This window comes from Canis lupus, chromosome 20 (assembly GCF_048164855.1).
Source record: "Canis lupus baileyi chromosome 20, mCanLup2.hap1, whole genome shotgun sequence".
In the NCBI taxonomy this organism is placed as follows: domain Eukaryota; kingdom Metazoa; phylum Chordata; class Mammalia; order Carnivora; family Canidae; genus Canis; species Canis lupus.
The window spans coordinates 25,420,303-25,528,256 of record NC_132857.1 but is presented as its reverse complement, the minus strand read 5'-3'; the positions used below and the strand labels follow the sequence as shown (position 1 = coordinate 25,528,256).

Here is a 107,954-nt window from a genome sequence, read left to right as displayed (position 1 = left end):
ACCCCGTGAGGCCGCAGGAGGAACAGCCCCAGTGGCGGGGCAGCTCTGGAAACCTGGATTCAGCTCCGGCAGGAACTCCGTCTGCAGGGCCTGGAGGCTCCGGGGCGGGGCCGCTGATCTGCTCAGCTGGGGCAGGAGCGTCCTCGCTGTCCTGGGCCCTCCCGGCCTCTGCCTGTCCCGGGGGAGGCGGGATCCTGGGCTGTGTCCCGGCGCCCTGTGCTCCGGAGCCTGCGCTGGTGGATTCGCGCTCCCGGGCCGCGCAGCCCCCTCCGCGGAGCCGCCGCCCGAGCCCCTCCGAGCTGCTCCTGGAACCGCGCAGCCCCCTCCGCACGGAGCCTCTTCCTCTGCCCGAGCCCCTCCGAGCTGCTCCCGGGGCCGCGCAGCCCCCTCCGCGGAGCCGCCGCCCAAACCCCTCCGAGCTGCTCCGGGTCCCGCCGGGTCCCCCGTGCGCGCTGCAGCCCTTAGGGAGCTCGGCGCACTCTCCTGGGCGCGCAGTTGCTGTTACTGTCCCCGGGAGCCCGAGGGCATCCCCGCCCTCCTGGGTCCTGCTCCAACTCCCCGCGAACCCCTTTCCCCCGGGAAGGTCGGTGCAGCTCCTGCTCCTCCGGGACGGGGCTCTCCTTTCCTGGGGACACTCGGCCCCGGCCTCAGCCCGGCTCCTCGCGGGGCCCCTCCTCCTTGGAGGCCTTTGTTTCTTTACTTCTTTTTCCCCGTCTTCCTACCTTGATAGAAGCGCGAACTCTTCTCACTGTCGCATTCCAGCTGGTCTCTCTTTAAATCTCAGGCCGAATTCATAGATTTTCAGGATAATGTGAAGGTTTTCTAGGTAGTTTGGTGGAGACAGGTGATTTGGAGACCCTACTCTTCCGCCATCTTGCTCCTCCCCCCCATATTCATTTTGTTTTACATGTGAAAATTCAAATTAACTACTGAGACATTGTCTATAATGAGAATAGTCCATTTGCATTCTCAAATCAAGGTCAGTAAATTTTGTAAGGAATGATTTATTTATTTATTCATTTATCTATTTATTTAAGGGAGAGAAAAGAAAAGGGATGGAAAGAGAGAGGCATGAGAAGGGAGAAGGTTAGAAGGAGAAATAGGCTACCCAAGAGGAAGGAGTACAAAATGGAGCGAATCCTAAACATGGGATCATGCCTTGTCCCCATGGTGTACAAATAAGTGACTGTCTCCACTAATACTTCACAATGTGATTCATCATATCAGCAGAGAAAAAACAAGAAACATATGCTTCTCTCAATAGTTGAAGAGAAAGCATTTGACAAAATACAGCATCCATTCCTGGTCAAAATTATTCAGAGTGTAGGAATAGAGGGAACATTCCTCAACATATTAAAAGCCATCTATGGAAAGCCCACAGCAAATATCATTCTCAATGGGGAAGCACTGGGAGCCTTTCCCCTAAAATCAGGAGCAAGAACAAGACAGGGATGTCCACTCTCACCACTGCTATTCAACATAGTACTGGAAGTCCTAGCCTCAGCAATCAGACAACAAAAAGAAATAAAAGGCAATCAAATTGTCAAAGAAGAAGTCAAACTCTCCCTCTTCACCAATGACATGATACTCTACTTAAAAAACCAAAAAGACTCCACCCCAAGATTGCTAGAACTCCTACAGCAATTTGGCAGTGTGGCAGGATAGAAAATCAACAACCAGAAGTCAGTGGCATTTCTATACACTAACAATGAAACAGAAGAAAGAGAAGTTAAAGAGTCAATCCCATTTACAATTGCACCTAAAAGCATAAGATACCTAGGAATAAATATAACCAAAGAGTTAAACGATCTATACCCTAAAAACTACAGAACACTTTGGAAAGAAATTGAAGAAGGCACAAAGGGATGGAAAAATATTCCATGCTCATGGGTTGGAAGAATTAATATTGTGAAAATGTCACTGTTACCCATGTCAATTTATGGGTTTAATGCAATCCCTATCAAAATACCATGGACTTTCTTCAGAGAGTTGGAACAAATTATTTTAAGATTTGTGTGAAATCAGAAAAGACCCCGAATAGTCAAGGGAATTTTAAAAGAGAAAACCATAGCTGAGGGCATCACAATGCCAGATTTCAGGTTGTACTATAAAGCTGTGGTCATCAAGACAGTGTGGTACTGGCACAAAAACAGACACATAGATCAATGGAACAGAATAGAGAATCCAGGAGTGGACCCTCAACTTTATGGTCAACTAATATTTGACAAAGGAGGAAAGAGTATCCAGTGGAAAAAAGACAGTCTCTTCAAATGGTGATGGGAAAATTGGTCATCCACATGAAGAAGAATGAAACCACTCTCTTTCACCATACACAAAGATAAACTCAAAATGGATGAAAGATCTAAATGTGAGGCAAGATTCCATCAAAATCCTAGAGGAGAACACTGGCAACACCCTTTTTGAACTCGGTCACAGTAACTTCTTGCTAGATACATGCACAAAAGCAAAAGAAACAAAAGCAAAAATGAACTATTGGGACTTCATCAAGATAAGATGTTTTTGCACAGCAAAGGATACAGTCAACAAAACTAGAAGACAACCTACAGAATGGGAGAAGATATTTGCAAATGATGTATCAGATAAAGGGCGAGTTTCCAAGATCTATAAAGAACTTATTAAACTCAACAGCAAAGAAACAAACAGTCCAGTCATTAAATGGGCAAAAAACATGAACAGAAATCTCACAGAGGAAGACATAGACGTGGCGAACAAACACGTGAAAAACTGCTCTGCATCACTTGCCATCAGGGAAATACAAATCAAATCACAATGAGGTACCACCTCACACCGGTGAGAATAGGGAAAATTAACAGCAGGAAACCACAAATGTTGGAGCAGATGTAGAGAAAGGGGAACACTCCTGCACTCTTGGTGGGTATGTGAACTGGTGCAGCCACTCTGGAAAACTGTGTGGAGGTTTCCAAAGAATTTAAAATAGATCTGCTCTACCACCCAGCAATTGCACTGTTGGGGATTTACTCCAAAGATACAGATGCAATGAAATGCCTGGACACCTGCACCCTGATGATTGTAGCAGCAATGTACACAATAGCCAAACTGTGGAAGGAGCCTCGGTGTCCATTGAAAGATGAATGGATAAAGAAGACGTGGTTTATGTGTATTATTGAATATTACACAGCCATTAGGAAAGACAAATACCCACCATTTGCTTAGACGTGGATGGAACTGGAGGTTATGCTGAGTGAGATAAGTCAATCAGAGAAGGACAAACATTATTAGGTCTCATTCATTTGGGGAATATTAAAAATAGTGAAAAGAAATAAAGGGGAAATGAAAAAGAATGAGTGGGAACTATCAGGGAGGGAGACAGAACATGAGAGATTCCTAACTGGGAAATGAACTTGGGGTGGTGAAAGGGGAGGTGGTTGGGGGTTGGGGGTGACTGGGTGTCAGACACTGAGGGGGGCACTTGATGGGATGAGCACTGGGTGTTATTCTATATGTTGGCAAATTGAACACCAATAAAAAGTAAACATAATAAAAAATACCTTAAAAATGAAATGTGATCATTAAAAATAGTTATTTTTAAACTAATATTTGGATGTTAATCTAGGTAAAACACTAGCAAATATAAGTCTCTTACTGTTTTTAATCAATAGTTGGTACCACCTAGAATAAAAGTGATCTTTACTATTCTGAATGACTTTAGGAAGCCAGATGGAATGCAGTGTCTGAGATAATGATGCCAAAGTATGTGAAAGGACACCTGGAGGAAGTTGTTTGTCCCGAAGGATGTGTCTCTCCAGTCCATTCAGGATGATGACTACAACATTCCTCAAACAAGCAGGAGAAACTGCTGTTTAGAGAAAGTAACCCATCACACTCTTTATAACCAGCTTCGGTGTTGCCAAAGGGAGCATCCTCTCAAATATGTTAATTGTTGGCAAGAGGCAAACAGCCCTCCTCCCAGCAGGACTATGTTGTATTTCACCTCAAAAGGACAGTGTCTGAATTTCATCAGAATTTGTGTGGAAAGGAAGCAAGAAAGCAACACTTGTTTCAGTCAAAGATACTCAAGCTCCCTTTGACATTATATATTTGATCTTCTGTGTTGTTCTTGATGAACACTTACATTCAGAAAGGATCATAGGGTGCTTTTGAAAGGACGCAGAGTACCCATCAGTACGTTGGTCATGCTGCTCAGTAATAACTCAGATGGGGGTGCCTGAGCTTGTCAGTCAGTTTAGAGTCTGCCTTTGTTTTAGATCAGGCTGTCTGGGACCTGAAATATAGCCTACCAAGGATTTCCTTTCTCAGTGAGTGTTTTTTTTTTCCTGTCCAACTATCCTTCTTACCTCTCCTGCTCACTGCCCGCTTACCTCTCCAGCTCACTGTCTCTCAAATACATAAAGAAGTATTTTAATAAAATTAAAGAATAATCTGGGGCTGTGAATCACTATGAATAGAGGGCTACTGAACATGATGCATTTGCTTACCAAGCATGGGCTAAACTGCCACAGTTGGAACACTCATCATGTTAGGACTATAAAACATCCTGTACTATGAGATTTTGTATTTTTGAAACCCGAGTTACATCTCTCAAGTTCACTGAATGAGCAACACGAATACCTTAACTCAAGAAGGAATAAATGCATGTGAGAAAAAATTCCACTACCACACAGCTTATAATCTCCCCTTCAAACCCCCATGAAAATGGTCCACACACCTATGAAATACATTGTTCCTTATCATATCTGAATTCCCTCCAAAAGGGAAAAGAAGTCCAATTTCTAATTCAGGAAAACAGGCAAACATTCCATAGAAGAAATTGGAGACTCCTTCATTGATTTCTTGAGGGAAATTCTTGCACCAAACACTTGGCAATATTTAGGAGGATGCAGATTACTTGTCAATGCATTGGATGTGGTGTTCAGGAATTACTGAGATATCACTGTTTATATGGATAAATAATAAGACTGTATTGTAGTGAGTTACTAATAAGCATCATATGAGGGTGTGGGGGGCCATCCTTCTTGGTGGATAAAATACCTTCAGTTCAGGCCAAGGTCCCAGTGTTCCAGGATCCATCCCATATTTGGGGACCTGCTCAGCTCGAAATGTGCTTCACCCTTACCCTCTGCCCTTCTCTTTTCTTATGATCTCCCTGTCTCAAATAATTAAATAAAATTTTCCATAAAAGTTAATGACAACTTCAAGGAGACTGGCATACTGCATGAATAGAACTGATCTGCACATCCATTCCATTGATGAGTTCCCATAACTCATGCAGCTTATTGTGAAACCCAACTAAAAGTTCCTACCCTCTGGACATCTGGCAAAATCATTTCTGTGTCTGTAGATCCACATATACTTTCCTGTCTTTTGTAATTTTTTTCACTTGAATTTACCCATAATCTTGGTAGGTTTGTTTCAGTGCTAGAAATTATTCTTTTGTTCTATTTAGTATAGTACTCTACTGTATTTATTCACTAATCAGGTTTTTTTTAAAAAGATTTTATTTATTTATTCATGAGAGGCACACAGAGAGAGGCAAAGAATAAGAAGAGGGTGAAGCAGGCTACCTTCAGGAACACTGTTGCAAGACATAATCCTAGGACCATGGTATCATGACCCGAGCCAAAGGCAGAGACACTCAACCACTGAGACACCCAGGTGCACCACTATTGAATTTGGATGAAAATACTCCATCTGGGAGAAATTCAGCTACTGGAACCTTACCATTTGCCAATAGCTATAGCAGTGAAAATGTTTGGGAGGGACAGGCTTCCCATTATCCATTAAAGATGTCATAGAAATCAAAAGTACTGCATAGGGATTATGATCAATCGAATTGTAATAGTGCTCTATAGGGAAATATGGTATAAACACTTGTGGTGTGCACAGTAAAGTATATAATACCACACAGTATTATGGTATTATATAGGTTATATATAATATATGTAGTACACATGAAAATAATGTAACCTTGTGTGTCATCTCAATTTCAATTAAAAGTAGTAATAATGTGGACATCTGGCTGGTTCCTTTGGGCATCTACTTTGGGCTCTTGTCCTGATCTAGGGTCCATTATGTATCCAGTGTCTTTGGGTACATAATGGCATGAATTTGTCAAAACACACATGAATGCATAACACGGAGCAGTCATTAATATATGTGGTCAACTTCAGTGATAATGTCTCTACCCTGGCTTGTTCTTTGCGATAAAATTTCCACAATAAATTAGGTGTGTATGATCATAGGAGTTGTGTATCAAGGGATAGGTTGATATGGAAATTTTTAAATGATATCTGGCATTATGATATCAATTTAACCGTAATCTCAGTAATAACACTCTTTATTAAAATATAATCAGAGATCTTACTTTGTTAGTATTTTACACAAACTAGGGTCAAATATTAGCTGCACAAAACCTCCCTTATAATCTGATCAAATTTGGGTGGTAAAATCAGATTTACCCTTTTGGGTATACACTAATGACTGATCATTTAAGTTAAGAATTTCACATGTGAAACAAATAATACAGCTTAGTATAATTCTTTGCACTATGGTGTCCTGATCACAGTAGAAGAATGATTCCTTTATCTTTTTGTAAAGAGAGTAAAAGAGAAAGTTAAGTAGGAGGGAGGTAGAGGAAAAGGAAGAGAGAATATTAGGGAAGCTCCACCATCAGCATGTAGCCCAACCTAGGATAATCTGATAACCTGAGGTCATGACCTGAGATGAATCCAGGAGACAGACACATATCTGAATGATCCAACTCTGTGCCCTGGAATAAGTTTTCTTGATTCAACTTAAGGAATGAATTTCCATGTTACTTTCTTTTTTTTTTCCACATTACTTTCAATTGACTATTACTGGTTGTATTTTGGTTTTACCCCAAGCATTAAGTCGTTTGGTTCAGGGTTGTGTCCCCATAGATCCACTTTGTTTACACAGCATGGAGTTAGGACAGGAACACGCAGTTGTTGTAAAAGAAGTTATGGGGGCAAATGCCTGAAAATTTCATGAGTCTGTGATTCAGATCTACAAAACTGGGAAAACACTCACCCTGTAATAAATCTGCTATGAAAGGGGAAGAAAAATCTTGAAAGTAGAGGAAAAGGAGACATTAACCATAATAGAATATGAGTTCCAAGGACCATGAGTTCTCAGAGAAGAGAGGTCAAAAGACACAGCAATGGTGACACATAGTGTAGAAAGAAAACATCTCTAAACCAAGGTCATTATGTTCAGGTAAGATAGCATTAAAGAATGCAGCCAAAAGGAAAATGAGAATTAAAACAACAAGTCAGCAGACAAGCAGGTGTAAAAACTGGAAGAATCAATCACTGGTAATGTATATATTTAATTATTTCATTTTTAAAAAGTAGATATTTTTATCGACATTCATATTTATTATTTTTATTTTATATTTATATATTTATTTTTAATGGTGTTCAATTTGCCTACATATAGAATATCAACCGGTGCCCACCCCATCAAGTGTCCCGCTCAGTGCACATCACCCAGTCATCCCCACCCCGGCCCACCTCCCTTCCAACACCGCTAGTTCATTTCCCAGATTTAGGAGACTCTCATGTTCTGTGTCCCTTTCTGATATTTACCACTCTATTTTTCTCATTTCCCCTTTATTCCTTTCACTATTTTTTATATTCCCCAAGTGAATCAGACCTTATAATATTTGTTCTTCTCCTATTGACTTATTTCACTCAGCATAACACATTCCAGTTTCTTCCATGTCGAAACAAATGGTGGGTATTTGTCGATTCCAATGGCTGAGTATTATTCCATTGAATACATAAACCACATCTTCTTTATCAATTTATCTTTCGATGGACACCGAGTCTTCTTCCACAGTCTGGATATTCTGGACATTGCTGCTATAAACATTGGGGTGCTGGTGTCCTGGTGTTTCATTGCATCTGTACCTTTGGGGTAAATCCCAAAGTGCAATTGTTGGGTCATAGGACAGATCTACTTTTAACACTTTGAGGACCCTCCACACAGTTTTCCAGAGTGGTTGCACCAGTTCACATTCCCACCAACAGAACAAGAGGGTTCTCCTTTCTCCACATCCTCTCCAACATTTGTTGTTTGGTGCCTTGGTAATTTTCTCCATTCCACTGGTGTGAGGTGGTATCTCATTAAGGTTTTGATTTGTATTTAACTGATGGCAAGTGATGCAGAGCATTTTCTATGAGCTTATTGGCCATGTCTATGTCTTCCTCTGTGAGATTACTGTTCCTGTCTTTTGCCCATTTCAAGATTGGATTGTTTGTTTCTTTGCTGTTCAGTATAATAAGTTCTTTATAGATCTTGAATACTAGTCCTTTACTGATACGTCATTTGCAAATATCTTCTCCCATTCTGTAGGTTGTCTTTTAGTTTTGTTGACTGTATCCTATGCTGTGCAAAAGCTTCTTATCTTGACAAAGTCCAAATAGTTCATTTTTGTTTCTTTTGCCTTCGTGGATGTATCTTGCAAGAAGTTACTGTGGATGAGTTCAAAAAGGGTGTTGCCCATGTTCTCCTCTAGGATTTTGATGGAATCTTGTCTCCCATTTAGATCTTTCATCAGTTTTGAGTTTATCTTTGTGTATGGTGCAAGAGAGTGGTCTAGTTTCATTCTTCTGCATGTGGATGTCCAATTTTCCCAGCACCATTTATTGAAGAGACTGTCTTTCTTCTAGTGGATAGTCTTTCCTCCTTTAACGAATATTAGTTGACCATAAAGTTGAGGGTCCACTTCTGGATTCTTTATTCTGTTCCATTGATCTATGTGTCTGTTTTTGTGCCAGTACCACACTGTCTTTTTTTAGGGTAGATCCTTTCCTTCTTTGGTTGGGTTTATTCCTAGGTATCTTATGCTTTTGGGTGCAATATCACCCAAAATTGTAAATGGGATTCACTCCTTAATTCCTCTTTCTTCAGTCTAATTGTTAGTGTATAGAAATGCCACTGACTTCTCACCATTGATTTTGTATCCTGCCACGTGACCAAATTGCTGTCTGAGTTCTAGCAATCTTGGTGTGGAGGCTTTTGGGTTTTCTAAGTAGAGTATCATGTCATTAGTGAAGAGGGAGAGTTTGACTTCTTTCCCAGTTTGAATGCCTTTAATGTCTTTTTGTTGTCTGATTGCTGAGGCAATCACTTCCAGTAATATGTTGAATAGCAGTGGTGAGAGTGGACATCCCTGTCTTGTTCCTGATCTTAGGGGAAAGGCTCCCAGTGCTTCCCCATTGAGAATGATATTTGCTGTGGGCTCTTCGCAGATGGCTTTTATTATGTTGAGGAATGTTCCCTCTAACCCTACACTCTGAAGAGTTTTGGTCAGGAATGGACGCTGTATTTTGTCAAATGCTTTCTCTGCATCTATTGAGAGGATCATATGGTTCTTGGTTTTTCTCTTGATGATATGATGAATCACATTGATTGTTTCACGACTGTTGAACCAGCCTTGTGTTCTGGGAATAAATCTTACTTGGTCATGGTGAATAATTTTCTTAATGTACTGTTGGATCCTATTGACTAGTATCTTGTAGAGAATTTTTGCATCCATGTTCATCAGGGATATTGGTCTGTAATTCTCCATTTTTGGTGGGGTCTTTTCTGGGTTTGGAATTAAGGTGATGCTGCCTAATAGAACAATTTTGGAAGTATTCCATCTCTTTCTATCTTTCCAAACACCGTTAGTAGAAAAGGTATGGTTTCTTCTTTAAATGTTTGATAGAATTCCCCTAGGAAGCCATCTGACCCTGGACTTTTGTGCCTTGGGAAGTTTTTGATGACTGCTTCAATTCCCCCCCCCCGCCCCCCCCGGTTATTGACCTGTTCAGGTTTTTTATTTCATCCTGTTCCAGTTTGGGTTTTGTAGCTTTCCAGAAATGTGTCCATTTCTTCTAGATTGCCTAATTTATTGGCTTGAGGTTGTTCATAATATGTTTTTAAAACCATTTGTATTTCCTTGCTGTTGGTAGTGATCTTTCCTTTCTCATTCATGAAATTATTAATTTGAGTCATCTCTCTCTTCTTTTTAATAAGGCTGGCTAATGTTTTATCTATCTAATTAATTCTTTCAAAGAACCAAACCCTGGCTTTGTTGATCTGTTCCACAGTTCTTCTGGTTCCGATTTTGTTGAGTTCTGCTCGAATCTTTATTTACTCTCTTCTTCTGCTGGGTGTAGGATCTATTTGCTGTTTTTTCTCTAGCTCCTTTATGTGTAAGGTTAGCTTTTGTATTTGAGTTCTTTCCAGTTTTTGAAAGGATGATTGTATTGCAATGTATTTCTCCCTTTGGACTACTTTTGCTGCATCCCAAGTATTTTGAATGGTTGTATCTTCATTCTCATTAGTTTCCATGAATCTTTTTAATTCTTCCTTAATTTCCTGGTTGACCCTTTCATCTTTTAGCAGGATGGTCCTTAACCTCCACGTGTTTGAGGTCCTTCCAAGTTTCTTGTTGTGATTTAGTTCTAATTTCAAGGCATTATGGTATGAGAATATGCAGGGAATGATCCCAGTCTTTCGGTATCAGTTCAGACCTGTTTTGTGACCCAGTGTGTGGTCTATTCTGGAGAAAGTTCCATGTGCACTTTAAAAGAATGTGTATTCAGTTGAGTTTGGATGTACAGTTCGGTAGATATCTGTGTAATCCATCTGGTCCAGTGTATCATTTAAAGCTCTCATTTCTTTGGAGATGTTGTGCTTAGAAGACCTATTGAGTATAGAAAGAGCTAGATTGAAGTCACCAAGTATAAGTGTATTATTATCTAAGTATTTCTTCACTTTGGTTAATAATTGATTTATATATTTGGCAGCTCCCACAATTGAGGCATGTATATTGAGGATTGTTAAGTCCTCTTGTTGGATAGATCCTTTAATATGACATAGTGTCCCTCTTCATCTCTCTCTACAGTCTTCGGGGTAAAGTTTAGATTTTCTGATATAAGGATGGCTACCCCTGCTTTCTTTTGAGGACTATTTGAATGGCAAATGGTTCTCTAACCTTTTATTTTCAGGCTGTAGGTGTCCTTCTGTGTAATTGAGTCTCTTGTAGACAGCAAATAGATGGGTCTTGCTTTTTTATCCAGTCTGAAACACTGCACCTTCTGATGGGGTCATTAAGCCCGTTCACGTTCAGAGTTACTACTGACAGATATGAGTTTATTCTCATCATGATATCTATTCAGTCCTTGTTTTTGTGGATTGTTCCACTGAACTTCTTCTTAAAGGGGAATTTTAAGAGTCCCCTTAAAATTTCTTGCAGAGCTTGTTTGGAGGTCACATATTCTTTCAGTTCCTGCCTGTCTTGGAAGCTCTTTATCTGTCCTTCTATACTGAATGAGAGCCTTGCTGGATAAAGTATTCTTGGTTGCATGTTTTTCTCATTTAGGACCCTGAATATATCCTGCCTGCCCATTTCTGGCCTGCAGGTCTCTGTGGAGAGGTCTACTGTTACCTTATCTCCTCCCCATAAAACTCAGGGATTTCTTGTCTCTTGCTGGTTTAAGGATCTTCCCTTTATCTTTGGAATTTGCAAGCTTAACTATTAAATGTCAACATGTTGAACGGTTTTCGTTGATTTTAGGGGGGGATCTCTCTATTTCCTGGGTCTGAATGCCTGTTTCCCTTCCCAGATTAGGAAAGTTTTCAGCTATGATTTGTCCAAATACGTATTCTGGACTTCTCTCCCTTTCGGTGCCCTCGGGAACCCCAATTAAACGTAGGTTTTTCTTCCTGAAGCTGTCGTTTATTTCCCTTAATCTATCTTCATGATCTTTTAATTGTTTGTCTCTTTTTTCCTCAGTTTCCCTCTTTGCCATCAGCTTGTCTTCTATATCACTCACTCATTCTTCCACCTTGTTAACCCTCATCGTTAGGACTTCTAGTTTGGATTGCATCTCATTCAATTGATTTTAATTTCTGCCTGATTAGATCTAAATTCTGCAGTCATGAAGTCTCTTGAGTCCTTTATGCTTTTTTCTAGAGCCACCAGTAACTGTATGATAATGCTTCTGGTTTGGCTTTCTGACATTGAATTGTATTCCAGATTTTGTAACTGTGTGGGAGAGAGGACTGTTTCTGATTCTTTCGTTTGAGGTGAGGTTTTCCTTCTAGTCAATTTGCTGAGTGCCATGTGGCTGAAAACACGTTGAATTTCTCTCAATAAAAAGAGAGAAAATAAATGAGGAATGAAAAATGAAAACAGAAAGAATAAAGGAAGAAAAAAGGAGGAAAAAGGATAAAAAGAGAGAAGAAAAAGAAAAAAATTGAAAAAAGGGGGGAGCAAACAGAAATCAAAAACCAAAAAAACAAAACAAAACAAAAAAAACGAGGGGGAGTATCCTCTGATATCCTCTGGTTTTGTATCCTGTAAGTCACCTGAATTCCCCTGGAACTTTCCATTGCTGCTTGGTCAATAATTTGTTTTTTCCCTGTTCATCTAGCTTGTCTTCTGGAGGTGTGGCCTGCTGTGGTGATATTTAGGTGTTAGCACTTTGGGGAGCTGCTCAGCTCCATGCCTTTTGCCGGGCTCAGTGAATGATATTTAAGCTGTTTATGCGGTGAGGCCATACTGAGCCTCTGTGGGAGTTGTTTTTCTTGTGAGGCCCCAGGAGGAACAAGCACAGTGGCGGCAGGCAGCTCAGGAGCCCTGGATTCAGCTCCTGAGTAACTATGGAGCCCTCAGTCTGCAGAGGCCTGGATGGTCCAGGAGCGCAGCCGCTGATCTGTTCAACTTGGGGCAAGAGTGTCCTTGCTGTCCTGTGCCCTCTGGGCCTCTGCCTTTCCCAGGGGGTAGCGCCAGATCATGGGCTGTGTAGCTGGTGCCCTGTGCCCTGGGGCCTGTGCTGTTGGAGTCACGCTCTCAGCTGCGCAGCCCCCTCCCCACAGAGTCTCTGCTGGAGCTGCCTCTGAGCTGTTCCTGGGTCGCACAGCCCCCTCCCCGCTGAGCCGCCACCTGAGCCACCTCCAACCTGCTCCCAGGTCCAGCCAGGCACATGCTGCAGCCCTTTAGGGAGCTCAACCATGGGTTGTGGTGCACTCTACCCAGGGCGTAGGTACTCTATTAGTGCCCCTGAGAGCCTGAGGGCATCCCTGCCCCTCTTGGGATCCTGCTCCAACTTCCGGGGAGTGCCTTTCCATCTGGAAAGATTGGTAAACTCCTGCTTCCACAGGCAGGGCTTTCCTCTCCTGGGGACACTTGCCCCGGCCATAGCCTGGCTCCTCATGGGCCCCTCCCACTTGGATGCCTTTTGATTCTTTATTTCTTTTTTTCCCTTCTTCCTACCTTGATAGAAACGTGAACTCTTCTCACTGACCTCAGCTGTTCTCTCTTTAAATCTCAGGCCGAATTCATAGGTTTTCAGGATGATTTGAAGGCTTTCTAGGTAATTTGGTGGGGACAGGTGACTTGGGGACCCTACTCTTTCACCATCTTGCCCTCACTCTCTAATTTTTCCAATTCTGCAGTATGGGAGTACCAGGAGACCTCTTTGCTTTTTTTATGAGCCCCCTTTAGATTTAAAATTGGGTCTCTGAATTTTAATTCTGACATGTACTGTAATAAATATTCCTTAGGTTTGTGGCGGAGAGTTTTACTTCTGGTTCTTTTTGCTTTTGTCAATTCTTTTTCTCCTCTTTTTGTGTAGTGCAGAATGGGTATATGAGTGAGCAGAGTCAAAAATATCAACCAGGACCTATGTAAAGAACACCCAGATAGGGGAGGCCTGGTGGCACAGTGGTTTAGCACTGCCTGTAGCCTAGGGTGTGATCCTGGAGACCCCGGATCGAGTCCCACATTGGGCTCTCTGTATGGTGCCTCCTTCTCCCTCTGCCTGTGTCTCTGCCTCTCTCTATATATCTCTATGAATAAATAAATAAAATCTTAAAAAAAAGAACACCCAGATAATTCCGAAGATGTCTAGGACTGGAAAATAATGGAAAAGAGAAACAAAGCCAAAGGAAACAGAAAGACCACAAAAGTGAAAAACAAATTTAAACAATAGTATATCTTAAAAAACAAATGGTGGGGAGGCCATGGTGCATGGGAGAGAATTTAATCTCACAGAGTGGACCTAGAGGTTGATCTTTTCCATTTTGAGTATATGTTGTTTTATATTATAGTAGGTGTTAAATCCATATTTATATAAATCAGCAAAACTTAAATAGAGAATTAACAGCAACCAGAAAGGCAGAACCAAGATAAATAGAGGGGTGGAATTGAAAGTTAGAGAGAAGGTTAACCCATAGAATAAAAAACACAGGACTCCACATGGCTCTGAGTGTATTTTGGTAGGTATGTTAGAAGGTGCTAACTTATACAAATAATAAATGATCAAGACACCCAAACCCATAACTCATATATCTACAAAAATCAATTAGGTACATTGATCATAATTCGAAGATGGGTACTTGTAGAAATATGAAATACAGAAAGGAAAATCTTAAAACAAAGATTTGTTGTAATATTATAGTTAAGGCAGGAAGAGAGAAAAAATATTGGAGAGTTTTAATCTGAGAGGAATTGAATTATAAGGACACATCTTTGAGGTCTCTGTACTATATTCCCTCAGCCCTGGAGTTTTCCAGTGCTATTCAGTAAACTTGCTCTTCCCCTGTTCTTCCAGCTGTCCATCTGGGGAGGGGCCTACTGCAGTGATTCTCATGTGCCTGTGCCTAGGGGCAGATGCCCAGTCCGTTGCCAGGTGGCAGGTTCACCATAGAGCTGTTTGTCCTCTGCCTGTTTCTCTAGCTCTTGTTCGAAGGATTCCTTCATTCCTGAGAGGCTGCAACTCTCAAAGATGAAAGAAAAAAAGAAAAGAATGGCTGTGGCTGGCCACATTTCCAACCCTCAAGCTAGGAGTGCTCCCTGTGTACTGAACTGAAGGCTCCAAGTGCACACTGGCTTAGACCTTCTAGAGTCCAGCATGGGGGCACCGATTTTTCAAACTGAAGGGTGCCTAGCAGCAGGAGAGCTTTCACTGCCTTGAGCCTTCCAGCTTCCACTTGTCCCAGAGGGAAGGGAGGATAGCCTACCTCTGTCTGCTCTGGTGCCCTGTGAGCAACCCCTATCTCCTCAGAGTGAACAAAACCAACAGTGTCTTTTTCCAATCCCCGGACTGGATGGTTTCCTTAGGAGTCAAATGTATATGGATCTTATACAGCCACCTGTGATTGTTCTGTAGAGAGATGTGGGTAATGTATGGGCCCAAACATTCCCTTCCACTCTGTAGCCTTCCAAGCTGAGGACACAGCCCCTAAATGAGTCACTCTCACATCCCATTTTAAAAAATGTATTCTTTTGCCTTCGAAGGCAAAAGAAACAAAAGCAAAAATGAACTATTGGGACTTCATCAAGATAAGAAGCTTTTGCACAGCAAAGGATACAGTCAACAAAACTCAAAGACAACCTACAGAATGGGAGAAGATATTTGCAAATGACATATCAGATAAAGGGCTAGTTTCCAAGATCTATAAAGAACCTATTAAACTCAACACCAAAGAAACAAACAATCCAATCATGAAATGGGCAAAAGACATGAACAGAAATCTCACAGAGGAAGACATAGACATGGCCAACACGCACATGAGAAAATGCTCTGCATCACTTGCCATCAGGGAAATACAAATCAAAACCACAATGAGATACCACCTCACACCAGTGAGAATGGGGAAAATTAACAAGGCAGGAAACAACAAATGTTGGAGAGGATGCGGAGAAAAGGGAACCCTCTTACACTGTTGGTGGGAATGTGAACTTGTGCAGCCACTCTGGAAAACTGTGTGGCTCAGTTAAAAATATACCTGCCCTACGACACAGCAATTGCACTGTTGGGGATTTACCCCAAAGATACAAATGCAATGAAACGCCGGGACCCTTGCACCCCGATGTTTATAGCAGCAATGGCCACGATAGCCAAACTGTGGAAGGAGCCTCGGTGTCCAACGAAAGATGAATGGATAAAGAAGATGTGGTTTATGTATACAATGGAATATTACTCAGCTATTAGAAATGACAAATACCCACCATTTGCTTCAACGTGGATGGAACTGGAGGGTATTATGCTGAGTGAAGTAAGTCAGTCGGAGAAGGACAAACATTATATGTTCTCATTCATTTGGGGAATATAAATAATAGTGAAAGGGAATATAAGGGAAGGGAGAAGAAATGTGTGGGAAATATGAGAAAGGGAGACAGAACGTAAAGACTGCTAACTCTGGGAAACGAACTAGGGGTGGTAGAAGGGGAGAAGGGCGGGGGTGGGAGTGAATGGGTGACGGGCACTGGGGGTTATTCTGTATGTTAGTAAATTGAACACCAATAAAAAATAAATATGCTATTTAGAGTAAAAAAAAATAAATTAAAAAAAATAAATAAAAAAATAAAAAAAAATAAAAAATGTATTCTTGAAACTGATGATGCCCATGCTTAAAATGCAACATCTTCATCACACACTACCTCCTCCTTTCAGTAATTTCTTGGTTTGGTCATCACCCCAAATTGGAATGCCTTGAGCAGCCCAGGTCTCAGAGCTGCTCTGTGTTGTCCAAATTTATTATTTCCTTTAGAGGGAAGTCTGAGCTTAGTTTGACCTTGAAATCTGACACATCACCCTGGGTCCTTTTAGATACTAGCGATAATTATGAGCAAGGGATTGCATACATACTATTTCCTTATTATTCAACCTTTCTTACACTTTTCCACTAGCCCAGCTCTGTAGGATTTGGTCCCATCACTCCAAATTCTTTTACTCTACTTTTCATTTTAACTTTGGATGTATGCAAATGACTGAGACACAGCCACTTGTCAGTACCATCTAAGACATTCAGACCACCCAGGAATCAAATATATGTCATACCCACAATCTCATCCCTACTTCTCCTAAACCCATGTGTCAGTGAGCCAGTCCTTGAGCATCCCCGATTTCTGACATGAAGTATTCTGCTGTCTCCCTCTATCTTGACATTCTCATCTAGTTTCTGATTTTGAACACTGTGTTAGCATGAGACTCCAGATGATAAGGGCAAAGGCCCCAGAATATGGTCCTGATAACAGGCATCTGATGCATTGTGGGGATGCCACCCACAGTCTCTGACAGGCTGGCTATATATTCATGGGTTCCTCAAGTTCAGTTCTTCCTAGAACTAATTTATGGAACTAAGGAAAATGCTCTATTTATACTGTCAATGGTATTACAAAGACACATCCAGGTGTGCCCTTGGAGGGTTTCCAACCCTTCTTCTCTCTACAGGACAGTTAGGCTCATGTTACAAGCACCTCTTCCTATACTTGTTCTTTCCCTTACTAGGGGCCCAGGACAAGACACCTCACTGGCATTGAATGGGCAGATTGATCACTTAGGAGACCCATAGGTTTTTGAATCAATGTGCAAGGAACCAAAGGGAGAGACAAAAAAGAATCTGCACTATACTACAGGCATATATGTCAAAATTCATCGAGTTATAAACCTTAATTAAGTGCATTATACTGTCTACCATGTCCACCCCAGAAATCCTAGGAATAGAATACTGTCACATCTCAGAGATATGCACAGTGTTCAAAATGGACAAACTGGAATTTCACTATCCTTTTCCAATGCGGAAGAACGGATTATTTTACCATGAAAATGGGTAGAGTCGGCACTGGCAGAGGACTTGCAACTAGGAACAGGGAAACTATAACAACCCATGGGCAAGCGGGAAGAAAAGAAAAGAGGATCTCTCCCTTAAGGAGGAACTGGGTGTAGGGTGTAGGCAGGCTGTTGGAAATCAAAACCCATTGGATTGACTTGGGAGTTTCAGGTGTAGTGGCCTTTCATTCGCTCAGTCGTCATAATGGATCATTGTCTAGACTGTTGACATGGTAGGAAAACATTTTTCTTCCTGCTGATAGACTTCTTTTTCTTCCTTCTGGGTCTTCAAAAGGGTGCAAGGAGAGGTTCTTCTCTGGCCCACTAATTCCAACTCAAGTGTGGTTTCCTTTTGTCAGATACCCATATTCTTACCATTTCACTAAGCACTCCTTGGGATAATAAAATTCCAGGTTAAATCAGTCTGTATTTTCCCCCCAGTGCAGTATAGTTGATTACATCACAACAAAGACACGGGCTGTATTTATTGGACTTATGTGAAAACCAAGCCTGTGAGTGGTTACAAATAATGCCAAGGTGCTCGACCAGCAGAAGGAGAGTCAGTCTGTGGGATGAGGACATTTAACCACAATTGGAGGCACAACTTCCACATCTCTACACTCTGCTGGGAGACCCTAATTTTCTACATTGGTCTTGGTATCAGGAATAATCTTTTTTTTTTTTTGGTATTTTTTTAAATTGTAGTTCAATTTGCCAACATATAACACCCAGTGTTCATCCTGTCACAATCCCCCCTCCATGCACTTCACCCGGTCTCCGCATCTCACCCGCCTACTTCCCCTTCCACTACTCCTTGTTCCTTTCCCAAACTTATAAGCCTCTCATGCTTTATCACCCTCTCAGATTCTTCCCAATGCTTTTCTCTTCTCTCACCTTGATAACTTTCATTATTTTTTTATATTCCTCATATGAGTGAAACCATATGATGATTATCCTTCTTTGATTGACAAAATTCACTCAGCATAATACCCTCTGGTTCCATCCACGTTGAAGAAAATGTTTGTATTCATCCTTTCTGATGGCTGAGTAATATTGATTGTATACATAGACCACATCTTCTTTATCCATTCATCTTTCAATGGACACCTACGCTTCTTCCACAGTTTGGTTCATGTGGATATTGCTGCTGGACACATTGGAATTCAGGTGTCTTGCCATTTCACTTCACCTGTTTAGTTGGGTAAATCCTCAGCAGTGCAATTGCTGGGTCATAGGGCAGCTCTATTTTTAACTATGAAGAAACTCCACACATTTTCCCAGAGTGGCTGCCCCAGTTCACATTCCCACCAACAGTGCAAGAGGGTTCCCCTTTCTCCACATCCTCCCCATGTTATTGGTATTTCCTGTCCTTTTATTTTTCATTGTTCTCACTAGTTTGAGGTAGTATCTCATTGTGGTTTGGATTTGAATTTCCCTGATGACCAGTAATGAGGAGCAGTATCTCATGTGCTTGTTGGCCATGTCTATGCCTTCCTCTGTGATATTTCTGTTCATGTGTCTTGCCCATTTCATGATTGGATTGTTTGTATCTTGAGTGTTGAGTTTAACAAGTTCTTTATAGATCTTGAATACTAGCCTCTTATTTCATATGCCATTGGCAAATATCTCCTTCCATTCTGTAGGTTATCTTTTAGTTTTGTTGACTGTTTCTTTTGCAGTGCAGAAGCTTCTTACCTTGATGAAGTCCAAGTAGTTCATTTTAGCTTTTGATTCCTTTGCCTTCATAGATGTATCTTGCAAGAAGTTTCTGTGGCCAAGTTCAAAAGAGTTTTGCTTGTGTTGTCCAAAGGATTCTGATTGATTGTTTCACTTTTAGATCACATGTCCATTTTGAGTTTATCTTTCCATAACGTGTAAGAGAATGGTCTAGTTTCATTCTTCAGCACGTGGCTCTCCAATTTTTCCAGCACCATTTGTGGAAGAGACTGTCTTTACCAGTCTCTTCCAAAGAAAGACAGTCTTTCTTGCCTTGTCGGATATTAGTGACCCATCGAATACAAGGAACATTTCTGGGTTCTCTATTCTGCTCCCTTGATTTCTTTGTCTACATTTTTGCCAGTATCACCCTGTCTTAATGATCACAGCTTTGTAGTAAAGCTGGAAATCCGGCAGTCCGATGTCCTCCAGCTCTGGTTTTCTTTCAATATTGCCCTGGCTATTCGGTGTGTTTTCTGATTCTACACAAATCTTAAGATTATATGTTCCAAGTCTATGAAGAAAATCCATGGTATTTTGAATGCGATTGCATTGAATATGTACAATGCCATAGGTAGCAAAGTCATTTTTAAAATATTAATTATTACAATTCATGAACGTGGAATATTTTTCCATCTCTTTGTATCTTCCTGCATTTCCTTCAGAATGGTCTGTAGTGTTTAGGGTGTAGAATTTTACTTCATTGCTGAGGTCTATACCTAGGTGCCTTAGGCTTTTAGGTACAATTGCAAATGGGATTGACTCCTTAATTTCTCTTTCTTCGGTCTCATTGTTAGTGTACAAAAATGCTACTGATTTCTGGACATTGATTTTGTATCCTGCCACAGTGCCGAATTGCTGCATGATATCTAGCAATCTTGGGGTGGAGTCTTTTGGGGTTTCTGTGTACAGTACCATGTCATTTGTAAAGAGAGAGAGTTTGACTTCTTCTTTGCCACTTTGTATGCCATATATTTCTGTTTGCTGAGGATTGCTGAGGCTAGGACTTCTAGTACTATGCTGAATAGAGTGGTAAGAGTGGACATCATGGTCCTGTTCCTAATCTTAGGTAGAGCCTCCAAGTGTTTCCCCATTGAGAATGATATTTGCTGTGGGATTTTCATATATGGCTTTTAAGATGCTGAGGAATGTTCCCTAAATCCCTATACCCTGAAGAGTATAGATCAGGAATGATGTACATTGTCAAATGTTTTTCACAAATTATTGACAGGATCATGTCATTCTTGTTTTTTCTCTTGTTGATATGATCTATCACGTTGATAGTTTTACGAGTGTTGATCCAGCCTTGCATACAGGGGATAAATCTCACTTGGTCATGGTGAACAATCTTCATAATGTACTGTTGGATCCTATTAGCTAGTATCTTGCTGAGAATTTTTGTATCTTTCTTCATCAGGGATATTGGTCTAGAATTCTTTTGGGTGGAGTCTTTGTCTAGTTTTGGAATTAAGGTGATGCAAACTTCATAGAACGATTGTGGAAGTATTCCATCTCTTTCTATCTTTCCGAACAGCTTTAGTAGAATAGGTATTGTTTCTTCTTTAAACGTTTGATAGAATTCTCTTGGGATGCTATCCGCCCCTGGACTATTGTGTCTTGGGAGGTTTTTTTATTATTGCCTCAGTAATAATGCCTTCGCTGGTTATTGTTCTGTCCAGGTTTTCTATTGCTTCCTGTTCCATTTTTGTGCTTCTCCATAAATGCATCCAATACTACTAGATTGCCTAATTTATTGGCATATAGCTGCTCATAATATCGTTAAAATAATTTGTTTTCCCTTGGTATTGTTTGTGATCTCTCTTTCATTCATGATTTTATTAATTTGAGTCTTTTCTCCTTTCTTTTTTAATAATGCTAGTTAATGGTTCATGTATTTATTATCTTTCAAAAACAAACTCCTCAGTTTGTTTATCTGTTCTACAAGACTTCTGGTCTCTATTTCATTGAGTTCTACTCAAATCTTTATTATATGTCATCTTCTGCTTTGTATGGGTTTTATTTGCTGTTCTTTCTCCAGTTCCTTTAGGTGCGAGGTTAATTTGTGTACTTAAATTTTTCCAGGTTTTTTTGAGGGATGATTGTATTGCAATGCATTTCCCTCTTAGGACTGCTTTTGCTGTATCCCAAAGATTTGAACAGTTGTATCTTTATTTTCATTAGTTTCCATGAATATTTTTAATTCATCTCTTATTTCCTGATTGTTCCTTTCATCTTTTAGTAGGATGCTCTTTCACCTCCACGTGTTTGAGTTTCATCTAAAATTTTCCTTGTTGTTGAGTTCTAGTTCCAAAGCACTGTGGTCTGAAAATAGTCAGGGGACAATGCAAATCTTTTGATAGCATTTGAAACGTGATTTGTGAGCCAGTATGTGGTCTATTCTGGAGAAAGCTCCATGTGCACTTAGGAAGAATATGTATTCAGTTGCATTTGGATGGAGAGATCTCATTTATATATGTGATCCTTTGTATCATTTAAAGCTCTTTTTTCTTTTGTGATGTTGTGCATAGAAGTTCTATCATTTGCAGAAAAGTGTCGAGTTGAAGTCCCCTACTTATAGCATGTTATTATATAAGTATGATTTTACTTTGGCTATTAATTGATTGAAATATTTGGCACCTCGCACTTTAGGGGCATACATATTCAACATGTTAGGTGTTTGTGTTGGCTATACCCTTTAAGTATGATACAGTGTCCCTCTTCATTGCTTTTCTACAGTCTATTGGATAATCTTTAATTTATCAAATGTTGGGATTGCTACACCAACTTTCATTTGAATGGCAAATTGTTTTCCACCCTTTCATTTTCAGGATGGAGGTGTCCTTAGGTCTCAAATAAATCTTTTGTAGACAGAAAATAGATGGCTACTGCGTTTTCATCCTGTCTGAAAACCTGTGTATTTGATGGGATCTGTTAGCCAATTCATGCTCAGAGTAACTATTGTAACATATGAATTTAGAGTAATTTTAATACCTCTACAGTCCCTGTTTTGTGGCTTATTTCTTTGGGCTTCCTCTTTCTTTGTATGGTCCACCTTAATATTTCTTACAGAGATCATTTGGTGGTCACATATCCTTTCAGTTTCTGCCTATCTTGGAAGCTCTTTATCTCTCCTTCTATTTGAAATAAGAACCTTGCTGGATAGAGTATTTTGGGCTGCATGTTCTTCTCATTTAGGATGCTGAACATATCCTGCCAGCCCTTTCTGGCCAGCCAGGTTTTGTGGAGAGATCTTCTGTTAATACAATATTTCTCCCCATATAATAGGGATCTCTTGTCTCTTGCTACTTTAAGGATTTTCTCTATTTCTTTGGAAATTGGAAGTTTCCCTATTAAAAGTCAAGATGTAGAACGTTTTTTATTTATTTCAGAAGGGGACCTCTCTATCTCCTGAATCTGAATTCCTGATTCCCTCCTCATGTTAGGGAAGTTCTCAGCTATGAATTGTTTAACTATGCTTTCTGGTCCTCTGTCCCTCTCAGCACTCTCTGGAACCTCAGTTATATGTAATTCTTCCCTCTGAGTATACCATTTCTTTCCCTTAATATTTCCTCATGGTCTTTAATTGTTTTTCTCTTTCTAACTTACTTTTATGCTTGCCATTATCTTATCTTCTATGTCACTCACTCTTTCTTCTACCCCATTAACCCTCATCATTAGGACCTCCAGTTTGGTTTGCATCTTATTTAATTGATTTTTAATTTCAGCCTAATTGGATTAAATTCTGCATTCATAATGTCTCTTGAATCCTTTATGCTTTTTTCCAGTGCCACATTTATCATTTTAATTCAGAATTGGCTTTCTGACAATGAATTATAACCCAAATTCTATAAGTCTATGACAGAGTACTGGTTCAGATTCTTTGTTTTATGGTGAGTTCTTTCTTCTAGTCATTTTTCTGAATGAAAAGTGGCTGTTTGGGAGGGCTGAGTCAAGAATATCAACCATAACCTAAGTAAATTTCACCCTAGATAATTCTGACAAGGTCAGAGACCAGAATTTGAAAACAAAGGTGAGAATGAAATAAAAGAAAAGGACCACTAAAATGGAAAACAAATTTTAAAACAAAGTAGTGGAAAGTAAAGGCCAGGAATCCCAGAGAAGAAGAGGGGGAAAAAAGATGAAAGACAAAAAAGCAAAAGAAAGATGAAAATAAAGAAAAAAGAAAACAAATAGAAGAAATCAAAAAGGAGGTGTGACTCGGAGATGGTGGTGGTGATGAAGTAGCATTTCAGGGAGAATATAGCATCCCTGAGGGGTCCGAGAGTTTGATCCTCTTTGTTCAGTGTATATTTCGTTCTGTATGTTAGAAGATACTCAGTCCCAAATTTAGTAATTGAGATATACTTGTATAGGGCCTCAACATTGACCACCAAAACATAAATGGGATGAAAAGAGGGGAGCAGAATGGGCATCAGGAATCTCACAGAATGAACCAGCACAGTATACCCCTTGGTTCTGGGTGCTGCTGGTTATGATTTAGAAGGTTGGGATCCCTGGGTGGCGCAGCGGTTTGGCGCCTGCCTTTGGCCCAGGGTGCGATCCTGGAGACCCGGGATCGAATCCCATGTCAGGCTCCCGGTGCATGGAGCCTGCTTCTCCCTCGGCCTATGTCTCTGCCTCTCTCTCTCTCTCTCTCTCTCTCTCTCTCTCGCTGTGACTATCATAAAAAAAATAAAAAATAAAAAATAAAAAAAATAAAATCTGTCAAAATGTCGGTGTCAGAGGCTTAACCGACTAAAACATACAGGCTCCCCAAGAGCTCAAACGCTTCTCATTACAGAATAGTATTTCTTTGAATGGATTGAATTGAAGGTGGTTTTTATTTATTTTTTTTCATTCGTATAAAGATGGACAGCCTAGTTGTCTCTAGCTTGAGTGTTCCTAAATAATGCTGAATATATTTTGAAAATGAACTTGAATTTCTTTAGGAAATACGGGTCTCTTGGACTAACCATCTGAGTCAGATTTGTTTTAAAAACAAATTTCACATGGATGGAAGATCATGCAGTAGTGGTCCTTGTGTCAGCTGGTCCCCTAAATTTAGCTACATAACTATCAAGCCATCCTGAATACCAGTGAATTCAAGCTGAAATCTCACCAAGAATGGCTAACTCTACAAATAGAAAAATGAAAAATATTTGCCTGGTGGTGTGTGGAGTAGTAAAATGGAATGGATTTATCAGAGGATGTTGGGTGTTGAGGTGGTGGGATATGTGTAAGCCAGCTGCAGAAAAGTGAAAGAGCCCTGAAGTTCAAAAACTGGACCTTTAGAAGTTGGCTCCTCCAGAAACTTCCCTGCCTGAAAGGGATTCATTGGTGAAAGGGTGCAGAACCACAGGAAAGTGAGTGTGGTCTAAATATTCCTGGAGGCCAGAAAGTACCCATGTGCCTGAGTCAGCAGAGTTCCCAAGTATTGGCTCAGGGAAATGGGTTTAAATCAGCAAGCCAGGGAGAATGTTAAGCTTGAGATACCATCAATCTCAATCTCTGCCAGGCCAGGAAACTGGTCTATGTTGGGTCCATAAAGGGGACTGGATTACAGCTTCCACCTTCCTCTGGGACAGGCAGATTGGATGACCATTGACCAGGTTGAATGTTCTCCTTGTGGGGGACCAGCAACCACAGAAAGGAATAAACCTGTACTTCCTACAGGAGTAGGAGGTGGTAGCATGTGTGGCGAAGACTCTTCCTGAGGAAACTTAAACATTGCACATTTCAGCATCCCCCCACATCTGCTAAGGGAGAATTGGAGTCACAGGCAACATTGGAGTCTGCAGATTTGTCGATCACCACTTCCCTCATCTCCCGGGCTGGAGATTGCAGTGTGATCTATTTTCCTTTCACCCCCAAACGAGGTATGAAAGGTTTCAGGGAACCAAATGCTCACAATGCAAACATCTTGCAATGAGCCTGGCCTCCTGACAAGGTGCAGTGCAACACCACGCAGGCAGAGACCCCTGAGAATCTGTGCAGCGGGCCCATCTGGAAGGATCACCTGGAAGAACAGGAGACCATATACATTTCCTGGCCAAACAGAACTGGAGCCACCCACCCTGGGAGGGAAGTAGCATAGCCACTCAAGGTTTTCCTTTTATGATTTGTTTTTCTTTCAAGATAAAATTGTACTCTATTTTGTCATTTAGCCCATCTCCCCTGGTTTCTTGTATTATCAACTTTTTTGAAATCTTTCCTCTTAAACTTTTATATTTTAATGACATATTTTAATATCACTTAGGGACTGGGCACATCATAGGAGCAAATATTTCTCTAAAATTGACATACACGTGGACAAAGGGGACGTGAAAAAATGCTCCCCATCACTTGTAAACATGAAAATACAAATCAAAACAAAAACGAGATACACATTACACTGGTGAAAATGGCTAAATTTAACAATGAATGATGACAATGATGTGGAGAAAGGGGGACCCTCTGAAATTGATAATGGGAATGAGTCATTGAACTGCCATTCTGGAAAACAGGTTGCAGGGCCTTATGGATGATTAAAATAGATTTTCTGATACAAAGTATTTCCTCTCTGTTTTAAAAACATTTTATTTATTTATTTATGAGGGACTCACACACATAGTGACAGAGAGAGAGAGAGAGAGAGAGAGAGAGAGAGGCAGAGACACAGGCAGAGGGAGAAGCAGGCTCCATGCAGGGAGCCCAACATGGGACTCCATCCCGGGACTCCATGATCATGCCCTGTGACAAAGACAGTGCTAAACTGCTGAGCCAATCAGGCTTCCCATGTGTTTCCTCTCAAATACCACCCTTATCTCCCCATATACACCCCTATCCAGACAGCAGAAGTTGGTTGCTGTGCAGCTGCATTCACTTTGAAAGCACTATGATGTCACACATTGCCAAGGTGACGAGAAGTATATACCTCTGCCTCTCTTCCCAACTGCAGCTCTGAGCTGAGCAGTTCCAATTTGATATTCCATGACTTCTCAGCTCTCAACCTAGCATCTTTGACGATGGGCAAACTCAATTGCTGCTACTGTGAATGTATGTTCCTAAACATCTTCTGAATGCTCTTTGCTACCAACTGAATAGATAACTCTTTCTCAAACTATTTTTCTCATTGTTTAAAGTTTCCTCTCCCCAAATTGTCATGCAGAGTTATACCTATGTGGTTTTTTTTTGTTGTTCTAGTCCTCCATTGTTTTTTTTTTTTGATTATTCTACCAAACTAGGTACCTTGAATATTGTGCCTCCATTTTGAAAAAATGTCTTATTTCCTACTATATCCTGCACCCCTCATTTGTCACCACAAAGTCTTCACAGGGAGAAATATGGTCACATATATTTTCAAGTTGTGGTACTGTCCTAAATTATATATTCACGTTATTAATTTCAGAAATAAGTGTGAATCCAGAAAGGTTGATATGGAGGATATTTGTTATTGGTTTTCAATGGTTTATAATATCTTCCTTACTGTGTCTTCCAAAATGGGTTTCAAGTTCTGTATTTGTGGGGACATGTTGTTATCTTCCTCTGAATGGTTGCCCAAAGTAACCTTGTGAATATGAGTGTCTATGTTTCAATTATTGTCCCAAACACACATTTCTTTTTACACTCTGGGCATTTTCCCTATTTACTCATTATAGAGATATCAATTTTATCCTAACTCTCATCTCATTCCTCCCCCCTAAGCTGTCAGCTGGAGAAAATATGATATTTTTGTCATTTTTGCAACAAATAGCCAGTCTTTCTACTTGCATTGAAACATGGATAATTAAGTATTTGCTTTAATGACTGAGAGATAAGCATGTAAGCACTTATTGGGCATATTAAAAAAAAGGTGATGTACACACATGAGAGACAGTACATTTTATAGAAGTGGAGAATGGCATGCATTTGCACCTAGCAATGTCACTTGAAAAGAGAAAGAGAATTCATTAGAGTGATTTTCATATAACACGTCTCTCAGTTCTTCTGACCTGCCCTTTAGAGCTCTTTCCAAAGGTAATGCATGGTTGTTTCTATGACATACCAAGTTCTCAGACACTGTTTTGAGGCATGTATGTGTGCGTGAGGAATAAATAATGCACAATGACATTGTTTAACACGTTTTAACACAAGATTTGATTTTAGTGAATCTACTTTCTTGCATGCCACTATTGATCTCATTTGATGTGCTGATCATGACCCAGGGAGTGGAAGGTTGTACATGACAGTCATGTATATTTTTGATTAAGGGTCCTAAGAGTATTTTGGGGTGAAAACAATAGGTTTTTTTTCTGACACCCTTAATTCTGTCAAAACTAAATTTTCTTAAGGTAAAATATTGTGTTTAGGCAAACCTCTTACATGTTGGAGAGTAATGGTCTAGGAACTCAGACTGCCAGATTTCAATCAATCTCTGGAACTTGTAAAATGTGAGATCTCAGACAGGATATTTAGTTTCTATTTAACTTTCCTGATCATTATCCCTACATTTATTCCTTCAATGTTCAACAAACGTGTATTTGATGTTTTGTTGATTCTCCCTCCTCTTCGGGTAGAGAAAGGCACAGTGTTGAGGGTCATGAATTCCATATTAAGGATCCAGGATATGATTCGAAGCTTGTAGTCCCAGAGCTCATACTCTAATTAGAGAACTAAACTGCAGTGATTAGTCAGGCTTGGGAACATTGGTTACTGTGCAGAGGAGGAGCTTTAGCATCTGAGTCTAATGACCCCATCAAAAAGTGCAGGGTGTGAGACTGGATAAAAAATCAAGACCCATCAATTTGATGTCTTCGAGAGACTCATTTGAGACCTAAGGACACCACAGCCTGAAAATAAAGGGTTGTAGAACCATTTACCATTCAAATGGTCATCAAAAGAAAGCAGGAATGGGCATCTTTATATCAGATCAGTAAAAGTTTATCCCAAAGACTATAGTGAGATGTGAACAGGGACACTATATCAAGTGAGATGTGAACAGGGACACTATATCATACGTAAAGGATCTATCCAACAAGAGGATCTAACAATCAGGAATATTTATGCCCCAAATGTGGGAGCTGCCAAGTATGTCAGTCAATTAATAACCAAAGTTAAGACATACTTAGATAATAATACACTTATACTTGGTAACTTGAATATACTGCTTTCTACAATCAACAGATCTTCTAAGCATAACATCTCCAAGGACACAGCTTAAATATTACACTGGACCAGATGGATTTCGCAGATATTGATAAAGCTTTATATCCAAACGCTAGTGAATACATAGTCTTCTCACGTGTACATGGAACTTTCTCCACAATAGACCACATACTGGGCCACAAATCAGGGCTTAACCTATATCAAAATATTGGGATGGTCCCCTGTATATTTTCAGACCATAATGCTTGAAATTGGAACTAAATCACAAGAAGAAGTTTGGTAGGATTTCAAATACGTAGAGGTTAAGGTCCATCCTGATAAAAGATGAAAGGGTCAACCAGGAAATAAGAAAAGAATTAAAAAGATTCATGAAAACTAAGAAGAATGATGATACAACAATTCAAAATCTTGGGATACAGCAAAAGCAGTCCTGAGGGGGAACTACATCGCAATACAAGCATCCATCCAAAAAATGAAAAGAACTCAAATACAAAAGCTAACCTTGCACCTAAAGGAGCTGGAGAATAAAACTGAAAATAGGACCTACATCCAGCAGAAGAAGAGCGTTAATAAAGTTTCCAGCAGAACTCAATGAATTAGAGACCAGAACTGTGGAACAGATCAACACAACAAGGAGTTGGTTATTTGAAAGAATAAGATAGATAAACCTTTAGCCAGTCATTAAAAAGAAGAGAGAAAAGACTCAAATTAATAAAATCATGAATGAGAAATGAGAGACCACCACCAATACCAAGGAAATACAAACGATTTTAAAAACATATTATGAGCAATTATACGGCAATAAATTAGGATATCTAGAAGAATTGGACACATTTCTGGAAAACCACAAACTACCAAAACTGGAACAGGAAGAAGTAGGAGGCTTGAACAGGCCAATAGCCATGGAGGAAATTGAAGCAGTCATAAAAAACCTCGCAAAGCACAAAAATCCAGGGACAGATGGCTTCCCAGGGGAATTCTATCAAACATTTTAAGAAGAAACCATACCTATTCTACTAAAGCTGTTTTGACAGATAGAAAGAAATAGAATACTTCCAAAATCCCATTCTATATGACCAGCATCACATTAATTCCAAAATCAGACAAAGATCCCACTAAAAGGAGAATTGTATGCCAATATACATGAAGAAGCTGGATGCAAAAATTCTCAACAAGATGCTAGCCAATAGTATCCAACAATACTAAGAAGATTATTCATCATGACCTACTGGAATTGATCCCTGGGGTAAATCATGGTGTCTTTTCCTGTACCTGCAGGCGGCCTCCTGAACTTGTGAAAGCAGTACATATTCTGGAACCAGGTTTTTCCTGTATTTAGTCAGGAGCAACAATCTGAGTTTGGGTTCCCACAGGAATGAGGATCATAGGTGTAGAGAGAAAAACAAAAAAAATGAGTAGGAGACATCACAGACGAATGCAAAACATGAGAGACTCCTATGCTTGGAAAAAATTGGGGGTACTGGAAGGGGAGTTGGTGGTAGGATGGGGTGACTGGGTGATAGGCATTGAGGGGTGCACTTGATGGGATGAGCTCTGGGTGCTATATCATATGTTGGCAAATCAAACTCCAATATAAATATATAGAAAAATGTAACCACTAGAAAAGCAATCTTCCAGGTGTAGACCCATGTTCATCTTTTTTTCAAGCAAGGATGTATGATTTAGATAATGAGTTTGTGTCCATAGAGATTAGAGGAAGTGGAGGGACATGGACTCCAGTGCTCAGTGAGTTCAACCAGTGGATGGAGGCTGATTACAGAGTCAAGGAGCTCTTTGCTGTTCCCTTTTATGGCCCACTGGACAGCAGTTTGAGCATTTCCCTGAAGTGGTCTTAGATTGTTCAGGTCCAAATTCTGTGCTCTCATACTCAAGGTGACAGAAGCACTGATTCCAATTTGTCACTGCAATGTCATCAGCAAAACCTCCCTCATTTCTTGTCCCCATGCTATTTAGCATTAAGAAGCCCCTGTTCTAAAACCCCTGGGCAGGGATTCAGTTCCAGGTTGCAAAGTACGTGCTTACCTTGTCTGGGTGTTGGGCCCCACACTAAACTAGGTACCTACCCAGGCTCTAGCCTGTATCAGGAAGGAAAGAGCGAGCTTCTGAAGAGGGTGATGTGTCCCCTCTCTGATTCATTCATCTGAATACGACCAGCACAGCTGTGTGGGGTCATTGTGTTGTCCATGCCCACAAGAAGCACGTGCTGGAATTTCTCTAGGACGTGACAGTGGACCATCTTTTCTAAGTGTTGCCAGGACCTCACGTTGTGCCTGCCTGATGTATAGGAGGCCAGAGACCAACAGAAATAAACAGTCATATAAGACTAGCAAATTCCACTTCATGAAATCCGAGGTCACAGAGGTCATAGCTTCCAAAATTTTGGATATACCTGAGCTATCCAAGGAGGCAGTTGATAGCCAGATTTGCCTGCATATGTTGAAATTACTTAAAATCATTGAAGTTACACATTCCATCCTTTATCATACAACCACATTTCCAGTGCCCAGTAGAGTATTTGTAAACACAGATTATTTCGATCATCACAGATGGCTCTCCTGGGCAGCAGCTCTGAGTCTGACACAGTGGCTCTCATGGACTCCGTCTAACCTGGTGTGTGGCCATCACCCATCACAGGTGGATCTCAGGTGGATCCATGTCCAAGTGAGAGCTCTCGTGATCTTCTGGAAATGGGGAAATGCCAGGTGTAGGAGGTTTGTTCCCTCAAGGAAGGATGCAACTGTGGTCGATGTCTTTTTGAAGAGCTCTAACTCCAAAAGCCCAGGGAAGGTCTGAGGATCTGGAGGAAAACAGGTGTTGAGAGTGCTCCCAAAGAGGCCTTAGCTGGAGTAGCAGGAATACGGGGTCCCACTCTCTAATCACTTCCTCATGCTGGTGTCCCTAAAGATTGAGTGGTGGAGAATATTTAGAACATAATTACTTGCAGATGAAGAATCCTTAGGTAGGGAACTACAATGAGGCCGGAATCAATGGAGAGGGTCCCTGGGAGCAGGATTAAATATGCTATTTGTAGACTGAGGTTGGGTGGGATGATATCATAAAGATTAATTATAGTTATTCAATTGTATTTATTTAATATTTATTTACTTGTTTATTTATTTATTTATTTTTTAATTTTTTAAATTTATTTATGATAGTCACACAGAGAGAGAGAGAGAGGCAGAGACACAGGCAGAGGGAGAAGCAGGCTCCATGCACCGGGAGCCCGACGTGGGATTTGATCCCGGGTCTCCAGGATCGCGCCCTGGGCCAAAGGCAGGCGCTAAACTGCTGCGCCACCCAGGGATCCCTATTTATTTATTTATTTAACTATGAGAGAGAGAAGTCAGAGGGAGAGGGAAATTCAGACTTCGCACTGACCAGTGAGTCTAACACAGTCCTCCTCTTAAGATTTTGGGATAATGATCTAAGCTGTAGTCAGACAATTAACTTACTGAGCCACGAAGGTGCTCTTCTTTGGCCTATTGTATCATAAATAGGGTTACTTGGGTAAAATGAGAAGAAACATTCTGTCCTGGGATAGGGTTATGCAGTTGGTCATATTCTTCTTCTTTTTATTTAACTATTATTCCTGAAGACAAGTTCCTGCTCCCTTTGTCACTGGGAAGCATTAAAGCCCTACCTTATGTTTGGTTAGAATTTCTTAGGAAAACAGCAGGAGAGGTTTTGTTTCAGGTTATTGCCTTTTGTCTTGGATGGAGCCAGTCTCATGAGATGCACACTGCCATGCAGATCTGAACTTGCACAAAGAGTGCTTCTGTTGGTGCCAAGTGCTGTTAGAGCTGGGGACCCACTCCCTATGCATTTATGTGTCACACCGTAGTAGTGTGGTGCTACCCTCAGTTCTGGCCAGGGTGTAAGGGCACTCTATGGATGGGCATCCTAGAAATAGTCCCTCACAGCACATGCCTCTGGTTCCAGCAGAAGTGAGGTGGGAGGTATGGCCAGAATCGCAGTTCCCCCCTCCCCTCCTTGCACAATCCTCAGTCCTGGGACAAGAACAAAATCTGTACTTGCCTGCCTGTGAGAGAGGCTGGAGTGCAGCCACCCTAGGACTTTGCTGGGTGCACAGAATCTAGAGGACTGTGTGAAAGCCGCTGGGCTGCTGGCACACACTTGTGCTAAAGGTCCAGCAGAGTGAGACACAGGCTCTAGGCAGGGTGGCCAGTGATTCTGTTCCTGTCTGATTTCACTACTGTAACTACAGAGTGCTGAGCCTGCTCCCCATACCAGGGTCTTGGCCCAGCCTCAGACTTTCCCTCATGCCTGCCTGGAGCCCATGGCCCATTCCTTCCAGAATCAGGGCAAATTCTGGCTCAAGCTAGTATGGATGTGGCCTCACCTACTTTAGAAAACCCATTGTCCAAGATTTAGACTAAAGGATATTGCAGAAGATATTTTACCTCTAGTATCACATTCATTTCCTCTATGGGCTACGATATGTATGAGCTGTTCTAAAGATTCAGTGTGTTCCAGATTCTGTGTGAACACAGATGCAGTGTGTTCTCTCAAGGTTTGTGTCACTCTTTAATTTTTCCCACTCAATTCCACTCCTTTCCCTCATAATTCCTTTCACTATTTCTTATATGTCAGGAGGGTATTTGATGGTATGAGCATTGGATACTATACTATACGTTGGCAAATTGAATTTACACAACACTAAATAAATAAACATTTAAAAATATATAAAAAGGTTAAGTTTGTGTCAAATACCTAAGAGCACCCAAAGCACAAAGCAGTCAATATAGCCCAGTGGATGTCACCCTCATGGACACACCCAACCCCTGTGCATAGGCCCGCAGGCCAATTGCAACTACTCCAGAGTTGCCTGGCTTGGCTCTTTGATCAACTGATTAAGGAGGGTCGCATAAAAAGCTGATCATTCCCTGAGCATTCCCATGCCATAGAATATAATTTCTGTTGTAAGTGAATGAGGAGCGAAATGAGCAATTAATGTTTAGGAGAAGGAAGATGTAGTGAAGCAGGAGTGAGCAGAAAGAGGGAGCAAAACGTGGGAAGAGAAATTCATAGAAAATTTGGTGGCTTCTTTGAAGAATGGGATGACAGGCCTTGTTTCCAGGTTCAGGATATGGAACCTGAGACCAGGGAAAACACTCGAGGCCATTCCCATTATAGAGTTGAAAGGGTGCTGTTGCTAGGGGTGTTTAGGTAAGAAGACTAGAGCAGAAGGCAAAATTGAGTTCCGGGGTCGAAGACATAGATCCTATGAGCTGTGATTCATCCTCTTGTCTGCTTAACTGTACCCTATTCTTTCCTCAGGCCACCCATCACCATTCCTATGCTGATCCACAAGGAAGATTATTTTCGTGACTTTGAAGACTCATAACCTTAAATCAACATCATATGTAATTTATTCCTCTCATGGTTTTTAAACTAATTTTTTGTATGTAGTTTGTATGCAGTTTTTACTACATTTTGAGAGGGAGAGTCTCTGTGGGGGGAGGCACAGAAGGTGAGAGAGAATCCCACGAAGATTGCATGCAAATCCTGCTATGAAGCTTAGACCAACACTCTGAGTTCAGGACCTGAGTCAACCCCTTGAATAAGACACTGAACCTACTGAATCACCAGGCACCACCATCCTCTCTCTTAATGATATGCTCCTATTGATGATCCTAATCTTGCAGCGTTTGCTCTCATCCAGGCACTTGACAACTTGGGATCTTTAAATGTATAATCTCTCTCTTTTTCCCTGCCCAACAACTTCCCTAGTATTTCCTGGTAGGTGGTCCCAAGTCTACTTGAAAAATTGAAAGTATAGATCATAGCCAGATAGTTCATTCAGAGAGATTTCTGACCCACAGCCAATCCTTGAGCCCATTATCTTGTAGGCAGTCAAGGGAAAAGGCCTTGGCTATAAAGATTGTATGATGTTTGGAGGTTGTATCCAGCATCTGGTGCATGGTTTACATCATAACCATTGGAGCAACTGTCTCAGCCTTTTATCCCAGAACCCATATACCACTCTCGCCACAGGCTCAGGATTCTTCACCATAACACCTGTCCCACCTAGACCTATGTATGTTATATTTTCTAACACTTGTTTCTAACACTTGTCCCAATTTCCTACCTAGGACCCAGCAATCAGAAAGAATCACCATTCACAATCACATAGGGTGCCTCACTTCTGGACAGCTCACCATAGCCTCTTCATACAATAGCTTCTCATCAAGGCATAATTGAAGCCTTTGTCTAGAATGGGTTTGCAACCTTCCTTCTGATGCTGGGGCTCTGCTCAACCAAAATAATAGCGGCTGATTTCCTTGCTCTAACAAGAACTGAGTCAATATTCTTTGTTATTTTTATTTGGTTGGCCATTGATCATTGTACAGGCAATCACACGGTGTCCACAGGACATCTTCAGAGCCTCCTGTTGTTTGAGCAAGGGTAGTGCTCATAGAGGCCCCCTGTGCCCTGCTCCTGGCAGCTATTGAGTCCATAGGAGGGGCCCTCCCATGAAGAGAGAGCCCGTGATCTGAAATGTGTTCTCTGAGGCAGTTCTAAGGTAGTTTGTACTCAGTATGGCACCTGAATCTTGTTTTGGTTCCCACTTCTTTGGATTCTAATGGAATCAGACTATTCCTTTAGGTCCCCTTATGCTGTCTTTTTCAGTTACCATTTTGTGCTTTGCTGTGCTGTGTAAAACTGGTGTGTGTCATAAGAAGACGTATCTGAGCATAGAAGCAGGAATAGTGCCCTGTGAGTCTTCACTGATCCATCTTCACAGAGCAGTGAGTGTGAAGATCTCACAGGACTAGAGTCCACCCTGAAGAAGAACTTTGCTGAGGGTCAGCAATCCCATCGGTTGAGTTTCTCCAACTGTCTCAGTTTTGTGTCCTGAGAATATTCACTCTGAGGTTGTGACTGCTGGTGTGGACAGATCATTGGCTGTTTTTTTTCTGCGGTGTCCAGTTGTCATTCTTGGGTACTCATGGCATGAGGTACACAAATGTGATATTTCCATCAAATGTCACCAGCTGTATTGGGATAGTATAAACCTGAACCTTCTCTACCTGAAATCATGTCTATTTCTCCTATGTCTGGTTCTCACAAGACATGGTCAAGTTTTCAACTGTATACTGTTTCAATTCTTGATCCGATATTAATTCTTGATCCGCACCAGCTCACCAATGATGTTTTGGGTCTTCAAGGCCAACTCTGTATTAATGGAACTGAACAAATTCATTCTCTAGGGAATCTCTTAGAAAAGAAGGAAGATGAATGGGCAGTATTGTTGGCTGATACACTGAGGCCTCACAAAGGAATTTGGCCTCAAATTTATTTCATTAACCATTTGGCAAAAGCTAAAGAACAATTTGACAATGCTAGGCAAGAATAAACTAGTAATGTTTAGTAAATGTTCCCACACGCCTTCCTCTAGCTGTTTGTCTCCACTTCTATTCTTATTGCCCTTTGTCTCTTTCTCCTTCACCTCCTTCCCACTCCTCCCTTCTCCAGATACCACATTTTCTATGACAATTCACCTGAAGCACCAAAGTGCTACTTGCCTCTAAAAATCGACCCCTCCCATAGCCAGGTGTGAGGAAACAGCATACAGTTAAAAAGTTGAATCTGAGCTTAATGAAGAGATGCACTTGAAATTTTTTCTAACCCTCTCAAAAAGCAAAGGCATATTCCTATGCAATTTAGAATTCTTTTAGTTGCAGGAATGACCTGCTGCTATCTGTCCATTACCTGCTTATACAAACTCATGGTTAGGACATTCAGATGATGTATTTTGAATGGAAAAGCTGTTTGGACTGATCTGGAAAGTTACCTACAAGATCCTCTTTTCTACAGTAAATTAACAGTCAATGAGATATACAGAGAATGGGGGGAGTGCCAGGCCTTTGATTTTTCCTTGGGTCATGATCTCAGGCTCCTGAGATCAAGTCCCTCCTCAGGCTCCATGCTGAGCAATCCTACTAAGACATTCCCTTCATCCTCATCTAACCATACCCTCATCCAGACATACACTCTTTCCCTCTTTCAAGAGGAAAATAATAAAACAAGAATGAAATAATAATGGACCTTTCAAGCCATTCAAAATACCTCAATGAATGCTATGTGTATTCATCAAAATGAAAGAGGTTAGTCTGAGAAAGCAATATGGTTCATGATTCAAAGTAATGGCATGCAAAAAAAGAAAGATGTAGAATGTGAAATGTAATCATGTATTTGCTCGCAATCTTCACAATAAGTAATATAGAGTTCAAAAGATATTAAAATTTTGCTGGAACACAGTTCATTATTTAAGATATAACCTATTTAAAGAGAGGAAAATATTTTCAGCTATCCATTTAAGTAGGAAACACTTTCAGAATCCTGTGAGTTCCTTGGTGCAAGTACACACTAGCAAGAATGTTAATCCAGTCCATTCCCTTTGGTAATACTGGTTCTTTCACTGTAAATTATGGGCTGAAATACCCATAAATCTAGGAATTTTAGCACCCAGACTAGAAGGCACTAGTTTAGTACATGCAGAGATGGTAACATCTTAAAACACTTAGGTATTACCCAAATTTTTCACCAACAAGGTAAGGCAAATGTTTCTCAAATATTCCTAGCAGCCATGTCCTACTAATCAACTGGACATGTTTCTGAAGGAATAGAGACATGTGTAAATCTGCCCTGACACATCACTAAATGGGACCTTATGAGGTCAATGTAAAAAGAGCAATGAAACTCTAGGAGGTTCAAACTTAAATAACTTTTAAAAAATTCAGAATTGGACATAATAATAAAGGTATTCAAACAGACGCCTTTTTCCAGGAAAATAGTATATTTTTGTCCTTTAAAATCCAAGTTGAGTATGTCATAAAGTAGCATTTATTATTTATTTTTTTGTTGGAGTTCAATTTGCCAACATATATCACAACACCCAGTACTCATCCTGCCAAGTGCTCCCCTCAGTGCCCATAATCCAGTCACCCCAATCCTTCACCCAACTCCTTTCCCCTACCCCTTGTTCACTTCCCAGAATTAGGTATCTCTCATGTTTTGTCAGGAGGGAGAGAGAATCCTAAGCAGGCTCCAGACACAGCAAGTGTCTGTCATGTGGGTTCATCTCAAGAATCTTAGGTCATGATCTGTGGCAAAAATCAAGAGTCACAATCTTAACCAACTGAGACATAGAGGCTCTCCAAGGCTTAATCACTTTTTATTACAGAATAACAATTCCTTGTACGGATTGATTTGAAGATTCATTTTCATTCACTTAAAGAGTGACAGCTTTGTAGTTTCTAGTTTGGATGATACTAAATAAAGCTGAATTTATTTGCAAAAGAACCTTGAATTTCTTGAAAAGAGACAGGTTTCATGGACTAACCATCTGAATTAGTTTGGATTAAGACCTCAAAAATTATTTTCAAAAGAATGATAGATGGTGGAGCAGAGGTCCTCATGTCAGCTACTCCCCTAAACTTAGCTACATAACTATCAAGCCATCCTGAACACTAGTGAATTCAAGCTGAAATCTAAGGAAGTATGGCCGACACTAAAAATAGGAAAGTGAAAAATTTTTGCCCAGGAGATATGGAAAAGCAAAATGGAAGGGATTAATCAGAGGATAATGGGTGGGGTGAGAGGTAGCTTGTGTGAGTCAGTTGCTTGAAAGTGAAAGAGCCCTGAAGTTCAAAATCTGGACCTTTAGATGTGCTCTTCCAGAGACTTCCCTGTCCTGCCATAGGTGAAAGGGCACAGAATCACAGGTAAGTGAGTGGGTCTCAATATTCCTGGAGTCCAGAGAGTACCCAAACACCTGAACCAGCAGAGTCCCATGTATTGGTTCAGGGAAATGGGCTAGATCATCAAACCTGGGAGAATGTTCAGCTTGAGGTGCCATCATCCATGGATTCAGGCTTGGCCAGGAGACCATGTTCCATGTTGAGTCCATACAAGGGACTGGAACACATCCTCTCCTTTCCTCTGGGAGGCATATTATGTGACCAATGGACAGGTTGAACGTTCTCCTTCTTGGGGACCAGCCACCACAGAATGGGACAATCTTCCCTCTCATCCAGGAAAAGGGGATGACAGCAAGAGCAGCAAAGATGCTCCCTGAGGAAACCTAAGCAAATTGCACATTTCGGTGTTCCCCCACATCTGCTAGGGGAGAATTGGAGGAGGCAGGCACCACTGGAGTCTGTAGATTTGTCAATCACCACTTCATTCATCTCCTGGGCTGGAGATCGAAGCGTTGTCTTTTTCCCTCTCACCCTGAAAAGGGGTATGAAAGGTTTCAGGAAATAAAATGCTCACAGAGCAATCAGCTTATATTGATTCTCTGACAAGGTCGGTGCAACACCACCCAGGCACAGACATCTGAGAATCTGTACAGCAGGCCTTTCCTAGGAGGATCACGTGGAAGAACGGGTGACCAGCACATTTCCTGATGAAACAGAACTGGAACTTCCAGCACTGGAGGAACATAGCAAAGCAACTCATCGTTTTCCTTTTAGGATGTTTTTCTTTCAAGATAAAATTGTCCTCTTTTTTTTTGTTTATTCATATCTAACCTAGTTTCTTGTTTTATCACCTCTTCTTTTTGAAATCTATATTTTTAACTACTATAATTTAAAGTCATATTAACATGAATTAGTTCCTATAATCTTATCTTTTGTGTTTACTGCAGAATATGCACTGATGTCTCTCTGAAGTTCAGCTTTCAATCTTTGAGATTTGTTTCTGAAAGTCATTATACTGCTGCATATCTCAGTTTTTAAAAATATTTTTGAGGGATTTCTGTATTATTGGTCATAGTGACTGCATCATTTTACATTCTCTCTTGGATATTTTAAGTATACAGTAATTACATGTCCTATTTAAAGCCCCAGTGAATCAGATCTTCTGAATCAGGTGGCTCTTCTAGGCAAACAATGAAGAATGGGATCAAAGTTTTGAACTGTGAAAAGATTATCAGTCATTCCTCATGGTCTTCTGAAAGTAAGATATTAACATTTCATTCTATTTCATTACATTTCGAAGGGTCTAAGTTCAAGAGCCTCCAAAAATAATACATAGCAAGGGGTGAAAATCTGTGTGCTTCCTCAAGTGAGTCAGAACATTCATCTGTTGAGAAAACAAAGGATCATATAAATGGCCCATTTGAAGTTACCATGGAAATTCCATCATGGATTTAAATATAACTATGCTAATGACACCTGGTTGACTCAGTTATGTAAGTGTCCAACTGTGATTTTGCCCTAGATCATATTCTCGTGCTCATGAGATGTAGCTTTGGAAGTCGCTCTGTGCTGCATATGGAATCTGTTAAGAATCCCTTCATCTTTTCCTCTTCCCTCCAGTGCTCACCCTATCTCTATCACACTGTTGCTCAAAAAAAAAAAAAAAAGAGAATCATTATTCTAGTTTGTTCATTGTCCCATTCTTAACAGAAAAGTACTAAGCCACATTCTTTTGGTTTTACATGACAATAAATCCGATATTCTGGTAAGAGGTTACTCTATAACCAGAATAGTCAACAGGCATTTTCAAAACATGTTCAGTTTTCTTTACTTAGGATATATTAATTAATTAATTTACTGGACAGAAAGACGAAAGTATGGGAATAGACAGAGAATATGAGTCAGGACACGTTAAGAAGGAGAATTTGGCTACCCAGAAGGGAGGAACACAACATTCAGCTGAATCCTTAACATGGGATCATGTACTGTCCCCTGGGAGGAGAATTAATTGATTGTTTCCACTAGCACCCTACAACTCAAATGTGATTGTCATTAATGGTACTTATTTGAATCTAATATTTGGACATTAATCTAGTGTAAAACATTAGCAAATATAAGTCTTTTATTGTTTTTAATCAATAGATGGTATTACATAGAATAAATCTGATCTTTACTACTATGAATGACTTTAGGAAGCCAGGTGGAACATAGTGTTTGAGATAATGCACCAAAGAAAGTGAAAGGACACCGGAGGAAGTTGTTTGTCCCAAAGAATGTGTCTCTCCAGTCAACTCAGGATGTTGACTACAACATTTCTCAACCAAGCAAGAGAAACACTTGTTGAGGGAAAATACGCCATCACACACTTTATAATCAGCTTCAGTGTTGCCAAAGGTAAGCATCCTCTCAAATAAGGTAATGCTTGGCAAGAGACGACTCAGCACTCTTCCCTCCAGGAAGATTATGTATTTCATCTCATATGGAAAGTGTCTGATTTTCATCAGAATTTCTGTGGCTAACAACCAAGAATGAGACATTGGATCATTGGTCCAAGATACTCAAGCTCACGTTGACAATATTTATTTGATCTTCTTCTATGAAATTCTAGATGAACACTCCCATTCAGAAGGGATCATAGGGTGCTTCTAGCAGGACGCATTGTATTCATGAGCACATTGGTCATCGTGCACAGGAATAACTCTGGTAGTGGTGCCTGAGTCAGTCAGTTAAGAGTCTTCCTTTGATTCAAATCAGGCTGTCTGGGATCTGAAATCAGCCTAGTGTGGGTCTCCTATATCAGTAACATGTTTGTCTTGATCTGTCCAGCTATCCCTCTCCCTTCTCCTGCTCACTTTTTCTCTTAGATACATAAGGAAGAATTTTACTAAACTAAAAGAACAATTCTCAGATAGTGGTTCACTATGGATAGAAGCCTACTGAACATGATGGCTTTGGTTATGAAGCTTGCAATGAACTGCCACTATTGGGCAACTAATGATGTTAGGGCTGTAAAATATGCTGTTATGGGATTTTTTATTTTTTTGAGAATGATGAGAGAGGCCATCGTGCAGTGTCATTGGGTCATATGTCCTGGAGAAGTCTCTTATTCTTTCTCCTTCTCTGTTTCTCTGGATTTCAGTGTCTATATCTGTGTCTCATTCTCTCAATTAAGTGTCTCTGTCACACATGCACCCTCATACACAACTCTATTGCACTGCACAGTGTTAAACAAGTCACTCAAGCCTAAGCTTCATGCACTCACAACCACACCAAATAATGAATATAGTAGCTTCCAAGAATTTTAGAATCATAGACATATTTTCTGACCTGGAAAAGCTTCCTATCTCATACACTCCCAAGCTCCAGGAATATGGAACATGGTGGCTGTCCTGAGAACAGCAATGTTGGCCCACGTGCCTTATTATTTAGAGGTTTCATCATCAAGAGACTGATTCCAGAATACAAACTACTTTTGTTGCTTTCTGAGATGATCTGCACTTACAAAAAAGGGAATACCATGAGGAACAGGAATGTGTGTACTTTATCATTGGTTCTCCTGGTGAGTCTTCAACAGCACATGAGCAACAGTAGTAAGGCAAAAGACCTCCAAAGGAAGCACAGGTTTTACCCATGAGAAAGAATGAGATATTCCTGGTGGATAGATCTCTCCAGTTCACTGAGGGATCAAGATTAAATTCTTAACTCAAGAAGGAAAAACTATATGAAAAACAAGTCCCCTTCTACACTGTTTATAACTACCTCATGTAAATGGTCCTTACAACTAAAGAAATACACTATTCCTTGTCATATCTGAATTCACTCCAAAGAAGAAAAAAGCCCCATTTCTACTTCAGGAGAACAGGCAAGCATTCCATAGAAGAAACTGGAGATTCCTTCTTTGACTTCATGTGGAAAAATTCCTGCACCACACACTTAGTGATATTTAGAAGGACACAGAATAACTGTCAATGCATTGGCTGTGGTGATCAAGAATTACTGAGAGATCACTGTTTTTATATGGATACGGGGCAAGACTGTATTGTAGTTAGTGATTAATAAGCATCATATGAGGGTCTGAGGGCCATTCTTCTTGGTGGATGAGGAAAAGCCTTCAGCTCAGGGCAAGGTCACAGTGTCCTGGAATCCATCCCCTATTTGGGGCTTTGCTCAGCTTGAAATGTGCTTCTCCCTTTCCCTCTGCCCTTCTCTTTTCTTATGCTCTGTCAGATAAATAATTAAAATTTTCAAAAAAGTCAGTGGCAACCTCAAATAGCCTGACATACTCAATGCACAAAGAGAACCGATCTGCACATCGATTCCAGTGATGAATTCCCATGGCTCATGTAGCTTGTTGTGAAATGCAACTAAAAGCTCCTATCTTCTGAACATCTGAATAACCATTTCTGTCTCTGTAGATCCACATACTCTCTTGACTTTTGTAACTTTTTTCACTTGATTATGCCCATAATCTTATTATGTTTGATTAAGTTCTATCAATTATTCTATTTTTTTCTATTTACTCTAGTGGTCTCTTGCATTTATTCACTAATCAGGTTTTATTTAAAGATTTTTTCACTTATTTATATGAGAGAGAGAAAGAGGGAGAGAGAGAGAGAAAGAGACAGAGAGAGGCAGAGACACAGGCAGAGCATAAGTAGGTTCCATGCTGGGAGCCCAACACAGGACTCAATCCTGGGACTTGGGCCAAAGGCAGGCACTAAACAACTGAGCCCCCCAAGGGTCCCCTAATCAGTTTTTTTAAAATAGATTTTATTTATTTATTCATGAGAGCCACACAGATAGATGTTGAGATGTGGGCAAGGTGAAGCAGGCAAAATGTGGGAAGCCTGATGTGGGACTTGATAGCAGGCCCATGAGACCATGACCTGAGCTAAAGGCAGATGATCGACCCCTGAGCCATCCAAGTGTACCACCATTCAGATACGAAGAAAATATTCCTCCAGATTTAAATACTGGAAGTATACCATTTACCAACAGCAATAACAATGAAATAGAATAGGAAGGCCAGGCTCCCCATTATCCATTAAAGAAGTTACAGAGATAAAAAATACAGCATGGGAATATGATAAATGGAATTGTAATAGTGCTCCATGGAGACACATATATCTACACTCATGGTGAGCACAGTATTAACCTATAAAAGTATCGAATCCCTATTTGGTGCACCTGAAACTAATGTATCCCTGTGTGCCATCTTGACTTCAATTAAAAAACAGTAATAATGTGAGCACCAGGCTGGTTGCTTTGGTTGGGTGTCTACTTTGGGTTCATATCATGAACCCAGGGTCCTTTGATACATAATATTATGCGTTTGTCAAAACACACACGAATTCATAACACAGAGTAGCCCTTATTATATGCGGTCAACTTCATTGATAATAATGTTTCCACACTGGTTTGTTCTTTGTGCTAAAATTTGCACACTAGAGGAGGCATGTATGATCATGGGAAATGTGTACCAAGGAATAGGGTGATGAGGAAATTTAAATTATAAGCTGCATTATGACATCACTTTAACCCTAATCTCAGTATTAAGTTCTGTTTTTAAAAACATAATCTGGGATCCCTGGGTGGCGCAGCGGTTTAGCGCCTGCCTTTGGCCCAGGGCACGATCCTGGAGACCCGGGATCGAATCCCACGTCAGGCTCCCGGTGCATGGAGCCTGCTTCTCCCTCTGCCTATGTCTCTGCCCCTCTCTCTCTCTCTCTCTGTGTGACTATCATAAATAAATGAAAAAAATAAAAAATAAAAAAAAATAAAAACATAATCAGAGATTTTCTGTTGTTAATATCTACACAGACTAGTGTACAAATATTATCTTCACAACACCTGTCTTTTAATCTGACCAATTTTGAGTGGTAAAAGCAGTTTTACCCTTTTGGCTATAAACTAATGACTGGCCATTTAAATTACAAATTTCACATATGAAACATAAATAATATGGCTTTCATTTTCGTCTTCATTAAGGTAGAAGAAAAATGATTCTTCTTTCTTCTTCTTCATTATTATTATGATTATTATTATTTATTTTTATTCTTATTTTTATTCATATTCTTCTTTTAAAGAAAGCAAAAGAGAAAGTGTAAGGAGGAGAGAAGTAGAGGAAAAGGGAAATAGAATATTAAGAAGGCTTCACCTGCAGCATATAGCCCAAACTAGGATAATCTGATGACCTGAGATCATGACCGGAGATTAATCCGGATACCAGACATATACCTGAATAAACTAACTTGATGTTCCTGGAATACCTTTTCTTGAATCAACTTAAGGAATGAATATCCTAGTTACTCTCAATTGTCTCATTTACGGGTTGAATTTTGGTTTTTCCCCAAGCATGAAATATCATGGTCCAGGTTTGTTTCCACAGAGACCCAATCATTTGTTGCCTTAGCATTTTGGTTGTAAACATGGGAAACTCATTACTGTAGAAAGAGCTCTGGTCATCTTCCTGTCAGAAGACCAAATGCAAATTTTAAAACTTGACACGCACTATCCAGGTTGAAAATTCACCGGATTAGGCACAGAAATATGATGAAGAAACAAAGTCGACAGTGGACATGAAAACAGATCAGGAGATATTGTACTATCACAAGAGGAATAGGAAAACAAAAGATGAATAAAAATTGATAGAACTTGAACCTGCATACATAGGGTACATTAAAAGTTCTAAGTTCCACAGCATGGAGTTCTTGCAGGAACAAGCAGTTGGTGTAAAAGAAGGTATGGGGGCAAAATTGCTGAAGTTTTAACAACTATGTGTCAGCAGATGGGGATTCAGTCTCTGGGACAAGGCCATTTAAACACAATCCAATGCACCTTGTCCACATTTCTATGTGTGTGGGGAACCTCTAAATTTATTCCTTATGTTTAGTAACAGTAGTAATACATTTAAGCCTTGTTCCTGATCCTCCACATGTGGGACTCTGAACTGGAAACTACTCTGATCCTAGGACCCTTGCTTCATCAGTTCCTTCAGAATGAAAGTGATATTTCTCCACTGATAGTTCCCTCCTGCCTCCAGTTGTTCCCAAACCCATTTGATTAAAGGATTCTGAGAAAGAATCCTCTCCCTTACCCAGAGGGCTGCTGTGCAGGCACAGTTGCAGCTTCGTTCCAAGCCCTTCCCTGGAGGAATCTGAAGAGGTGGAGGGCTATATAGACAGATTTGGAGTAATTCTGTCAACATTTCACCCACTACAGTCTAATAGTTTGCCTCAGAAAATGCTGCCAAAAGTCAGAAATGGCTTCCCTTGAGGAAAGGCTGCCTGCTATCACCAAGCCAGTCATAGTTTCTGGGTGATTTGAGAAGGGATTTTTTGGCAAAAGGGATCATGTATGCCATTATTTATTATATTGTGAACCCAATTATTGTTAGCTCCCTAGGTTGCTTCCCCAAGATACTGTTCTGACTTCCTCTAAGTATGAAAGCCTAGAGAATTGGTTGGTTTTCTTGACACGTGTTGATGAATTCAAGCTAGTGTTCAATATTATCTATGCTCATGCCACTGCCCATTTGTGTCTTCTTTTTGTAGCCCCGCATTTTGGAGATGCAGGAGGGAGAGTGACCAGGGCAACAAGAACAGAAGTGGAGATAGAATAACAGCTGAGGAAGGGAAGAGGGAGCATTTACTAAAGAGGTGGGTCTAGTTTATTGTTGCCTTGCCTTATCAAATTGTTCTTTAGCTTTGGCCACAAATGGTTAATGAAACAACTTTTGATGCTGAAATCGTTTGTGAGGCCTCAGTGTATTAACCAACCATCTTGCCCATTCATCTTATTCTTTTCTAAGAGATTTCTCTAGAGAGATTCCATTGAGTTCCAGTGATCTATAGTTGGCCTTGAAAACCCAAAACATCATTGGTGATGTGGTGAGGATCAAAAATTAAGATGTGAGAAGCAGACATTGGAGGAACATACACTTTTTCAGGTAGAGAAGAGGGTTCAGGTTTAGATGATCTTAATATACCTGTTGACATTTGATGGAAATATCACATTTGTGTACCTCAGGCCATGAGTATGCAAAATGACAACTGGACACCACAGAACAAATCGCCAATGATCTGTCCACCCCAGCAGTCCCAACCTCAGAATGAATACTCTCAGTACACAAAACTTAAATAGTCAGAGAACCTCAACTAATAGGATTCCTGATCCTCAGCAAAGTTCTTCTTCAGGGTGGATGCCAGTCCTGTGAGATCCTCACACTCATTGCTCTGTGAGGCTGGCTCAGAGAAGACTCACAGGGCATGATTCCTGCCTTTATGCTCAGATTTTACTTCTTATGACAGAAACCAGTTTTACACAGCAAAGCACAAAGTGGTAACCAAACAACACAGCATGAGGAGACCTATAGGCATAGTCTGATTCCACTAAAGAGTCCAAAGAAATGGGAACAAAAACAAGTCCCAGATGCCAGACTCATTACAATCTGCCTAGGAACTGCCTCAGAGAACAAATTTCCAATCCAGGGCCCCCTCTTCATATCATCATGGACTCAATAGCTTCAAGGAGCAAGGCACAGGGAGGCTCTTTGAGCACTACCCTTGCTCAAAGCAACAGGAGGCTCTGAAGAAATCTTATGGATCCCTTGTGATTGCCTGTACAATGAACAATGGCCAACCAAATGAAAATAAAGAATATTGACTCGGTTCTTGTTATAGCAGGGAGTCATTCAGTATTATTTGTGTTGAGCAGAGCCCCAGCATCAGAAGGATGGTTGCACACTCACTCAAGGGGGTAAAAGGAAGGCTTAAGTTATGCCTTGATGAGAAGCTATTGTATGGAGAGGCTATAGTGAGCTGTCCAGAAGTGAGGCACCCTATGTGATGGTAAATGGTGATTCTTTCTGAATGGTGGGTCCTAGGTAGGAAATTTGGACAAGTGTTAGGAAAGCTCTCAGTTATACAGGGTTCTAAGTGAGCAGTGGTTATGATGTAAAATCCTGAGCCTATTACAAGAATGATCTAAGAGTTATTCTAGAAGCTTGAACCAGTTGGACTGAAGGTTCTGGTGTAAACCATGCACAGGTGCTGGATACAGTCACCAAAAGTCATATCCTCTAACTTTTATAGACAATTCCTTCTCTCTTGACTGACTGTAAGATAATGGCCTGGTTCCTTGCTTGGCTGTGGGTCATAAATCTCTCTGAATGAACTATCTGGCTATGATTTATACTTTCAAATTTCCTAGTAGACTTGGGACCACCTACCTGGAGAAGGCTGGGGAAGTTGTTGAGCATGGATGAAAAGAGATTATACATTTAAAGATCCAAAGTTTTCAAGTGCTGGATGAGAGCAAATGTGCAAGATGAAGATACTACCAAGGAGCATATCATGAAGGGAGAGGTCAGTGGTGCCTGGTGACTCAGTAGGTTAGATGTCTTATTCAAGACTTTGACACAGGTCCTGAACTCAGGGTGCTGGTTTGAACTCAATAACAGGATTTGCAGGCAATCTTCGTTGCATTATCTCTCACCTTCTGCCCCTCCACCCAAAGAGTCTCTCTCTCTATCAAAATATAATAAATAACTACTTAAATAACAAAATAGTGTAAAAGGAATAAGAGGAAATACATTACATATGATGTTGATTTATGGATCTGAGTTTTTGCAGTCACCATCTTCCTTGCACAACAGCATAGGAATGGGGTGTGGGTGGCCTGGGAACAAAAGAGGGGACAGTAAAGGGGAGAAGATGATGTTAGTCACAGCTCCTAGGATCGATATCCTCTCCCCAAACTAAATTTTGCTTCTGCTCTACTCTCCTCACCTATACAACTCTGGATTCGCGATCCTTTCAACTTTATGGGAGGAATGGCCTCCAGTGTCTCTGTGCCTTCTCTGGTCTCAGATTCCATATCCTCAACCAGGAAAGAAGGCTTGTCATTCCATCCTTCAAAGAAGCTACCATGGGGGATCCCTGGGTGGCTCAGCGGTTTAGCGCCTGCCTTTGGCCCAGGGCGCAATCCTGGAGACCTGGGATCGAATCCCACGTCGGGCTCCCGGTGCATGGAGCCTGCTTCTCCCTCTGCCTATGTCTCTGCCTCTCTCTCTCTCTCTGTGCGACTATCATAAATAAATAAAAATAAAAAAAATAAAATAAAAAAAACCAAAGAAGCTACCATGGGCATCCAGGGTGGCTCAGCGCTTTAGTGTCGCCTTCATCCCAGGGCCTGATTCTGGAGACCCAAGTCTAATCCCACATCAACCTCCCTGCATGGAGCCTGCTTCTCCCTCTGCCTGTCTCTCTGCCTCTCTCTCTCTCTCTCTCTCTTTTTGTGTCTCTCATTAATATAAAAATAAAATCTTTTGAAAAAAGAAGCCACAAAATTGCCTATGCCTTTCTCTTCCCACATTTTCCTCCCTCTTTCTGCTCACTCCTGCTTCACTCTCTTCTATTTCACAAACATTAATTGCTCAAAATTGCTCAACCATTATATTTTGTGGCATGGGAATGCTTGGGGAATGATCTGCTTATTACATGACCCTCCTTAATCAGTTAGTCAAGGAGCCAATCCAAGCAGCACTGGATTAGTTGCAAGGGGCCTGTGGGCTTAGGAGCTGGGGCTGTGTGTGGCCATGGGGGCGACATCCCCCTGAGTTATCATGAGTGCTTTGTGCTTGGGGTTCTCTTAGGTTTTGACACAAACTTAACCTTTATTTTTTAAATGTTTATTTATTTAGTGTTATGTAAATTCAATATGCCAACATATAGTGTACCAACCAGTGCTCCTCCCATCAAATGCCCTTCTCCTGGAATATAAGAAATAGTGAATTGGATTATGAGGGAAAGGAGTGGGATTGAGTGGGAAAAATTAGAGAGTGACACAAACCATGAGAGACTCCTAAATCTGGGACACTCTGAATCTCTAGAACAGCCCATACATATCATAGCCCATAGACAAGATGAATGTGATGCCAGAGGTAAGGAATCTTGCCCAGTTTCCTTTAGTCTAAATCTGGGGTGATAGGTTTGATAAAGCTGGTGAGGCATCATCATTATCACCTCAAGCCAGAATTTGCCCTGGTCCCAAGAATGGCTAGGCCATTGACTCCAGGCAGGCATGAGGGAAAATCTGAGGCTGGGCCCAGACCCTGGTATGGGGAGCAGGCCCTGTACTCTGTAGTTATAGTAGTGTCAACAGACAGGAACAGAAACGCTGGCCACCCTGCTTAAAGCCTGTGTCCTGGGCCTGGTTAGACCATGAGAATAGCTCTAGAGGACCTTTAGCACAAGTGTGTGTCACCAGCCCAGCAGATTTCACACTGTTCCTCTAGATTCCCTGCACCCAGCCAAGGCCTAGGATGGCTGAACTCAAGCCTCTCTCACAGGAAGGGAAGTACAGGTTTTATTCTTTTCCCATCACTAAAGATTATGCAAGAAGAGGAGGAGGGAACTGTGCTTCGGGCTGTCCCTCCCACCTCACTTCTGCTGGAAGAAGAGGCATGTGTTGTGAGGATCCATTTCTGTGATGCCCATCCTTAGAGCTCCCTTACATGCCTGGGCAGAACAAGGGTAGCCCAGCACTAGTGCTGTGTAATATATAGGTGCAGAGTGAGTCCCTGGCTGTGCCAGCACCTGACTCCAACAGATGCAATATTTGTGCAAGTTCTGATGTGTGTCAGACCTATATTTCATGAGATTGGCTCCATCCATGACCAAAGGTCATAACCTGAAACAAAACCTCTCCTGCTCTATTACCAAGAGATACTATCCAAATATAAGGAAGGATGTTAGTGTTTCCCAGTGGCAAAGGGAGCAGGAACTGGTCTTCAGGAATGATAATTAAATAAAAATAAAAAAGAATATGACCAACTGCATAACAGAATCCCAGGTCTGAATGTTTATTACTATTTAATCCAAATAAACCTACTATTAATGATAGAATAGACAAAAGAAGAACACCTTTTGACTGTCTGTCTGCAGCTTGAATCATTTATCCCAAGATCCTAAGTGTAGGCCTATGTCAGGCTCCCTGTTCAGTGTGGGTTGTGAATATCCCTCTCTCTATCCCTCTGCTCTTCTCTATCTCTTTCCCTCTCTCTGTCTCTCTCTCATAATTTATTTTAATAAAAGGAAAAAAGGGACTCCCATCCAAGTACCCAACAGGCCCGACCCTGCTTAGCTTCCGAGATCAGATGAGATCCGGTGTGTTCAGGGTAGTATGGTGCCTTATGACCCAGAAATTGCACTGCTGGGGATTTACCTCAAAGATACAGATGCAATGAAATGCCGGGACAACTTCACCCCGATGTTTATAGCAGCAATGTCCACAATATCCAAACTGTGGAAGGAGACTTGGTGTCCATTGAAAGAAAATGGATAAAGAAGATGTGGTTTATGTATACAATGGAATATTACTGAGGCATTAGAAACGACAGATAACCACCATTTGATTCAACATGATGGAACTGGAGGGGAATTATGCTGAGTGAAATAAGTCAATTGGAGAAGGACATACATTATATGGTCTCATTCATTTGGGGAAGATAAATAATAGTGAAAGGGAATAGAGGGGAAGGGAGTAGAAATGGGTAGGAAATATCAGAAGGGAGACAGAACATGAAGGCTCGTAAATCTGGGAAATGAACTAGGGGTGGTGGAAGGGGATAGGAGGTGGGTAGGGGTGAATGGGTGACAGGTACTTAGGGGGGCACTTGATGGGATGAGCACTGAGTGTTATTCTGTATGTTGGCAAGTTGAACACCAATAAAATATAAATTTATTATTAAATAAAAGAAAAAAGGGAGAAACAATTGTATTCCAATGCTTCATCTTGATATCACCCTGCCCACCCTCATTCTACAAATAACAGGTATAATCCCACTGCTCCCAGGGACCCTACCCTTTGATTCATGCCTCACTCTAGTACCCTACCAAAGGATTCTTCATCTTTAGTAATTGCATCCTCAGTATTCTCCATGTGATTAGAGAGTGGAGGCCCATATTCCTGCTACTCCAGCTAAGGCCTCTTCAGGAAGCCATCTCAACACCTGTTCCTTCTTGAGATCTTCAGACTTCTGTGGGCTTTGGGAGTTAGAGCCCTTCAACAAGACTTTGGCCACAGTTGCAAAGTTTTCTTGAGAGAAAAGACCCCCCTCACATGGCATTTCCTCATTTCCACAAGATCACCATAGGTCTCATTTTGACATGGATTCACCTGAGATCCGCCCATGATAGGTGATGGCCAAACACCAGGTTAGAGGGAGTCCACAAGAGTCACTGTGTCAGACAGAGAACAGCTGCCCAGGAGAGCCATTCGTGAAAATGGAAAAAATCTGTTTTTTAAAAATACTGTACTGGACACCAGACGTGCGGTTGTATGATAAAGAATGGAGGGAATCCCTGGTGGCTCAGCGGTTTGGCACCGCCTTCGGCCCAGGGTGTGATCATGGTGACCCAGGATCGAGTCCCATGTTGGGCTACCTGCATGGAGCCTGCTTCTCCCTCTGCCTGTGTCTCTGCCTCTCTATGTCTGTCATGAATAGATAATAATAAATAAATAAAATCTTAAAAAAAAGAATGGAGCTTCACTGACTCTATGTAATTTCAACATATGCAGGCACGTCTGGGTATTAGCTTCCTCCTTGGATAGCTCAGGTCTAGGATCTATAAAGGAGGAAGCTGTGACCTTCGTGCCCTGGGGTTCTTGCAGTGGAATTTGCTGGCCTGACATGACTGTTCATTTCCGTTGGTCTCTGGGCTCCTATCCATGAGGCAGGCACTACATGATATCCTGGCAGTACTCAGACAGGAAGGTCCACATTCATGTCCTACAGGAATCCCAGCAGAGGCCTCTTGTAGAGGAGAGGACTAGGGCCCCAGGCACATGTGCTGCTTCATAGTCAGATGAATGAGGCAGAGGGGGGACACCTCACACTCTTCAGGAGCTCACTCTTTCCTTTCTGATGCAAGCTAGAGCCTGGGTGTGTACCTAGTTGAGTTTGGAGACCAAGACTCCAGACAAGCTGATCAGGATCCTTTCCAACCTGGGGCTTGATCTCTACCCAGGGGTTTTAGAACATGGGCTTCTCAGGGCTAAATACTTTGGGGAAAAGGAATGAGAGAGGCTTTGCTGATGACTTTGCAGTGACCACCAGGGGTTAGTCCTCCTGTCACCTTTATTATGAATACACAGATACAGTTTGGGACTGAGGAACCTAAGATCATCAGGGAAAACCTCAAATTGATGTCCTGTGGACCATAAAATGGAGCTGCACAGAGCACCTTACCTCTGGAATCAGCCTCCATCCCTTGGCTGAACTCACTGAGCACTAGAGTCTATGTCTGTCCACTTCCTCCTATGTCCATGGATACAAACTCCTTACCTGAATTCTATGTGTTTACTTGTAAAAGCATAACCATGTGTCTTCACCTGGAAGACCTGTTTTCTGGTGGTTAATTTCTGTATTTTTTTAATTGTTTGATTTGCCAACATATAGTATAAAACCCAGTTCACATCCCATCAAGTGCCACTCTCAGTGCCTTTCAAATAGACACCCTATTCTACCACCAAACTCCTCTTCACTACCCTCTGTTTGTTTCCCATGGCAGGAATCTCTTATTTTGTCACTCTCTGTGACTTTTCCTACTTAATTTTTCTTCTACGGCTCTGATCCTAATTCCAGTGAGAACTCAGATTCAGGTTGTTGCTCCTGATTATAAACAGGAACAGCCTGGTTCCAGAATATGTACTGCTATCACTAGTTTCTTACGTCACTTGCAGGTACAGAAAAGAAAACATTTGGCTCAGCTCCCATTATATTGTCTGTCTGCATTCATTTTAAAGCTCTCAATGATTTGAGGAAGCCAGATGGAACATAATTTTTGAGATTCTGGTGCCCAAAAGCATCAGAGTATGACTGGAGGAAGTTGCTTTTCCTGAAGGATGTGTCTCTCCAGCCCAGTAGGGATGGTAACTACAACATATTGAAGCAAGCAGGAGAAACTGTTTTTGAAGGAAAGTGCCCTGTCATGCTGTTTATTTCCAGCTTTGGTATGGCCAACCATAAAAATCCTCTCAAAAAATGTAATGCTTGGCTAGAGGCAACCACTCAGCACACTTCCCAGGAGGAAGATTTTTTATTTCACCTCAAATGAACACTATCTGATTTTCATCGGAATTGGTGTGAAAAGCAACCAAGAAAGCAACATTTATTCCTTGGTTAAGGATATTCAAAGTCCGGGATCCCTGGGTGGCTCAGTGGTTTGGCTCCTGCCTTTGGTCCAGGGCATGATCCTGGATTCCCTGGATTGAGTCCTGCATTGGGCTCCCAGCATGGAGCCTGCTTCTCTCCCTGCCTCTCTCTCAATGCCCCCCCTCTCATGAATAAATAAAGTTTAAAAATCATTTGAAAAAAAGATATTCAAGGTCTCCTTGAAAACATTAATTTTCACTTCCACTCTGATCATCTGAGAGAGTGTAATGACCAAAGGATCAGAGGGTGCATCTAGAAAGACACAGAGTACCCCTCAGTACATTTTCATGCCACTGAAGAATAACTCAGGCACGGGTGCCTGAGTTGTTCAGGCATTTAAGAGTCTGCCGTCAGCGAAGGTCAGGCTTTCTGTGACCTGGAATCAAGCCTAGTGTTGGGTTCCCTGCTCAGCAAAGGGTGTGTTTTTCTCTCTCCTTCTGCCCTTATCAACCTCTCCTGCTCTCTTTCTCTCAAATAATAAATTAGATCTTGAAGAAAATTAGGGACAAATATTGGGACTTTTGCACATTATCATGGAGGGCCAGAGAATATGGAGGCATTTGGTTATAAAGCATGGGTTGATCTGTACTGTTGGGCCACCCATGGTCTCAGGACTCTGAAATGTGCTGTTAATGAGGTGTTTTGTTTTGTTTTGTTTTGTTTTGTTTTGTTTTGTTTTGAGAGTGTTTACTGAGGCTATCGTGATTTGTCAGTACCTCTGTCTCTTTCATTCTCCCTTTCCTGTATTTCTCTGTGTCTCTTTATTTTCTCTCTATGCCTCAATCTCCTTGTCTCTCTCTCTCTTTCTCACACACACATACACACTCACAATCACACTCTTACACACGACATAGAGTCAACAAGTCACCTTCCCCAAACCTTTGCACTCATACACACTCCACTGAAAGAGAATACATTGGTTTCCTAGGAGTGTAGGACCATGGACCTATTTTCTCAAGTGGGAAAGCTGCCTATCTCACACACTCTGAAGCTTCAGCAAGATGGAATCTGGGTGTCTGTCCAGACTCAGTGTAGCAAGGATGCATCATCTGCCCTAATATTTACAGATTTTCCCAAGCAACAGACTGATTCCAGAATACATATCAGTTTGGATGATTTTGGACATGACCTACAGTTACAAAAGTCGGATAAATGGCTGTCAGTTCATGTGAGTACTTTGTCATTGGTTCCTCTGGAAAGTATTGACATGAAATGAGCAACAGTAGTAGTGCCAAAGGCCCCCAAAGGAAAACAGATTGCACCCATGGAGAAAGCATGAGCTTTTCCTGGGGGATAGATGTCTCAAGGTGACTGAAGCAGCAATTCCAAATACAGAATTCAAGGGGGTGAGAAAGTGCTCCTGAGCAAATGTCCCTTACTGCACAGTTAACATGCTCCCCTTCCAACAACGCACCAAATTGGTACTTACTCTGAAAACTATATTGTTCCTTATCATATGTTTATTCACTTCATAAAGAGAAGAACTAAGAGAGGAGCCTTTCTTATTCTGGCAAATGGGGCAGGCTTATAATACAAGTGGGTGGAGAATCATTCACTTAGATTTGATGAAAATATCCAGAACCACAGACTTTGTAACATCTAGAAGGGCAAAGTATAACTATCAGTGCATTGTTGGTGGTGCTCAGATATTTGTGAGATCACTCTTTATATGGATCCAGGAGAAGACTGAATGGTAATGACTGTGTAATAAGCATAATGGAAACACTGCTTAGCCATCGTCATTGGTGGATGAGGAAAAACCTTCAGCTCAGGCCAAGGTCCATGGGCCTGTGATCCCTCTCCTCTTTGGGCACCCTGCTCAGTGGGTTTGTGCTTCTATCTTTTCTCTACCTCACCTAGCATATACTCTCTCTTGCTTTCACTCTGTCTCTCTCTCTCTCATCTCAAATAAACAAAAACTTTATAAAAGGAAATGGCAACTTAAGCAACATGAAATAATCAATGTAAAATAGAACTGGTGTGTACATCGAACCCAAAAATCGGTTCCCTTCACTCATAGACATTGTTGTGAATCCCAACTGAATGTTTCTAACGTCTTATGTCTTCCAAACCTATTTCTACTTCTGTAGATCCACATATGCTTTCATCTCTTTTGGTCGGTTTTGCACTTGATTTCAACCATCTTTGAATTTGATTTCAATCCTTTACAATGTAAGTCAATTTTTATCTTCTGTTTCTTTGAGTCTTTTACTCTATTGTATTTATCCAGGAATCTGTTGTTATAAAAATCATCCAGTATGGGAAAGATTTAAATACTGAATGCATATCATTTACAAATAGCCCTAGTTCTGAAAAGGGGTGGAGGGGACAGGCTTCCACATATTCATTGAGAGTCACAGCGTGAAAGGTACAGCATAAGGTATATGATGAGTGGAATGGCAATAATGCACATACATGTGTACATAGACACATGGTATCTATGCTTGGTGTGAGTGCAGTTTCAATAAACTTAACTGTCAAACATGTGTGGTACACATAAGTTAATGTAAACTAGGGGTCATCTTGACCCAAATGTAAAAACAGTAATAACATGGGCACCATAGTGGTTCCTTTGGTTGAGCTTCTCCATTTGGCTCGGGTCATGATCCAGGGTCCTGGGATACATAATATTATGCATACACCAAAATACACACTAATGCATAACACAGAACCGTCCTTAATAGCAGTGTTCGACGACAATGACAATAATATGTCTACACCAGTTCGTTCTTTGTGATGAATATTTCAAATTGATGTAGGTGTGAATATTTGTGGAAATTGTGTGCCAAAGGATAGGATGATAGGGAAAATTTTATATAATATGTTGCATTGTGACATCAGCCTAACTCTAATATCAGTATTAAGGTCTATTTATTAAATCATAATAGTAGTTTTATTTGCTAATATTTAAGATGAACTAATATATCCAGATGTTAGCTTCTCAACAGCTACCATTTAATCTGACTATATTAGATTTCTCAGTGCAAAACTAAAAGACAACCTACAGAATGGAAGAATATATTTGCAAATGATGTATCAGATAATGGGCTAGTCACCAAGATCTATAAAGAACTTATTAAATTCAACACCAAAGAAACAATCCAATCATGAAATGGGTAAAAGACATGAACAGAAATCTCACAGTGGAAGACATAGACATGGCCAACACGCACATGAGAAAATGCTCTGCATCACTTGCCATCAGGGAAATACAAATCAAAACCACAATGAGATACCACCTCACACGAGTTAGAATGGGGAAAATTAACCAGGCAGGAAACTACAAATGTTGGAGAGGATGTGGAGAAAAGGGAACCCTCTTACACTGCTGTTGGAAATATAAACTGGTGCAGCCACTCTGGAAAACTGTGTGGAGGTTCCTCAAAGAGTTAAAAATAGACCTGCCTTATGACCCAGTAATTGCACTGCTGTTGAGCCAGCCTTTCAACCAGAGGATAAATCCCACTCTGTCATGGTGAATAATCTTCTTAATGCATTGATCAATGCTATACGCTAGTATCTTGTTGAGAATTTTTGCATCCATGTTCATCAGGAATATTGGTCTGTAATAATCCTTTTTGGTGGGGTCTTTGTCTGGTTTTGGAATTAAGGTGTTGCTGGCATCAGAGAATCAGTTTGGAAGTATCCATCTCTTTCTATCTTTCCAAACAGCTTTAGTAGAATAGGTATGATTTCTTCTTTAAAAGTTTGATAGAATTCCCCAGGGAATCCATCTGTCCCTGGACTTTTGTGTCTTAGGATGTTTTTGATGACTGCTTCAATTTCCTCCCTGGTTATTGGTCTGTTCATGTTTTCTATTTCTCCCTTGTCCAGTTTTGGTAGTTTGCGTTTTTCCAGAATTGCGTTCATTTCTTGTAGATTACCTAATTGATTGGCGTATAGCTGCCCATAATATGCTTTTAAAATCATTTGTATTGGGGATCCCTGGGTGGCACAGTGGTTTGGCGCCTGCCTTTGGCCCAGGGTGTGATCCTGGAGACCTGGGATCGAATCCTACATTGGGCTCCTAGTGCATGGAGCCTGCTTCTCCCTCTGCCGGTGTCTGCCTCTCTCTCTCTCTCGGTGACTATCATAAATAAATAAATTAAAAAAATAAAATAAAATCATTTGTATTTCCTTGATAGTGATCTCTCCTTTTCCATGCATGATTTAATAATTAGAGTCTTTTTTTCTTTTGGTTTTAATAAGGGTGGCTAATGGTTTATCAATGTCATTAATTCTTTCAAGGAACCAACTCCTGTTGTGGTTTATATGTTCGACAGTTCTGGTCTCTATTTCATTGATTTCTTCTCGAAACTTTATTATCTCCTTCTGCTGGGTGTATGTTTTATTTGTTGTTTTTTCTGCAGTTCCTTTAGGTGCAAATTTAACTTCTGTATTTCAGTTTCTTCGAACTTTTTGTGGGATACTTGTTGCAGTGTATTTCCCCCTCAGGACAGCTTCAGTAATAAGGTCTATTCCATAGATTAGATTCCATAGATTCCATAGATTTTGAACGGTTGTATTTTCATTCTCATTGAAATTCTGATTCATTTTCATACTCATTTTCAGTCTCATTTCATTCTAAATTGTTTACATGAATATCTTAATTCTTCTTGAATTTCCTGGGAGACAGAACATAAAGACTCCTAACTCTGGGAAAGGAACTAGGGTTGATGGAAGGGGAGGAGGGCGGGGGGTGGGGGTGAGTGGGTGACGGGCACTGAGGGGGACACTTGACGGATGAGCACTGGGTGTTATTCTGTATGTTGGTAAATTGAACACCAATAAAAAATTATTTTATTTTAAAAAAAAGTTAAAAAAAAGAAACGGTGATCTCACATAAATACCATCAGTGAACAGACACATTGATTGTAGATGTGCTTAAGACACATTTCAGTTATAAATCCTATTTTAATTAAAAAAAACATTATATGGTCTCATTCATTTGGGGAATATAAAAATTAGTGAAAGGGAATAAAGGAGAAGGAGAAAAAAATGACTGAAAATATCAGTGAGGATGACATAAAATGAGTGACCTAACTCCAGGCAATAAAAAATGGGTAGTGGATGGGGAGGATGGGGGGTTTTGGGGTGAATGGGTGATCGGCACTGAGGGGGCACTTGGTGGGATAAGCACTGGGTGCTATGTTATGTGTTGGCAAATTGAACTCCAATAAAAAATAAATCTCTTGTTGCTTGGAGATGGTGATGGAGATGGTGAGGTCTGTCATTACCATAAACATCATGTTGAAGTCTGCCAGTGTTAGTATATGATTATGTAAGTATGTTTTTATTTGTTTGCTAATTGATTGATATACTTGGCAGTTCCCACATTAGGGGCATAAATATTCATGATTTTTAAGTCCTCTGTTGGATAGACCCTTTCAGTATGATATAGTGTCCCTCTTCATCTCTTACGACAGACAGTCTTTAGAATAAAATTTAATTTATCTGATGTGAGGATTGCTACCCTTGCTTTGTTATTAGGACCATGTTAATGGTGAATGGTTCTGCAACATTTTATTTTCAGGCTGTAGCTGTCCTTGGGCCTCAAATGAGTCTCTTGTAGACAGCAAATAGATGGGTTTTGCTTTTTTATCCAGTCTGAAACCCTGAGCCTTTTGATGGTGTCGTTAAGCCCATTCATGTTAAGAGTTACTTTTGAAAGATATGAATTTAGTGTCATCATAATACCTATTCAATCTCTGTTTCTCTAAATTGTTTCCTTAGACATCCTATTTCTTTTATAGAGTCCCCCTTAATATTTTTTGCAGAGCTGGTTTGGCGGTCATATATCTTTCAGTTCCTGCCTATCTTGGAAGCTCTTGATCTCTTCTTCTATTCTGAATGAGAGCCTTGCTATATAAAGTATTCTTGGCTGCATGGTCTTCTCATTTAGGACCCTGAATATATCCTGCCATCCCTTTCTGGCCTGCCTGGTCTCTGTGGAGAGTCTGCTGTTAATCTAATATTTCTTCCCATAAAAGTTAGAAATTTCTTGTCACTTGCTGCTTTAAGGATCTTCTCTTTATCTTTGGAATTTACAAGTTTCACTATTAAGTATCGAGGCATTGAGCAGTTTGCATTCATTTTAGGGGGGGATCTCTCTATGCCCTGGATCTGAATGTCTGTGTCCTTTCCCAAGTTAGGGAAGTTCTCAGCTATGATTTGTTCAAATACACTTTCCAAACCTCTGTCCCTTTTGGCGCCCTCTGGAACCCAATAAAACATAGATTTTTCCTTCTGAGGCTGTCATTTCTTTCCCTTAATGTATCCTCATGATCTTTTAATTGTTTTTTTTTTCCTCAGTTTACTTCCTTGCCATCAATGTGTGTTCTGTGTCAGTCACTTGTTCTTCTCCCTTGTTAACCCTCCTCATTATGACCTCCAGTTTGGATTGCATCTCATTCAATTGATTTTTAATTCCGTCCTGATTGTATCTAAATTCTGCAGTCATGAAATCTCGAAATATTTATGCTTTTTTCTACAGCCACCTGTATATTTATAATTGTGCTTCTGAATTGGCTTTCTGACATTGAATTGTAATAAAACATTTGTAACTCTATGGGAGAGAGTACTGTTCTTGATTCTTTCTTTTGTGGTGAGTTTTTACATCTAGTTATTTTGCTTAATGCAGAGTGGCCAAAAACAAGTTGTCCTGGAAAGGGGAGAAAAAGAGAGAGTAAAAAAGGGGGGACCAGCAGAAACAAAAAACAAGGAGTATCCTCTGATTCTATATACTGTAAATCCCTCGACTTCCCCTGGAACTTTCCAGTGCTGCTTGTTCAATAACCTGCTTTTCCTTTGTCCTTCTAAGTGGTTGTCTGGTGGAGGTGTCTGTTGTGCTGATTGCCATGTGTGTGCACCTGACAGATTGCCCATTCCCCTGCCAGGTGCACGTCTCATAGGAAACTTTTTATCCTGTGAGGCTCCTGTTCAGTCCCAGGTACAAGGTGACACCAAGAAGAATAACAACAGTGGAGGCGGCCAGCCTCCAACTCTGGATTCAGATCTCACAGCAACTACTGAAGCACCCAGTCTGCAGGGGTCTGGATACTCTGGGGGTGGGGTGTGCCTATCTGCACAGCTCAGGTTCACCCAGTGGAGGAGCATCCTTTTTGTCCTGTGTCTTCTCATCCTCTGCCTCTCCCTGAGGTGGGGGGGGGGGAAGCACCGGATCTTGGGCTTTGTCCCTTGGTGCCCTGAACTCTGGGGACTGCGCTGCTGGAATTGCAATCCCAGGGCCACCGCCTGAGCCGCACCCAAACAGTTCCGAGGGCCCCACAGGTCTGTTTGTGTAGCGACCACCCAAGCTGTCACCTGAGCTGCTCCATGGGCCACACAGCCCCCTCCACATTGAGCCTCTATGGAGCCACCACCTCTGCTGCTCTGGAGGCCCCACTGGGTGCATAAAGGGCTGAAGCTCGGCCCTAGATGTGTGGCGTGCTCCACCCCCCTGGGACGCAGTTCCTCTGTTAGTGTCCCTGGGAGCCTGAGGACATCTCTGCCCCTCCAGGGATCCTGCCTGAGCTCCCTGTGAATGCCTTTCCATCCGGGAAGATTGGTAAAGCTCCTGCTTCTCTGGCGTTGGGCTTCCCTGTCCTGGGGGACTCAATGCAGTTCCTCGCAGTGGCCCCTCCCACTTGGATGCTTTTTTATTTCTTTATTTTTCCCCATCTTCCTACCTTGATAAAAGTGTAAACTCTTCTCACTGTAGAATTCCAGCTCTTCTCTCTTTAAATTTCAGACAGAATTAATAGGTTTCCAGATTATTTGAAATTTATCTTTCAAAGGGTACAGATGACTTGGGGACACTAAACTTCCACAATCTTGCCCCTCTTAATTCTGTGACTTATTTAATGAATAATGGGGAGCCTGTCCCTGCCACTCTATTTCACTGATATCACTATTGGTAAATGGCATACTTCCAGTATTTAAATGTCTCCCTGATGGAATATTTCCATCAAATCCAAATAGCGATATACCTGATGGCTCAGTGGTTGAGTCTCTTTCTTTTGCTCAGGTCATGGTCTTATGGGCCTGAGATCGAATCCCACATCAGCCTCCCCACACAGAGCCTGCTTCACCCTCTGCCTATGTCTCAGCCTCTCTCTGTGTGTCTTTCATTAATAAATAAATAAAATCTTAAAAAACATGATTAGTGAATAAATACAATGGACTACGAGACAAAATAGAAAAAAAGAGAATAATTGCTAGTACTGAATCAAACCTACGAAGATTATGGGTAAAATCAAGGGAAAAAAGTTACAGTAGACAGGAGAGGACCTGTTTATATAGAGACAGAAATGATTTTGCCAGATGTCCAGGAGGTAGGAGCTTTTAGCTGGGTTTCACAACAAGCTACGTGAGCGATGGAATCTCATTATTGGATTCAATGTGCAGATCGGTTCTATTCATGCATTGAGTATGTCAGGCTATTTGAGGTGGTCACTGACATTTTTGAAGATTGTATTTATTTATTTGAGAGAGCATAAGAAAAGAGAAGGGCAGAGTGTAAGGGAGAAAGACATTTCAAGCTGAGCAATACCCAACTACTGTATGGATTCCAGGACACTGGGACCTTGACCTGAGCTGAAGGCTTTCCCTCATGCACCAAAAAGGTTACCCCCCAGACCCTCATATGATTCTTATTTATCAATGACTACAATACAGTCATGCCCTGTATCCATATAAACAGTGATCTCTCAGTAATTCCTGAGAACCACACTCAATGCATTGGCAGTTACTCTGTGTCCTTCTAAATATTGCTAAGTGTGTGGTACAGGAATTTTTCCATGAGAAGTCAATGAAGGAATCTCCAGTTTCTTCTATAGAATGCTTTCCTGTTCTCCCGAATTAGAAATGGGACTTTTTTGCTCTTTGGAGTGAATTCAGATATGACAAATATACCTGCCCTACGACCCAGCAATTGCACTGTTGGGGATTTACCCCAAAGAGACAAATGCAATGAAACGCCGGGACACCTGCACCCCGATGTTTATAGCAGCAATGGCCACGATAGCCAAACTGTGGAAGGAGCCTCGGTGTCCAACGAAAGATGAATGGATAAAGAAGATGTGGTTTATGTATACAATGGAATATTACTCAGCTATTAGAAATGACAAATACCCACCATTTGCTTCAACGTGGATGGAACTGGAGGGTATTATGCTGAGTGAAGTAAGCCAGTCGGAGAAGGACAAACATTATATGTTCTCATTCATTTGGGGAATATAAATAATAGTGAAAGGGAATATAAGGGAAGGGGGAAGAAATGTGTGGGAAATATCAGAAAGGGAGACAGAACGTAAAGACTGCTAACTCTGGGAAACGAACTAGGGGTGGTGGAAGGGGAGGAGGGCGGGGGGTGGGAGTGAATGGGTGACGGGCACTGGGGGTTATTCTGTATGTTAGTAAATTGAACACCAATAAAAAATAAATTAAAAAAATTAAAAAAAAAGATATGACAAAGAACAGTGTATTTTTTTAGAAGGACCATTTTCATGGGGTGATGGAAGGGGAGGTTATAAAGAGCGTAGACAGAGACCTGTTTCTCATATACATTTTTTCCATCTTGAGTTAAGAATTTCATGTTGCTCCTTTAGTGAACTGGAGAGATCAATCCCCAAGGAATAGCTCATTCTTTTTCAAGGGTGCAAACTGTGCTTCATTTGAAAGTCTTTTGCCTTACTCTTGTTCATCATATGCTATTAAATACTCATCAGGAGAACCAATGACAAAGTACACACATGACCATTTCCTCATGGTATCCTCTTTTTGTGTAAGTGCAGGTCATCTCAGAAACCAGCAAAAGTGGTTTGTATTCTGGAATCCATCTCTTGCATATGAAAACCTCTAAATAATAAGGCAGATGGGGGCAACCTTGCTTTTTTCAGGACAGCCAACTTGTTCCATGTTCCTGGGGCTTGTCAGTGTATGAGATAGGCAGATTTTCTAGGTCAGAAAATATGTCCATGATTCTACAATACTAGGAAGCTATTATAGTCACTCTGTGGTTTGGTTGTGAGTGCATGAAGCTTAGGGTTCAGAGACTCGTTTAACACTGTGCAATGCAACAGAGTTGTGTATCCGAGTGTGTGTGTGACACAGAGACAGTGAATTGAGAGAATGAGACACAGATATAGACACAGAAATCCAGAGAAAGGGAGGAGAGAGAAAGAATAAGAGAGTTCTTCAGGATGTATGTGCCACTGACACTGAACGATGGCCTCTCTCATTCTCAAAAACAAAAAAATCCAGGCAGCACCAGTGGCCCAGTGGTTTAACGCCACCTTCATCCAATGGTGAGATCATGGAGACCTGGGATAAAGTCCCACGTCAGGTTCCCTGCACAGAGTCTGCAAATCCCTCTGCGCTCCCTCCCTCCCTCTGTCATAAATAAATAAATAAAAATAAATAAAAATAAAAATAAAAATAAAAAATACCATAGCACAGCATATTTCACAATCCTAACACCGTTAGTGTCCCAACAGTGACAGTTCATCACAAGCTTCATAAACAAAGCCATCATGTTCAGTACCCCTCTATCTATAGTGATCCACCATCCGAGAATTGTTTTTTTTTTAGTTTATTAAAATTCTTCTTTATGTATCTTAGAGAAAGAGTGAGCAGGAGAAGTGAGAGGGGTAGTTGGACAGAGAAAGACAGACATGTTACTGATAAAGGAGACCCACGCTAAGCTTATTTCAGGTCCCAGACAGCCTGATCTGAATCAAAGGAAAACTCTTAACTGACTGACTCAGGCATCCCTACCTGTGTTATTCCTGAGCAGTATGACCAATGTGCTGATGGGTATTATATGTCCTGCTAGAAGCACCATATGATCCCTTCTGAATGAGAGTGTTCATCTAGAACTTCATAGAAGATCAAATAAATATTGTCAAAATGAGCATGAGTATCTTTGACCAAGGATCGAATGTCGCATACTTGGTTGCTTTCCACAGAAATTCCGATGAAAACCAGACACCTTCCATATGAGATGAAATACATAATTCCTGGTGGGAGGAGGGCTGAGTCATTGTCTATTCTCAAGCGTTACCTTATTTGAGAGGATGCTTACCATTGGCGACACCGAAGCTGGTGATAAAGTGTGTGATGGGGTATATTCCCTCAACAACAGTTTCTCCTGCTTGTTTGAGAAATGTTTTAATCCCCATCCTGAGTGGACTGGAGCGACACACCCTTCAGGAGAAACAACTTCCTCCAGGTATCCTTTCACTTACTTTAGTGTCATTATTTCAAACACTATGTTCCACCTGGCTTCCTAAAGTCATTCATAGTTAAAGATCAGTTATATTCTATGTAATACCATCTATTGATTAAAAACAATAATGGACTTTCATTTGCTAATGTTTTACACTATATTAATATCCAAATATTAGATTCAAAATAAGTACCATTAACGATGATCACATTTGAGTTGTAGGGTGCTAGTGGAAACCGTCACTTAATTGTCCACCCTTGGGATAATGCATGATCCCTTGTTCAGGATTCAGCTCCATGTTGTTCTACCCCATAACGGGTAGCTAAATTCTCTGTCTAAGCGTGTCCCAACTCATATTCTCTATTTCCATCCTTTTAATATTATCTCCAATAAATTATTTACGTAATAAATCATAAGTAAAAATGACAACCTAACTATAAAGTACATTTTGACTATTCTGATTATAGAGTAATGTCTCACCAGGATATCTCAATTATTCACAGGCAAAACAAAAACAATGTGGCTTAGTACTTTTCTCTTAAGAATGGGACAATGAGCAAACTAAAGTAATGATTTTTTTTTGAGCAACAGAGTGATATAGTGTGAGCACTGGAGGGAGGTGGAAAAGACTAAGGGATTCTTAGCAGATTCTATACGCAGCACAGAGCTACTCCCAAAGCTACATCTCATGAGCATGAGAATATGATCTAGGGCAAAATCAAGAGTTGGACACTTACATGACTGAGTCAACCAGGTGTCCCTAGCATAGCTATATTTAAATCCATGATTGAATTTCCATGGTAACTGCAAGTGAGCCATTTATATCATGTCCGTTGTTTTTTCATGAGATGGAATGTTCTGTCTCTCTTGAGGAGGCACACAGGCTTACAATCCTTGCTATGTATTATTTTTGGAGGCTCTTGAATTTAGACCCTTCAGAATGTGCTTTCAGAAGACCATAAGGAGGGGCTGATAACCTTTTCAGAGTTCAAAACTTTAATCCCATTCTTTATTGTTTGCCTAGAAGAGCCACCTGATTCAGAGGTTCTGATTCACTGGGGCTTTAATATGACATGTAATTGCTCTATACTTAAAAGACCCAATAGAGAATGTAAAATGATGCAGTCATTATGACAAACAATATGGAAATCCTGTAAAAAAATTAAAACTACAATATACAGGAGCATAATGACTTTCAGAAACACATCTTAAAGACTGAAAGCTGAACTTCAGAGAGATATCTGTGCATGCTCTGCACTAAACACAACAGATATGATTATAAAAACAATTTCATGTCCTCTGATAAGCAAATGGATAAAGAAAATGGAGTCCATCCATGAAATGGGATATTACTCTATTTCATGGAAGGAAATCTTAACATTGTTGACAACATGGATGGCCCTGGAAGCCATTATGTTGTGTGAAATGAGTCAGGATTTGTAAGACAAATATTGCATGATGTCATGTATATTTGGAATCTCAAATAGTCAAAGACAAAGAAGAAGAAAGTAAAATAGTGGCTGGGAGAAAGAACAAAAGAGGAAAAGGAGGTGATAGGAAATAAATATATTCAGCAAGGGCTCTTTACAACATAGAGCCCTTGATTAAGCAAGTTGTATAACATTTGCGAAAGTTACTGCAATGATATTTCCAAAGGCAGAGCCTAAACTAATGAAAAAGATGAGCTCTAGTAGATACTGTGTGGGCAAATTCTTCTATATACACAAAGAGAATGAAGGAACAACACATTCATTGGGGGCATGATGTTTGTGACTTACCAAGAGCTATCAAACTGATAGGCAGTGGGTCCAGAAGAAAAATGGAGTTGCTTCGGTTTAGAGAAGTTTCTCTAACATCTGAAATGTCCCTCAGGTACTTGAGTTCATGGAAAATACCCCTGAACCTGGATCTCTGTCAGTCTCCTCCTCAATTTCTCCTATACCAGGTTTACTGCGGGTGATACTACATACCCTGGGGGAGGTCCTAGAGCAAAGAATAAAGTGCAAATACAAATCAGCCTCCCACCTCCCAACCTGACCCCAAACACAATGCACTTCCCTAGGATAACCTCTTAAAATGGCTAGAGAAGCCCAAATGTGGCCATCCTCCTCAGCATTGACACCACCAGCTGTGTCATTAGAGGTCTCTCAGGGACCAGCTGACCACCCTCAGTGACCAGTGAGTGGCCTGTCCATCTCCCAAACTAACTCAGAATCCATGACATTCTAAATGACTGTCAAATGACAACTCTGACTGAAGTTGGATTTCTGTCAATGGAACAAACCTTGATGAGCACCTATTATGAATTCACAAAGAAAGTGGTTACTTAGGCTATAGACAGGTGGCTTAATGGATGACATCTAAGCCACACAAGGTTCCACTGACGGTTGGTCTCAGTAACATTATGATCAGCTAGGGATAAGGAATGACAGGCAGTGGGCTTTGACTGCACTAGTTCTGTGTGGGCCTCTTTCCTTCTCCTTCTTTGTTCCCTCAGATCCACTCTCTACAGACTACTCATCCTTCTGTAGCTCCTACTCTATCTACAAGGGTACTAAGTCCCATTCTTTTGTGCAGAACCCTTTCTGGAGGCTTGGGTGTCTCAGATAATTAAGCATCTGACTCTGTCTCAGTACATCAACTCAGGTTCTGGGATCCAGTCCTGTATTGGACCCACACACAATTAAAAATATATGAGCCCACTCATATTGGGACATGTTTAAGCAGAGGGAAAACCCAAGCAAAATGTTCAGTCTTGGCATCATCAAAAGACTAAATTAACCATGGCACTTAGAAAATGTACTCATTTGTCAGTTGGTATTTTAGGTGACCACAATACTTTCCTTTTTTTTTTTTTTTCCACAATACTTTCCTAAAACAAAAATAGGATCTTATATAAAGGAAGAAGAAGATATAGAGGATGGGGTCAAAATTCATTATCACTCCATCATTATATTATAAAACCACCCCTTTTTTTTCTACCGATGGGGATATCCTGAAAATGCCCTACCATTCGTGAAATAAATACAAAGCAAACTAATTAAATAATGAGGCAGTTAAAAGTTCCAGGTAGAGTAGGCAATGACTTTCAATTTCATTCATGGATTGAAAGAAGTGCTGTTGGAATAGTAACTCTTTCATTTCCTGCTGTCAACTGAGCTAAACTAAAAACTGGAGACCTCCCTCACAAACATACATGAAAAGGGACACGAAGCCCTTACGTGTACCACAACACACTGGCAAGTCTTTTGCAAAGGGCTTTACTACAAAAAGGAGATAAGAGAAGCAGTTGGAGGGCCTGTAGGTGACACAACTTGGCGTAACACACCCTAATTGAAGCACCCAGGATATCTGGAAACAGTCTAAACAAATTAACAGGGTGGAAAAGATAGGTCTTCCTGGAAAACAAAGACCAAGACTTAGAAAAATGCTCCAGTTCAAATAATGAAGATATTGCAAGGAAAGAGGAAGCACTAAGATTCCTCTCTTGGATTTTGGATTCAATATGAATTATCTAGGTATATACACGGTCATTCTCATCAATTCCTGGTGGATTAGAAATGTTTTAATTTCACCCTGGTGCTCCTAGTTGTTTCTTAAATGCTCCTGCTCATTCTTGGAGGAGATATAACCTGTATGCTGTAAGTATCAAATAGCACACATATTTTTCTTCACTCCCCACTTAAGGGTCACCACCTGTGTCCCGTTAACTGAAAACACTAGTTTTTGCTTCTGTATGATTCCAGCCCTGCAGATTTACTTGGGAGAGAATTTGCAAATTTAATTGTACTATTGAATGTATACCGCAAGGTCAATGACTTGAGGTGGACAAAATCTGGCACCACAGTCTTGGGAACATCTAGGAGGACAAAAAATATCAGTGCATTTTTAGTTGTGCTCCAGTATTTGTGAGTGTTTATATAGATACAGGGGAAACTGGAAGCTAATGCCTGGGTAATAAGCATAAAGGGAGTTACTACGAGGCCATCCTCTTTGGTGGATGAGGAAAAACCTTCAGCTCAGGCCAAGGTCCAAGGGCCTGGGTTCCATCTCCTCTTTGGGCACCTTGCTCAGTGAGGTTAGGTTTCTCCACATTCCCTTTCCCTTTCCTTGCACACACTCTCTCTTGCTGTCTCTCTCCCTCTCTCAAATAAATAAAAACTTTTAAAAAGGCATAAGCAACTTTATTTAACAGGAAATAATTAATGTAAAATAGAACTGATGTGCCCATCAAATCCAAAGATAGTTTCCTTTCTCTCATAGTGTTGTTGTGAAGCTGAGCTAAATGTTCCAACCTTCTCAACATCTTCCAAAGCCATTTCTACCTTTGTAGATCAACATATGCTGTCAGCTGTTTTGTACAATTTTGCACTTGATTTCAACCATTTTTGAGGGCTTTTTCAATGTTAGGCAATCGTTATCATCAGTTTTTATTTATTTATTTATTTATTTATTTATTTATTTATTTATTTATTTATTTTAATCTGTATTTATTTATGATTGTCACAGAGAGAGAGAGAGAGAGAGAGAGAGAGTGACAAAGACATAGGCAGAGGGAAAAGCAGGCTCATGCACCAGGAGCCCGACGTGGGATTCGATCCCGGGTCTCCAGGATTGCGCCCTGGGCCAAAGACAGGCGCTAAACCACTGCACCACCCAGGGCTCCCTCATCTGTTCTATTTAGCCTATTACTTGATTGTATTTATTCACAAATCTGTTTTTATAAAAATCATCCATTATGGGAAGACATAAACACTGCATATATACCGTTTAAAAATAGCCATAATTATGAGAGCAGACTGGACAGGCTTCCACAGATTAATTTAAAAAGGCAGGGTGAAAGGTACAACATAGGGAATATGAGCAATGGAATGGTAACAATTCTCTGTGGGGTCACATGGTATCAATGCTCGGGGTGAGTGCAGTTTCAATAAACATAAGTGCCAATCATAGGTGGTACACTTCAAACTAATGTATCGTTGTGGGTCTTCTTCACCGAATTTAAATGCAGGAATAACTTAGTAACTAGAGTGGTTCCTTTGTTTAAGTATCTACCTTTGACTCGGGCCCTGAACCCAGGTTCCTGTTTGATTATGCCAAACACACACTATTAAATAACACAGAGCATTCTTTAATATAAGTGCTCAATGTCAATAACAGTAATATGCCTACATTGCTTCGTAATTTGTGATAAATGTTCCACACTGATACAGGTGTGAATAATTGTGAAAATTATATGCCAAAAGATAGAGTGATAAGGAAATTTTTATATTATATGCTACATTGTGAAGTCAGCCTAATTCTCATGTCAATAATAAGATCAAATTTATTAAAAAATAATAAGAATTTTATTTGCTGCAGATCAGAGACCCCACCCCAGAGCATCCAGGTCCCTGCAGACTGAGAGCTCTCTAGATAGTGTCGAAGCTGAATCCAGGGATCCAGAGCTTGCCAACACCACTGTGGTTGTTCCTCCTGGGACCTCACAGGGTAAAAAACCCCAACTGAGCCTCAGTGACCTCAGCGGATAAGCAGCTTAAACATCAGTCCCTGAGATCTGCACCAGGGAGGGGGCTGAGCAGCATCCAGAAGTGCTAACACCTGAAAATCAGCACAACAAGCCCTCCCCAGAAGACCAGCTAGACAGACAGGGGAAAAACAAATTATTGACCAAGCAGCACTGGAAAGTTCCAGGGGAAGTCAAGGGACCTACAGTATGCAGAATCAAAGGATACTCCACCTTGTTTTGGATTTTTTTTTTTTTTGCTTTTTGCTTTCTGTTTCCTTCCTCCCCTTTTTTCTTTCTTTTTTTTTCTCTTTTTATCCCTTTCTTTTTTCTTTTTTCTTTTTTCTTTTTTCTTCTTCTTTTTTCTTTTTTCTTTTTTCTTTATATTTTCTTCTTTCTCTTCTCTCTTTTTCTCGTTTCCCCAGTACAACTGGTTTTTGGCCACTCTGCACTAAGCAAAATGACTAGATAGAAAACCTCACCTCAAAAGAAAGAATCAGAAAAGTCTTCTCTCCCAAAGAGTCACAAAATTTGGATTACAATTCAATGTCAGAAAGCCAATACAGAAGCACTATTATAAAGTTACTGTTGGCTCTTGAAAAAAAGCATAAAGAACTCAAGAGACTTCATGACTGCGGAATTTAGATCTAATTAGGCAGAAATTAAAAATCAATTGAATGAGATACAATCCAACCAAGAAGTCCTAACGACGAGGTGGAAGAATGAGTGAGTGACATAGAAGACAAGTTGATGGCAAAGAGGGAAACAGGTAAAAAGAGACAAACAATTAAAAGATCATGAGAATAGATTAAGGGGATTAAGTGACAGCCTGAGAAAGAAAAAATCTACGTTTTTGGGGGGTTCCCGTGGGCGCCAAAGGGGACAGAGGTCCAGAATATGTATTTGAACATATCATAGATGAAAAATTTCCTAATCTGGGAAGGGAAACAGGCTTTCAGATCCAGGAAATACAGAGATCCCCCACTAAAATCAATAAAAACCTTTCAACACCTCGACATTTAATAGTTAAGCTTGCAAATTCCAAACATAAAGAGAAGGTCCTTAAAGTAGCAGGAGACAAGAAATCCATAACTTATATGGGGAGGAGTATTAGGTTAACAGAAGACCTCTCCACAGAGACCTGACAGGCCAGACTTGCAGGATATATTCAGGGTGTTTAATGAGAAGAACATGCAACCAAGAATACTTTATCCAGCAAGGCTCTCATTAAGAATTTAATAAGAGATAAAGAGATTCCAAGACAGGCAAGAACTGAAAGAATATGTGACCTCCAAGCCAGCTCTGCAAGAAATTTTAAGGGCGACTCTTAAAATTCCCCTTTAAGAAGAAGTACAATGGAACAATCCACAAAAACAGGGACTGAATAGATATCATGATGACAGTAAACTCATGTTTCAATAGTAATTCTGAACGTGAATGGGCATAAAGACCCTATCAAAAGGTGCAGGGTTTCAGACTGGATAAAAAAGCAGGACCCATCTATTTGCTGTCTACAAGAGACTCATTTTAGACATAAGGACATCTACAGCCTGAAAATAAAAGGTTCGAGAAACATTTACCATTCAAATGGTCCCCAAAAGAAAGCTAGAGTAGCCATCCTTATATCAGATGACCTAAATTTACCCCGAAGACTGTACTGAGAGAAAAAGACAGACACTATATCACAATTAAAGGATCTATTAAAGAAGAGGACATAACAAACATCAATATATATGCACCGAATGTGGGAGCTGCCAAATATATCAATCAATTAAGAACCAAAATTAAGACATACTTAGATAATAATACACTTATACTTGGTGACTTCAATCTAGCACTTTCTACACTCGATAGGTCTTCTAAGCGCAACCTCTCCAGAGAAATGAGAGCTTTCAATGATACACTGGACCAGATGGATTTCACAGATATCTACGAACTTTACATCCAAACTCAACTGAATACAAATTCTTCTCAAGTGCGCATGGAACTTTCTCCAGAATAGACCACATACTGGATAATAAATCAGGTCTGAACCGATACCCACAGATTGGGATTGTCCCCTGCATATTCCAAGACCATAATGCTTTGAAATTAGAACTAAATCACAAGAAGAAGTTTGGAAGGACCTCAAACACGTGGAGGTTAAGGACCATCCTGCTAAAAGAAGAAAGCGTCAACTAGGTAATTAAGTAAGAATTTAAAAGATTCATGGAAACTAATGAGAATGAAGATGCAACTGTTCAAAATCTTGGGATACAGAAAAAACAGTCCTGAGGGGGAAATACATAGCAATACAAGCATCCATCCAAAAACTGGAAAGAACACAAATACAAACGCTAGCCTTACACCTAAAGGAGCTAGAGAAAAACAGCAAATAGATGCTACACCCAGCAGAAGATAGTTAATAAAGATTTGAGCAGAACTCAACGAAATGGAGAGCAGAAAACTGTGGAACAGATCCACAAAACCAGGAGTTCGTTCTTTGAAAGATTAATAAGATAGATAAACCATTAGCCATCCTTATTAAAAGGAAGAGTGAAATTAGTAAAATCATGAATGAGAAAGGAGAGACCACTACCAACACCAAGGAAATACAAATGATTTTAAAAATATATTATGAACAGCTATATGCCAATAAATTTGGCCATCTAGAAGTAATGGATGCATTTCTGGAAAGCCACAAAATAGCAAAACTGGAACAGGAAAAATAGGAAACCTGAACTGGCCAATAACCAGGGAGGAAATTGAAGCAGTCATCAAAAACCTCCCAATGGGATCCCTGGGTGGCACAGTGGTTTAGTGCCTGCCTTTGGCCCGGGGCGCGATCCTGGAGGCCCGGGATCGAATCCCACGTCGGGCTCCCGGTGCATGGAGCCTGCTTCTCCCTCGGCCTATGTCTCTGCCTTTCTCTCTCTCTCTCTCTCTCTGTGACTATCATAAATAAATAAACATTAAAAAAAAGATTTATTTAAAAAAAAAAAACCTCCCAATACACAAAAGTTCAGGGCCAAATGGCTTCCCTGGGGAATTCTATCAAAAAATTAAGGAAGACATCATACCTATTCTACTAAAGCTGTTTGGAAAGATAGAAAGAGATGGAGTCCTTCCAAATTAATTCTATGAGGCCAGCATCACCTTAAATCTAAAACCAAAGACCACACCAAAAAGGAGAATTATAAACCAATATCCCTGATGAACATGGATACAAAAATTCTCAACAAGACACTAGCCAGTAGGATCCAACAGTACATTAAGAAAATTATTCACTATGAGCAAGTAGGATTTATTCCCAGGACACAAGGTGGTTCAACACTCATAAAACAAACAATGTGATTCCTCACATCAGCAAGAGAAAAACCAAGGACCATATGATATTCTCAATAGATTCAGAGAAAGCATTTGACAAAATACACTTCCATTCCTGATCAAAACTCTTCAGAGTGTAGGGATAGAGGGAACATTTCTCAACATCTTAAAGGCTATCTACGAAAAGCCCACAGCAAATGTCATTCTCAATGGGGAAGCACTGGAAGCCTTTCCCCTAAGATAAGGAAAAAGACAGGGATGTCCACTCTCAGCACTGCTATTCAATATAGTACTAGAAGTCCTAGTCTCAGCAATCAGACAACAAAAAGATATTAAAGGCATTCAAAATGGCAGAGAAGAAGTCAAACTCTCCCTATTTGCTGACGACATGATACTCTACATAGAAATCCCAAAAGACTCCACCCCAAGATTGCTGGAACACATACAGCAATTTTGCACTGTGGAAAGATATAAAATCAATGCCCAGAAGTCAGTGGCATTTCTACACACTAACAATGAGACTGAAGAAAGATAAATTAAGGAGTCAATTTCATTTACAATTGCACCCAAAAACATAAGATACCTAGAAATAATCTTAACCAAATAGGTAAAGGATCTATACCCTTAAACCAAAGAACACTTTTGAAAGAAATTGAGGAAGACACAAAGAGATGGTAAATATACGATGCTCATGGATTGGCAGAATTAATATTGTGAAAATGTCAATGTTACCCACGGCAGTTTACACGTTTAATGCAATACCTATCAAAATACCATGGACTTTCTTCAGAGAGTTAGAATAAATAATTTTAAGATTTGTGTGGAATCAGAAAAGACCCTGAATAGCCAGGGGATTTTTAGAAAAGAAACCAGAGCTGGGGGCATCACAATGCCAGATTTCAGGTTGTACTACAAAGCTCTGGTCATCAAGACAGTGTGGTACTGGCACAAAAAACAGATACATAGATCAATGGAACAGAATAGAGAATGCAGAAGTGGACCCTCAACTTTATGGTCAACTAATATTCAATAAAGGAGGAAAGACTATCCACTGGAAGAAAGACAGTCTCTTTAATCAATGGTGCTGGGAAACTTGGAAATCCACATGCAGACGAGGGAAACTAGACCACTCACTTGCACCATACACGAAGATAAACTCAAAATGGATGAAAGATCAAGATGTGAGTAAGATTCCATCAAAATCCGGAGAAGAACACAGGCAACACCGTTTTTGAACATGGCCACAGTAACTTCTTGCAAGATTCATCCATGAAGACAAGAGAAACAAAAGCAAAAATGAACTATTGGGACTTCATCAAGATAAGAAGCTTTTGCACAGCAAAGGATACAGTCAACAAAATTAGAATCCAACCTACAGAATGGGAGAAGATATTTGCAAATGACGTATCAGATAAAGGGCTAGTTTCCAAGATCTATAAAGAACTTATTCACCTCAACAGCAAAGAAACAAAGAATCCAATCATGAAATGGGCAAAGGACATGAAGAGACATCTCACAGAGGAAGACATCAACATGTCCATCAAGCACATGAGAAAGTGCTCCGCATCACTTACCATCAGGGAAATACAAATCAAAACCACAATGAGATACCACCTCACACCAGTGAGAATGGGGAAAATTAACAAGGCAGTAAACCACAAAAGTTGGAGAGGATGCAGAGAAAAGGGTACCCTCTTTCACTGTTGGTGGGTATGTGAACTGGTGCAGCCACTCTAGAAAATTGTGTGGAGGTTCCTCAAATCATTCAAAATAGATCTGCCCTATGACCCAGCAATTGCACTGCTGGGGATTTACCCCAAAGATACAGATGCAATGAAATGCTGGGACACCTGCAACTCGATGTTTATAGCAGCAATGTCCAAAATAGCCAAACTATGGAAGGAGCCTCAGTGTCCATCAAAAGATGAATGGATAAAGAAGATGTTTAAAAAAAAGAAGATGTTGTTTATGTATAGAATGTAATATTACTCAGCCATTATAAATGACAAGTACCCACCCCTTTTTTTGATGTGGATGGAACTGGAGGTAATTAGTCAATTTCAGGACAAACATTATATGATCTCATTCATTTGGGAATATAAATATAGTGAAAAAGTATAGAGGGGAAGAGAGGAGAAATGGGTAGGAAACATCAGAAAAGTAGACAGAACATGGAAGAGCCTTAACTCTTGGAAACGAACTAGGGGATTTTGAACAGGAGGAGGGCGGGGGGTGGGTGTGACTGGGTGGTGGGCACTGAGTTGGTCACTTGATGGGATGAGCACAGGGTTTTATTCTGTATGTTGGCAAATGAACATCAATAAAAAATAAATTTATTCTTGCAAAAAAGAATTTTATTTGCTAATAGTAAACATGGACTAATATTTCCAAAAGTTAGCGTTTCAACCGCTACCATTTAATCAGACCAATTGAAAGTTCTCAATGCGTTTTACTATTTTGGGTATGAACTAATGACTGACCACTTAAATTCACATTTTTCACACATGAAACAGAATATGGGTTAGTGTGTTTGTTTTTAGCATGGCACACTGAGCAAAATTTAATATTTTTTTGGAGAGAGAGAGAGAGAGAGAGAGAGCAAAAGAGAATGTGTAAGATGGAGATGGACAGAAGGAAAGAAGAGACAATACCAAGCAGATTCCATGCTAAATATGGGCGAATCTGAGGACCTTGTGGTAATGACCAGAGTTGGAACAAGGAGCCAGAAACTTACCTGACAGAAATATTCAGTTACCCCCTAGATCAATATTTCTTGAGTGAATTTAATGAATGAATTTTCGTGTCACTTTCCATTGACTCCTTTGATGGGTGAATTCACACTTTCTGCAAATGTGAAATATTGTCACCCACTTTTCAGTCCAGGTGTTCCCAGTTGTTTTCATAAATAGTTTTTATTTTGGGTTTTTAACTGTAGATCCTGGGATATGGATGACCATAGAAAGAGCTGTTGACATCTTGCTGTTAGAAGACCATCAAAAATAAGTGCTAACATTATCACGTCAAGTTCAAACTTTTGATTCCATTCCACATCACTTTGAGGCAGAGTGTGCTCAAGAAAGGTGATATTCTTAAAGTAGCAGTTGTGTATTCTTAATCTAGGCAGCAGAGAAAATAAACTGAAAAAGTCACAATGAAAAACAACTTGGAGTCCCCCATCCGATATTTAAAGACACCTTTCATATAGTCTAGCAATATGTTTTGGCAAATAGGTTACAAAATGTTGAAATCTGAATTTCACAGATATCTGTGCATGATCTACATCCACATTCAGAACACCCAAACAATAAGAAAGGACTTCACGTCATTGAGAAGGATAAAAAAAGTAGTCTATCTGTACAATGAAATATTATCCCACATTAAGAGGAAGCACATCTCAATAATTATGATGACATTCATGCCTATGGAGGAGTTTATGTTAAGAGAAATTAGCAGGCAGTGTAACATAAATAATGCATGATGGCACTTATATGGGGAACCTTGAATAGTCAATACACAACATCAGAGAATAGAGTAGGTGCTAGAAGGAGGAACAAAAGGGAAATGTTGCAAGTAGTGTTCCAGCTTCAATGATATGAATTCAGTATGTTCTGGAATTCTATCTGCAATCAAGGGCCTGTGATAAACAACACTGTAGTATATACTTGAAAATCATGAAGAGGGATCCCTGGGTTGTGCAGCGGTTTAGCGCCTGCGTTTGGCCCAGAGCGCAATCCTGGAGACCCAGGATCAAATCCCACGTCGGCATCCTGGTGCATGGAACCTGCTTCTCCTTCTGCCTGTCTCTGCCTCTCTCTCTCTCTCTCTCTCTCTGTGTGTGTGTGTGTGTGTGTGTGTGAGTATCATAAATAAATAAAAACTAAAAAAAAAGAAAAGAAAATCATGAAGAGATAAGATGATATCAAATCACTTAATGTCAAAAAAGGATGAGAAAATCATTAGTAGCAGTGTGTGTGGAGACATACCTTTCTTTAGGTGAGAAAATATACAAACACAGAACAACAGTCATTGAGAGCTGAAAGCATGGTGTTAACGACTTGCCAAGAGTTACAATATGATGAGGAAGGGGTCCAGGACACGACTGGAGTTGGATACCTGTGGAGAGAGGTCCCTGAATACCGGAGACCTTCCAAGGGTCGCAGAGATCATGCTCTGAAACCCTGAACCAAGGGCCGCCTCAGTCTCTCTCTCAAATCCTCTTGCTCTTTGTTCCCTGTTGAAGACATTTCATAATCTGGAGGGCTGCCTGGGCCAAGAGTAAGGTTCACATCCTAACTCAGACATCCACCTCCTGGTTTCAATACCTGACCCAAAACACAAAGGAGTTGCCCCCAAATCAAAATCTGTAATGGCAACTGTACCCCAACTGTGGTCATCCTCCCCCAGCATTCATACTGCCAGCCATCTCACATGAAGCCTTCTTGATTACCGGTGGACCATACTCAATTACAAGTGAACACTTGGCAGCCCTTGGTTCAGGGGTGCACAGCATGATATCTGGGACTCTTGGAATATCTCAGGTGTTCAGGGACCTCTCCCCACAGGGATCCAACACAGACCCTGTTCCAGAACCCATCGTCATTATATTGTAACTCTTGACATGTCATCAACACTATGCCTTAGCTCTCAAAGATGCTGTTGTTCTGTATTTCTATATTGTCTCTCCTAAATAAAGGTATGTCCCCACACAGGGTCTGCTAGCAATTCTCTTGTTGTTCTTTGACAATAGTGCATTTGATATCATATAACCTCTTCCTGACTTTCAAGTGAATAATACAGTGTTGTTTATCATAGCTTGTTGGTTGCAGATAGAAATCCAGAACACAATGAATTTGTATCACTGAAGCTTTGTACTCTATCTGCAACATTTCCCTCTTTGTCACTCCTTCTGGCTCCTACTCTATTCTCTGATGCTGTGTACTGACTATTCTAGGTTCCCCCTATAAGTGTTGTCATGCAGCATTTGTCATACACTGCCTGGCATATTTCTCTTAACATAATGGCCTCCCAGATCATCCATGACATCACAATTACTGAGATTTCTTTTCATTGTAGAGATTCACTAATTTTTTTATCCTTTTGTTCATCGATGCACAGGAAGTCATTTTTTCTTGCGTTTTGTAAATGGTGTTGCAGAACATGTGTAGATATCTCTGTGAAATTCAGATTTTAATTCTTTGTGACCTATTTGCCCAAACTCAGATTGCTAGATTATATGACAGATCTTTTTAGATATTGAGGAGGAGGTACTTCGTGTTGTTTTCATTGTGACTTTATTAGCATATATTCTTGGTTGGCTACTTAAGGCTACTGCTACCCCAAGGTCTTTGTACAGACCATTCTGAGTCAGGTGGCTCTGCAAGGGAATGAAGTGTAATGGGATCAAAAGTTTGAACTCTCATAATGTTATCAATCATTTTGGATTGTCTTCTAACATAAAGATGTCAACAGCTCTTCCTATGCTCATCCATTTCCCAGGATGTAAAATTAAAAACCCAAAACAAATAGTTTCACAAACAATTTATGAAATAAACTGTGTACAACTGGACTGAAAAGTGAGCTAAAAATTTTACAGTTGCAGAAACAAAAATTCACAATGGAAGGTACGATAAAAATTCTTTCATTAAAGTGACTCAAGAACTATTGTTCTAGGGGCTGCTGGGTGTTTCTGTCAGCTAAGTTTCTGCCTCCTGGTTTCAGTTCTGGTCATGACCTCAAGATCATCAGATTCACCCATTTTCAACAGGGAGCCTGCTTAGTATTCTCTCTTCCTTTCCCTCTGCACCTCTGCTCCTTAGACTTTCTTTTTTGCTCTCTGAAAAAAATCAGTATTCAATTTTGCTCAGGGTGTAATGCTAATGAGAAATATCCTAAGATATATATATTAAGTGATATTCTTTATGTTTCATGTGTGAAATCTTAATTTAAATGGTCAGTCAGGGATCCCTGGGTGGCGCAGCGGTTTAGCACCTGCCTTTGGCCCAGGGCGCGATCCTGGAGACCCGGGATCGAATCCCACGTCAGGCTCCCGGTGCATGGAGCCTGCTTCTCCTTCTGCCTGTGTCTCTGCCTCTCTCTCTCTCTGTGACTATCATATCATAAATATGTCACAATGCAGCATATAATATAAAAATTTCACTACTATGCTATCCTTTGGCATATAATTTCCACAATTATGGACAAATATACATCAGTATGGAACATTTATCACAAAGAACGACCCAGTGTAGACATATTACTATCACTGACATCAATCATTTATATTAAGGACTGCATTAGTGTGTGTCTTGACATATGCATATTATGTATCTCAGGACCCTGGGATCATGACCCAAGCCAAATGGGGATACTCAACCAAAGGAACCACCCTGGTGACCATGCTGTTACTGCTTTTACATTCGGGTGAAGATGACCACCAAGGGTACATTGGTTTAAGGTGTACCACATATGATTGACAATTATGTTTATTGAAACTGCGCTCACCCCAAGCATAGATACCATGTATTTCCATAAGGAACTATTACCATTCCATTGGTCAGATGGACTTGAGTGTGTACCTTCCTGTCTGGTGTTGCCAGGGTCTCATGTAGTGCCTGAATCATGATAGGAGCCCAGAGTCCAATGGAAATGAACAGTCATGTCAAGGCAGCAAATTCCACTGCAGAATCCCCAGGACAGAGTCACAGTTTCCTCGTTTTGGGATCATAGACCTATGCTATCCAAGGAGGTAGCCAATAGCCAGACATGCCTGCATATGTTGAAGTAACAAACTCAGTGAAGTTACACATTCTGTCCTTCATCATACAACCGCATTTCCAGGCCAAGTAGAGTATTTTTAAAGGACAGATCATTTCCATCATCATGGATGGCTCTCCTGGGCAGTTGCTCTGAGTCAGGCACAGTGGCTGCACATGGACCCCATCGATCCCAGTGTGTGTCCATCAGCAATCACAGGGGGTCTCAGGTAGAACTGTGTTCAAGTGACAGCTATCGTGATCTTGTGCATATAGGGGAAATGCCCGGTAAGTGGGATCCTTTCTATCAAGGAAGGTTTGTAACTGTGGCCAATGTCTTTTTGAAGGGTTCTAACTCCCAAGAGCCCAGGGAAGGTCTGAGTCTCTGGAGGAAGAGCAGGTGTTGACTGGTGCTTCCAAAGTGACCTCAGCTGGAATAGCAGGAAACAGCACCCCACTCTCTAATCTCCTCATCCTCATGCTTATGTCTCTAAAGATTGGGCAGTGCAGAATATTGAGAATGCAATTACTGAAGATGAACAACCCTTAGGTAGGGAACTATAATAAGGTGGGAATCAACTGGGGAGTGGCCCTGGGAGCAGTTGAAATATACCTGCTATTTGTAGTTTGAGGTTGGGCGGGATGATATCAAAAAAAGATTAACTACTGGAATGCAATTGCTTTCTTTCATTTTCTTGTATTTAAATTATTTATTTATTCATTCATTTATTTATTCATTCATTCATTCATTAATTGAAGAGAGAGAGAAGGGCAGAGGGAGAGGGATATTCAGATCCCGCACTGAACAGGGAGCCTGACACATGCCTACTGCTAGGATCCTGGGATAAAGATCCAAGCTAAAGCCAGACACAACCTACTGAGGCACGAAATTGCTCTTCTGTGGCCTATTCTATCATAAATATAGCGTTCTTTGGATAAAATAGTAAGAAACAACATAAATAGTGAGAAACACTCTGTGCTGGTTTTGGGTTGTGCAGTTTGTCATATTCTTCTTTTATTTTTATTTAACTATCATTCCTGAAGACCATTTCCTTTTCCTTTGTCACTGGCAAGCATCATAGCCCTTCTTTTGTTTAGTTAGAATCTCTTGAGAATAGAGCAGGAGAGGTTTTTCTTTCAAGTTATTGCATGTGGTCTTTCATGGAGCCAATCTCTTGAGATCTGCCATGCATAAAACTTACAGAAAGAGTGCATCTGTTGGATTCAGGTGCTGGCACAGCTGGGGACACACTTCCTTTGCCCCTGTGTGTCACACAGTAGTAATGCTGGGCTACCCTCAGTTCTGTCTGGGCCTGTAAGGGCACTATAGGAATGGGCATCACAGAAATGGTAACTTGAAGCACATGCCTCTGGTTTCAATAGAAGTGAGGTGGGAGGGATGGCCAGAAGACAACTTCTGCCACATCTCCTTTCACAATTCTCAGTCCTGGGACAAGAATAAAATCTGCAGTTGCCTCCCTAAGAGAGAGGCTCAAGTGCAGCCACCCAATACCATCGCTAGGTACAGGGAATCTAGAGGAATATGTGAAAGTTGTTGGGTTGGTGGTACACATTTGCGCTTAAGGTACTGCAGAGCTAGTCTCCTGGTCTGACCAGGCCAAGGACACAGGCTCTAAGCAGGGTGGCCAGTGTTTCTGCTCATGTCTGATATCACTATTACAAGCACACAGTGCTGGGCCTGCTCGCCAGCCAGGGTCCTGACCCAGCCTAAGACTTCCCCCCTCATGCCTGCCTGCAGCCCATGGCCCAGCCCTTCCAGGATTCAGGGCAAATGCTGGCCTGAGCTAGTATTGATTAGGCCTTACCCACTTTAGAAAACCCATCATCTCATTTTTACACTAAAGGAAATTTGGCAAGATACTTTACGTCTAGCATAGCATTCATCTCCTCTATGTACTACAGTATGTATGGGCTGTTCAAAAGATTCAGTGTGTCCCAATTTAGGAGTCTCTCATGGTTTGTCTCACTCTCTAATTTTTCCCAGTCAATTCTTCTCCTTTCCCTCATAATCCCTTTCACTATTTCTTGTATTCCAGGAGAAGGGTATTTGATGGGATGAGCCCTGGGTGTTACAGTATATGTTGGCAAATTGAATTTACATACAACTAAATAAAGATTTTAAAAATGAATGAAGTTTAAGTTTGTCTCAAGTACCTAAGATCACTGAAAGCACAAGGGAGTCACATGATAATCCCAGTGGGATGTCACTCTCATGGTCACATACAATTCCAGCCACTGGGCCCCCACCCCATTGCAACTACTCTGGCGTTGCCTGGATTGGCTTTTGATCAACTTGTTAAGGTGGTTCACATAAAAAGCTGATCATTACTCCACCATTCCCACATCGTAAAATAAAATGGTTGTTGGAAGTGAAGGAGAAGGGAAATGAGCAATTGATTAAGAGGAAGAAGACGGAGTGAAACATGAGTGATCAGAAAAAGGGACCCAAACATGGGAACAGAAAGTCATAGGTAATTTGGGGGCCTCTTGGAGGAATTGGATGAGACACCTTGTTTCCTGGTTCCAGATATAGAATTTGAGACCGGGGAAGGCACAGATACTCTGGAGGCCATTCACCACATAGAATTGAAGAGATCGTGGTTAAAGGGGTGTGAAGGTGAGCGGACTAGAGCAGAGGGCAAAATTAAGTTCCCAGTTTGAAGACATAGGTCCTAGGAGCTGTGACTCATATCCTCCTGTCCCCTAAACTGTTCCCTATTCTTTCCCCAGGCCAACACATTCCTGTTTTTATGCTGCTGCACAAGTAAGGTTATTTTGGTGACTGTGAAGACTCAGATCCTTAAATCAACATTGTATGTAATTTATTTCCTCTCATGATTTTCACACTATATTGTTTAATAATTACTTATTATATTTTGAGAGAGAGACTCTGTGGGTTGAGGGGTGAAAAGTGAGAGAGAATTCCATGTAGATTGCCTACAAATCCTACTATTGAACTCAAACCAGCACTCTGAGACAAGGACCTGAGCCAAAATCTTGAATAGGATACTTACATACTGGGTCACCAAGCACCACTATTCTCTCTCTTAATGCCATGCTCCTTTGTAGGACCGTCATCCTGCAGCATTTGCTTTCATCCAGGCACTTGTCACTTTGAGATGTTTATTTTTTTAAGATATTTAATTTTTTTATTTATTTATGATAGTCACACACACACACACACAGAGAGAGAGAGAGAGAGAGAGAGAGAGAGAGAGAGAGATAGGCAGAGGGAGAAGCAGGCTCCATGCACTGGGAGCCCAACGTGGGATTTGATCCCGGGTCTCCAGGATCGCGCCCTGGGCCAAAGGCAGGTGCTAAACCGCTGCACCACACAGAGATCCCTACTTTGAGATCTTTAAATGTATCATCTCACTCTTGAGCCCAGGGAAACAACTTCCCTAGCATTTCCCTGGTGGGTGATTCCAAGTCTACCTGGAAAATTGAAAGTATAGATCATAGTCATACCGTTCATTCAGAGATTTCCTCCCACAGCCAATCCAGGAACCAACCAATTATCTTGCTGTCAGCCAAACGAGAAGTCCTCATCTATATAATATAGAGAGTAGGACATTTGGCGGTGTACACCAGAACCTGTGGGAAAACTGGTTCAAGTTGCTACAGAATAGCCCTTATACGTCTCAAGCTACAGGCTTAGGATTCTACACCATACCCACTCTCCCACCTAGACCTATGTATAACTGAGAGCTTTCATAACACTAGTCCCAATTTCCTCCCTAGGACCCACCAATCAGAAAAAAATCAGCCTTGACAATCACATAGGATGACTCACTTCTGGACAACTCACTCTAGTCTCTCCATAAAATACCTGCCCATCGTGGCATAACTGAAGTCTTCCATTTACCCCACTAGAGTCAGTTTGCAGCCTTCTGTCTGAAGTTGGGGCCCTGCTCAACACTAATAACAGTGGCTGATTCCCTTGCTCTAACAAAAACTTAGTCAATTTTCTTTGCTATTGTCATTTGGTTGGCCGTTGTTCATTATACAGGCAATCACAAGGGGTCCACAACACCTTCACAGCCTCCTGTTGCTTTGAGCAAGGGTTGTGCTCACAGAGTCCTCCTGTGCCTGGCTCCTGGCAGCTATAGAGTCCATGGTGACATAGAGAGGAAGCCCTGGATTTGCAATGTGTTCTCTGAGACAGTTCCTAGGCGGTTTGTACTGAGTCGGGCACCTGAGATTTGTTTTTGTTCCCATTTCTTTGGACTATTTTGTGGAATCAGACTATTCTTATAGGTCTCCTTATGCTGTGTGGTTTTGTTACCATTTTCTGCTGTGCTGTGTTAAACTGGTGTGTGTAATAAGAAGAAATATCTGAGCATAGAAGCATAAATAATGCCCAGTGAGTCTTCTCTGAGCTATCCTCCCAGAGCAGTGAGCTTCAGGATCTCACAGGACTGGCATCCACCCTGAAGAACTTTGCTAAGGTTCACCAATCCCATCAGTAGAGCTTCTCTATCTACTTTTGTGTCCTGAGAGTATTCACTCTGAGGTTGTGCCTGCTGGGGTGGACAGATCATTGGCTGTTTGTTCTGCAGTGTCCAGTTGTCCTTTTGGGCACTCACAGCATGAGGTACACAAATGTGATATTTCTATCAACTGTCACCAGCTGTCTTGGGATCATCTAAAACTGAACCCTCCCCTCTACCTGAAAAAGTGTGTTTTGCTTTTACGCCTGCTTCTCAAAATCATAATTCCTGATCCCCACCACTTCACCAATGCTGTTTTGGGTCTTCAAGGCCATCTCTCAATGACCAGAACTGAAAAAATTATTCCCTAGAGAAATCTCTTATAAAAAGGAAGATGAATGGGCAGCACCATTGATTGATACACTGAGGCCCCACAAAGGATTTCGGCATCAAAAGTTGTTTCATTAACCGTTTGTATGGCCAAAGCTAAAGAACAATTTGACAACGCTAGGCAAGAATAAAATAGAGGCACATTTTTAGTAAATGCTCCCCTCTCCCATTCCTCCAGCTATTTGCCTGTCTCCACTTCTATTCTTAGTATCCCGGTTTCTCTCCCACCTGCACCTCCTTCTCACTACCCCCTTCTCCAGATACCTCATTTTTCCTGACAATTCACATGAAGCACCAAAGTGCTATTTGCATAAAATAGCCAGGTGTGCAGGAAAGAACAGATAATTGAAACCTTGAACTTAAGGTTAAAGAAGAGATATACTTACAGATTTTTCTACCCCAAGGAGAGCCAGGACAAATTCCTATACTATTTAGAATTCTATGAGGTGTATATTTGACCTTGTATTATCTGACCAATGTCAGCTCATACACACACACACACACATACACACACATGGTTTGGTCCCTCAGATCCATTTTGAATGGCAAAGCTGATTGGACTGATCTGGAAAGACACCTACATGGTCACCTTTTCTGCAGTAAATGAAAAGTCAAGAAACAAACAGGAGTTTAGAGGAGTGGCCAGGACATTTTTTTTTTGGCTTAGGTCATGAACTCAGGCTCCTGAGTTAAAGTCTTACCTCAGGCTCCATGGATGAAAATCCTGCTTAAGATTCCTTTCCTCATCATCTACCTGCACCCCATCTGGACTTACATTCTTTCCCTCTCTCAAGAAGACAATAATAAAACAAGAATGAAATAAAAAATAATTGAGCTTTCAAGCTATTGAAAAATCCACAATGAATAGTTTCTGTATTCAACAAAATGAAAGAAGTGAGTCTGAAAAACAATATGGTTCATGATTCCAAATATATAACATATTCAAAAAAGAAAGCTGTAGAATGTGAATTGGATCCATGTATTTGTTCCCAATCTTCACAAGAAGTAATATAGAGTTCAAAGAAAATTACAATTTTGCTAGAACACAGTTCACTGTTTAAGATGTAACCTATTTAACAGGGGAAAATATTTTCAGCACTCCATTTAAATAAGAAAAACTTTCATAATCGTGTGAGTTCCCTGGAGTAAGTAGACACTAGCAAGGATGGTTATCCAGTCCATTCCCTTCATTACATACTGGTTCTTCCATTGTAAATTAGGATCTGGAAGATACGAAAGCCTTTCAGTATGGAGACTAGAGGGCAGTACCTTACTACATGCAGAGATGGTAAAATGTTAAAGAACTCAGGAAATTACCAAAGTGTTTCACCACTAAGGTAAAGAAAATGTCCCTCAAATTTTCCTAGCAGCATTTTCCTGCTCTTCAACTGGAGATGTTTCTGAAGTAAGGGACAAATGTGAAAAAAAATGCCCATCACTGAAAGTGACCTTATCAGGTCTATGTAAAAAATGAGCAATGACAGTCTAAGATGTTCAAACTTTAACTTTAAAAAAAATTCAGAATTGGACAAACTAAGAAAGCTACTCAAACTGCCTCCTCAGACATTTTTTGAAGCAGTCATTGGAAAGGTGCATTGACCCAAGACTTTCAGAATAGGCAAATGATGATAGATATTGGGCAGCTTCCTCCCAAGATAATGGGCCAAGATGCTCATCCAATTCATTTCCATTCCCTTTCCCTCCTCAGGGAAAGCTCAGTTAAAATAATTATTTTCACTTTGCACAAACCACTTGTGGCCCTTCATCCAGAATAACTCATTGCCCCCACCTTTACTTTTTATTATACTTGCTATACTAATTATAATCATAGTTATGTTGGGACATAGCAAAAAGAAGCCATAATTCTCCCTTTCTGACTGCTGGATATGCCATCCATCACTGAAGTTCATGATAAATCCTTCTGGGAAATGTGGATTTCATCCAATGAAATGAATCACCGAAGCTGAAATTTACACCTCATATGTGAGTTCCCACTTAAGATCACTTTTGTTAGTTCAGACAAATTACTTGGAGAAGTTCCTATTCAGGCCAAAGATTAGAAAAATGTTGCCATGGGTGGATATTGCACAAATTAATAAGCCGGAAAAACATTGATCTCTAATTTTGGCAAATGTTCTGATCATAAAATATATGAACCAAAAAACAAAATGTATTACCCAGATGGAATATGGATCAGTGGAATCCTATAGGGATGAATAGTGATGGATGGTCACATTGCCCTAGATTTCTTGTTGGCTGGTGTGGCGGCATTGGTGTCATTGTTAACAACATCTATACTTGGCTGAAGAATCAAGTTGTGTAGGCCGAACAAATGTGAGGTCCTTAGGGAAGAATCTGCTTGGCTTTCAGGTTGATTCTCTTGGCTTTCAGGATTTGTTCCTTGGTCTGGTTTAGGCAGATTGGATTCTTTGTTTTGAGGCACTTTTTATGGACTCTTAACTTGTTCTTTGTACATTTGTTTGTTTTCATAGTGGTCATAGCCCTGGTCCATTGCATTCTATCTGGAGCCTCACGAATGGTCAAGAAGACCTTCCAATTCATATTAATATGAAGGTGGCTAGACCATATGCAGCAGCATATGTGGGATCTCTGTTTTCTCTGAGTGGGTCAACCTCCCCCAAGTGAGATAAGGATCAAAATGGGAGACTGCAAATAGGAGACCCAAACGGGCTGTGGCGTGACCACAGATACACTTGAACACTGCTGTGAATTTGTCAGCAACCCTCTAAGGAAACCAACCAATTCTCTAGGCTTTCCCACTTACAGTAAGTCAAAACAATATCTTGGGTAAGAAGCCCAGGGAGCTAAACAATAACCCTTGTCATAATTGCAAGGGATGCCCTGCAATAGGACTCTGAACCATGCTCCCTGCACCACTCATGGCTGATCAGCGACATTCAGTGTTTGAAACCCAGGTCAGGAGTCAGAGTGACACCAATAGATTAGGTAAGGTGATCAGTGTCAGATATTCTATAGAAACTGGAGATGCCAGGCGCAAAGCGTCAGGTTGAGACCGTGTCCTCCATCCAGAATGTTAATCTTCGATGAGAAACACAGAGAGATAGACAGATATACAGGCAGATGCAGAAAAATGCTCCATGCAAGGTGCTAAATGTGGGACTTGATTACAGCTCCTAAGATCATGCCCTGAGATGAAGGAAGACGCTCCACTGCTGAGACAATCAGGTGTCCCCAGAAAGATAATCATCCAAATGTACGACGGGTTAGAGGCACAGAGGTAAATTATGGTTAAGCAAGAAATAGAAAAAATGGAATGCTAGAAGACAGATATGTCAAATGCATATGGCTGGGGCCTGTGTCCTAATCCTCAATCCTATGTGTTCTCCAGAATGATAGTAATCCATGAAAGACAGAGAGGCAGAGACACAGGCAGATGGAGATGCGTGCTCCATGCAAATAGCCCAATGTGGGACGCAATCAGGGGTCTTAGGATGATACCTTGAGAAGAAATCAGGTGCTCTGCTCCTGAGCCACTCAGGTGTCCCGAGAATTACAATCATCCAACTGTAGGATGGGGTAGAGGCACAGAGGGAACTTATGGTTAAGCAAGAAATATAAAAAGTAGGTGCTGGAATCCAGATGTAAGTGTCATGCAGATGGCTGGGGTCTGTGTCCTAATCCTTAGGATCTGAAAGTCAGGTTGCTATGTACATTGTGGAAATGACAGAGACAGGTTGGCATTGAGAATGAGAGAAGAGCACAGGTGTTGAACCAACTTGCAGAATTGTCCCAAAGTTTGTATCCCCAAACCTAAGCACCACTCTGTCCTCAGCACTGCATCCACCAGCGACCAGGATCTGTTTCCCAGGAGAGGATCCATATCTCAGGATGATTTTCTCTCTCAGATTTCATTAGTGAGGCCAACCAGCAGTCTCTGAACCGCCCTGTCCCTCCAAGAATCAGTCACTGTCCCCATGACATTATGTTGGTTATATTGACTGCCTCCCTGCTCAACCCACCCCTCCACTAACACATTCCTGTCACCTGATCCCTGTCCATTTCTCTCCTCTTATTTGGCCTATACATTAGTGTTTCTCTCCAGTATCAAAAAAGAAGAGAGGAGTGGTCATGGATATGTTGCTATACTCCCTTAAAATCAATCTATTAATGAAAACGAATCCTTTCAAATTGAAGGACACCTTCATGATTTGCAAGACTCCTTGGAGAATGAAAACAACTCTGCACAACTTGTAAACAGCCTGTCCATTCTTTGACCTTAGCGTCTTGGGAGACAAGGAGCTTCACCCACCCCTTCCTCTTATGACAACTCTGGCCTTGTAGAGAGGTGAATATGACATTAGAAGTAATCTATCTTGTTCAATGTCCCCAGTCTACAGGTGAGGTGAGAGAAATGCACAGGCTTTCTCCTACCCTTGAGAGGGCTACCAGGCTTTGATCCCAGCATTGAAAGAACTGGAGATACCCCTAGCAGGTGGAAGAACCCAGCATGGGGCCATGACCCTGATGTTGCGAACAGACCTATCACTCAGTAGCTAGTATAGCAAAGTCACACAGGAGTAGAGAACCTGGCCCTTTGGCCCAGAGCCCTCAGTCCTCAATGTTGTATTTAGGAAACCAGCTCTATGGGAACATGAAATGGAGAGCTTGTGGCTACTTTAGCAGGGTCACACAGACCTCTAGAATTCCCAGGCCAGGGAGGATCTCGAGAGGCTAGACGTAGGTCTGTCTAGAAAGCAGAATATAAAGCTACTTCATACTTACCAGGATACAGTGTAGTGCAAATGTAAATCTATGCATTGGAAACAAACCAAAAACTCATTTGACCCACTGTATGGAGACATTTGATGTATTATGTTAGTCTCAACAGAACCTACCCACTCTCAGACATGTGCCTGTATCATAATACAGATGACCATGGATGGTCTTGATTCAAGATGTTATACTCTTGGCCTGACCTTAAAACCTTGGAATTGTTCCCCCTCTACCCTCATGTTGCCTGTTTTCTCTCTTTGGCATCCTTTTGCCTCTCTGTTTCTCCTGTCTTAATGTACAGCCCATGGCCTGAATTCCTTGGTCACCCATGGAATCCATGGGGGACCTGTCTCTGGACCCTAGACCCTCACACTTGGTATCACTCATCAAAAACATTCACCCCTGGGCATGACATGTAGCTGCATCTGGGGCTGCACCTGCCACAACCCTCTGGCTAGGGGAGAGGATTCTTTCTCAGGCACTTTTAGTCAAAATGGTTTTGAAACAAGAGTAGGGGCAGGAGGGGAGCATAAATGGAGAAATATCCCTTTCAATCTCAAGGAAATGATGTGGAAAGGATTCTGGGATCAATGTGGTCTCCAGTCTGCAGAGTCTCACATGTGGAAGATCAGAAACAAGAATTAGATGTGTTACTAATACTGGAATTCCACTGAGATTTAAAGAGAGATCAGCTGGAATGCTACAGATAAGATTTTTTTTTGCTTCTAACAACTTAGGAAGGCAGAAAAAAGAGGAATCAAGCAGGGGAGGGACACTGCCAAGAGCAGAGCTACATCCTGATGGGAAATCCTCAGGGACATGAAGCCCAGCCCCAGAAAAACAGATATTTTATAAATCCTCCCTGGATTCTTCCCAGACACAATGGCACTGAGCAGTGAACTTGGGCAGTATGGCAGGAGGGGCAGTGGAGCCTCCAGGGTCCCAGAGTCACTAACAGAGGAGGTGTGCCCAGGGGACAGTGCTATGCACACTGTGGGCTGACCTTGGCAAAGCACTGGAGTGTGCACCTGGCTGGGTCTCGGGGAGAAGCTGGTCAGTCAGCATGGGGTCAAGACAAATGGGTCTGCACCCTGCTGCCTTTGGGAGCTGTGGCCCTAGAAGCATGATTTGAACAGCTCAGGCCCCGAATCCCACGGAACTGGGGACACAACCCAGGATCACCCACCTGCCCTGGGATAAGCAGAGGTGACGGGAAACAGGACTGCAAGGACACTCATGCCACTGGGTGCCCCCAGGCTGTACTGATCATGGCCCACTGCCCTCCAGAACATCCAGGTCAGTTTAGACTGGGAGACTGTCGCAGTTACCGTGGGGAGCTGACTGCAGACCTGGAGAGCTGCCTGCAGCCAGTCTTCTTGTCCCTCCTAGTGTCACCTTGTGCCTGGGAGAGGCAGGGCCACCATGGACAGAGGCCTCACAGGACAAACAGATCCCACTGAGCCCTGCACCTGGTGGTGGTGGGCCATTTCCTCAAGTACACACATCTGTGAATCAGCACAGCAGGCCCTCTTCCAGAATACCAGCTGATAGGACAGGGGAAGAGCAAGTTATGGACCAAGCAGTGCTGGAAAGCTCCAGGGGATTTCGAGGGATTTACAGTATATAGAACTAGAGGGTACCCCTTTTTCTACCTTTTGCCGTGCAACTCTTTTTTATATCAGACTAAAATTTACTAATTTTTTTCTCTTTCCCACCTTAACTACAATATTTTACTGCCTCTTCATTTTTAAGTTTCTTTCTTTTTGACTCTCATATTTCTAAAATCACATGTTCTAGATAGATTATCCACTTCTAGATTCCCTTCAACATACTCAATTTAATTTTGGGAGATAAAGGAGATTTTTTTGGGGGGGTGTAATTTTTGCTTCCTCTGCTTCATTCTGTTATACAATTGTGGAAGTTAATACTTTCTAAAACATGACTAGCATGCACCCACAATCAAGTGGTATACCATGCTGGTTCATTCTGTAAGATTATATTCTCATTCTGCTGCCCTCACTTATCTCGTTTAAGTTTTGGTGGTCAATGTTGTCGTTTCTTCAAGTATTGCTGGTGTATATAAATTTTGGAATGCGTGTCTTCTAACATACAGAAATAAATGCACTCAGAACCAAAAGGATCTAGGACTGTCTAGGACAACTTAGGTGGAGCAGATTTCTCTCCACTACAATTTCTTCACCATCACCTTTCCCTGTCACCCTCCTGTTTTCCTTTCTTCTCCTTTTTTCTTTTTTTCTCATAACTTTTGCTTTTTCTCTTCATTTTTCTTCTTTCTTTCTTTTCATCTTCTTTGGGATCCTTAGCCTTGTATTATTTTACTACTTTGTATTAAATTAGTTTTTCACTTTAGTGGTCTCTTCGTTTTATTTTGTTCTGATCACTGTTTTCATTTTCTGGTCTCGGACCATGTCAGAGTCGCCTAGAGGTGAAATTTACTTAAGTCGTGGTTGATATTCTTGACTCACTGTTCTCAAACAGCAACTGCACACTGAGCAAAATGACTATAAAGAACACCTCACTAAAAAAGAATGAGTTAGAAACAGTAATCTTGAGCACAGTATTACAGAATTTGGATTACAACTGGATGTCAGAAAGCCAATTCAGAAGCCCAATTATATAGTTACAGGTGGCTCTGGAAAAACGCATAAAGGATTCAAGAGACTTCATGACTGCAGGATTTAGATCTAATCAGGCCAAAATTAAAAATCAATTAAATGACATGCAATCCTATCAAGGAGGGTTAAAGACATAGAAAATAATGAGTGACATAGAAGACAATTTGATGCCAAGGAAGGAAGCTGAGGCAAAAAGGGAAAAATAATTTAAAGAACATGATGAAAGGTTAAGAGAAATAAATAACAGCCTCAGGAGGAATAATTTATGTTTAATTGGGGTTCTAGGGGGCACCAAGAGGGACAGAGGACCAGAAGCATACTTGAAAAAATCATAGCTCAGAACTTGCCTAATTTGGGGAGGGAAGCAGGTTTTCAGATTCAGGAGATAGAGAAGTTCCTCAAAAAAAAAAAAAAAAAAAAAAAAAAAAAAAAAAAAAAAAAAAGATCAACACCTCGACATTTCATAGTGAAACTTGCAAATTCCAAAAATAAATAGAAAATCCTTAAAACAGAAATAGCCAAGAGATGCCTAACTTATATGGGGGGGAATATTATAATAACAGCAGACTTCTCTACAGAGCCCTGGCAGGCCAGAAAGGACTGGTTGGATATATTCAGGGTGCTTAATGAGAAGAACATGGAGCCAAGAATACTTTATTCAACAAGGCTCTCATTCAGAATAGAAGGAGATATCAAGAGCTTCCAAGATAGGCAGAAACTGAAAGAATATGTGACCACCAAACCAGCTCTGCAGAAATATTAAGGAGGACTCTGTAAAAGAGAGAAAGTCCAAGGAAACAAACCAAAAAACAGGGACTGAATAGGTATTATGATGACACAAAATTCATATCTTTTAATAGTAACTCTGAACATGAATGGGCTTAATGATTCCATTAAAAGACACAGGGTTAAAAAAAAGTAAGACCCATCTATTTGCTGTCTTCATGAGACTCATTTGAGACCTAAGGACACCAACAACCTAATGATAAAAGGTTGCAGAAAAATTTATCATTTAAATGGTCCTAATAGGGATCCCTGGGTGGTGCAGTGGTTTGGCGCCCGCCTTTGGCCTAGGGCACAATCCTGGAGACCCGGGATCAAATCCCACGTTGGGCTCCCAGTGCATGGAGCCTGCTTCTCCTTCTGCCTGTGTCTCTGCCTCTCTCACTCTCTCTCTCTCTCTCTGTGAATATCATAAATAAATAAAAATTAAAAAAATAAACAAACAAATAAACAAATAAATAAATAGTCCTAATAATAAAGCAAGGGTAGCTATCCTCATATCAGATATATTAAAGTTTATCCCAAAGACTGTAGTAAGAGATGAAGAGGGACACTATATCGTACTGAAAGGGTCTATCCAACAAGAATACCTAACAATCACGACTGTTTATGCCCCTAATGTGAGAGCTGCCAAGAATATCAATCAATTATCAAACAAATAAACACATATTTAGATAATCATACACTAATACTGGGAGACTTCAACACGATGCTTACTGCAAATGACAGATCTTCTAAGTACACCACCTCCAAGAAACAAGAGCTTTATCATTTTTATTTTTTATTGGAGATCAATTTTCCAACACATGCATAGCACCAGCGCTCTTCATACCAAGTGCCCCCTCAGTGCCCATCATCCAGTCACCCCAACACCCGCCAACCTCACCTTCCACTACCCCTTCTTCATTTCCCAGAGTTAGGTATCACTCATGTTTTGTCACCTTCACTGATATTTTCACTCATTTTTCTCCTTTTCCTTTATTCTCTTCACTAATTTTTATATTCCCCAAATGAATGAGACCATATAATGTTTGTCCTACTCCGATTGACTTATTTCACTCAGCATACTACCCTCCAGGTCCATCCAGTCAAAGCCAATGGTGGGTATTTGTCATTTCTAATGGCTGAGTAATATTAAATGAAACAACAACTTTAAATAATACACTGGAACACATGGATTTCACAGATATTTTCAGAAGTTTACAACAAAACGCAACTGGATACACATATTCTCAAATGCACATAAAACTTTCCCCAGAATAGAAAATGTACTGGGTCACAAATCAGGTCTGAAGTGATATTAAAAATTAGGGATTGTCCCCTGTCTATTTTCAGATCATAATGTCTTGAAACATGAACTCAATTACAGGAAGAAATTTGGAAGATATTCAAAAACTGGAGGTTAAAGACCATCTTGACAAAGGATGAAAGGGTCAACCAGTAAATTCAAGAAGAGTTAAAAAGCTACACATCTATAGATAGAGACATGATAAATAGCCCTCACGCATCCCAGAGAGAAGTGGCAGAATGCTGTCTGACCTTTTTTTATCAAGTCCCCCCATGTGGGAGGGAGGGGCAAGATGGCAGAAGAGTAGGGTTCCCGTCACCTGTCTCCACCAAATTACCTAAATAACCTTCAAATCACCCTGAAAATGTACAAATTTGGCCTGAGATTTAAAGAGAGAACAGCTGGAATGCTACAGTGAGAAGAATTCACGCTTCTGTCAAGGTAGGAAGACGGGGAAAAAAGAAATAAAGAAACAAAAGGCATCCAAGGGGGAGGGGCCCCGTGAGGAGACAGACTAAGGCCGGGGCGAGTTCCGCCAGGACAGGAAAGCACTGTCCCGGAGAAGCAGGATCTTCACCAATCTTCCCAGACAGAAAAGGGCTCTCAGGGAGTTAGAGCAAGACCCCAGGAGTGCAGGGATGCCCTCAGGCTCCCTGGGACACTAACAGATCACCTGTGCCCCAGGAAGAGTGCGTCCAGCTCCTTAAAGGGTGGCAGCACACATGCGGCTTGACCCGGGATCAGCTCAGAGGGGCTCAGGCAGAGGCTCTGCTTGGAGGGGGCTGAACGGCTCTGGGAGCAACATGGAGGGGCTCTGGTGGGGGCTCTGCAGAGAGGGGGCTGTCAGCACTGGGAGCAGCTCTGAGGGGCTCAGGCGGTGGATCTGCGGAGAGGGGGCTGCACATGCTGGGAGCACAAATCCAACAGCACAGCCACGGGTGCACAATGTGCCGGGGGCAAAGCCAAGTATCTGACCATCCCCCAGACAGGCAGAGGCTAGGAGGGCCCAGGACAGCAAGGACACTCCTGCACAAGCTGAGAAATCAGCGGCCACACCCTTGGAGAATCCAGGCCCCTGCAGACTGAAAGCTCCATAGTTACTGAGGGAGCTGAATTCAGGGCTCCAGGGCTGGCCACTGCCACTGTGCTCGTTCTTCCTGGGGCCTCACGGGATAAACAACACCCACTGAGCCCAGCACCAGGCAAGGGGAAGAACAGCTCTCCAAGTGCTACCACCAGAAAATCAGCACAACAGGCCCCTCCCCCAGAAGATCAGGTAGAGTTTACAGAAGTTCCAGGTGAAGTCAAGGGACTTAAATTATACAGAAACAGAAGACACTCCCCCATGTTTTTTTGTTTGTTTTGTGTTGTTTTGTTTGCTTTTTGATTTCTGTTTGCTTCCCCCACCTATTCTTTCCTTTCTTTCTTTTTCTTTCTCTATTTCTTCTCCTTCTTTCTTTTGTTCTTCCTTTTTTGTTTTTCTTATTCTCTTTTCTTTCCTTCTTTCTCTCCTTTCTTTTTCTCCTTTTCCTAATACAACTTGTTTTTGGCCACTCTGCACTGAGCAAAATGACTAGAAGGAAAACCTCATCTCAAAAGAAAGAATCAGAAACAGTTTTTTCTCCCACAGAGTTACAATATTTGTATTACAATACAATGTCAGAAAGCCAATTCAGAAGCACTATTATACAGCTACTGGTGGCTCTAGAAAAAAGCATAAAGGACTCAAGAGACTTCATGATTGCAGAATTTAGATCTAATCAGGAAGAAATTAAAAATCAATTGAATGAGATGCAATCCAAACGAGAAGTCCTAATGATGAGGGTTAATGATGTGGAAGTACAAGGGAGTGACATAGAAGACAAGTTGATGGGAAAGAGAGAAACTGAGGAAAAAGACAAACAATTAAAAGGCCATGAGGATAGATTAAGGGAAATAAATGACAGCCTGAGAAAGAAAAATCTATGTTTAAGTGAGGTTCCTGAGGGCGGCGAAAGGGACAGAGGTCCAGAATATGTATGTGAACAAATCATAGCTGAAAACTTTCCTACTCTGGGAAGGGAAACAGGCATTCAGATCCAGGAAATAGAGAGGTCCCCCCAAAAATCAATAAAAACCATCCAACAGCTTGACATTTAATAGTTAAGCTTGCAAATTCCAAAGATAAAGAGAAGATCCTTAAAGCAGCAAGAGACAAGGAATCACTGAATTTTATGGGGAAGAGTATTAGGGTAACAGCAGACCTCTCCACAGAGAGCTGGCAGGCCAGAAAGGGATGTCAGGATATATTCAGGGTCCTAAATGAGAAAAACATGCAACCGAGAATACTTTATCCAGCAAGGCTATCATTCAAAATGGAAGGAGAGATAAAGAGCTTCCAAGACAGGTAAGAACTGAAAGAATATGTGACCTCCAAACCAGCTCTGCAAGAAATTTTAAGGGGGATTCTTAAAATTCCCCTTGAAGAAGAAGTCTTCTAAACACAACATCTCAAAAGAAACAAGACTTTAAATGATACACTGAACTAGATGGATTTCACAGATATCTACAGAACTTTACATCCAAACTCAAGTGATTAAACTTTCTTCTCAAGGGCACAAGGAACTTTCTTCAGAATGGACCACATACTGGGTCACAAATCGAGTCTGAAATGATACCGAAAGATTGGGATAGTCCCCTGCTTATTCTCAGACCATAATGCCTTGAAATTAGAACTAAATCACAAGAAGTTTGGAAGGACTTCAAACATGTGGACGTTAAGGACCATCCTGCTAAACGATAAAAAGTCCTAAATGGATATTAAGGAAGAATTTAAAAAGATTCATGGAAACTAATGAGAATGAAGATACAACCATTCAAAATCTGTGGGATTCAGCAAAAGCAGTCCTGAGAAGGAAATACATTGCAATAAAGCATCCATTCAAAAACTGTAAAGAACTCAAATACAAAAGCTAAACTTACCACTAAAGGGCTAGAGAAAAAACAACAAATAGATCCTACACCTAGCAGAAGAAGAGAGTTAATTAAGATTTGAGCAGAACTCAAAGAAATTGAGACCAGAAAAACTGTGGAACAGATCAACAAAATGAGGAGTTGGTTCTTTGAAAGAATGAATAAGATAGATAAACCATTAGCCAGCCTTATTAAAAAGAAGAAAGAGAAGACTCAAATTTATAAAGAGAGATCGCCATCAACACCAAGGAAATACAAATGATTTTAAAAACATGTTATAAACAGCTATACACCAATAAATTAGGCAATCTAGAAGAAATGGACACATTCCTTGAAAGGCACAAACTACCAAAACTGGAACAGGAAGAAATAGAAAATCTGAACAGACCAATAACCAGGGAGGATATTGAAGCAGTCATCAAAAACCTCCCAAGACACAAAAGTCCAGGGCTAGATGGATTCCCATGGGAATTCTATGAAAAGTTTAAAGAAGAAACCACCTATTCTACTAAAACTGTTTGGAAAGATAGAAAGAGATGGAGTACTTCCAGATTCATTCTATGAGGCCAGCATCACCTTAATTCCAAAACCAGACAAAGATCCCACCAAAAAGGAGAATTATAGACCAATATTCCTGATGAACATGGATGCAAAAATTCTCAACAAGATACTAGCCAATAGGATCCAACAATACATTAAAAACATTATTCACCATGACGAAGTAGGATTTATCCTCGGGACACAAGGCTGGTTCAACACTCGTAAAACAATCAATGTGATTCATCATATCAGCAAGAAAAAAAAAAACAAGAACCATATGATCCTCTCATTAGATGCAGAGAAAAACATTTGACAAAATACACATCCATTTCTGAACAAAACTCTTCAGAGTGAAGGGATAGATGGAACATTCCTCAACATCTTAAAAGCCATCTATGAAAAGCCCACAGTAAATATCATTCTCAATGGGGAAGCACTGGGAGCCTTTCCCTTAAGATTACGAAAAGACAGAGATGTCCTCTTTCACCACTGCTATTCAACATAGTACTGGAAGTCCTAGCTTCAGCAATCAGACAAAAAAAGATATTAAAGGCATTCAAATTGACAAAGAAGAAATTAAACTCTCCCTCTTCACAGATGACATGATACTCTACATAGAAAACCCAAAAGACACCACCCAAAGATTGGTAGAACTCATACAGCAATTTGGCAGTGTGGTAGGATACAAAATTAATGCCCAGAAGTCAGTGTCATTCCTATAAACTAACAATGAGAGTGAAGAAAGAGAAATTAAGGAGTCAGGCCCATTTACAATTGCACCCAAAAGCATAAGATACCTAGGAATAAACCTAACCAAAGATGTAAAGTATCTATACCCTAAAGCTACAGAAAACTTCTGAAAGAAATTGAGGAAGACACAAAGAGATGGAAAAATATTCCATGCTCATGGATTGGCAGAATAAATATTGTGAAAATGTCAATGTTACCCAGAGCAATTTACACGTTTAATGCAATCCCTATCAAAAAATCATGGACTTTCTTTGGAGAGATAGCAAATTATTTTAAGATTTGTGTGGAATCAGGAAAGACCCCGAATATCCAGGGGAATTTTAAGAAAATAAAACCATGCTGGGGGCATCACAATGCCAGATTTCAGGTTGTACTACAAAGCTGCGGTCATCAAGACAGTGTGGTACTGTAACAAAAACAGACACATAGATCAATGGAACAGAATAGAGAATCCAGAAGTGGACCTTCAGGTTTATGATCAACTAATATTCGATAAAGGAGGAAACAATATCCACAGGAAGAAAGACAGTCTCTTCAGTAAATGGTGCTGGGAAAATTGGACATCCACATGCAGAAGAATGAAACTAGACCACTCTCTTGCACCATACTCAAAGATAAACTCAAAAATGGATGGAAGATCTAAATGTGAGACAAGATTCCATCTAAATCCTAGAGGAGAACACAGGCAACACAGTTTTTTAACTCGGCCATAGGAACTTCTGATAAGATCCATCCATGAAGGCAAAAGAAACAAAAGCAAAAATGAACTATTGGGACTTCAAGAAGATAAGAAGCTTTTGCACGCAAAGGATACAGTCAACAAAACTAAAAGACAACCTACAGAATGGGAGAAAATATTTGCAAATGACGTATAGATAAAGGGCTAGTTACCAAGATCTATAATGAGCTTATTAAACTCAACACCAAAGAAACAAACAGTCCAGTCACGAAATGGGCAAAAGATATGAACAGAAATCTCACAGAGGAAGACATAGACATGGCCAACATGCACATGAGAAAATGCTCTGCATCACTTGCCATCAGGGAAATGCAAATCAAAACCACAATGAGATACCACCACACACCAGTGAGAATGGGGAAAATTAACAAGACAGGAAGCCACAAATGTTGGAGAGGATGCGGAGAAAAGGGAAACCTCTTGTACTGTTGGTGGGAATGTGAACTGGTGCAGCCACTCTGGAAAACTGTGTGGAGGCTCCTCAAAGAGTTAAAAATAGACCTGTACTATGACCCAGCAATTGCACTGCTGGGCATTTATCCCAAGATGCAGATGCAATGAATCCCTGGGACACCTGCACCCCGATGTTTATAGCAGCAATGTCCACAATAGCCAAACTGTGGAAGGAGCCTCGGTGTCCATCGAAAGATGAATGGATAAAGACGATGTGGTTTATGTATACAATGGAATATTAGTCATAAGTAATGACAAATACCATTTGCTTCAATATGGATGGAACTGGAGGGTATTATGCTGAGTGAAATAAGTCAATCGGAGAAGGACAAAAATTATATGGTCTCCTTCATTTAGGGAATAGAAATAATAGTGAAAGGGAATAGAAGGGAAGGGAGAAGAACTGGGTAGGAAATATCAGAAAGGGAGACAGAACATAAAGACTCCTAACTCTGGCAAACGAACTAGGGGTGGTGGAAGGGGAGGTTGGTGGGGGGTGAATGTGTGATGGGCATTGAGGCAGTCACTTGATGGGATGAGCACTGGGTGTTATTCTATATGTTGGCAAATTGAACATCAATAAAAAATAAATTTATTATTTAAAAAAATCTTCCCATGTGTTGGCATCCACTTCACGGACTCAGATCGAGTGACTTTTCTCTCCCTAGAGACTTGATTATTACCTTCTGTAGCTTCCCGTTAGAAGTTTCACCACTTCTTCAGTAAATGAAGAATCCTACCCACTCACATGGGTATATACCAGGAATCCTACACAGGATGCCAGTAGATGCCCATCCTTACATGTGCACCAGAAGACATATCAGTGGAATTACCATGGCTCCCCTTTTGCAGATGTGAACCCAAGGCATGGATTTAGGCTAGGAAGGCTTTTCAGAGGGCCATGACTACAGAACAGAAATGAGGAGCACATCAGGAAGGACACCTGGGCTCACACGGATCCCCTAGAAGAAATGTTTTTCTCACTCATCCTCTACTTAAGCACACACCTGGAGCTCTGGACTCATGCCTTGAGACTTCCCTGTGTCATTACTGGGAACAGCAATGGTCACAGAAGCACGTAACTTCTGCCCTCTGGCTGCAGGTCTTTGGAGCAGATGTGGTCATGTGACCCAGGGTAGCCTAAACTCATTGGCTGTGCTAGGGCATTTGAAATTGTGAGTTCTGCAACCTAGAGGCTCTTATTTTTGGAACATTTTCTAAGTTTTGGGAATGACGCCAAGTAACTAATTGTCCATCTCCTCCTTACAGCACCTTATATTGATCATTCTTGTCCCCATCTTATAGGTGATCAACAAGGCCAGGAAGGTTAAAGGTCAAGATGTATACAGTGAGGAAGTAGCAGGGATGAGGTTCAGTTATTTGTATGTTATACTAGAGACTGTGGTCTTAACTGCCACATGGTGCTGCCTTTCTTAGTGGACCCCACATCTCCATAGGCCACCCAGTACTCACACGTCAAAATTCAAGTCTTTTCTCAATAACATGCAGTTCCCCAAATGCATCATGCTGGTGGTCGCCTCTGAGCTCCTCGTGTGTTCTTCCCCCTGCTTTTGTGTCCTCCCTGGCTTTGCGACCCCAGAGTGGTCTGTCCTTACTCCATATCATGGACCTCAGTTTCCTTCTTTGCAGAATGGGAAATATGCTGATTGTCATGCTTACCTCACAAGGTCCATGTTAGGCACAAGTGATTACTGTGAGAGCAGTTTGTAGACTTTCAAGTCTTGTAGCACATCAGAAAGTACAATATGAAAGTGGACAACTGAGTACCCATACAGGAAAGATAGAGAGGGATATTGTGTGGGGCGGTACTAATCTATAGTGTAGCTTCAGAACAAAGCTATACAGAGCAAGAGATGCCTGCATTGCTCACAGTTTGAGTGTCTGACTCAGGGTGTGATCCTGGAGTCCAGGTATTGCCCACATCAGGCAATTGTTATCTTCTGTTCCATTTACTCTATTACTCTATTGTATTTAGTCTCTAATCTGTTGTTACAAAATCATCCAGTATGGGAGATATTTAAAAATGGAATATATACAATTTACAAATAGCTATGGTTGTAAGAAGAGCAGAGGGGATAGGCTTCTACATATCCATTATAAATGTCAGAGGGTGAAAGGTAAAGCATAGAGAATATGATCAATAAAATGGTAATAGTGCTCTATGGGGACACATGATATCTAGGTTTTGGGTGAGTGCAGTTTCAATAAGCATAAGTGACAATCATAGGTGGTACACCTGAAACTAATGCAACCTTGTGGTTCATCTTGACCTGAATTAAAATCAGTAAAATGTGGTCACTAGTGTGGATCCTTTGGATCAGCAACTCCCTTTGACTCAGGTTATGTTCCCAGATCCTGAGTTACATACTATTATGCATATGTCAAAACAATCCCTAAAGGAGATCAGTCCTTACTATGGTCAACGTCAATATTGATAAAATCTTTACGCCATTTTGTTCTTTGTGATAAATGTTCCACACTGATGTAGGTGTGAATAATTGTGGAGATTGTATGTCAAGGGATACGGGGAAAGGAGAATTTTTATATTATGTGCTGCATTATGACATCAACCTAACTCCAATGTCAGTAACATGATCTATTTTTAAAAACATAGTAGGAGTTTTATTTGCTAATATTAACATGGACTAATATGTCCAAATGTTAGCTTCACAATGCCTACCATTAAGTTTGACCAACATAGAGATCTGAATGCTATTTTACTCTTTTGGGTATAAACTAATGCCTGACTATGTAAATTAAGATTTTCAAACATCAAATATAAAGGATATGGCTTAGTATATTTGACTTTGGAATGGAACCCTGAGAAAAATTGAATGGTTCTTTTTTTGTAGAGAGAGCAAAAGAGAAAGTGTAAGGAGAAGAGGGGCAGAGGGAAAGGAAGAGAGAATACTAAGCTGGCTCCACGCTGAATACAAGTGAATCTGATGACCTTGAGATCATGACCAGAGCTGAAATCCAGGTAGTAGAAACAGCTCACAGAAACACGCAGGTGCCCCTACAACATTATTTCTTGAGTCAATTTAAAGAATGAATTTTCATGTTACAGTCCATTGACTCCTTTGATAGGTGACTTTTTATGTTTCTGAAAAGTTAAAATATTTTCGCTCAATTTTCAGTCCAGGTGTACTCAGCTGGTTTCATAATTAGTTTTTGTTTTGAGATTTTGATTGAATATCCTGGGAAATGGATGACCATAGAAAGACGTGTTGACATCTTTATGTTAGAAGACCATCCAAAGGGATCCCTGGGTGGCGCAGTGGTTTGGCGCCTGCCTTTGGCCCAGGGCGCGATCCTGGAGTCCCGGGATCGAATCCCACATCGGGCTCCCGGTGCATGGAGCCTGCTTCTCCCTCTGCCTGTGTCTCTGCCTCTCTCTCTCTCTCTCTCTGTGTGACTATCATAAATAAATAAAAATTTTAAAAAAAATTAAAAAAAAAGAAGACCATCCAAAATGAGTGATAAGATTATTAGAGTTCAAAATTTGATCCCATTAATGGTCATTTGCTTTGTAGAGAAACCTGAGCCAGAGTGTGGTGCAGAAAGGCGTTCGAGAAGCCATATTCATAAAGTACTCAACTGAAAATCTAAACTGATAAACATGGAATGGAAAACAACCTGCAGAGCCCCACCCTTAATATTTAAAAAGGTCTGTCATAAAATCTAGCAATCAGATTTTGGGCAAATAGGGCACAAGGAGTTGAAATCTGAATTTCACAGAGATATCTGCATGATCTGCAGCACCACTCTCAACACTCAAGAAAAAAAGAAAGGACTTCACATCCATTGATGAACAAAAGGATAAAAACTTAGTCTATTTTACAATGAAATATCCCACGTAGAGGAAGGAAATCACAATAACAGTGATGACATGCATGGGCCTAGAGGCCCTTATGTTAAGAGAAATAGGCAGGCAGTGTAAGACAAATACTGCATGATGATACTTATGTGTGGAACGGAGAAAAATCAATGCACAGCATCAGAGAATAGAATAGGAGAAGGAGGGACAAAGCAGGAAATGTTGCAGGTAGGGTACACAGTTTCTATGATACAATTCAATCTGTTCTGGAATTCTTTGTGCAGCCAAGGGCCTGTGATAAGCAACACTGCATTATATGTTTGAAAATCATGAAAAGATTATATAATATCAAATTTATTTACTGTCAGAGAACAAGAGAATAGCTAGCAGACACTTTGTGGGGACATACCTTTATTTAGGTGAGACAATATAGAAAGACAGAACAGGACATTGTGTTGATGACTTGCCAAGAGTTACAAAACTTATGAGGAAGGGGGGAAGAGGACTGAGACACAATCTGAGTTGGATCCCAGTGGTGAGAGGTCTGTGAACACCTGTGAATTGCATACTGTTCCAGAGATCATGCTCTGCACCCCTGAACCAAGGGATACCTCATGTCTTTCTTAAATTCTCCTGCCCTGTGTTCCCTGTGCATGACATTTCATAACCTGGAGACTGCCTGTACACATCTTATGTAAACCATCCAATCCTGGTTTCAATCCCTGACCCAAAACACAAAGCAGTTGCCCCCAAGTAAAGCGATGGTATGGCAATGGGAACCCCAACTGTGGTCAACGCTCCCCAGGGTTCACACTGCCATCTGTCTCAAGTGGAGCCTTCCTGGGCACTGGACCAGCCTCAAATACAAGTGGACTGCTCCCAAGGTGATTCAAAACCCAGGATCTTCCAAGCATACTGTCCCATGAGTGCCCTGCCAAGAAGTTGCTTCCCTTAAACTGACCAACCATGATGTACAGTTAATGTGAATTCATGACATTCAAGCATGTTTTAGGCCTCAGGATGAATGTGTATTCAGACATATCACCACATATGTCCAATACTATTTTTTTTTCTTAAGAAGTCTCTATGCCCAACATAGACTAGGGCACATGACTCTAGATCAAGAGTCGCATTCTCCATCAATAAGCCATCTGGGTACCAGCTGCTCTGCTTCCAATTAGTACTTTTGTGCCATGTCCTGAAGTCAGACCATGTTATGACACTGATTGGTCAGGCATTGATCACCTCTGTATCTCAGCTGTACAAGTGAATAGCAGTGGGGCATGGATACCAAGCTAATCATAAACTGGCCACGGTTTCTGATCTTTCATTGTCGCAGGGGTAGGTCACAGGATTTCAGCATTACTATCGCTCACTGTAGAGACAAAGCCATCATGAAAGAAATGTCTCAAGTATGAACAGATTGAGGTCACATGCTGAGGAACTGAACACTGACAGACTTCAATAAGATTAGCCAATGGTGCCACTAAACCCTTAAAATATACAAACCGACCACAACCATGGCTTGAACTGACCACTATCATAACTTTAAGCTGACCATACTTTGAATTAACCAGATCTAAGACTTAGGACTCCTCAGGCTTTTTGTCTGTTCCTATTAGTGACTATGACAAGATCCCTCCCACTAAGGCTCAAGAGCATCCCTGGTAATGTAACCACTTAGGTGACCTCATAGTGGTAGAAAATGTTGGGACTTCCCTAGGCACAGGTCATTCCTGACACACAGAGAAGCTAAAGCTCCTTTATACAATAACCAATGATCCAATGCCTGAGTAATTACAGCAGCATAATTCAATAATAAGAGTATGAGATTTCAGACTCCAAGCTTGGATTCATATCAGAGCTCCTGAATTCAGAGTTCATGAGCCTCTTCACTGTGCCTCTATTTCTCCACCTGAGGAGGATGGAGAGTCAATGAGCATTAAATGAATAAATGTATGAATAGTGATCAGGGAGTTTAAGTAGAAGCAAAATATCGTGTCTGAGATCTCACATTTCACAAGTTCTAGAGCTTGATTGAAACCTAGGAATATAGGGGACTGCATGGTCCCAGGAGCATCTCAGAAGTGGCTATGGTAGGGGCCCAACCCAGAAGGGGCTGTGCCCCCAGCAACGTGATTCCAACAGCACAGGCCTGGGAGCACAGGGCGCTGGGGACACAGCCCAAGATCTGGTGCTCACCCTGGGACAGGCATAGGCTGGGAGGGCACAAGACAGCAAGGACACTCCTGAGGATGGGTGGCCCCAAGCTGAGCATACCAGCAGCCAAGCACCTGGAGTATCCAGGCCCCTGAAGACAGAGAATCCATAATTACTGTGGGAGCTGAATCCAGGGCTCCAGAGGTGGCCACCACCACTGTTGTTGTTCCTCCTGGGGCCTCACAGGATAAACAACCCCCAAAGAGAATCACAGTGGCCTCACAGGATAAACAGCTTAAACATCTTTCACTGAGCCCTGCACCAGGCACGGGGCTGAGCAGCTCCTCCAAGTCCTAACACCAGAAATTCAGCACAACAGGCCCCTCATACAGAAGATGTGCTAGACAGACAGGGGAAAAACAAATTATTAACCAAGCAGCACTGGAAAGTTCCAGAGGAAGTCAAGGGATTTACAGTATACAGAATCACAGGATACTTCCCCTTGTTCTTTGATTTCTGTTTGCTTCCCTCATTTCTTCTTTTTTCTTTTTCTCTCTTTCTTTCCTATTTTTTCCTTTTTTCCTTTATTCTTTTTCTTTTCTTCTTTCTCTTCTCTCTTTTTCCTCTTTTCCCATTACAACTTGTTTTGGCCACTCTGCATTGACCAAATTGAGTAAAAGAAAAACTCACAGAGGGAGGGGCAAGATGGTGGAGGAGTAGGGTCCCCAAATCACCTGTCCCCACCAAATTACCTAGATAACCTTCAAATCATCTTCAAAATCTATGAATTCGGCCTGAGATTTAAAGAGAGAACAGCTGGAATGCTACAGTGAGAAGAGTTCACGCTTCTATCAAGGTAGGAAGATGGGGGGAAAAGAAATAAAGAAACAAAAGGCATACAAGGGGGAGGGGCCCCACGAGGAACCGGGCTAAAGCCAGGGCGAGTGATCCCAGGACAGGAAAGCTCCGTCATGGAGAAGCAGGAGCTTCACCAATCTTCCTGGGCAGAAAGGCCTTGCAGGGAGTTAGAGCAGGATCCCAGGAGGGTGGGGATGCTCTCAGGCTCCCTGGGACACTAACAGACACCTGCATGCCCAGGAGAGCATGCCGAGCTCCCTAAACAGCTGCAGAGTGCAAGGCTGGACCAGGAACAGCTGGGAGGGGCTCAGGCAGCGGCTTTGCATGGAGGGGGCTGCGAGGCCCCGGAAGCAGCTCGGAGGCGGCTCCTGCAGAGGAAGAGGCTCGGTACGGAGGGGGCTACGCGGCTCTAGGAGCAGCTCGGAGGGGCTCCTGCAGTAGCTCCACGGAGGGGGCTGCCGGCCGGAACGCGAATCCAACAGCACAGGCCTGGGAGCCCAGGGTGCAGGGGACACAGCCCAGGATCCAGCCTCCCCCTGAGGCAGAGGGCTGGGAGGGCACAGGACAGCAAGTACGCTCTTGCCCTGAGCTAAGCAGAGCAGTGGTCCCACCCCCAGAACATCCAGGCCCCTCGGATGGAGATCTCTGTAGTTACTGCGGGGGCTGAAGCCAGGGCTCTAAAGCTGGCCCGCCACTGCGGTTGTTCCTCCTGGGGCCTCAAGGGGTAAACCCCCACTGAGCCCTGCACCAGGCAGGGGGCACAGCATCTCCCCCAAGTGATAACACCTGAAAATCAGCACAACAGGCCCCTCCCCCAGAAGACCAGCAAGACGGACAAGTTGCAAGGGAAGACAAGGGACTTAAAGTATACAGAATCAGAAGATACATCCGGGTGTTTTTTTGTTTGTTTGTTTGTTTGTTTGTTTGTTTTTGCTTTTAGATTTCTGTTTGCTTCCCCCACCGTTTTGACATTTCTTTCTTTTTCTCTCTCTTTTTCTTCTTTTTGCTTTTTTCTTCCTTTTTTCTTTTTTCTTTTTCTCTTTCTTTCCTTCTTTCTCTCATTTCTTTTTCTCCTTTTCCCAATACAACTTGTTTTTGATGACTCTGCACTAAGAGAATGACTAGAAGGAAAACC

General features: G+C 41.1%; 1 long non-coding RNA gene across 13 annotated transcripts; it reads left to right on the top strand.

The window, feature by feature from the left end:
• The first annotated feature begins 26,227 nt into the window (after positions 1 to 26,227).
• LOC140611780 (uncharacterized) lies at positions 26,228 to 82,993 on the top strand. Of its 13 annotated transcripts, XR_012012993.1 has the most exons (7): positions 26,236 to 26,384; positions 28,491 to 29,718; positions 33,792 to 33,877; positions 39,519 to 39,711; positions 40,411 to 40,612; positions 45,772 to 45,876; positions 47,432 to 47,821. It is a non-coding gene; the product is annotated as an uncharacterized lncRNA (long non-coding RNA). The 13 variants fall into 13 exon arrangements; XR_012012992.1 differs by lacking the exon at positions 28,491 to 29,718 and having other exon boundaries at positions 26,231 to 26,384; positions 33,792 to 33,984; XR_012012990.1 differs by lacking the exon at positions 28,491 to 29,718 and having other exon boundaries at positions 26,232 to 26,384.
• Positions 82,994 to 107,954: the final 24,961 nt, after the last annotated feature.